Source organism: Carcharodon carcharias, chromosome 2 (assembly GCF_017639515.1).
Source record: "Carcharodon carcharias isolate sCarCar2 chromosome 2, sCarCar2.pri, whole genome shotgun sequence".
Taxonomy (NCBI): domain Eukaryota; kingdom Metazoa; phylum Chordata; class Chondrichthyes; order Lamniformes; family Lamnidae; genus Carcharodon; species Carcharodon carcharias.
In genome coordinates, this window is record NC_054468.1 from 93,688,781 (window position 1) to 93,832,959 (window position 144,179).

The 144,179-nt window shown below is 44.3% G+C and overlaps 4 protein-coding genes across 12 annotated transcripts in view; 2 read left to right on the top strand and 2 right to left on the bottom strand.

Annotated features, from left to right (window-relative positions):
• Nucleotides 1–4,754: 4,754 nt before the first annotated feature.
• Nucleotides 4,755–68,220, bottom strand: LOC121269754 (histone deacetylase complex subunit SAP130-like). 4 transcript variants are annotated; one of them, XM_041174644.1, is made up of 21 exons: nt 68,082–68,220; nt 64,347–64,476; nt 60,083–60,339; nt 50,990–51,157; nt 50,726–50,858; nt 42,700–42,827; nt 38,069–38,193; nt 36,559–36,703; nt 35,672–35,762; nt 32,828–32,932; nt 31,558–31,699; nt 30,824–30,954; nt 27,379–27,684; nt 24,880–25,054; nt 23,926–24,030; nt 20,744–21,108; nt 19,289–19,546; nt 18,233–18,358; nt 17,317–17,420; nt 7,667–7,780; nt 4,755–6,405 (listed from the first exon to the last, which is right to left on the bottom strand). In XM_041174644.1, the coding sequence occupies exons 2-21, from the start codon at nt 64,468–64,470 to the stop codon at nt 6,247–6,249; spliced, it is 3,261 nt and encodes a 1,086-aa protein (XP_041030578.1). In that variant the 5' UTR covers nt 64,471–64,476; nt 68,082–68,220; the 3' UTR covers nt 4,755–6,246. The 4 variants fall into 4 exon arrangements, with proteins under 4 accessions (XP_041030578.1, XP_041030598.1, XP_041030588.1 ...); XM_041174664.1 differs by having other exon boundaries at nt 32,828–32,926; nt 36,559–36,706; XM_041174654.1 differs by having other exon boundaries at nt 24,880–25,051; nt 36,559–36,706.
• A 14,155-nt stretch (nt 68,221–82,375) lies between these two features.
• On the top strand, nt 82,376–93,961 carry LOC121275249 (E3 ubiquitin-protein ligase TRIM11-like). The gene is made up of 6 exons (XM_041182670.1): nt 82,376–83,000; nt 83,694–83,789; nt 85,251–85,484; nt 87,199–87,221; nt 89,197–89,327; nt 92,314–93,961. Exons 1-6 carry the CDS (start codon nt 82,434–82,436, stop codon nt 92,850–92,852), a joined length of 1,590 nt encoding a protein of 529 aa, XP_041038604.1. The 5' UTR covers nt 82,376–82,433; the 3' UTR covers nt 92,853–93,961.
• A 5,636-nt stretch (nt 93,962–99,597) lies between these two features.
• mterf4 (mitochondrial transcription termination factor 4) lies at nt 99,598–114,139 on the top strand. 6 transcript variants are annotated; one of them, XM_041177621.1, is made up of 4 exons: nt 99,598–99,676; nt 100,922–101,441; nt 105,710–105,894; nt 108,282–108,758. In XM_041177621.1, the coding sequence occupies exons 1-4, from the start codon at nt 99,644–99,646 to the stop codon at nt 108,645–108,647; spliced, it is 1,104 nt and encodes a 367-aa protein (XP_041033555.1). In that variant the 5' UTR covers nt 99,598–99,643; the 3' UTR covers nt 108,648–108,758. The 6 variants fall into 6 exon arrangements, 5 of the variants coding, with proteins under 5 accessions (XP_041033555.1, XP_041033563.1, XP_041033578.1 ...); XM_041177629.1 differs by having other exon boundaries at nt 99,638–99,664; XR_005941743.1 differs by lacking the exon at nt 99,598–99,676 and adding an exon at nt 107,299–107,378 and having other exon boundaries at nt 100,591–101,441; nt 108,282–108,405.
• A 49-nt stretch (nt 114,140–114,188) lies between these two features.
• Nucleotides 114,189–144,179, bottom strand: part of pask (PAS domain containing serine/threonine kinase) — a 137,868-nt gene continuing 107,877 nt past the window's right edge. The window contains exons 10-20 of the mRNA XM_041205884.1: nt 143,760–143,852; nt 140,707–140,878; nt 133,557–134,893; nt 130,217–130,389; nt 129,021–129,188; nt 127,709–127,834; nt 127,030–127,164; nt 125,609–125,808; nt 124,249–124,382; nt 118,824–118,967; nt 114,189–115,199 (exon numbers count right to left, since the gene is read on the bottom strand). Coding sequence (XP_041061818.1) covers nt 114,958–115,199; nt 118,824–118,967; nt 124,249–124,382; nt 125,609–125,808; nt 127,030–127,164; nt 127,709–127,834; nt 129,021–129,188; nt 130,217–130,389; nt 133,557–134,893; nt 140,707–140,878; nt 143,760–143,852 — 2,924 coding nt within the window. The 3' untranslated portion in view covers nt 114,189–114,957. The remainder of the gene's footprint in view (nt 115,200–118,823; nt 118,968–124,248; nt 124,383–125,608; nt 125,809–127,029; nt 127,165–127,708; nt 127,835–129,020; nt 129,189–130,216; nt 130,390–133,556; nt 134,894–140,706; nt 140,879–143,759; nt 143,853–144,179) is intronic.

Below are 144,179 nucleotides of genomic sequence, written 5' to 3' on the forward strand. Positions count from 1 at the left end.
GACAGTCAAGAATTATCCAATCAAGTAATGATTGACATTGGATATAAGACACACAAACAGGCCATTCGGCCCAAACAATCCATGCTTATGCTCCACTCGAGCCTCCTCTCATCTTTCCTCATCTAAATCTATCATCGTAACCCTCTGCTTCCTTCTCCTTCATATGCTTGACTAACCTCCTGTCAAATGCTGTTCACTTTAACCACTCCCTGTGCTAGTGAGTTCCACATTCTTGCCACTCTTGGAGTAAGCAAGTTTCTTTTAGATTCCCTACTGGATTTCTTGGTGACTCTCTTATATTGATGGCCTCTAGTTATGCAGTTCCCCACAAGAGGAAACATTCTCTGAATTCACTCTATCAAAACCTTTCATAATTTTAAAGACCTCTATCAGGTCACCCCTCAGCCTTTTTTCCAAGAAAAAAAAGATTCAGTCTGTCAATCCTTTCCTGATAATGTATACCCACACATTTCTGGTATTGTCCTTGTAAGTATTCTCTGCACCTTCTCCAATTCCTCGATATGACGACCAGAACTGCACGCAGTACTTTATATTTGGTCTAATCAATGTTCAAAACAGATTTAACATGATTTCCCTACTTTTCAAATCTTTCCCTTTAGAAATAAAGCCCAATGTTTGATTTGCTTTTTTATGGTCTTGCTAACCTATGGCACAACTTTTCGTGATGATGTATTTGTACTCCAGAGATTCCTTTATTCCTCTACTTCACCCAGAGTCACACCTTTCAAGTAATAAGTGACTTTCTTATTATTTCTGCCACATTATACCTGGGCTGCAGGGACAGAGAGATTGGATAGACTTGGGTTGTTTTCGTTGGAGCAGAGAAGACTGAGGGGCGACCTGATCAAGGTGTACAAGATTATGAGGGGCATGGACAGGGTGGATAGGGAGCAGCTGTTCCCTTAGTTGAAGAATCAGTCACAAGGGGACATAAGTTCAAGGTGAGGGGCAGGAGGTTTAGGGGGGAGGTGAGGAAAAACCTTTTTACCCAGAGGGTGTGACGGTCTGGAATGCGCTGCCTGGAAGGGTGGTGGAGGCAGGTTGCCTAACATCCTTTAAAAAGTACCTGGATGAGCACTTGGCACATCATAAGATTCAAGGCTATGGCCAAGTGCTGGTAAATGGGATTAGGTAGGTAGCTCAGGTGTTTCTCACATGTTGGTGCAGACTCGATGGGCCGAAGGGCCTCTTCTGCACTGCATGATTCTGTGATTACACTAAAAGAGGAGACTAAAATGAAAAGACTGTTCACCAAAACAAAAACAGAATTACCTGGAAAAACTCAGCAGGTCTGGCAGCATCGGCGGAGAAGAAAAGAGTTGACGTTTCGAGTCCTCATGACTCTTCGACAGAATAGTTCTGTCAAAGGGTCATGAGGACTCGAAACGTCAACTCTTTTCTTCTCCGCCGATGCTGCCAGACCTGCTGAGTTTTTCCAGGTAATTCTGTTTTTGTTTTGGATTTCCAGCATCCGCAGTTTTTTTGTTTTTAGACTGTTCACCACCTGATTGGCTGGGAAGGTGGAGCACCATGACAATGGACATGTTGGTTGAACTATACCTGGGCTGTGGGGACAGGGAAATTGGACACGTGGGACCAAGACTTCCGGTCTCTGGATAGTCGGAGACCAGATGTACCGGCTGAAGATGCACAACGGGACCCTGTGGAAGTCCTGATGTGCTGACCTGCCTGGGAAGTTTCAACTACTGACTGGCAATTCTCTTGCTCCCCTGTACCCTGCCCGAATCTCTCTGACTCTTGAGTTAGAGTCAGAGATTTTGGATAGTTCCACGGGACTTACCTTGATAGTTACCCAGGAAATGTATGCAGAATAAAACCTAGTCTAATGCTTGTGTAACTCTACAACTGACTCCACGCCCTCCCACCCTATCAATCATCGCCACTCCCTGAACATCCGAATATACCCCCCACCGACCACCCGGCTATCCCCCAACCCGACTACCCCTCGGTTTCTGGTCAATGGTAAACCCCAGGATATTGATAGTCAGGGATTCAGTGATGGTAATCCCATTGAATGTCAAGGAGAGATGGTTAGATTTTCTCCTGTTGGAATTGGTCGCCTGGCACTTATGTGGCATAAATGTTAGTTGCCACTTATCAGCCCAAGCCTGAATATTGTCCAGGTCTTGCTGCACATGGATACAGACTGCTTCAGCATCTGAGTTGTTGCAAATGGTGTTGAACTGAACATCCCTACTTCTGACCTTATGATGGAGGGAAGGTAGTTGTGCCTAAGACACTAACCTGCAATGATATCCAGGGCTGAGATGATTGACCTCCAACAACCACACCATTTTCCTTTGTGCTAGGTATGACTCCAACCAGTGGAGAGTTTTCCCCCTGATGCCCGTTGATTCCAGTTTTGCTAGGGCTCCTTGATGCCACACTCAGGTCAAATGCAGCCTTGATGTCACACTCAAGTCAAATGCAGCCTTGACGTCAAGAGCAGTTACCCTCCCCTCACATCTTCATGTCTATGTTTGGACCAAGGCTGTAATGAGGTCAGGAGCTGAGTGGCCCTGGCAGAACCCAAACTGAGCATTAGTGAGCAGGTTATTGCCACCATCTACAAGGCACAAGTCAGGAGTATGATGGAATACTCCCCACTTACCTGGATGAGTGCAGCTCCCACAACACTCAAGAAGCTGGACAAAGCAGCCCGCTTGATTATCACCACATCCACAAACATTCATTCCCTCCACCACCAATACAGTAGCAGCAGTGTGTACCATCTACAAGTTGCATTGCAGGAATTCACCAAGGCTCCTTAAACAGCACCTTCCAAACCCACAACCTTTACCATCTAGAAGGACAAGGGTAGCAGATAGATGAGAAAACCACCACCTAGAAGTTCCCCTCCAAGTCACTCACCATCCTGACTTGGAAATATATCGCTGTTCCTTCACTGTTGCTGGGTCAAAATCCTGGAACTTCCCAACATCACCGTGGGTGTACCCACAACACATGGTCTGCAGCGGTTCAAGAAGGCAGCTCACTTCTTCTCAAGGGCAACTAGGAATGGGCAATAAATGCTGGCCCAGCCAGCAAAGCCCACATCCCGTGAATAATAAAACATTTTTTAAAAATGCTGCTTAATGGCACTGTCGACAACACCTTCCATCACTTTGCTGATAATCGAGAGTACATTGATGGGGCAGTAATTGACTTGGCTGGATTTGTCCTGCTTTTTGTGGACAAGACATACATGGGCAATTTTCCACATTGCCGGGTAGATGCCAGTGTTATAGCTGTACCAGAAGTTTGGCTTGGGGCGCAGCTAGTTCTGGACACAAGTCTTCAGTATTATTGCCGGAAGGTTGTCAGGTTGCAGTATCCAGTGCCTTCAGCCGTTTTTTGATATCACATGGAGTGAATTGAATTGGTCAAAGACTGGCCTCTGGAGGATCAGCATTTCAGGCTGAAGATGGTTGCAAATGCTTCAGCCTTATCTTTTGCATTGACATGCTGGGCTCCCCCATCATTGAGGATTTTAGATAAAGGCATACTCAGCCTCTGTTTTGATTGAATGCTGGACTCTGGTATCCAGTGTTCAAAGGTCAAGGGGCCTTTGCTAGCACTCTGAGGGCAATTATCCACAACATTAAGAATTCCACTCCCCATCTAGCGCCCAAGATTGGTGTTTCCTCCTTTCTCTAACTGGGACAGACCACCATCCCCATCTCCTCCATTTCACCCTTACTAAATTTAGGGCCTTCCGCAGGATATTTCCAGCTCCAGTCTGGCACAAATCGCTGGCAAAAGCCAAAGACCTTACTTCCCCATATGCAAACATCCCTAGGGATGGAAATATAGGTGGAGTCAGGGGTCATTTCCCAGTAACACAGAAATCTCTGCTTATTGGCAATGTAGCCCATTAGGAAATCAAACCAGTAAAGAAAGTATCAAAAAGTGAAATGGACCCGTTTTAAATGTTGGAAAAAATGGAAGTATATTACTATCACAGCTTAAACCTTTATTGCTAAAAAGAGAAGTTAAAATGACATTAAAACAGGTTTAAGGAGAGAGGGAGATTGGAAAAGTTGCAACACAAAATTAATTAACACTTGCTAAACAGATAGTTTGGGATGGAGGGAGGTAATTGGGAAAAGTTGCGAAGGACAGAAATGGAACTGGACATTAAAGAGATTTTTGATTTAGCTTAAAATATGAAGCTGGTCAGCCTAACAATCTTGTCATTTGAGGCCTTAGGCACAGTACTCATAACCCAAAGATTCTACCATGCAGTGGCAATTATGTCTATCAGAGGCATGCTGACGTACAGTCCAAGTGATCAAACCTTTTCAACGAGCAAGAGCAGAATGATGCCTCAAGCACTCCATATCACAGTCCCAAGCAATCAAAATGGAAACCCTTGGAAAACTGGAGGGAAAACAAACAGAATCAAGGTCAGAACGGCCTAATCTGGCCATTTTACAGCCTCTTCAGGAGCAGCAAAATGGTCAAGTGTCTCAATTGGCTTTTCATCCTTTAGCCCAAATTTATTGAGATAGCTACTGAGTGAAAGGTCCCCTGGAATTCAAAAACTGGCCAATTCAGTAAGCTATGGAAGGTTGGGAGCTAACAGCCATAACAGATGACCTAATCACCATTTTGACATGGTATCGTCTATGAAAAATACAACACACACAAAGATGTGGTAGAAACAATATCATTCATATAGAGCATGTCATTTTCCAGACAGATTTGCGTGATTGGTATAAAAGCTTGTACTGTTTATTAATGATCTCCAAGTGTATATGTACAAGAAACTGCAACACAAACTACAAACATTTCACACAAGATCACCACACAACAGGAGCAGCCCAGGCTTTACATACTGAACCATCTCAGTTACAAATACTACAGGTCCAAACACCAAACATATTATATGTAGGTTAAGAGGTGACCGGTGTGTGGGAGGGGGGAAGAAATGCTGCCAAGTCTACCAAGAAACGTGGAGGCTTTCATTTTTTGTTTTTAAAAAAACCTAGTTATTTCACTTTTTAAAAGTTCAGATAGAAGGACCATCACATGGTTAGATTCTGTACTTCACCAACATAGCAACCTGGTATGAGAAAAACAAGAACTGCACTGTAACGATTCACCACTCAGTTCTACTCACCCCAGTGGGGGAGCAAAGGATGCAGAGAACAGACTTCCTCTGCACACTGTGAACCGAAAGCATAAAGCTATTCTTTGTAACAGATTTAAAATTCTGTTCCACATCCTTTTGAGAGCCACATCAAACTCAAGATACACAGAGCCCACCAGCAGATGGGCTTGATTTGCAAACACCTCCATTTTTTCCCTCTAAATTAAAAAATGAAAATTATAGGGATTTTCTTTTTCTCATTGAGAAAATATTCAAGTAGTTCGAGTCACTCCCAGTTGTCATTGCAGACCACTAACTGGGACAGACTTTTAGGACCATGAGTCATGTCCTGCAAGCACCAAGGATGGCCATTAAATCCATCAAATAAGACCTACCTCATCTACCTGTAGAAGAGAACACATGCTGTAGAGGACAAACAAACTCTGATTGGGGACCTCTTCCTCTTACACCTACTTTGCACTGCATGGTCACGAGCTGCGGGCATTGAACTGGAACCATTATTCCCACCTAATCTATAGCCATCCCACTAATTCCAGCAGCTGACTGGGGCTGTTAATCACGATGAGCATCTAGAGAATATGCATGCTCTCTGCCCTGTAAATCAACAGAAGTGATGAGCTGTCATTTATTAAAATAAATGGATAAGTATAAAATGCACTGCTCAAAGATACAAAATTAACAGAAAAACTGCTGGCCAATGTGAATCTGTTGTTTCAGAATAGTTATCACCCATCAAAAATGTAGGAGGAGGAAGCCCTGGTGTTTCAGCTCAGAGGACAACCTGTGTAACCATAAAATCATCTAAATTGGGTTGGATGAAAATCAAAACCTTTTTATAGGTTCTCGCAATTTTAAAAGGAGGTGGGGGGCAAAATTTACAAATCAACTATACGCTGTCTGATTAACAATGGAAGCGCTATTGAGAAGATGAGTGCTTGTTTTGCTGCAATCCCCAGACACACCGCAGCAGTGTTTGTGTTCGGTGGAACCCATCCATCATCTGCAAACCTCTGCTTTATTCAGATACCAAACTAAACATCTATACAGTGGCTTTAAAACACAGTTACTATCCAATATGAGGATATGAGGTTTTAGGACTTCTCTTTCCTCTTTAATTTGGACACCTTTTTGACTGTGCCATTTTTGTTGAGGAGCTTTAGAACTCTATCTTTATGATCCAGAACCTTCATCATTGTGTCTTTGGCCTCAGTGATCTGGTCAATAACCAGTTTGCAGCGTTGCATGTTCCCCTGTGAATACAATAGTGCAGAGCAATGTTACAGAAGGTGAGGAATAAATGGTATTACTACAAGAAGCTCCAGAGTAACTTCAAAGATAGAACTTGATACTTTTCAAGAAATCTAACAGCATAAGCAACGTTCATGGGAAGAAGCGGTCAAAAATATCACTGAAAACCTTGTGCTAATGGTATAGGTTAAGAAAGTAGTTGCCAAAGCCTAGATAAATGTGCACTTTCAATTTTGACTTATTTAAAAAAAGATTAATATTTGATACATTTCATGCTGCCCAATTCGGAACCTCACAGTATATCCAGTTCAGAATGCAAGGCTTTAATATTACCATCACATTTATGAGTTTACAAGTCATTGAACCAATTGGAAATAACATTGTATTGCAACCATCCACCGAATACACTGTTCTTACTCTGGGCCATCCTATATCCAGCTACATGTAGACTTTACACATTTTTCTCCATTCTCTGGATGTGGGTATCATTGACACGGTTAGCATTTATTCCTCGTCTGTAGCTGCCCCTTTGAAGCTGGTGCTGGGTCTCCTTGAGTAGCAGCTTAATACAATCAAGTGGCAGGCTAGGCCATCCCAGAGGGCAGGCAAGAGTCAACCAACCACATTGCTGTAAGACTGACCAGACCAGGTAAGGACGATAGATTTCCTTCCCTAAAGGGCATTAGTGAACCAGTTGGATTTTTACAACAATTTTTTTGGTCATTTTTATTGACACCAGCCATTTGTTTCCAGTGTTATTAAAAAACTGAACTGACATTTCCCTGACAGTTTCTGCACTCCTCTCATTTTCTTCCCTCATTCTACTTATTCTGAAGTTCATAAATCATGCTGGGGTACAGCTATAGACAGTTATGATGTTTTGGAATCCCATCCAAATGGTTGCCCTCTTATTCTGTCCTCGCTCATTTCCAACAGTTCTCAAACTTACAGTTTGCTGATTTCCTTCCTTCACCTAATTCAACACAGATCAGTAGTCTTTGTGGTCTATCAGTCAGTCCCAGTACAGTGCATTTGCCCCACTCAACTATCAGGACCAATCATTTGTTTAAACCCTCCTCATCCCACACCAATGTATACTATTTTAGCTGCTTCGACACACATGCCAGTTTACTGAAGAGCAACTGGAATTTACTCAATCTTGTGCATAATTAGCCTGCTCATGACAACAACCCAGATTGCAGGTGCCACTTTTGACAAGTCCACAGGCCAGTGGACAAGCCCTCCAACTGATCAGCTACATACCTGAATCAGCTCGTTGATTCGATGCATGTCATCATCTGCAGCCGCTTTCTTCTTTGGAATCAGACCCTCTTGCAACGAAGCCAATCGACTGTAAACATCATGTTCCAAACTAGTCTGTGCCATTCAGAATATAGGGGAAGGAACAGACAAGATGTAAAAAGGAGGTTCAAATTCTAACATTTTTGCCAAGTAATTAGATTGAGTAAATCCTAGGATAAGATATTCAAAACTGGTAAATGACAAAAGGGATTTTTTTTCCACTTCAACTTCCTGCTCTCCTCAAAGCATTATAAATTCTAGGTGACCTCTAGTGTTTTGACTAAGAGTCCAATCTTCATATATGCATTTTGAAACAGCATCAACAACTGGCAGTTATATACCACCCCTAGTGTGGAAGAAACATCCCAAAGGCCATCAGAGGCACAATTAGAAAAAATGTTTTCCTTTGCTGTGGCCATTTAAGGGATCAAATGAATAATCAAAGAGTTTGCAGGGAGGAGGTGATAGATGTTCAGAGGAAGAAATTCCAGAGTGTGGAGACTAGACAGTTAAAAGCACAGCTGTCAATGGTCGCCTGAGGTGAGGAAGGATACTGATGAGGGAAGAGTCAGGAACATAGATTTTGGGGGAGTGCAGGCATGTGTTACAGCACTGGGAGGAGATTACAGAAAGATTAAGGGACAAATCATGAAGAAATTTGAACACAAGAATTTCAAATTAGAGATCTTGGGGGCATTGTGAGCCAAAATGGAGCAGCAACAATGGGGTGTGGATGAACAGTGTGTTGTGGGATAGGATACAAGCAGCACAGTGAGGGGGTGAATTATTAGGCTGGCGACCAGAGGAGTAATGGGATAGTCGAATCTAGAGCTGACAATGGCAAGGATGAGGGATTCAGCAACAGATGGACTGAGGCCGAGGTGAACGATATTACAATGTAGGAAGTATTCATGATGGCATGAAAGTGGGATTAGAAGCTTAGCTTGTGATTTAATAGGCCATCCTTCAACCAGAGACAGTGGTTGGGAAGGGGGATAGAAATGGTACAGAACTTATGGAAGCCGGCGGGGGAGACAATGACTTCAGTCTTCCCAACTGAAGGAAACTATGGCTCAATCAGACTAGATGCTGGACTGGCAGTGTGACAAAACTGAAGAGTTGGGTGTCATTAGCATATAAGCAGAATGTGACTCCATGTTTATAAGTGACATCAACAGGGACAAGATGTAGATAGCAAAGAGGAAATTGATAATGTATAGATCTACAGATAACAGGGCAGAAAGAGAACCCACTGCTGGAGATGCCCACACTCTGGATAGATAAGATTGGAGCTAAGTGATGACAATGCAACTCAATTGGTCAAGGTTTTGGAGGAGGATGGTATATGGTCAACCATGTCAAAGGTTGCAGAGTGAAGAGGGAATTACAGTCACGGAGGATTAATATGTGACTTTAATTAGAATCCTAGAAGCTGCAGCATGCAAGGCCATTCAGCACATTGGGCTTTTTGAAAGAGCAGTTGTGATTCGGCCCTTTTTCACTTCCGTAACCATACAAGTTCTTCACTATCTCCAGTTTGAAATTCTCATCCTCTTGTTTAAATTTCTTCATTGCTTGTCCCTCTGTTTCTGTGCAACTTAGTTTTAAATTTATTTATGCAATCTGCCTCCGCCACCTTTCCAGGTAGATCCTGACAATTCAGTGAAAATAATTTCTGATCTCCCCTCTAGATCTTTTGCCAAATCTCTGATCTCTGGTAATTAACCCAAACGACAAAGGGAATAGTTTTTCTCCATCTAATCTATCAAAACTCTAATCTCATTATGAAAATCTCTGAGTCGCCTCTCAACCTTCTCTGTTTCCAGGAGGAAAAGTCCTAACTTTCCAACCTCTCCTCATAACTGAGGTCCCTCATCCCTGGTAACATTCTAGTAAACCTTCACTGTACCCTTTTTAATGCCTTTAAGTCTCAGTATGTTGAAGGGGTGGAAAACTGATGGGAAGATTCAGACAAAGTTGTGGAAAAATACAGGCACGAATTTGTGACAACATATTCGGGGACTTTGCGGAGCAGAGGACAATATTTCGGTAATAGTACGGAAGACTTGTGCTCCAGAATTTGACATGCCCCTATCCAAGCTGTTCCAGGACAGCAACACCACTGGCATCCACCTGGCTATGTGGAAAATTGCCCAGGTACATCCTGTACACAAAAAGTAGCAAAATCCAACCCGGCCAGTTACTGCCCCGTCAGACTACTCCCAATCATCAGTAAAGTGATGGAAGGGGTCATCAACAGTGCTATCAAGCAGCACTTGCTTAGCAATAACTTCCTGACTGACACAGTTTGGGTTCCGCCAGGGCCACTCAGCTTCTGACCTCATTACAGCCTTGGTTCTGAACTCCAGAGGTGAGGTGAGTGTGACTGCCCTTGACATCAAGGCCATATTTGATTGAGTGTGGCAACAAGGGGCCCAAGCAAAACCGGAGCCAATGGGAATCAGGGGGAATACTCTCCACTTGTTGGAGTCATACCTAGCACAAAGGCAGATGGCTGGGTTGTTGGAGGTCAGTCATCTCAGCTCCAGGAGTTCCTCAGGATAGTATCCTAGGCCCATCCATCTTCAGTTGTTTTGTCAATGACCTTCCTTCCGTCAGAAGTGGGGATGTTCACTGATGATTGCACAACGTTCAACACCATTTGCAGCTCCTCATATATTGAAGCAGTCCACCTCCAAAAGCAGCAAGAGCTGGACAACATTTAGGCATGGGCTGACAAGTGGCAAGTAACATTCGTGCCACATAAGTGCCAGGCAATGACCATCTCCTACAAGAGAAAATCTATGCATCGCCCCATGACATTCATTGGAATTACCATCACAGAATCCCTCACTAACAACATCCTGAGGGTTACCATTGACCAGACACAGAACAAGAGCAGATCAGAGGCTAGAAATCCTGTGGAGAGTAACTCACCTCCTGACTCTCCAAAGCCCGTCCACAACCTACAAGGCACAAGTCAGAAGTGTAATGGAATACTTCTCCCTTGCCTGGATGAGTGCAGCTCCAACACCACTCAAGAAGCTTGACACCATCCAGGAGAAAGCAGCCCGCTTGATTGGCATCCCATCCACATTCACTCCCTCCACCACCGACAGATTGTAGCAGTAGTGTGTACCATTTACAAGATACACTGCAGAAACTCACCAAGGCTCCTTAGACAGCAACTTCCAGACCCACGACCACGACCACTACCATCTAGAAGGACAAGGGCAGCAGATACATGGGAACACCACCCCATGGAAGTTTCCCTCGAAGCCACTCACCATCCTAATGTGGAAATATATCACCATTCCTTCACTGTCGCTGGGTCAAAATCCCGGAACTCCCTCCCTAACAGCACTGTGGGTGTACCTACACCACAAGGATTGCAGCGGCTCAAGGCAGCAGCTCACCACCACCTTAAGGACAATTAGGGATGGACAATAAATGCTGGCCTAGCTAGCAAAGCCCATATCCCTTGAATAAATAAAAAAAGATTGGAGATGTGGTATTAGTTTGCAAAGACAGAGGGATTGAGGGTGGGACTTTTGATGAGGAAGGTAATGATGAAAGTTTTGAAAAGGAATGGGACAGTACTAATGCCAGTATGGAGTACAGGAAGGAAAACTGGGAGGGAGGAGGTGAACGTGGACATGGACATGAAGCAAGACAGGAAAAAAATAGAAAGACTGATGTTCAGAGCTAGGGGAAGGAGAATCTGGGTGTTTGAGTCAGCAAGCAAAGGGGAGATTCAGCAAAGGCAGATGAATGGATGGTCTCAATGTTAATAAGTTGTCCATGAGTTCTTCACACTAACTACATATGAACATAGAAATGAGGAATAGGCCATTCAGCCCCTCAAGCCTACTGCGCCATTTAATAAGATCACAGCTGATCTGATAGTAACCGCAAATCTGCATCCTGCCTACCCCTTATAACCTATCACCCCTTTACTTAGCAAGAATCTATCCACATCTGCCTTAAAAATATTCAAAGCCTCTGCTTCCACCATGTTTTCAGAAAGAGAGTTTTAAAGACTCACGAACCACAGAAAAAAATTCGCCTCATCCCTGTACAGCCCTTTATTTTTAAAGCATGACCCTTAGTTCCAGATCTCCCACAGAAGCATCCTCTCTACATCTACCCTGTCAAGACCCCTCAGGATCTTAAAGATTTCAATCAAGTCGCCTCCAGCGGATACAAGCCTAGCCTGTCCATCCTTTCCTCATAAGACAACCCGTCCATTCCAGATATTAGTCTGGTAAACCTTCTCTGAACTGCTTCCAACATATTTACATCCTTCCTTAAATAGGGTGATCAATAGTATACAGAGTACTCCAGATGTGGTCTCACGAGTGCTCCTTATAACTGGAGCATAACCTTTTGTATTCAATTCCCCTCGCAATAAATGATAACATTCACTTAGCTTTCCTAATTACTTGCTGTACCTATATACTAGCTTTTTGTGATTCATGCACTAAGGCACCCAGATCCCTCTACATCTCAGAAATCTGCAATCTCTCACCATTTAGATAATACGCCTCTCTTTTATTCTTCCTGCCAAAATGGACAATTTCACATTTTCCCACATTATATTCCATTTGCCAGATCTTTGCCCACTCACTTAACCTATCTATATCTTTTTGTAGCCTCCTTATGTCCTCTTCACAAATTACTTTCAGCAAATTTGGCAACCATCCCTTCATCCAAATCAATTATATAAATTGTAAACAGTTGAGGTCCCAGTACTGATCCCTGTGGCACGCCACTTGTTACATCTTGCCAAACTGAAAAAGACCCATTTATGCCTACTCTCTGCTTCCTGTTAGCTTGCCAAACTTCTATCCATGCTAATGTGTTACCCCCTATACCATGAGCTTTTATTTTCCACAATAACTTTTGTGTGGCACTTTATAAAATGCCTTCTGGAAATCTAAGTAGAGTACATCTACCAGTTTCCCCTTATCCACAGCACATGTTACTTCCTCAAAGAACTCCAATAAGTTGGTTAAACATGATTTCCCTTTCATAAAATCATATTGACTTTGCCTGATTACCTTGAATTTATCCAAGTGCCCTGCAATAGCTTCTTTAATAATAGCTTCTAACATCTTCCCTATGACAGGTGTTAAACTATCAGGCTTGTAGTTTCCTGCTTTCTGTCTCCCTCCCTCTTTGATAATGGAGTTACATTTGCTATCTGCCAATCTAATGGGACCAACCCCAAATCTAGGGAATCCTGGAAAATTAAAACCAATACATCACTATCTCACTAGCCACTTCTTTTAAGACCCTAGAATGAAGTCCATCAGGACCTGGGCACTTGTCAACCGGCAGCTCCAACAATTTACTTAGTACCAATTCTCTGGTGATTGTAATTTTCCTGAGTTCCTCCCTGCCTTCCATTTCCTGATTTATAACTGCTTCTGGGATGTTACCTGCATCATCTGTAGTGAAGACTGATGCAAAATACCTGTTCAATTCATCTGCCATTTTCTTGTTTTCCATCATCAATTATCCAGACTCACTTTCTATAGGAACAACACTCACTTCGTTAACGCGTTTCTTTTTAAAATATTTATAGAAACTCTTACTATCTGTTCTTATATTTCTGGCTAGCTTTCTCTTGTACTCTATTGAAGGCGAAAGTGGAAGGTATACGGAGAAGCAGTTTAAGGAAACAGAGAAAAAAAGTTAGAGTTATCTTTGCTCTCCAGGATGAGCCTAGTTGACAGTTTTGGTAGAGGAGAGACACCTAAAAAGCATTTGATTTGACAGATGGTTAAATCAGTTTTACTTCCGATATGGTCAAGTCTACTCCCCTCAGAGTGAAGATGGGAGACAAAAAAAGGGAACAGTTGGGATTGGAGAGAATAAAGGTTTTACTGTAGTCAGGACATCAAAGGAAGAGTGGTTCACTACTGATACACTGTGTCCCCCACTCACCACCCACACTACTTACCCCAAAACTGGTTCACTCTCCTTCCACACCAGTGTTTGAACTTAGATATTCACTAACCAATGTTCCAAGCTAATGCTATCCCATCTGCAAATCAACTTCATCTCACCACACAACTTCAGTTTTAGACACTTTCTTCCTTTACATACCTTTGCAATGTCTCTGTAACTAACGTCTCTGTGTCCATTTTGACTGCTGCTCAGACCCAAGACTATTTAGTAAAACTCGCTTTATTTCTACTTTTGTCTGCTTACTGACCTCTTTCTGACATCTCCCTTCCTGACATTCAGTTACTCCTTTCAGGAATGTTTCCACCACACCTTCCCCCTTGCCGTGTAAATCACTGCTCCTTTGCCTTCCTGCTCTCCTGTCACTCTTCCAAGCATGAATAGTCCTTGAATAAGCTCGCAGCTACTCTGTCTCTTTCTTAGGCATTCTCCAAAGGGCTCACCAAGGCAACCATTACTGCCTGCTTATGAGCAGCAACCCTAATTGTTCCCCCTCCTCTCCCAAATGTTCCCGTCGTTTTACACCCTCACCAACTACCTCCTCATCTTGTTCATTGCAGCTGCCACTAGCCCTCTTGGACTCTGTCAGCAGATCACAGCCGTCTGGATTTCCAATAGAATGCCAGTTCGCTTGCGAACAAGGCCTTTTCCAACCACAATCTTAATATGGACGCTTGTACTGACATCATGGTTTTGATAGCAACTTAGTTCACAGATAGTTCATTGCTGAAAAAGTAAAGTGGGACTTTAGGGGATGGAGGGGATAATACGGGATGAGGATTTTAAAAGGTGGGACAGAACAAGGGGAGGCGCTCGAGGGTACATTGGGAGTAGGGGGAGATATCAAATTTTGATTTACTGATAAGGGCCATGGTGATCTGAGCAGGCAATATGGTGAAGCCTAGAGCCAGGTGGGCAAGGCACAAGCCAAATAGGGTCTCCAACTGGAGAAGCATAACAGTCACAGTTGACTTTGTTCTCACCCAGTTTCCACAAACTTTCAGGGAGGTTAGCTGGACACCATCAGTAGAACCCTGGCCGATCTCTCCCTCTTGAACTTTAAGATGCAGGAGGTGAGTGCTGCTTCCTAAGCTCAGACCAGCCAATTCAAAGACAAGAATTGGTTGTTTATGACTCAGCTGCCAACTGGTTAAATGACAGGGACTTGTGGAGTGGGATATCTCGAAGTAAAGAACACATTGGGCCAAAAAGCCTCATTCTATGATGTAAACTTCTGTGATTTAATATGAGTTTAGGATTAGTTAGAACATTGTCATCCTCAAGTTTAATATGCATTGTGTCAGGTGACAGCACTTTCTTTTACTGCCTGGTAAATATGAACATTATACATTTCGGTAGACAAACATTTTAAGCTAAAATAAAAACAAAAATGCCGGAAATACTCAGGTCTTTGTGTGGCCTTTACTGTGGCCTTTCATCAGAACTGAAACATTAACTCGGTTTCTCTCTCCACAGATGCTGCCAAACCTGCTGAGTATTTCCAGCATTTTCTGTTTTTAATCAGATCTCCAGTATTTAGCTTTTGTACGCATTTTAAGCTGCTCTGCAATGCAGTGAACTAATTTGTTATTGATGGAGAAATTCAACTGCATTGTTTAACATGCTGCAGGTGTGCATTTGTTCAATTATGGGTTTTGGACTGTATTTAGAGACCCGTGTGAAGGCTGAAGCAACTGTGGAAAGGGAATAGGGTTCTGAGGGCTGAAGCAGTTGCATGATGTGACTCAGATTCTTTCTCAGAGAGAAATGGTTAAACCCTGGAGAGGTGCAAAAGCTGGGGAAAGTCAAAGCTAAGACTGAGCAAAGGCAAAAAAGCACTGGTCTCAGATGAAAATAGCAGCTGGTTGAGAGTTACACTATCTTGACCTGAAGACATGGCTCAAAGGAATAACAGAGGATGGCAGCCCGAAGACTAAAGTAACTGTAAAAGCACCAGGGGTCAGAGAAGAGGCAATTAAAGCTGCAACAAGGCAACCGGAAAGGGATTGATGGCTTGTTATCAACTCTAGCACATCCTTGAGAGAGTGCTGACAGCACAAGTGCATGTTGGCCATAGAGGATTACATAGGACAGCCCCACTTAAGAAGTTTTCAGCACACGTTCAGCCCACAGGTTTGATGAATTAACAGCAGCTTCATGGGCACAAGGAGTTTCACTGTCACAATATTTGTAAGATGCAGAATCATCAAAACTGCCAAAAATACTTTATGCAGAGTAGATGCTCATCCTTTTTTTTGATACTGATGGCCTTTTCCTACACAAGGTAACAGCGTTCATCGCAGTGTGCTTGTATTTAGCAGTCTCCACTTAAGAACCACTGGAATGCTAGAAGCAGATTTACTATCAATAGCAGCAATCGAGGAACCTGGGGCAAGATCCAGCTTTCACAGCCAAGAAAATTCCTATCTAAAAAAATGCCGTTGTGCTGATGTTTTGAATTGCAATTAGTCAAATATCTAAAGGTTAAAACTGTTGATCAAAAATGCCAATGGCATGTACCAGTTAGAAACAAGTAGTCAGATCCCAGTAGCAGTTTCAGAATGAATCCTTCTATAAAACATACTTAACCTGTTAGCTCACCTTTCAATAAGTTAGCTTGGGATCATAATTATAAGTGATCACTCGCAACCATCAGTCAAGTACCTTGTCTTGTCTCCAAATATAAACTGGCTTTTGCAGCCACTGATCACTAGCAGACGTTAGCCTGGACAATGAATAATGATGGACAATGCATCCTGCACCATTACAGCTAATGATCGGTTAACAGCTTTTAGTGGAGGTCACTGCTGACAACCGAATATGAAACCCATTCTAGTTACAGAGCATCAGTGGCAAATTTAGATTCAGCTCCGTTGCACGACAATGGGTCTTTTGTTATAATGCAGTGATGCAAGAGGATGGTATACTTCAACTGGGAAGTAACCACATACCTAAATCACACTCCTTATACCCAGCAGAGGCATTTTCAGAAGTAATTCAGTATAACTTCTCCATGTAGAACTGATCCTTATCAAGTACTGCTGCAATACTTAGGAATCTAGATTTCCAACTTGAAATCAAAGACTCAGCACCATCCCTTCTGGTCACAGTGATGTCAGGCTGCTGCTGTTCACAAGCCAAGCCAAAAAAATATCAGCTGCATAAACATAACGTCTATTAAAACTTCAGTGGTAAAGCCATCAAAAATCACTTTGAAGTTTGACTGTTATTTTAAAAATTACTGCATACTCCAATACATTCTACTCAATATGTTTTGAAGGACCCTGTTAAATAGGATATACACATTGTTCACCTGAGATAAACTATTTTCAGCCAACAGGTGGCAAGTTTAAGACCTCTATTTTAACATTTTCTGAAGGCTAGGCATGACCTCTTGCCTTGCAGAACATGTTCACACACAGTCCCAATCTCTGCTTCATAAGACACAGAGGATGAACACCGCTGCTGATATTTCTGTATCAAAATTATGCCATTTATTGCCTCCCATAGTTTTATGATCAAAGAACTGACATCATCATGGTCAATCAACGATTTAATACAAAACAGGCCAACAGCAGTCACCAGTGTCATATAGATAATCCCTCCCCATACACCCAACACACAGTTCCAACCTCACTTACCAGCTGCATGAGTTGTGCAGCACAGAGGTGCACTTTCCAACCTTGGGCCTTGCAGACAATTCCTTTCTGATTGGCTATCTCCTGCAGTGTGGGCTTTTTCTCCTCTGCCATTAAACAGAGGACAGGTTAGAAAAGACATTAGTCAGGACTACTACGTAGCAATGAGCAAACCGAGGTCAAACAAAGGGAAGGGAGACTTACTGAACTTATTTTGGTTCTTGTCTTTTACAATCAGTAGAAGAGAAATTTTCCTTTGATTATATAAGGCTGATTCATAGCCGAATCTCACAAAAGGGCAACATCTAACCCAAGGCACTCTCCACCCCTCAATCGTGCAAAATGTTAAACAAAAATAATTTTCACTAACCTTCCAAGCCTAATTTTTACACTTTTGCTCATGTAAACAAAGTAAAATTGAAAGGAGGTGCATCATTGTCTGTAGCACCTTACATTTCCCAAAAGCTAATACACACAACACATTACGCTTAAGTAATGGTTAGCCATGCTGCTTAAGCTGGTGCTCTCAGGCAGAAGGTTGAGAGTTTAAGCCAGGACTTCTAACCTAAGATGACACTCAAATGCAATCCTAAGAGTGCTGCATTGCTGGGAGTGCTATTATTTGTATATATTAAATCAAACTCTAGTTGATCTATTCCAGTAGTTCAGATGGATTTTGAATGTCCTGTGACAGTACTTACCCTGGCAAATAAGCTCTCCCTTAGCTACCACCATCACCAAAACACCCATTAACTGCGCACACATTATGTATTGAGTAAATGATGTTTCTGAAGTAAATTAATGGAACACTACAGGGTTTAAAGCTTGATGAACCTGGTTCCAAACAGAAAGCCATTTGATTTAGAAAGATTCACAATTTATGACAGCCCCTTCAGCAAGAATGAAAAAAAAAACTGACCTTTGACTTTCACATCACTATATCTTTGAAAATGATGGTAAGCTGCTTTCCAGGGGTTCCTGTAATGTCGAAGTAACGTGACTGGGGGTCGAGGGCGGACAGGAACATACCTCACACCCTCTTCATCTGCAACACAAGTATTAAGTTGGACTGGGGGGCTTTCAAAAGTATAGACAACAAACAGCATTCCTGATAAACAGGCGATCCTAACCCCCATGTCATCCAATAGCAGGTGGTCACACACACCACACATGAAAATTTAGTAACAATAGTGTGAACAAAAGTGAAGTCAGACTGACACTGGTGTAGAAAGAAATATTCAGCTTCACTAGAATTGAAGGCACCTCAAAAATTCTGGGCTGTTTAAGTGACTATGAGAAGTGGGAGCTGTCCTTTCACACACAGATACAAGCTTCTCATATCATGGAGCCTCAATTGGTCATCACATTTTACTGAATGGTCTCAAATTACCCTTGATATATTGAATGTTCAGACTGCAGTTAACCATACCCTGATATTTACCATCTAAAGTACAGTCCTCAAGAGTTTAATACCGTACTCAAACGCACAGGAATTAGAAAACAGCCAAAGTTGATTTTCTCTTTTCACATGCTACAGAAAAGTCTTGGACTCCAGATTAAGAATAAATTTCTCTGAAGCTACATGTAATTTTAAGCAATGAGTTATTTGAATAACTTATTCAGTAAACCATTTATCTGTCTATTGTTTTGGATATGGGAGCACAAATCAGGTTATTTACATGGACAAATGTCATAATTGGGGCCACAAACATCAGTCCCACACCCCCTCATGGTCATAAACATCAGACCTGCTCCCCCCTCAGGGTCACAAACACCAGACCCGCTTCCCCCTCAGGGTCACAAACACCAGACCCGCTTCCCCCTCAGGGTCACAAACACTAGACCCGCTCCTCTTTAGGGTCACAAACACCTGACCCGCTCCCCCTCAGAGTCATAAACACCAGAACCACTTCCCCCTCAGGGTCACAAACACCAGTCCATTCCAGTTCCCCTTTCAGGCACAAAACCATTTTACCTATGTATTCTTTTGGAGGCGATTTCCTTTTTTCTGGTTTAAGGAGTACCGGCTTGCTGCTGCTGTTCTTTTCCTCATCCGTGCTGTTTGTTTCCATCATTTCAGTCTCTTCTGTGGAGATGATGTGCTGCTGTTTGCGGGGTTTCTTCCGGGGGGAAGCACCAGGCGGCAGCTCGTTACCAGGAAGGCCGAGGTTGTTCACCATTGGAGTTAGAGCAGTTGATGTCACTGACATGGACTGTGACGATGATACAGTAACTGGGATTGGCAATGGGGATAGTGGGGAGGATAGACAGAGGGAGAAGCAGAGACGAGGCAGAGAGGGAGAGAGAGAAAATGTGAAAATTAATCAATGTTTTCAAAAAGAACATTCACAACACCAGATAAAAATACATGAAAATGTAGGATCCAACCAACCTTATCAATCCTTATTGATCGGCTAATTCCTACTCCAAAACTTCCTATATTCCCAGGAGTTTAAAAGAATGAGAAGCGATCTCACTTAAACATACAAGATTCTGAAGGGGCTTGATAGGGTGGATGCTGAGAGATTGTTTCTGCTGGTCGGGGCATCTAAACACAGGCCATGCTCACAGGATAAGGGCCAATCATTTAGGACTGAGATGAGGAGAAATTACTTCACAAAAGGATTGTGAATCTTTGGAATTCCCTACCCTAGAGGGTTGTGGATGCTCCATCGTTGAATACATTTAAGGCTGGGATAGACAGACTGTTGGTCTCTCAGGGAATCAAGGGATTCAACAAATGGGCAGGAAAATGGAGTTCTAGCCCAGATCAGCCATGATCATATTGAATGGCGGGGCAGGATCAATGGGCCGTATGGCCTACCCCTGCTCCTATTTCTTATGGTGTTCTTCTAATTAACTAGTATGAAATGTTTCAATGTGGCCCAGGGGGACTGGCAGACTGATTGTTCCCTCCTGTGGGGAGGCACCTTCCGTTTACTCAACAGTTTTACACAATGGCACAGCCAGCAGCAAATTTACTATTGGAATTCAACTGTGCCACAATATTCTTTTCTCCCCTACCATTTTCTTTCTCAAAAACTCCAGATTAATTCATCAATTTTTCCCCAATAGATGCTGAATATTGCATCAGTAAGTGTGTTCTAGAATCCTTCTGCAAGTCTGAAAGACAAATCAATGGCAAGAATGAACAGCTTAAGTCTTTCACAAAAAACAGTCTATCTTGACACACACTCCACAAAGACAATGCTCTGGGATGCTTCCTAACGGGCCACAGAATACAGACCTCTTCAGCTACCTTAATTTGTTCCCCTCCCCTATACTCCAGAGAAATAGAAGCATTTAGTACCCCAATACCCACACAAAAGGAGAATTTAGTGCACCAGTGAACTGTTCACATCATTTTCACAAAGAAGTATTTGGCTGAAGGTGAACTACTATTCATGAAAGGGGGACACACGTCACCTACCTGATACAGGTTGCAGTGTGTCCACTAGTTCGCTCTCTTGCTTGATTTTAACCTCTGGTAATGCTGAGCTCATGGAGACAGGAACAGAAATGGCGACTGGCTGCGATGGAGGAGCTACCACTGTAGCCATGGAGACTGAACTTGGAGGAGTGGCAGACACAGCCGCTGTAACAGTGGACAAGGCAGTAGGTTGAGGATGAGGGGCTGCTGCTGCTGCAATGAGGGTTGGGATTGGTGGCTGAGGCTGCTGAGAATTTGGCTGGCCAGGCCCAGGCATTTGCTCCACGTTCTGATTGCTGACCGCTTCCATTGCAACAGCCACTGGTGCGGTCATGGAAACGTGGATCTCTGGTTTTGATTTGGCACTAAAAAGTAAGAAGCAATTAAATCATTTATTAAAACATCGCATTAGCCTGCTCAAAAGGAATACCCATTCTCTAACTGTCGCCCAAAACGACAAAGAGTGGGTTAGACATGGCTCAGTGCTAGCACTGAATCAGAAGGTTACACGCTCCAAAGACATAGCACATAAATCTAGGCTGACACACTAGCGCAGTAATGAGGGAGTGAATCGTAGTCCTTCGGATAAACTTAGGTCCCATCTGTCCCTAAGATGGACATAAAAGATCCCATGGCGCCATCTCAAAGACAGTCAGGGAAGTTTTGCCCGATGTCCTGGCCAACATTTATTCTTCAACCAACATCACCGAACTAAAATGTAAAGCGCTTTGGGGTACCACCAGGTTGTGAAAGGTGCTAAATAAATGCAAGTTAGTTATTTTTTTAAAAATCTAATAGGTGCGCAATGTCGCTATTTAAGGAAGGTTCGAAAATGAGAATTGATGACCTATTATATGCATTACATAAAGATCTGTGGACAGTATTCTGCCTTCTCCACCGTCAGTCAGAACTGTATAGGTTGAAATCAGCTCCACATTCATTATCTCACTTTATTTAGTAACTTCATTCACTGACCTCCACAGTGACTGGGAGCAACAACATATCCCTTGAGAAGAGTATTCTGCTTAGTTATTCTTCCACAAACTAGTGAGGCTTATTCAGTGGTTGATGGGTTAATTTGATTACCAATCTAAACTACGATTGAAAACCTTCCAAAATAGGCAAGAGAATGCAGTGGGCATCCTACTTGGATGCTGGTGCAGTGCACTATAGTTAAGGGGTAATTAATAATCCCAGGGTACCTTATCCCCCAAAGGTAGAATTTGAAAATGTGAGGAGAAAGCCCAAACTTTAATAGTCCTAGTTTTTATTTATATGGAGTGGTCACAAAAAAAACAAAAAATTTGAAACCTCACCTTGGGAGATTATTTTGGAACTACACGTTTCTAAGAAAATGACATTGTAAAATAAAATTAGTATTCACCCTTGTGAGCAACAGTGGTTAATCTGCTACCTGGCAACAGGAAATCCCAGGCTAGTAATGAATGAGGACCAGCAACTGCCTGGAGAGGGAAAATTATTGGTTCTGATCTACCATGAAGAGCTGAAAAAATTACAGTATGCTCTGGTTCACCATCATCTTTATTAATCAGGAAGGCTGATGAAACCATACACAAAAGGGAATATAGCAAGATTGTGTGTCCAGGTAAAATCCTGCCAAAGTAGGGTAGAGTGTGGCTAACGCAGCTTAAATATTTGAGGTAAGTTCCAGATGTGAACAAAGATTGGGAGCTTGCCCATTAGTATGTTGCTGTAGGGTTAAAGAGTTGCAGCAACTTAAAGGGGCAGGCAATGACAATGATGGACTGGGAGCACAGCCTCCAGTGCAGCTAAATAATGTCTGGCAGGTCTCCAGGATGATAGAGCTCTAACCTGTTGAAGTATAGAAGAGCACAAAGCTTGAAGGAAAGCAATAGAAAGAAGTGGCCAACTCACACATGACAACACTATACAGCCAAATATTTAGCAATCTTATCAGTCTGGTAAGTAAGCAAGACAAACCAGCTATATTTTCCTGGAACAGACTGTTTGTATTATGCCTGCCATTGCCTTCTTTCACTGTGCTAAAATACTTTAATTGCTTACCAGCTGATCACAGCCCCAGGTTTCACCTTAATATTGCCTCAAAAATCAGGGGTTACCAGCAGAAAATCTACACTCAAGTGTCCACTATATCCTCTCCCTTTCACCAGTTTCTAACCTGATCTCTAAAAGGCATCGGTACCTTCACTGAAGTTTAGCAACACCAATAACAGTCACCCTTGGTAGGCTCATCCAACTGGTCCAAGGCTTGACCAGGAACACAAATGGACTGTACAACCATGGTCGCATCACAAATCAGAAGATCTGCACGTGCACACTTTCAGAAGAGGACGCTACATTGCAATCAGAAATAGAACCAGTGGTTGATTTTTCCTTCCTGAATCCAGGGATTGAGGTCAACTCTAAATTATGTGCCAAAAGCTAGCACAACACAACACAACACAGCACAGCACAGCACATTTTTGGTCTGGAGGGTTCAGCTGCTTACTGGGTACACACACTGAGCCCTCAGAGTATTTTTTTTTAACTTGTTCATTGATGTGGGTGTCGCTGGCTAGACCAGCATTTATTATCACCCCTAATTGCCCTTGTTCAGAGCGCAGTTAAGAGTCAACCACATTGCTATGGGTTGACCAGGCAAGGAGGGCAGATTTCCTTCCCTAAAAGGCACTAGTGACCAGATGGGCTTTTACAACAATCGACAATAGTTTCATGGTCATCATCAGACTTTTAATTCCAGATTTTTATTGAATTCAAATTTCACCATCTGCCATGGTAGGATTTGAACCCAGGGCAGAGCATTACCCTAGGTCTCTGGATTACCAGTTCAGTGACAATACTATGCCACCACCTCCCCCGATCCAAGTGATCTGTTACGAAGCAGGGTTGACCTGGACTTCAGAGCAGATTATACTGATCTCGTACAAAGACAAGAACAAAGTACTGAAGATGTTGAAAATCTGAAATAAAAACAGAAGACGCTGAACATACTCAGCAGGTCTGGCAGCATCTCTGGAAAGAGAAACAGAGTTAATGTTTCAGGTCAGTGAAGGGTCAGATTCTGCCAGGCTTGCTGACCATATACAGCATTTTCTGTTTCTAAATTTGTTTCATTTCTGTCAATCGTACACAAAAACAGAGCTTGAGAAAAAGGCACACAAAACAATTAATGTTCTTACCCAACTGGTCGTGGGGATCCTGATGCATTCCGCATTGTGCCATCTAAGCGAGGGCTTGTAGCCTCTGTTGGCTGTGGAGGAATGAGGCTTTTCCGGACAGCCATACTGCAAAAAAAAAAGACACAATAAAAAGTTAAAATACCTTATTGAACAAAATTACAGCCCATTTATTTCAGGGAATAAAATGTACATTAGGGGCCCAGGTATTAACCCAGGGATTAGAAGTGCAATCACAATTTAGGGGCATTTCAGCTGAAGTCCAGCTGCACAAACATTGTTGAAGGTCAGAGGTCTTCTGTAGAACATCAAGCTCCAAGCAACCAGATCAGGTGTATAAGAACATGAACTGAATCATACTCCAACATACTCAGATCAAGTGTACATGCACTAAACCAAAATTCGTTGGCATTGCTACAGGACAACTGATCTGCCTAACAAGTCAGCTAAAAATCTTTTTAAAACAATTACATCATAAAACTCTAACAATGGCACTTAGTTAAGTTTGTTTTGGCTAGGAAAATTTATATTTATTGGTTGTGGCTACAGAAGTCCTCTGCACACGAAGTGTTTTCAGATGTTTGAGCAATAGACAGCATATGGATGGGATTATCTGAGACCAAACAGTATTTCCAGCGCTGGGAACGTCAGCTCAGTTGCTATATTGCAGCCAGCAAGCTTAATATTCCTTCTGGTATTCTCAACATGTTTCTACACTTGGGTGATTTATCAGATTTTCTTTTCCTCCACAGTTTTCCCCCCACCATTCCCTAAAACTCATTGATGATCATTGAAAGATTTTCCTCAATGCACATTAGTCAGATTTCGCTACACGTCCCTAAGCAACCGAAAGAATTTTCCTACAGTCTAAATTAAAGTCAGAACTCCCCTCTATTATCTTTGTCCCAGTCAAACTGACCAGGTGCAGTCAGCCAATCAGCAGTTAACCGTTCTTACCCATCTGAGGCTGGCTTCTTGCGTAGGATGCTGGGTCGTGGCGAAGATCCCTGTGCTGGAGCAGTCGTACTGTTGCTCTGAGTGTGGGTCTGGATCACAGTGGTGACAGCAGGCGTTGCACTAAATGTGCTAATGGGATTGGCTACAATGGTGGCCCCATCTGTTAACACCACTGCTGAGAAAAGGCACAGGTAAAGCAATGACATGACGTTCCTGATGGACTTGTGAATCCAATATACAGTGCTAGAGTAGATTTGACAATTTAACTAAAAAGGAAAAAGCAACTGGCATCAAGCAAGTTCCAAAGGTGGAACTCAGTGGGGTAAGTCAGGGGGCAAACTGCAATGGTGAAGCCCCAGGGTTTCTCATCAATTGAGGCCTGAAGCTGTTCTACACCCATTGTCCCAGCCAGCAATTATTAAAGATCTACTATTATCTAGTTTGCTTTTTGTGTAATTAAGACGACCACTCACTGTCTCCAGCTCACACTATTTCGTAAACTGATCTGGAGTACCATGTCCCCGGTGATATTTGGAACCAGGCACAGCGTAACTAATGAATATGATCAGGAACCACTTGGAGAGTACAAAGCATCCTCTATCCAACTATCTGTTTCCCCCTCAGTAACATTATGAAAAGCGATTTAAAAATATAAGTGTTTGAACAATTCCCAAAGCACGTTACAGCCAATGACGTCCTTTTTGAATTGTAATCACTGTTGTAATTTGGGAAACGTGGCAGCCAATACATGCACAGTAAAATCCCACAATGTGATAATGACAAGATAAACTACTTCAGTGATGTCGGTTGAAAGATAAATACTTCCCAGGACACTAGTGGGGGGAACCTGACAACATATTAACGATGCCCAGCTTTAGCTCATCACCACCATCAACCTCTCCTATGCCTATGTCAGACTGCTTGGACCGACATCCAGGCTTGGACGAGCCAAAATTTACTTAAATTAAAACAAGACGATTAAGGTCCCATTGTTTTCTAACCACGCTACAAATAGCCAAGTGGTTATGGTACTGGGTTTGTAACCCCAAGATCAAGAGTTCAAATCTCACCATGGCAAACTATGAAACAATGTAACTTCATCTGAAACAGATGGAAACGTGTTTGTACTCGAAAGAGTTACTGCATTTGTAACCCTAAGATTCAAGAGTTCAAGACCTTGGCCTAAATAGCCAAGTGGTTAGGGTACTGGGTTTGTAATGCCAAGATCAAGAGTTCAAATCTCACAATGGCAAACTATGAAACAATGTAACTTCATCTGAAACAGATGGAAACGGGTTTGTACTCGAAAGAGTTACATCTACTGTTCCCTCGCCACGGATTCCATCCTCCCCTTCACCATTGTCTCAGGCTGAACCAGGTTGTTCTAGACCTCAGTGTCCTATCTGAGCCCGAGCTGAGCTTCCAACTCCATACTCCTCTATCAGGAAGACAACCTATTGGTAACATTATTTGCCTCCACCACTGCCTCAGCTCATCTGCTGTTGATATCCCTCAACCACGGTTTTGTTACCTCAACTATTCTAAACACTCTCCTGGCTGGCCTTCCATATTGACACCTCAAATTTGTGCTCATCCAAAATTCTGCTGCCCACATGCAAAGGTGCATCAAGCCCCGTTCACCCAGTATCCTGTGCTTCCTGGCTTACAGTCGATACTACGATTTAAAAATTCTCATTCTTGTTTTCAAATCCCTCCATGGTCTTGCAACTCCTTGTTTACGTAACCTCCTCCAGCCCCACAACCTTACTCCAACTCTGACCACTTGAACATCCCGATTCCCTTCACATCTACAGTGTGTGCTTCCGCTGCCCTTTCAGGCAGACCCTTCCAAATCATAACTCATTACATTAAAAAATTCCAATCTCCTGCACCCATTGTCTTGTCAATTATCTTAAATCTGTCCCCTCTGGTTACTAACCCTCCTGCCAGTAGAAACAATTTTCCATGCAAACTTTATTAAAATGCTTCATAATTTTGAACCCGTCAAGTAAATCTCCCCTTAACCTTCTCTGCTCCAAGCAGAACTATCCCAGATCCACAAAACTGAAGCCCCTCATCCCTGGTACCATTCTAGTAAATCTTCTCTATACCCTTTTTAAGGCTTTGACATGCTTTCTAAAGTGTGGTGCCCAAAAATGAACACAGTACTCCAGAGATTTATAAAGGTTCACCATAACTTCCTTGTTTTTATACTCCATGTCTCGATTTATAAAAAGTATCCCAGATGCATTTTTAAGCAGCCTTTTCAACTTGTTCAACAATTTGTGTATATAAACATGCAAGTCTCTGTTCCTGGGCTTCTGTTAAAAAATTAATACAGAGCAAAATACGGTGCAATTAATTCAAATGTCAAGAATTCGGTCACAATTGCTTCACCTTTTCAGACATTGAGGATGCCTTTTTTAGTAATTGCTTCCCTTTTCTGTACAGTGATGTAGCCGAGCCCATAAATTACTCAAAATGCAGCTTCCTCTTTACCTGGTTTGTTCTCTGTAGTCTGTTGAGGGCCGAGTGTTGCAGGTTGCATAGCTTGGGTGCCAATAGATGTTGACTGAATCCCCTGTGCCCCAAGTGGAGCTGGCTGAATGCCTTGGGGGCCAATTGAAGTAGGCTGTAGCCCCTGGGCACTGATCGATGCAGGCTGGAGCCCCTGAATGTGACGTGCATGCGTGGTGTCCACAGTCATCAGTTGCATAGGGTTCAAATGGACAGTGGAGGCCACACCCACACCTGCTTGAGCTGCGATCGCTGCTGCAGATACAGAGCTCGGTGCTTGTGCTGAAACTGAGACAGAGATTGGACATTAGTGTTAAAAAGAAACAACTTACTTATTCAGAAGCTCATGTTTTTACAAAGAGAAGTTATAGGATCATAGAATGTTACAGCACAGATGGAAGCCATTCAGCCTGTTGTGCCTGTGTTGGCTCTTTGAAAGAACTCCCCAGTTCATTCCCACACCCAAGATTTTTCTCCATAGTTCTGCAAATCAATTCTTTACAAGCATATATTAGCTGGTTATGTAAAAATCATAAAACAAGTAGCCCAGTCTTTGCACTTAGTTGTTAACATGGACACAAACAAAGATTTCCTTTGTGCACAAAAGCAGTAATAATCATAAGACACTTTCTTTACAAGTTATGATTTCATTACACAACATGCAAATAAACCCTCACTGCTGTCTGCATCCCCACGCTCCCCACCAGTCCCCCGTGTCAATTGTGGACAACCGAAGACTCGCCACTGGGTTTATAAACATAGCACAACGGAACCCTCCTTTTATCTTCATCTCACCTGCCAAATGGAGCACGATTTATAAAACCAAATGAAGGGAATAAACACAAGTAAACAGGGTCAGATAGAGTGCATAAATCTCATTAAAGTGTGAAAGCAAATGGCAGCTTGAGAGTTTATAAGAAGTCGTCATTTTAAAATCAACTAGTTTGACATGCTGTCTGCTCCTCTGCTACATTTACCTTTAGGAGCAGTTAGCCACGCTGATTGTGACTGGTACCAGGGGCTAATGACCAAATGAAGCCATGGGTCCAGTCAAGGCCATAAGATGAGTGATGGTTCTAAAAAGGTGAACAAACTGTCTTTTTTGTCAATGCGCCCAAGAAAATATGGAATGACGGTTGGATTGCAATTGAAAACAAATTCTGGGATACCAGAGTTTTAGCTCAAAGGCTATGATCATTCTGATCTTCCTATTAAACTTCGCAATTGATGAAGTTACACATTACATCCTGTAAGCAATCCATCTCAGTCCTAATACAAAAAGTTTGGCACTTTTAGAGAGCTGATGGTTTGGTTAAAGGGATTTTCACTGTATTAATTCCGGTTCATCAAGTTCACATTTACAGAAAAGGAAAAGAAAGCAGAATTAGCAACTCCCAATCCTTAAAATTAGTGTGTTTGGCCCGGTTTCAAAAACTTAAATGTGCAAGAACATAACACTTGCCTGGGTAAATAGAGGGCTAACTGCCACATCTTTCCTAGGTTTCCTTCAACAGCTATATTTAGATTGATTCCGAACAGTTGTTCAAATAATTATTTTGATGACATTAATTGATTTACAAAGTCTTCAGATAAAATTTAGCAAATGCCAAACTTAGTTCACCTAAAATTTTCAGGCTGACACAATCGAAAACAGATATTTAAAACATACAAAACCCACATAAAATTGTCTTACTCTAAAGTATTCTGATGACTTTGAATAATGGCACAGCCTAGTGTAGTACAAATCAAGAAAATAGGTAGTCTCAGTTTTAACATCAGTAGGGGATTAGTCATGAGAGCAGTGATTGCCCTTCAGGGTCCTTGGAGCTCCAGGAGGAGATGGGGATGGGGGTGGGTGTGTGTGTGTGTGAGACGTGGGGAAGGATTGCAGGGTGGGGGAAATGGATGGGAATAAATTGAAAAGCCCAAGTACCCTCTCCTGACTACTCCCCAGTCACCCCAGCTGGATAACGGGCATATTTGCCTGTCAAGTGAGAACAAAATCCAGGGATGACTTGCCTGACAAGATGAACAGCCATTCGCACAAGGTACTGAAGAGTTGGCAGCACCCGTGGAGCTATCCATCAGGAACAGCCAATAGCCAATACTTTGGGGATTTGGATTGTTTAACAGCAACGCTTTTGTCATTTCTTTTCACATTTGTTAAATAAGAATAAACTTCAACTGGGCAGCAGGGTGGGAGATTTCAAATAAACTGAAAAATGTATTTAACATGCAATTTTAAAAAAAGTGCTGATTTAAATATACACAATATACTTAAAACTTAATAAATTCTATTGTGTTGAAGTCCTTTCCTTGGATATAGATGCAAGAACATCCTTGTGTATATAGTCCAGCTCACAGTGAAAACGCCTTTAGAAGAGATACAGCAAATTTTAGATCACAGAATTTCCATTAACTATGAGGGTGCAATATTGTCCATGAAGGACTGTACAACTTGTCACTAACTGGAACCTCCAAATTAAAATATAACAGCAGTCTTAACTAGGCTGCAACTCTGAACCCATACTGAATCACATGTTGTACTTTGCTACAAGACTGTGAAAGACATCAAGCAATTTTCCCACATAATTAGGAAAAAGAAAACTACAAGATTGTTTCATTACATTGGAGAGAGTTGGAAGGTTTCATTCGCTTCATGGGAATAATGCAAGGATCACAGGCTTCATAACAACCTTCATAACAATTGTTAGATGCACAAGCTAATTATTGTGCAATTAAAATTACACATGAACACTAATTATTGTGTAATTATAAAACACCTTTCCATGGTGATATATTACTGCAAGAAACTAGGTCAGATAATCAGTCACCATGCAGATTTTCAAAAAAAACTTGCTTCTAAATTGAAAGATATGTAAAGTTTACAATCTAGTAAACTGTTGCTATCTCTGTAGTGGATTTATTTGTCTTTATGAGCTCAATACAGTACCATCCAAGCATGCCCATTTACGAGGGGAATTCACGTCGCTAAGGAAACTACTGAAAAAATTGAGTTAAAATCTAATGGTGCACCCTCGCAATTTCTCAGAGTTTATCCAGCTAACAGCCAAGCCATTTAACTTTCAACAACACCAAAGCAAAATACTGCAAATGCTGGAAACCTGAAATATAATCAGAAAATGCTGGAAATACTGAGCAGATCAGGCATCAATGGTGCAGAAAGAAACAGAGTTAACATTAAGGGTCAATTATCTTTCATCAGAAGTGGTCATTGACTTGAAACGGTAACTCTTTCTCTCTCCACAGTTGATGCATGATTTGCTGAGTATTTCCAGCATTTTGTTTTTATTTAAATTCTCAACATCTGGCTTCTCAACTCCTCTGACAGCTCTTTGTTCCTCACGTATTCTTATCCTGGCCACTGCTGTAAAAGCACCAATGAATGAATATAGTATATCCATACCTGGGTATTGCCGTATAGTGGACACAGTGCTAGTTATTGGGGTAAAGGTGTGTGCCAGTGTTGGGTAGCCAGGGATGGCAGCTGATGGTGGGTAAGCTGGCAGATAATACTGGAACTGCACAGGTACTTGCCTGGATGCAGGGGAAAAGGAATGAGAAGTGAATTAATCTTAATTAGTAGCAATTCCAAGCAGGTTTCACAATTCAAACTGGGACTAGACCATTAAACTTTTGAAAGAATTTCTACATGTTTATTTAGGTTTCAATACCTCCACCTGCTTTAAATTATATTTGTCGCCTACCCCACATGTCAGCTGAGAAGTTGTTCTGTTGTCTGGTGTTTGGGGTGGTGGGGGGTTGGGGGTAGGGGGCGGTGGAGGTGCAGGGGGTGTGCATTACAGTTTAATTCAATCCTATCCTCATCGCCACACAACCACATTTTCCAACAGGGTCACTGGATGGTAATCGGATGGAGGCCATGGTGCTTTTTCCCCTTTCGCACTACATTGAAGGGTCACTTGAGTTAAGTGTCACCCGGCATATATGCAGCTGTGCACGATTATGGGTCAGCACCCCCAGAGGGGTGGCAGCAGGGAGAAAAGGAGAAAGCAAGAGGAAAATCTTGATATATTTGAATGCAATGAGTATGCTGAACATTCATCCACAAAATTTTTGCTCGCGATTCTAACCTATCCATTCAAACACTGAAGAACATCATTCTATCTGGCAGCTTACCTGTTCTCAGTTCGTGTTTCCATGGTAACAGGGTTAGGTGAGGCCCTATGACCAGGTATGGAGATCAAGTTCCCCCTTTCTGTTGTATAGTCAGGCTGGATCCGTGGGGAAGTGTGGGTTATTGGTTGAGGAACAACTTTTGCTGCAACACAACACAGGATAGCGTACATTAATGGTAGAGATTGCATTCCCTTCCACTTGTGCTAGTTTTCCAAGGTTTCGCAACTCTTCCCAAGTTACAGCAGATGAGCAAGAGAACTTCCACATGCTGCCTAGAAAACCCAACCCTTGATCTAGACTAACAAATAGCAATGGGTTCCTGCTCAAAGCATCTCAAAAGGGACTTTCGGTGCAACATGCTGTGTACAGTTCTGGCCATCATAATACAGGAAGCCATGCGATCGCAGTGGAGCGATGTGGAGGAGATTTATGAGGATGTTGCCAGGAATGGAGAATTTTAGCCATGAGGAAAGATTGGGTAGGCTGGGATTGTTTTCCTTGGAACAAAGGCGGCTGGAGAGAGATCTAATCGAGGTGTATAAAATTATACAGCCTAGTTAGTGTGTATAGGGTGGGCAATTTTCCCTTTGCAGGGAGGTCAACCATCAGGAGGCATAGATTTGAAGTAAATTACAGAAGGATTAGAGGAGAGTTGAGAAATTATTTCACCGAGAGGGTGGTGGAGATCTGGAACTCACTGCCTGAAAGGGTGGTAGAGGCAGAAACCCCCATTGTATTTAAAAAGTACTTGGATATGCACTTGATGTGCTGTAACTTACAGGGCTATGGACAAAGGACTGGAAGGTGAGAATAGTCTTGATGGCTCTTTTTCAGTCGGCAGAGACACAATGGGTGGAATGGCATCTTTCTGTGCCATAAATTTTTTATGTTTCCAAACCTCATTACTGATAGGTGAAGTAGTTAATTTTTTCCTACAATTGTACTTTGTCCCGTTGTAGGATCACAAACCCAACGATCCAATCAGACTATTCTATGGAGTCATTAATACAATTTCCACTAAATGGTAAGAGAAGAATTTTGAGTGTCTCATTCAGAACATTATTCCACCTCTCCCTGAAGGCAGAGCTCTGCCAATACAAAGTACCCAGCATCCTGAATGGGAACGAAGTTTGCATGTGAACAATTGCAATGTCTTAACGCAAACTCAGGCTTGAGTTGAACCCGATTCCTTGCAACTGGAGGTCAGGGTTTGCTTCAGTGTAGCACTTTCTGTTGCAATCTGGAAGTTGTGCCATTTGCTTTCACTCACCGACGGGAATAGTAGAAGTGGTGACTACAGGAGCATGTGGTGTGTGAGAAGCCATCGTCATATTAACGATTGTACTGCTCGTCACTTGAGCATGGGAAACTGCACCTGCAAAGGAACAGGAGGGATTGTGAATCAAGAAAATATCAAGAAAGCTGGCAGACAACCAATGACATCTATTCCCAAATAAGATAAACTCTCAGCAATAGATCATGTTTGAGAGGCACAAACACAAGATTGTATCTTTTCCAAACTTTCTAGTCTTATTATTTAACAGAAAAATTCTATTACAAAAGTCAGCTTTAAAAAAAACGCTAACAGATTAGGTTCTGAATTTCTTGCATTCATGGTTTCCTTATTATAACATTTCACGGACTTTGCTGTACCTGTTGCAAACTCAAATATTTTACGCATTGCAAAGTTAACTTAAAGCAAAAGGCATTACTGAAAATCAGCTAAGTATTGTTCTAACCATTTAACTGTGTTTCACAAAAGGCTGTCCTAAGATCAGAGAAGGATCAGTGTTGGCACTCTCCTTTCACAACTATATCCAGCTACTTTTTAAAAAAAGTTATCCAGCATTGATATACAGCAAAAAGCACAGAATGCAAGCACTGAAAATAAAATCAAAACAGACAATGCTCAATATGAATCAATGCTCAATATGAATAAGTCAATCACTACGTAGAATTAATCTTCAATGGGATTCTCTAGCTACTGTCTTGAGGCTTACCAGCGTTCTAATCGCGGTGTGTCACAAAGGCAAGAAGAACATCCTAAAAATTAAAACAGTAGTTTCACCACCAAAAGCTGCTCTATAAACTACCAAGTGGTTTCGTATACGCAAGGAGTGTAAGTAAAGATCACAGCCACCTGACTTGTGTGGCAGTTTAATATTCAGCTTCAAGGTCAAAGTTTCAACCCTTATGTGGCTGTGCCTGGATGTTAACATTGGCAATTGGCCACGCTAACCTCAATTTGCTCCTTTACCCAAAATGAACTGACTGAAATCAGAAACTGCTCAAATCCTTGGCGTTAACACTCATACCACTGTAAGTAATCTGTAAAACCTTGAAGCAATTACTATTATACTGGGATCGGACTGAAGCCCCAATAATCTACATCCCCACTAGCCAGCCTCTGATCAGCCCCAGTCACATTCCAGATGCCAGTCAATTTGTCCAATGAGAAAGTTACATGTCTATTTTTCCAAAATGATGCTTTGTTTTTCAGTGCTTCTTTGCCACTTCATGACTTGATAAAATGTGATCAGTACCATTAACTGACACATGGGATTCTTTTCCTGTGGGTCACAAGTTATCTTTGTATAGTTATTGTGAAGCAGTGTCAGGAGTCATCTATCTCCATAATAACAATCTGCACGGATATAGCAACTTTAATCTCAAGGGGCTTCACAGCAGCGTTATAAAGCAAAATTTGACACTGTGTCAGATAAAAAGATATTAGGGCAGATTACAAAGCGTGGCTAAAGAAGTAGGTTTTTAAGGAGCATCTTAGAGGGAAGAGAGGCATAGGGAAGGAATTTCAGAGTTTAAGGCCCAGGCAGCTGAAGGCACAGCCATAAAACTGGAGACGCTCAAGAGGCTAGAATTAGATGAGTGCAGATACCTTAAGAGATGTGGGTTGGAGGAATTGAGAGAGATAGGGAAGAGCAAGACTATGGAGGGACTTGAAAAGAAGGATGAGAATTTTAAAATCAAGGTGTTGTTCAAATGAGAGCCACTGTAGGTAAGCAAACAATTGGAAACTGGTCCTTACTTTTCAGATGATGTCGCCAAGAGAAAAGTAGATCAGAAATAGGAGGGGAACCAATGAAACATCCTTGGGAGATACCAAAGGTAATGGTGCAGGAGCAGGAAGAGAAACCATTGTGAATGGTTCTCTGGCTACAATTAGATAGATGAGAAAAGAGCCAGGCAAGTGCAATCCTACCCAGGTGGACAACAGTAGAAAGGCATTGGACGATGATGGTGCGGTCTAAAGTGTCAAAAGCTGACAGATCAAGAAGGACGAGGAGGGATAATTTGCCTTTGTCACAGGCACATAGGATGTCATTTGTGATTTCGATAGGAACTGCTTCAGTACTGCGGCAGGGTGGAAACCTGGTCGAGAACTTCAGTAGAATTGAGGCCAAGGAAACTTTATTCTATATAGGAGGTATGAAGGAGGTATTAGCAGGTAGCTGTACTTCTATTGTTTACGCAAATCACCGAAGAAAGCTACCTTTTAAAATGTGCCTAGAGATGCTTTGGGCCTGTGAAGATTAGAGAATCACAGAATTGTTACAGTGTGGAAGGAGGCCATTTGGCCCATTGTGTCTGCACTGGCTCTCTGAACATTTTAACTTAGTGCCAATCTCCTGCCTTTTCCCTGTAACCCTGCACATTGTTTCAATTTCATTCATCCAATGCCCTCCTTGAATGCGTCAATTGAACCTGCCTCCACCACACTTCCAGGCAGTGCATTTCAAACCCTAACTACTCACTGTGTGAAAAAGATTTTTCTCACCTCGCATTTGCTTCTTTTGCAAAACACTTAAACTGTGCCCTCTGGTTCTCGATCCATTTACAAGCAGATTAGATTAGAAAATTTGAATCTTGAATTTGATTTGAAAGTTAGTGACTATCTTAAAATGTCTCAGTACATGATCTTTAAAAAAAGGCACACAATGTGACTGTCACTGAGCTTGAGTAGGTTCCACTCTCCGTCACATCTTATCTGGGCTACTTACATTCTAAAGAACAGTCAACTGCCATTGGTCAATCTAAAATGAAATCTCTAGAGCACACATACGATATGAGCATTTTTCAGACACCAGGTACTCACCCTGACCTGTGGTAGAGGGGATTGAATTTGTGGAGAGTATGGGTGCCACAGTAGCAGCAGCAACTGGTGTCCCGGTACTGAACATTGTTTTCTGTTGAAAGAGAACTGCCTTGTTGGTATTGGAGTTGACAACATTACAAGCTCTGGTTTCAATCTGTTATATTTCCACTGGCTGACTAACAACAGGAAGGGAGCCATCTTGAGATAAACACGAAATATAACAAGTTACGAAACAAGAATTCCAAGCCAGCTCAACCCCTGTATTTGTGAGAACCAAACTCAGCATTCATAGATACGTATAGCACAGAAGGGGGCCATTCAGTCCATCCTACCTGTGCCAGTTCTTTGAAAGATCCATCCAAGTCGTTCTACTTCTTGCTCTTTCACCACAGCCCTACAAATGTTTCCATTTGGAAAGGCATTGAAGAATTGCTTCAAGAAAGTGGTTATCAGCTTATGCACACTGAACTAGACGTACACTCCAAACTAAATGCACACAGCTCTCAAAAGATTTATGCCTTAAATGCATTAAGTCTTCCAATTTTTACATATTTAAAATTTAAAACATTTATAATCAACTCACTTGCTAACAAGCAAAATCTTGGTTTGAAGGTACTCAAGTGACTTAATGAGTCAAGGACAAGACATTAAAAGTTAGCCAATCCTCAAACTTCTGGTTAACCTACACATGAAATTACTCTAAAGTAGTAATTGCCCATGTTACGAAAACATTCCATTTCTGGGATACATCTAACTTGGATCAAAGTGAAAGGGCTTCAAGGAGAAAAGGTAGGGGTGAAGATGCAGGTGGAGGGAATAGGGATTATCCCTGGTAGCCGCTTGTGCAGTAAAGCCATGTAGGAGGGGAGGGAGGTGGAACTCTTTACCTGTGTTATGTGGAGCTGTGGTTTCTGGGCAGCCACTGCAGGGTGGGAAGGTAATGTGATTCGAGCTGTTGTATCCCTGGGTTGCTGAGTGCGCTGGATGCTAATTGTAGCAGCGGATGGGTGAGGTTGGATGGTCAGTGCTGGTCTACTGCAGAGGATGGGAGGGACGAAAATGACAAATCAGACAAGGGATCATCATCTGAATATTTACTGACAAATAACGATGTTTTTGGAACATAGGAACAGGAGATCATCATTCAGCCTCTCAAGCCTGTTCGACCATTCAATTAGATCACAGATGACCTGTATCTAAGCCTTGGTTCTGTATTCCCTAATGCCCTTACCTAATAAAAATCTATCGATCTTAGTTTTGACATTTTCAATTGACAGCTGTTTTGGAGGAGAGTCCAGATCTTCACTACACTTTGTGAAGAAGTGCTTCTTGACATCACCCCTGAATAACCTGGCTCTAATTTTAAGATTATGCCGTCTTGTTCAAGACTTGCCCAGCAGAGGAAATAGTTTGCATCGACCCCAACAAATCCTTTAATCAATTCAAACACCTCAATGAGGTCATCCCTTCATCTTCTACATTCAAGGGAATGCAAGTCTTGTCTATGCTACAGAAACGGGTCTTCATAATTTAATTCATTTAGCCCAGTACCATTCTGGTAAATCTATGCTGCAGCCCCTCAAGGTCAACATATCCTTCCTGAGGTGCAACAGCCAGAATTGAACGCAGTACTTTAAGTGGAGTCAAACCAGAGGTTTATATAGCTGTAATTTTGTTCTGCATAGTAACCAACATTGCAGGAAAAGTTACCTGATATATTAAATACAATGCCCAATGATATATGTCTGTTACTGATACGGCAGTTAAATCCTCAGGTCAGGACAGCAGTAGTCTATGTTCTCCACATCTACCCATTCAGAATCACTGAAGGCAGGACAGAGTTGTACAGTTTTACAGATTGCAGGAACACTTCCCCAGCAAACCCATAGAGAATGCCAAAATTTGAGGCTTTATTCCAACACGATGTTTGAGCCCGTGCATTTTTCAGAATCTCATTACAATATTCAGCATTATAAATATACAGATCTGGTTACAGGTCAGTTTCCAAAAACTCCACATTTTCACCTTTGAAGTGCAGAGCTGTTCATGACTGCTCAAACCAAGTTACAGCAGCCAGAGAAGGAATGCTTCTGAGAACCCTATCGGTGTTCCCAGACTTATTTCTCTTTTTGGGCTGTCAAAACTTTGGACAGACTCCAGCAACAACAGTCGCAGTCTTCTGGAAGCAAGATACCGCATTTCAAGCAAGCTGAAATCTAGTATTCTAATATAAGCACTGTAACATACCAATTACTGCACAGTACAAAGGCAGTTCATTGGCCGTGACGCACAAACACACTGAATATGTAAACAGCATAAAATAAACCTAAGTTTTCTTTGCCATGCAGAGTTATTACATATGAAATCCTTTCTCTGCGTTTTTTCTCCTTAAATTACCTGTGTGCTACTTCTGTCCCATGAGCTGCTGCTGTTGTAATGACAGGAGACTGTGCTCGTGTTGCAGATACTGTGGCTACCACTGCTGGAGGGATTGCTGTAGAGGTGGTTGAAGGAGGGCGAGACTGTGAAATAAAAAGCCAGATTCAAACTTAACACACTTAAGTGCTGAGGCAATGCCACAACATGTCAAACTGTACAAGCTGGTAATAAGTTGGAGGTTAACCATTCATAGACTTATATAGCATAAGAGACCATTCAACCTGTTGTTTGTATAGTGGCTCTTTGATACAGCTATCCACTTAGTCCCACTCCTCTGCTTTCCCCAAAGCCCTGATTTTTTTCCCTTTGCAGATATATATCCAATTCTTAGGAAACTATAGGCCAATTAGCTTAACATTTGTCTTCGGGAAAATATTAGAAGCTATTATTAAAGATCTTATAGTAGGGCACTTAGAAAAATTCAAGGCAATCAGACAGAATCAACATGGTTTTGTGAAAGGGAAATCATATTTACCCAATTTATTGGAGTTCTTTGAAGAAGGAACATATGCTGTGGATAAAGGGGAACCGGTGGATGTACTGTACTTAGATTTCCAGAATGCATTTGATAAAGTGCTACATCAAATATTGTGCAAAATAAAAGCTCATGGTATTGGCTTGGATAGAAGATTGGCTAGCTAACAGGAAGCAGAGAATTGGCACAAATGGGTCTTTTTCTGGTTGGCAGCATGTGACAAGCAGTATGCCACTGTGATCAGTGCTGGGGCCTCAACTTTTTACAATATATATATATAAATGACTTGGATGAAGGGACTGAAGGAATGGTTGCTAAATTTGGTGATGACATATAGATAGGTAGGAAAGTAAATTGTGGTGGGAACATGAGGATAAAAAGGGGCACAGATTAAGTGAGTGGGAAAAGATCTGGCAAATGGAGTATAATGTGAGAAAATATGAAATCGTTCATTTTGGCAGGAAGAATAAAAAACAAGCATATTATCTAAATGGTGACAGATCGCAGAGCTCTGAGATTCAGAGGGATCCAGGTGTCCTACTGCATGAATTACAAAAGGCCAGTATGCAGGTACAGCAAGTAATTAGGAAAGCTAAAAGAATGTTATTATTTATTGTGAGGTGAATTGATTACAAAAGTACAGAGGTTATGCTTCAGTTGTACAGGACACTGGTAAGACCACATCTTGAGAATTGTGTACAGTACTGATCTCATTTAAGGAAGGATGTAATTGCATTAGCAGTTCAGAGAAGGTTTCCTAGACTAATACCAGGAATGAGCGGGTTGTCTAATGAGGAAAGGTTGGACAGGTTAGGCTTATATCCACTGGAGTTTAGAAGAGTAAGAGGAGACTTGATTGAAAGAAACCTTTAAGATCCGGAAGGGTCTTGACAGGGTGGAGGGGGAGAGGATGTTTCCTCTTGTAGGGAGAATCTAGAACTGTTTATTTTCGCTGTTTAAAAATAAGGGGTTACGCATTTAAGACAGAGATGAGAAGAAATTTTTCCCGAGTATCATGAGTCTTTGGGACTCCCTTCCTCAAAAGACGGTGGAAGCAGAGTCTTTGAAAATTTTTAAGGCAGAGCAAAATAGGTTCTTGATTAACAAGGAGGTGAAAGATTTTTGGGGGTAGGCAGGAATGTGGGGTTGAGATAACAATCACATCAGCCATAATCTTATTAAATTGCAGAGCAGGCTTAAGGGGCCATGAGGCCTACTCCGGCTCCTAATTCATATGTTCGTATGTTCCCTTTTGTTAAATTACTATTGAACTTACTTCCGCCAATCTTTCAGGGAATGCATACCAGATCATAACTCTACTGCACACAAGTCTTCCTTCAGTTTGAGACAGGAGCCATTTGGGCAACAAATTCCTTAATAGCTGCTGTCCAAGCTACACAATGCAACCAAGCAGATGATGTCTTCACTGCTCCCCCTGCTGTCAATCACATCCTAATCCTAACGAGGATTCCAGCAAACGAGGACGAGGAGTCATCTTAGGACAGTTTGGCGGATTGGTTGAAAACGGGAACCCAGAGATAGGAAAGGAGTGAAGAGATAAGATGGAGCAAGATGGGGTGGGATGGGGGCTTTAAAACAAAAATTAAGGTTTTTCCAACGCAATCCACCAGGCCACAGGAAGCCAGCGAAGCTTGGGGTGGACAGTGTTAGGAGTCATGTAGAACTTGGTGCAGGAAATCATATGTGTGGATGTGTTGAAGGTTGTGTACAGTTGGGAAGCCAATGAAGCAGAGCACTGCAGAAATCTACCTTGGAGCTGATGCAGGTGCAGAGAAGGATTACAGGCAGTGGGTGTGATGACCATAAGACATAGGAGCAGAAATTAGGCCATTCGACCCATCGAGTCTGCTCCGCCATTCAATCATGGCTGATAAGTTTCTCAACCCCATTCTCCCCGTAACCTTTGATCCCCTTACCAATCAAGAACCTATCTATTTCAGTCTTAAATACAATCAATGACCTGGCCGCCACAGCCTTCTGTGGCAATGAATTCCATAGATTCACCACTCTATGGCTAAAGAAGTTTCTCCTCATCTCTGTTCTAAATGGTCTTCCCTTTACTCTGAGGCTACGCCCTCGGGTCCTAGTCTCTCCTACTAATGGAAACATCTTCCCCACGTCCACTCTATCCAGGCTTTTCAGTATTCTGTAAGTTTCAATCAGATCCCCCCTCATCCTTCTAAACTCCATCAAGTATAGACCCAGAGTCCTCAAACGTTCCTCATATGTTAAGCCTTTCATTCCTGGGATTGTTCTCGTGAACCTCCTCTGGACCCTCTCCAGGGTCTGCACATCCTTCCTGAGATACAGGGCCCAAAATTGCTCACAATATTCTAAATGTGGTCTGACCAGAGCCTTATAAAGCCTCAGCAGCACATCCCTGCTTTTATATTCTAGTCCTCTCGAAATAAATGCCAACATTGCATTTGCCTTCCTAACTACCGACTCAACCTGCAAGTTAACCTTAAGAGAATCCTGGACTAGGTCTCCTCTCCCAAGTCCCTCCGCACTCCAGATTTCTGAATTCTCTCCCCATTTAGAAAATAGTCTATGCCTCTATTCTTCCTACCAAAGTGCATGACCTCACACTTCCCCACGTTGTATTCCATCTGCCACTTCTTTGCCCATTCTCCTAACCTGTCCAAATCCTTCTGCAGCCTCCCCGCCTCCTCAATACTACCTGTCCCTCCATCTACCTTTGTATCATCTGCAAACTTAGCCAGGATGCCCTCAGTTCCTTCATCTAGATCACTAATGTATAACGTGAAAAGTTGTGGTTCCAACACCCAACCCCTGCGGAACTCCACTAGTCACCAGCCACCATCCTGAGAAGGACCCCCTTATCCCCACTCTCTGCCTCCTGCCAGACAGCCAATCTTCTATCCATGCTAATACCTTGCCTCAAACACCATGGGGTCTTATCTTACTGAGCAGCCTCCTGTGCGGCACCTTGTCAAAGGCCTTCTGGAAGTCCAAGTAGATAACATCCATTGGCTCTCCTTTGTCTAACCTACTCGTTACTCCTCAAAGAATTCAAACAGATTTGTCAGGCATGACCTCCCCTTGATGAAACCATGCTGACTTTGCCCTATTTTACCATGCACTTCCAAGTATTCTGAAATCTCATCCTTAATAATGGACTCTAAAATCTTACCAATGACCAAGGTCAGGCTAATCAGCCTGTAGTTTCCCGTCTTTTGCCTCACTCCCTTCTTAAACAGGGGGGTTACATTAGCGATTTTCCAGTCCTCTGGGACCTCCCTGACTCCAGTGATTCCTGAAAGATCACCACTAACGCCTCCACTATCTCTTCAGTTATCTCCTTCAGAACTCCGGGGTGTAATCCATCTGGTCCAGGTGATTTATCCACCTTCAGACCTTTCAGTTTTCCTAGCACCTTCTCCTTGGTAATGGCCACCATATTCACCTCTGCCCCCCCGACTCTCTTGAATTTTGGGGATGTTACTCATTTCTTCCACTATGAAGACTGACGCAAAGTACCTATTCAGTTCCTCCGCCATTTCTTTGTTCCCCACTACTACTTCTCCAGCATCATTTTCCAGCGGCCCAATGTCCACTTTTCCCTCTCTTACCCTTTATATATCTAAAAAAAAAAACTCTTGCTATCTTCTTTTATATTACTGGCTAGTTTACCCTCATACTTAATTTTCTCCCTCCTTTCTTTTTTAGTTGTCCTCTGTTGGTCTTTGTAGGCCTCCCAATCCCCTGGTTTCCCACTGCTCTTCAGCAGACACGTAAACAGGTGGTGAATAAAAAAACATTCTTTACCATCAACCAGGCACATTCAGAAAACGCAGCTCAGAAATGGTCAACCAGGGAGGTTAAGTGAGTGCAGGTGCAGGTGTTCTGCTGGCAGCTCACCATGGCGGCTTCAGTCTTGTTGATATAAGTGTTGTAAAGAATCGCACCTCATCCCAGACTTAACATTCAACAGTCATAGGAAGAGCCTTTTGTCTTTAAAAGTTTAACATTAAGATGAGACTCATTCCAACAGCTCTCAATATCACTGTAGCTCCATCATGATAAAGATTTTCATTTAAAAGGAGCTCATTATTTAGAGTAAAATGGTTACCTGTATAGGTAGGTGCAGAGAGTGCTGCACAGCAGTCTGAGGATTCCCAGCTGTTGGTAGTGGTGCTGGAGCAGGACGTAGGACTGTAGTTACTTTGGAACTTGATATTGCTGCTGCGACTGCTGCACCTATGAAGGATAACATTTCATTTCAATAAGCTGCACCTCATCAGCCTCTCAGAAGCATCCAAAGGGCCTGACCTGCAATTAATTCTTTGAAGTGCATTAACTGCAGTTATTTGACACAGAATAGTCATGCAAACATATAAAATGAATGACTAGCTAATCTAGAGTGCATCAGTTGAGGGAAAGGGTTGGTTAAGGCACCAGGAGATATACGTGCTTCTCTGAGTAATAGAATGGGATTTTACTGTCCATTTACAGTTTTTCAGTTTACCTGGCTCCCAGTAAGGGAAGATGGAGCCTCAGTTTAACCTCTCATTTAATGATGACACATCTGACATGCAGAACGCTCCTCAACACTTCACTGAAGTGTCAACATGGTGGATCCTCAACCCACAGACTCCAGACCCGAAGGACAAAGCTACCAAGACAGTCAAGCTGAAGAGCTTGATTAACCTTTTAACGACTTTACAAAGAGTCTACTCCAGAGATCTGTCGAGAACAGCTTCTACATGTAAACATGTAGATGGGTTTGCAGTTTTAGTTTGTAGAAAGATAGCAAGTTACCTCATCTATACAATTTATAAAAATGTCCACAACCGATGAGAGAGAAAATGCAGGAGGATTGTGCATTAATCATTGCAGTACACCTGGCTGTACATTGGATGTTGCACCAGTTCAACTTTTGTTAAGGATATTTCAGAGAAGAAAAATAAATTTGCAAAGTAAGCACACCTCCCCTCCACATTGTCACGCACCTACACCTACTCTGCCACACGCACACAATTCCCTGCCCCACACACACCCACGCCCACACACAGACCCCCCTACACCAACCACACACAGAGCCCCCCACAACCACGCGCAGCCCTATCCCGCCCCGCGCGCTCGCACACACCCCCCGCCCCGCGGCACACACACACACACACTCCCCCGCCCCGCGCCACACACACACACACACCCCCCCGCCCCATGCCACACACACACACCCCCCTGCCCCACACACACACCCCCCCGCCCCGCGCCCCACACACACACACACAACTACCCCGCCCCGCGCCCCACACACACACACACACCCCCGCCCCGCCCCCCACACACACACACAACCCCGCCCCGCCCCCCACACACACACACAACCCCGCCCCGCCCCCCACACACACACACAACCCCGCCCCGCCCCCCACACACACACACACCCCCGCCCCGCCCCCCACACACACACACACCCCCGCCCCGCCCCCCACACACACACACACCCTCCCGCCCCGCCCCCCACACACACACCCCCCCGCCCCGCCCCCCACACACACACCCCCCCGCCCCGCCCCCCACACACACACCCCCCCGCCCCGCCCCCCACACACACACCCCCCCCGCCCCGCCCCCCACACACACACCCCCCCCGCCCCGCCCCCCACACACACACCCCCCCGCCCCGCCACCCACACACACACACCCCCCCGCCCCGCCCCCCACACACACACACCCCCCCGCCCCGCCCCCCACACACACACACCCCCCCGCCCCGCCCCCCACACACACACACCCCCCCGCCCCGCCCCCCACACACACACACCCCCCCGCCCCGCCCCCCACACACACACACCCCCCCGCCCCGCCCCCCACACACACACACCCCCCCGCCCCGCCCCCCACACACACACACCCCCCCGCCCCGCCCCCCACACACACACACCCCCCCGCCCCGCCCCCCACACACACACACCCCCCCGCCCCGCCCCCCACACACACACACCCCCCCGCCCCGCCCCCCACACACACACACCCCCCCGCCCCGCCCCCCACACACACACACCCCCCCGCCCCGCCCCCCACACACACACACCCCCCCCGCCCCGCCCCCCACACACACACACCCCCCCGCCCCGCCCCCCACACACACACACCCCCCCGCCCCGCCCCCCACACACACACACCCCCCCGCCCCGCCCCCCACACACACACACCCCCCCGCCCCGCCCCCCACACACACACACCCCCCCGCCCCGCCCCCCACACACACACACCCCCCCGCCCCGCCCCCCACACACACACACCCCCCCGCCCCGCCCCCCACACACACACACCCCCCCGCCCCGCCCCCCACACACACACACCCCCCCGCCCCGCCCCCCACACACACACACCCCCCCGCCCCGCCCCCCACACACACACCCCCCCCGCCCCGCCCCCCACACACACACACCCCCCCGCCCCGCCCCCCACACACACACCCCCCCCGCCCCGCCCCCCACACACACACCCCCCCCCGCCCCGCCCCCCACACACACACACCCCCCCGCCCCGCCCCCCACACACACACACCCCCCCCGCCCCGCCCCCCACACACACACACCCCCCCGCCCCGCCCCCCACACACACACCCCCCCGCCCCGCCCCCCACACACACACCCCCCCGCCCCGCCCCCCACACACACACCCCCCCGCCCCCCCCACACACACACCCCCCCCGCCCCGCCCCCCCACACACACACCCCCCCGCCCCGCCCCCCCACACACACCCCCCCCCCCCCACCCCCCCCCCCCCCACACACACACCCCCCCCGCCCCGCCCCCCACACACACACCCCCCCGCCCCGCCCCCCACACACACACCCCCCCGCCCCGCCCCCCACACACACACCCCCCCGCCCCGCCCCACACACACACACCCCCCCCGCCCCGCCCCACACACACACACCCCCCCGCCCCGCCCCACACACACACACCCCCCCGCCCGCCCCACACACACACACCCCCCCGCCCCGCCCCACACACACACACCCCCCCGCCCCGCCCCACACACACACCCCCCCCGCCCCGCCCCACACACACACACCCCCCCGCCCCGCCCCACACACCACACCCCCCCGCCCCGCCCCACACACACACCCCCCCCCGCCCCGCCCCACACACACACCCCCCCCGCCCCGCCCCACACACACACCCCCCCCGCCCCGCCCCACACACACACCCCCCCGCCCCGCCCCACACACACACCCCCCGCCCCGCCCCACACACACACCCCCCCGCCCCGCCCCACACACACACACCCCCGCCCCGCCCCACACACACACACCCCCGCCCCGCCCCACACACACACACCCCCGCCCCGCCCCACACACACACACCCCCGCCCCGCCCCACACACACACACCCCCGCCCCGCCCCACACACACACACCCCCGCCCCGCCCCACACACACACACCCCCGCCCCGCCCCACACACACACACCCCCGCCCCGCCCCACACACACACACCCCCGCCCCGCCCCACACACACACACCCCCGCCCCGCCCCACACACACACACCCCCGCCCCGCCCCACACACACACACCCCCGCCCCGCCCCACACACACACACCCCCGCCCCGCCCCACACACACACACCCCCGCCCCGCCCCACACACACACACCCCCGCCCCGCCCCACACACACACACCCCCGCCCCGCCCCACACACACACACCCCCGCCCCGCCCCACACACACACACCCCCGCCCCGCCCCACACACACACACCCCCGCCCCGCCCCACACACACACACCCCCGCCCCGCCCCACACACACACACCCCCGCCCCGCCCCACACACACACACCCCCGCCCCGCGCCACACACACACACCCCCGCCCCGCGCCACACACACACACCCCCGCCCCGCGCCACACACACACACCCCCGCCCCGCGCCACACACACACCCCCGCCCCCGCCACACACACACCCCCGCCCCCGCCACACACACACCCCCGCCCCCGCCACACACCCCTGCCCCCGCCACACACACACACGCTCGCGCCACACACACACATACACCCCCGCCCCGCGCCCCACACACACACACCTCCCGCCCCCGCCACACACACCCCCCCGCGCCACACGCACACACAACCCCCCGCGCCACACGCACACACAACCCCCCCGCGCCACACGCACACACAACCCCCCCGCGCCACACACACACACCCCCCCGCGCCACACACACACACACCTCCCGCCCCCGCCACACACACACCCCCGCGCCACACACACACACAACCCCCCGCGCCACACACACACACAACCCCCCCGCGCCACACACACACACACACACCCCCCCGCGCCACACACACACACACACCCCCGCCCTGCGCCACACACACACACACACCCCCGCCCTGCGCCACACACACACACACCCCCCCGCCCCGTGCCACACACACACACCCCTGCCCCCCGCCACACACACACACCCCTGTCCCCCGCCACACACACACACCCCCGCCCCGCCACACACACAGCCCCGCCCCCGCCACACACACACACCCCCCCGCGCCACACACACACACACCCCACCGCGCCACACACACACACACCCCACCGCGCCACACACACACACCCCACCGCGCCACACACACACACACCCCACCGCGCCACACACACACACTCCCCTGCGCCACACACACACACACCCCCCTGCGCCACACACACACACCCCCCTGCGCCACACACACACACCCCCCTGCGCCACACACACACACCCCCCTGCGCCACACACACACACCCCCCTGCGCCACACACACACACACCCCCCTGCGCCACACACACACACCCCCCTGCGCCACACACACACACCCCCGTCCCGCGCCACACACACCCAAACCCGCCCCGCGCCCCACACACACCCCCCGCCCCACACACACACACACCCCCGCCCCCCCACACACACACACCCCCCCCGCCACACACACACCCCCCCGCCACACACACACCCCCCCGCCACACACACACCCTCCCGCCACACACACACCCCCCCGCCACACACACACCCCCCCGCCACACACACACCCCCCCGCCACACACACACCCCCCCGCCACACACACACCCCCCCGCCACACACACACCCCCCCGCCACACACACACCCCCCCGCCACACACACACCCCCCCGCCACACACACACCCCCCCGCCACACACACACCCCCCCGCCACACACACACACCCCCCCGCCACACACACACACCACCCCGCCACACACACACACCCCCCCGCCACACACACACACCCCCCCGCCACACACACACCCCCCCGCCACACACACACCCCCCCGCCACACACACACCCCCCCGCCACACACACACCGCCCCGCCACACACACACCGCCCCGCGCCACACACACACGCCTCCCCGCCCCGCGCCACACACACACACCTCCCCGCCCCGCGCCACACACACACACCTCCCCGCCCCGCGCCACACACACACCCCCCGCCCCACACACACGCCCACGCCCACGCCCCCGCGCCACACACATACAACCCCGCATCCCGCCACACACACACACCCCCGCCCCCTGCCACACACACACAACCCCGCCCCCCGCCACACACACACAACCCCGCCCCCCGCCACACACACACAACCCCGCCCCCCGCCACACACACACAACCCCGCCCCCCGCCACACACACAAAACCCCGCCCCCCGCCACACACACAAAACCCCGCCCCCCGCCACACACACAAAACCCCGCCCCCCGCCACACACACAAAACCCCGCCCCCCGCCACACACACACCCCCCCGCCACACACACACCCCCCCGCCACACACACACCCCCCCGCCACACACACACCCCCCCGCCACACACACACCCCCCCGCCACACACACACCCCCCCGCCACACACACACCCCCCCGCCACACACACACCCCCCCGCCACACACACACCCCCCCGCCACACACACACCCCCCCGCCACACACACACCCCCCCGCCACACACACACCCCCCCGCCACACACACACCCCCCCGCCACACACACACCCCCCCGCCACACACACACCCCCCCGCCACACACACACCCCCCCGCCACACACACACCCCCCCGCCACACACACACCCCCCCGCCACACACACACCCCCCCGCCCCGCGCCACACACACACACCTCCCCGCCCCGCGCCACACACACACATACCCCCCGCCACACACACACCCCCCCGCCACACACACACCCCCACGCCCCGCGCCCCACACATCCCCCCGCCCTGCGCCCCACACACACACATCCCCCCGCCACACACACACCCGCCCCGCGCCACACACACACACCCGCCCCCGCCACACACACCCCCACGCCCCCCCGCTACACACACACACCCCCGCCCCGCGCCACACACACCCCCGCCCTGCGCCACACACACCCCCGCCCCCCCGCCACACACACCCCAACGCCCCTCGCCCCACACACACACACCCCCCCCTGCCCCGCACCCCACACACACACACCCCCCCGCCCCGCGCCCCACACACACAGACCCCCCCCCCCGCCCCGCGCCCCACACACACACCCCCCCCCACCCCCCACCCCCCCCGCCACACACACACACCCCCCGCCCCCCGCCCCCCACACACACCCCCCCGCCCCCCACACACACCCCCCCGCCCCCCCACACACACCCCCCCCGCCCCCCCACACACACACCCCCGTCCCCCCACACACACCCCCCCCCGCCCCCCACACACACCCCCCCCCCGCCCCCACACACACCCCCCCCGCCCCCCACACACACCCCCACGCCCCCCACACACACCCCCACGCCCCCCACACACACCCCCACGCCCCCCACACACACCCCCAGCCACGCACACCCCCCCCGCCACACACACCCCCCCCCGCCACACACACAGGCCCCCGCCCTGCGCCACACACACCCCCGCCCCCCACACACACCCCCCGCCCCCGCCACACCCCCCCGCCCCACACACACCCACAACCCCCCGCCCCACACACACCCCCCCGCCACACCCCCCCCCGCCCCACACACACACCCCCCCCGCCCCACACACACACCCCCCCGCCCCACACACACACCCCCCCCGCCCCACACACACACACCCCCCGCCCCACACACACACCCCCCCGCCCCACACACACACACACACCCCCCCCGCCCCACACACACACACACACCCCCCCCGCCCCACACACACACACACCCCCCCGCCCCACACACACACACACCCCCCCGCCCCACACACACACACACACCCCCCCCGCCCCACACACACACACACACCCCCCCGCCCCACACACACACACACACCCCCCCGCCCCACACACACACACACACCCCCCCCGCCCCACACACACACACACCCCCCCCCCGCCCCACACACACACACACCCCCCCGCCCCACACACACACACACCCCCCCGCCCCACACACACACACCCCCCCCCCCGCCCCACACACACACACCCCCCCCCCCGCCCCACACACACACCCCCCCGCCACACCCACACCCACAAACCCCCCCCGGCCCCCGCCACACCCGCCCCGCGCCACACACACACCCCCACCCCGCGCCACACACACACCCCCACCCCGCGCCACACACACACCCCCACCCCGCGCCACACACACACCCCCACCCCGCGCCACACACACACCCCCACCCCGCGCCACACACACACCCCCAACCCGCGCCACACACACACCCCCACCCCGCGCCACACACACACCCCCACCCCGCGCCACACACACACCCCCACCCCGCGCCACACACACCCCCACCCCGCGCCACACACACACCCCCACCCCGCGCCACACACACACCCCCACCCCGCGCCACACACACACCCCCACCCCGCGCCACACACACAAACACCCCCCGCACATGCATATCCCCCCCACGCTCACCTCCCCCCACCCCCCTAACGCTCACCTCCCCCCACCCCCCCTAACACTCACCTCCCCCCACCCCCCTAACACTCACCTCCCCCCACCCCCCTAACACTCACCTCCCCCCACTCCTCTAATGTTCACCTCTCCCAAACTCCCCCCAACCCCCCCATCACCACACTCTTGCACCCTTCCCCTGCTCCACACTCACATACAGACACCAGATCTACTACATTACCTCTAGGCACATGGGATGAGAACATCTGCGTCTGTGCTGTGGATGGTCCAATATGGAGCGAAGCTGGAACTGAGTTTCGGATGATTGACATTTGCACATTGGCGCCCATTATATGTGGGATGTTAGGATGCCCCTGGGAAGGATGTAATTCAGAATCAAGGCACAGTAAGTGAAATGACAACTGCTGGACAGAATGGTTTGTTCCTGTTTAGAGGGTGCTGTGCATAACTGTGAATTCATGTTTTAGGACATTTCTGCACTCACCTGCTGCCCACTGATTGTAGCTACGGGGATTGCAGAGGCCTGTGGTACACCAGTGTCCATGCTAACAGTTACATGTCCTGAAACTTTCGGAGGAACAGTCAAGTGTCCTAGGCCAGATGACGGAGCCGGAGCAATGGGCCGACTGGGCAAGGGCGGCTTCAGTGTTGTCTGGGAAAACAAAACTACAATCTGAATTTGTGCAGAAAAGCAAAAATGGCAATACTGGGGCTGGAGAAGCCAGCAAGACCTCAGATCATTTGGAATTTTCACAATTGTGTGTTCTTGGGTCAATTACCACAGGTGTCATATCTCAGAACACCTGCAAGAAGAGTCTCAGCTGTGTTAACAGTAATTCTGTGGATCTTCAAACACATATTTCAATCCCAACAGTGAGGATGATACGAATCACCTGCAACATGACATAGATCGATAGGCTAGCAGAATGAGCCGGCAAGTGGCAGATGCAATTTAATACAGAGAGGTGTCAGGTGATGCATTTGGGCAGAAGGGACACAGAGAGGCAACATAGTCTTAAGTGTGCAAGGACCTGGGAGTGCCTAAGCACAGATATTTGAAGGTGGCAGGGCATGTTGAGAGAGTGGTTAACAAAACCATGGGATCCTGGTAAAAGCAAAATACTGCAGATGCTGGAAATCTGAAACAAAATAGAAAATGCTGGAAAACTCAGCAGGTCTAACAGCATCTGTGGAAAGAAAGACAGAGTTAACATTTCAAGTCCCTGTGACTCTTCTTCTGAGCTAATGAGAAGTAAAAATTTATATTGTTTAAGGGGGGTGGAGCAGGGGGTGGATAGAAGGCCAGCAATAGGTGGAGGCAAAGGAGAGATGGACAAAGATGTCATGAATAATAGGACAAAGGAATGTTAATGATAGTGGTAATGGCTAAAGGAGGTACTGATGGTGGCATTAAGGTAGAAAGCAGAATGTGATAATAGCAGGACAAGGGTAAGCACTCTGGAAAGAATAACATGAATAAGTGACAGATGGCCCTAGTGGTGTGGGAAAAAAGTTCAAAAATGGGATAAAAGGTGGGGATAAAACAATGAATAAAAGTGAAAATAAATAAAAATAAAAACAAGTGGATAAAAAATAAAACTTGAAAAATAAAAATGAATATTGAAAAAAGGGGTTAAGTAGGGGTGAGGGTGGAGGAGAGAGTTCATGAAGTTGTTGAGCTCAATTTTAAGTCCAGAAGGCTGTAATGAGCCTAAATGAAAGATGAGGTGCTGTTCATCCAGTTTGACCTGGGCTTCACTGGAACACTGCAGCAAGCCAAGGGCAGACATGTAGGCATGAGAGCAGGGTGGTGTGTTGAAATGGCAAGCGACAGGAAGGTCTGGGCCATGCTTGCAAACAGACCGAAGGTGTACCGCAAAGCAGTCACCAAGTCTGCATTTGGTCTCACCAATGTAGAGGAGGCTACATTGGGAGCAGCAAATGCAGTAAACCAAATTGAAGGAAGTGCAAGTGAAGATCTGCTGCACCTGAAAGGAGTGTTTGGGCCCTTGGACGGTGAGGAGGGAGGAGGTAAAGGGGCAGGTGTTGCACCTTCTGCAATTGCATGGGAAGGTGCTGTGGGAGGGGGGTGATGGAGGTGTGGACCAGGGTGTCCCAGAGGGAATGGTCCCTTCAGAATGCCGACAGGGGAGGCAAAGGGAGGATGTGCTTGGTGGTGGCATCATGCTGGAGTTAGCAGAAATGGCGGAGGAAGATCCTTTGAATGCGGAGGCTGGTGGGTTGAAAAGAGAGAGAAAAAGGCACCCTATCATGGTTCTAGGAAGGAGAGAAAGGTGGCCCCATCAGCCACAGTGGGTGGGAAACCTCAGTTAGGGGAGAAGGAAGACATTCCAGAAGTGCTGTTTTGGAAAGTGGCATTATCGGAACAGATGCGGCGGATGTGAAGTAATGGAGAGAATGGGATGGAGTCCTTACAAGAAGCAGGGTGTGAGGAGCTGTAGTCATTGTAGCTGTGGGAATCGTTGGGTTTGTAATGAATATTGGTAGACAGTCTATCACCAGAAATTGAGACAGAGGGGTCAAGGAAGGGAAGGGAAATGTCGGAGATGGACCATGTGAAGGTGATGGGGAGGGTGGAAATTGGAAGCAAAATTGATAAATTTTTCCAGGTCCAGACGAGAGCATGAAGTGGCGCCGAAACATTCATCGATGTACCGAAAAAGAGAGTTGTGAGAGGGGACCTGAGTAGGGCTGAACAAGGAATGTTCCACGTGTCCCATAAAGAGACAGGCGTAACTGGGGCCCATGAGGGTACCCATAGCCACAACTTTTATTTGGAGGAAGTGAGACAAATTTAAGGAGAAATTGTTCAGTGAGAGAACAAGATCAGCCAGGCCGAGGAGAGTGGTGGTGGATGGGGATTGTTTGTGCCTCTGTTCAAGAAAGAAGCAGAGAGCCCTCAGACCATCCTGATGGGAAATGGAGGTGTAGTGGGATAGGACGTCCATGGTGAAGAGGAGGTGGTTAGGGCCAGGGAACTGTAAATTGTTGATATGACATAGGGCATCGGAGCAATCGCAGACGTAGGTGGAAAAAGACTGGACAAGGAGAGAGAGAACTGAGTCAAGATTGGAAGATAAAAACAATCCTTCGCCCAGCTTGCTTCAAGACTTACAATATCTCTGACATTGGAACTTTTACAGATCTTCGGAGACCAGTAGTCAGAGAATTGTCTCACAGAGACCACCCGCAGAGATGTCACAAGACCCAAGACGGAGGACGGAGAGGCCGCACGAGATGGGTATTGTATATCTCCAGGGTGGGTGGCCTTACGCCTGATCCCCGGTGGGCGGGTAAGGTGGAGTATTTGTAAATAGGGGTTAAGTAAACCTAAGAATTGTCTGGCACTTTGATTAGTGATTCTACTCTGTTTAACTATTTGTTAGTGTTACTTAAAGTTGGTTACAATTATGTTAACTTAATTACGGCTTTTTCCTTTGTTAATGTAAATAAGTAATTAATAAAGTAACACACATCAGATGATGTAATTCAGGGTAGGTTTTCAGACCACTAACTTTGTGACCGGCTTCCTGGTTTCATCGCTACCTAAGTGGCAAACATCCACGCTTGCCAAATTTTAAATTCGGGCTGAAAATCAAGACCACCCGCATGGGCCCCAGCTATGCCTGTCTCTTTATGGGAGATGTGGAACATTCCTTGTTGCAGTCCTACTCCGGCCTCCTTCCACAACTCTTTCTCCGGTACATCGATGATTACTTCGGTGCCGCTTCATGCTCTCGTCAGGACTTGGAAAAATTTATTAATTTTGCTTCCAATCTCCACCCCTCCATCATTTTCACGTGGTCCATCTCTGACACTTCCCTTCCCTTCCTTGACTTCTCTGTCTCAATCTCTGGTGATAGACTGTCCACCAATATCCATTACAAACTCACCGACTCCCACAGCTATCTCGACTACAGCTCCTCACACCCTGCTTCCTGTAAGGACTCCATCCCATTCTCTCAGTTCCTTCGCCTCCGTCGCATCTGTTCCGATGATGCTACATTCAAAAACAGTTCCTCTGACATGTCCTCCTTCTTCCTTAACCGAGGCTTTCCACCCATGGTCGTTGACAGGGCCCTCAACCGTGTCTGGCCCATCTCCCGCGCATCCGCCCTCACGCCTTCTCCTCCCTCCCAGAAACATGATAGGGTCCCCCTTGTCCTCACTTATCACCCCACCAGCCTCCGCATTCAAAGGATCATCCTCCACCATTTCCGCCAACTCCAGCATGATGCCACCACCAAACACATCTTCTCTTCACCCCCCCTTATCGGCATTCCGTAGGGATCGCTCCCTCCGGGACACCCTGGTCCACTCCTCCATCACCCCCTACTCCTCAACCCCCTCCTATGGCACCACCCCATGTCCACGCAAAAAATGCAATACCTGCCCCTTCACTTCCTCTCTCCTCACCGTCCAAGGACCCAAACACTCCTTTCAAGTGAAGCAGCATTTCACTTGCATTTCCCCCAACTTAGTCTACTGCATCCGTTGCTCCCAATGTGGTCTCCTCTACATTGGAGAGACCAAACGTAAACTGGGCGACCGCTTTGCAGAACACCTGCGGTCTGTCCGCAAGAATGACCCAAACCTCCCTGTCGCTTGCCATTTCAACACTCCACCCTGCTCTCTTGCCCACATGTCAGTCCTTGGCTTGCTGCATTGTTCCAGTGAAGCCCAACGCAAACTGGAGGAACAACACCTCATCTTCCGACTAGGGACTTTACAGCCTTCTGGACTGAATATTGAATTCAACAACTTTAGGTCGTAAGCTCCCTCCCCCATCCCCACCCCCTTTCTGTTTCCCCCTTCCCCTTTTTTTTCCAATAAATTATAAAGATTTTCCTTTTCCCACCTATTTCCATTATATACAAAAAAACCCACTAGAGCTATACCTTGAGTGCCCTACCATCCATTCTTAATTAGCACATTCGTTTAGATAATATCACCAACTTTAATTTTAACACCTATGTGTTCTATTGTACTATTGTCGTTGACATCTTTTGATGATCTGCTTCTATCACTGCTTGTTTGTCCCTACAATCACACCCCCCCACCCCCCCCCCTCCACCTCTTTGTCTCTCTATCTCTCCGCCCCCCACACACACACCTTAAACCAGCTTATATTTCAACTCTTTCTTGGACTCGAACTCAAGTTCTGTCGAAGGGTCATGAGGACTCGAAACGTCAACTCTTTTCTTCTCCGCCGATGCTGCCAGACCTGCTGAGTTTTTCCAGGTAATTCTGTTTTTGTTCAAGATTGGAAGAAATGAGTTCCGTGGGGCAGGAACAGGCTGACACAATTGGTCTGCCAGGACAGTCCTGTTTGTGGATTTTGGGGAAGAGGTAGAAGTGGGCTGGCGGGGTTGGGAGACTGAGGTTGGAAGCTTTGGGGGGGGGGGGGTGAAATCTCTGGAGGAGCTGAGACCAGTGACAGTCCTGGAAACAATGGCTTGATGTTTAGTGGAGGGGTCACGGTCCAGGGGGAGGTAGGAGGAAGTGTCTGAGAGTTGGCATTCAGCCTCTGCAAGGTAGGGGTCAGTACGCCAAACAACAGCACCACCCTTGTCAGCAGGTTTGATAACAAAGTTAGGGTTGGACCTGAAAGAATGGAGTGCGGCAAGTTCAGAAGGGGACAGGTTAGGGTGGGTGAGAGGAGCAGAGAAATTGAGACGGCCGAAGTGACACCGACAGAGATCCTGGTCTTCATAAAGAGAGGCACTGAGTACAAAAGCAGGGAAGTTATGCTGAACCTTTAAAAAGCTCTAGGTAGGCCCCAACTAGAGTACTGTACCTAAGTTCTGGTCATTACATTTTAGGAAGGATGCAAGGATCCTGGAGAGGGTGCAGAATGTGGTAACTTTAGTTACAAGGTTAGGTAAGAAAATCTCTGGTTGTTCTCCTTGGAGCAAAGGAGATTGAGGAGAGGTTTGATAGAGATGCACAAGATTATGACAGTGTGGTTAAGGTAGACAAGGGAAAAACTGTTCCTGCTAGCTGGTAGTAAAAGGACTAAGGGGATACAGATTTAAGGATTTGGGCAAGAGATACAGGGGAATGTGAGAAGGAACCTTTTCATGCAGCGAGTGATAATGACCTGGAATGCCCATGAGGGTGGTGGAAGCAGAGATGATCAATGATTTAAAAAGGAACTTGGATGGATACTTGAAGGGAATAAACCAGGGCTACGGGGATAAAGCTAGGGAGTGAGACTGACTGGATTACTCTGCAGAGAGCTATCACAGAATCAAGGGACCAAATGGCCTATTTCTGTGACATATTAAATTATGACTCTAAATGCTGAGGGCATCAAGTGTGAGCTGTGGAGGGAAGGTCTCCAGAGGAGATGAGGTCAGTGACAGTCCTGGAAACAATGGCTTGGAGTCATGTTCCAGAGAGAGGTAGGAGGAAGTGTCTGAGACTTGGAAGAACCAGAGCTCGACATTGGTCAGGTTACCATAATACCATAGGTATTAATTCAACTCCCCCAGGCCAGCAGGTTCAGTAGATCATCTCACAGGCACCCCCCACCCCCATGAACTCACCAAGCCTCCTTAGAAAGCACCTTCCAAACCCATGACCACTACCATCTGGAAGGACAAGGGCAGCAGACATATGGGAACATCACCACCTGGAAGTTGCCCTCCAAGCCACTCACCACCCTGACTTGGAAATATATTGCCATTCCTTCACTGTCGCTGGGTCAAAATCCTGGAACTCCCTTCCTAACAGCACTGTGGGTGTACCCACACCACAAGGACTGCAGCGGTTCAAGAAGGTAGCTCACCACCACCTTCTCAAGGGCAATTAGGGATGGGCAATAAATGCTGGCCTAGCTAGTGACGCCCACATCCCATGAATGAATAAAAAATAAAACTTTTTAAAAATATGTGGTCAGCACTTCCTCGTTAAAACCAGGCAGAAATATTGAAAAGGGACAGGGGTATTCCAAGTTGATCAAGCGTAGAACTGAAGATGATCATCCCAGGTTTTTGCTCTATGACCAGGAGAGTGGTAGAGGTCTACAACTGGCCTTAATGCAACTGTACTAGGCAGGTATAGAGAAATTAAACCAGGGCTCCCAATCATCACAAATGAACAAATACTTTTGGAAAGTTCACATTTTTGATGCCAGATGAAATCAGAATGAGAATTGGCTGTAAATCTCATGCAAAAGGCAAGTTTGCAGAGGGTGAGGCACAGATGATGCGTCAAAGGAGACCTCCAGGAAAGAAAGGGAAAAATAATATGAAAATCAAAGTTAACTGCAGGGTGTTATAGCTAATAAAGGCTTTAGACCCAATGACAATGGAAGGAAGAATCAGCTCAAGACTTTGAATCATAAAGGTAGAATTCTGCACGTGACTTAGGCCCTGAGTTTTCAGATGGTGACAAATTGCAGCAGTATGGCATTCCTGGTGCAGGGATCATTTATACTTAGAAAATGCCCGGCACACGAGATCTGCTATGACAGCCCCCTTAGGGCCGGCATAGTGGGAGGAAGGAAGCAGTTGCTGAGCTGCCTGCAAAACATTTTCATTCCAGTTTAGTGGGTACCTGTGCATAATCAGCCTCCAAGAGCCAGAACAGGCCCTTTGAGCATTCTTCCTCCAAGACACCCTTCACATTCGCATGAATGCTGAACACTCGGCTACAAAACAAACGACCTCAGCATTCATTCGGGGCGGATATCAGGAAACAAACAAGCAGGCAGCTTTTAATCTAATTTGTATGTGCTCACTCACATATGAGCCAATGCATTTTAGACCACTGCCAAGGAGGTGGGTTTGAAAGGGACACAGTGAAAGCAAGCAAATTTCTACATGTATCCAACAGCAACAACAGAATCTAGCCCAATCTCTTTCTCTACCCATAACATCAGCGTGGGAGGAAACACCATCAGCACAATCCAAATTGCAGACCATTTGCTGTTCTCACACAACTTTAAAAGATACTGAGTGCCTCTCATGATAGAACATAATAAATAACATCAGGCGTGTTTCTAATATGTGGCAACCAGCTGTCAGCTTTTTGGGAACGGTTTTATTTACTTACCACTAGAAACAATATAGGGCTGACTTAGTTACCCTGGGCTCAGAATTTGGACAGCCCTAGCAGAGAACTAAAATAAGGGTTGCTTATTGAAACACAACAACAGGCCTCAAAATACAAGCTCCCTGTTGATGATCTCAGGCAGTAAGCACATGGGATAGTGGGGGGAAAAGGCGTTGAAGTGGATGATCAGCCATGATTGTCCTGGATGGCAGAACAGGCTTGATGGACTGAATGGCCTACTCCTGTTCCTATGCCTATGTGTCTTAGTGAAGTCATGGATTCCTCTACCAGAACCATTTAACTCAAAATTAGCAAATTCCAACCAGGATCGTGCCCTACTGGATCTCACATTATATTCAAATGGGGTCCTGAAAAACTCTGATATGTTAAAAGTCATTTACTGCATGAATTGCACTTTAAAAGTGTCCCTAGCACAAATAAAAGGTCATTATTTTACAATTAAAAAAGCATTCTCCTATTAGAAATAATTCCTTGAGGAAAAAATGTTTCAAAATAAAGTTGCCATATTCTTTGACTCCTCATGAGCAACATCCCAGGAGATGCATGAGTCATTCTGAAATAACTGAGGCAGTCTGACACTGTTCTATGGGAATAGTGATTTGATTTCACTTGGGATAATCAGCCCAGCTTCATATCCATTCTTGAAATCGTAGGAATGGAAAGAACCACATCCAGCATGCCAACTTTTGCAAGGCACACAACCTCCAAGAGGCTTTAAATTACTTGCAGATATGATGCTGATCTTGGTGGTGCTGGAACTTAAAGATGACATGATGCCAAGTGCATTGACTTTGGAGCAATGCTGAGTCATAACAGATCTGTAAGGACATTAGGAACACAAGTGGCCATTCAGCCCCTCAAGACTGCTCCAACATTTAGATCAGGGCTGAACTGTATCTCATCTCTATTTACCTGCTTTAGTTCCAGATCCTTCAATATCCCTACCTAAAAACAGCTGGACAATTCCAATTGTTCCCCATCACCTGCAGCTTTGCCCTGAGAGTTACAAATTTCCACTACCCTCTCAGTGATTGTTTCCTGATTTCACTGCTTAATGGCTTAGCCCTAATTTTAAGGTAATGCCACCTTGCTCTTGACTTTTCTCCAAACCGTTTCCCTGCATCAACCATACTGAATCGTTTTATTATTTTGAAGTCCCTTGATTCGATCACAGCTTAATGGCCCAAACCCAAGTGAGTACAAGCCAAGTTTATTCAACTTGCCCAGATTAGTTAACCCTCTAAGCCCCAAGTAAAAAGTACCAAGAGACAATTAACCAGTTGCAGAGTGCTGGCCACGCAACCAAAGAGCTGCCACATCCCAAAATGACATGCTGCCCACTCTTGAAACAAACCCACCTGTAGCACTGATACAATGATGACTGGAACATTGACAGTAAACTGGAGCATGGTCATGCCCCATCTCAAATCCAAACCTAGAAGGTTCTGTTAACAACTGTTAAAAAATGGCTGCATACCTTCATGAGTCCTTCCGGGAAGGAAAGCTGAGTGGTCTGTGCTAAGTGTGTGGGAGGAGCACCTAGGGTTACAGGCACACCAGGCTGCTGCATATGGTGCTGGGCTGCTGGCAGCGGCTGTGCATGGGTCTGCACCTGTGGGTAAGGCCTAACCACCACAGTCTCCTGCTTCTCATCTCGAAACGGCAGTGAAGATATAGGGTTAGAATGCTCACGGGGCAAGTGTTCCACATCCCGATTCATCTCCTCACTGGCAGCTGGAAGTAAACAGAAAATAAAGTTAATTCAAACAATAAACTATCAACCACCAGCCAGCTTCATTGACCCCAACCCTTTTGAGAATTTACTCCTTGCACCAGTTTTTTAATAATTTGTTCTTGGAACGTGGGGATTGCTGGCAAGATTGCCATTTATCGCCTCATTTGAGTTGCCTGAGGTGGTGTGGCAGGTCATCTTCTTAATATAACTAGGCAACCTGCCCCACCACTTCAGACAGCAGTTAAAAATCAACCACATAGGCCAGACTAGTCAAAGATAGCAGGATTCCTTCCCCAAGGATACTGGTAAAACAGCTGACAGTGAACAATGCAACAGCTTCTTGGTCACTTTCACTGATACCCGCTTTTTATTTCCAGAGTTTGTTTTAGGCAAAGTCTCACACTGCCACGGTGAGGTTTGAACTCACGTTCTCCAGATTCTGGCTCTAGGTGGATTGCCAACCGATGACATAACCCCACTGGCCAGTTTCCAAAGTTTAGATCAGTGGTTTCCAAGCTGTGGGTCGCAGAAACAGTAAATAGGGCCACAAGAAATAAATTCGTGGTAATCTCGTATTGCCCAGCAGTGGAAAGTCACAAGATGAACTTTCAGCGTAGGACACTGATTGGCTGGGATAGTTCTGATCAGACATGCTGTGATGTAACTACATGTCTACGTGAATACACTAGAAGTTTCCAGGAGCAAGTAGTGATGTAGGTGGATGCAGATTTAACAACCAGCAGCAGCCAGCCAATGATGGCCTGAGATTTCCCACAGCTCTCCACATTTATAGGATGAATTTATATGTTGATCTATTATACATGAACTTTAATAATTATATACCAAATGTTACTCTGCTGCTTTTTGCAGCTTTGTTTTTGTTGGAGTCTGGGGTCACCTTAATTTTCAAGTCTTAAAACGGGATTGTATTGAAAAGTAATTTAAGGAGCACTGGTTTAGATGTAAAAATTAATCAACAGTGTGACTTTACTGTTCTACTTTAAACTACAGGATAAACAAGGATGGGGATTCCCATTCAGCCCACCTTCACTCAATCACTTTGACCTCTACTACCCTAACCAGATCAAAAAAGGAAGCGTCATACAGACTCGAAATGTTAACTCTATTTCTCTCTCCACCGATGCTGTCAGGCCTGCTGAGTTTTTCTGTCATTATCTGTTTTTATTTCAGATTTTCAGCATCCGCAGTATTTTGCTTTTATCAAAAAAGAGTTGCCTTTGGAACATCCCAAAGCAGTTTGCAGCCACTTTTAGGGAAGTGTAGTCATCATTACAATGCAGGGAATGTGGCAGTCAATTTCCACGCAGAAAGCTCTCACAAACAGCAAGGTGATAACGAACAAATAATCTGTTATAGTTTTGTTTGTTGAGGGAAATACATTGGCTAGGACAAAGCTGCTGCCAGTGACCAAGTCAGCCCATCTAAAACCATGGATTTACTGCAGAAATAAGCATATTCTTAAAACATTAAATGTGGAGCTTTAAAGAACAAAGCAAAATATTAATTCTGTCCAATTTATTAGAACTTTTCACTTAATTTTCAACAGATTCAATTGGAGATTCTCATGCTCCCCAAACCCAAGGCCACAGCTTCTGAAATTCTCAGAACTGAGAGACAGAAGCATTTGTATAAGCCATTGCAACCGATGCCTGGAGTCCAGGAATGGAAATTGCATTGATGGAGCAATCTCATTCATGCTGCCATCCATTCTCTCCCGCTGCAAAGACTCAGATTAGCCATTGGTCAATGTACAGAAACACCCTAACTGAAAGAATGTGCATTAATATGGCATCTTCTATGTCTTCAGGATACCTCGACACACTTTATAGACAATGAATTATGCTTTAAAGTGCAGTCACTATGCAGGCAACCAACTTGCTTGCAGCAAGGTCTTGGTTAATCTGCTTGCTTAGGGCAAGAACTTTGACAAGAAACTCCTTGCTCTTCTCTGAGAATGTGCCATGCAGATCTCTTGCATCCATCTGAATGTACAGTTTTAACATCTTGTATGAAAAACACCCCCTTTGACAATGCAGCAATCACTTGGTACTACACTGAAATATCAGCCTAGATTATGTGCTCAAGTTCTGAAGTTCTTGAGTTCACAACCTTCCGACTCAGAGGAAAGAATGTTACTCCAAAGCCAAGCAAAAATCAAAGGAGTAAAATTCCAGATACCTCTCCTTACTAGTGCTCTAGATGAGAAACTTTGACTGCTCAGACAATAGTGGTTTGCTATCCCATCTGTAAGGATATTTAGAGTGAACCATAGTGTGGACCAGCCAACACAGGGATGGCAGGTTCTATTTCCTGAAATACATTAGTGAACCAGCTGGTTTATACAAAACATTACCCAATTTTGAATTCAATTCCAAAACTGGTGGCCAGTCCAGTGTCATAAGCACAACTCCACCAGTCTAGCATCCATCATTGATATCTACCATCATGTACTTGCCAACTGGCTACAGTTTCACAAGCTGGTTGTCAAGGTAGGAAGACAAGAATTCTTGGAACGAGGTATGTCTTAATTATTCCACAAACATGCATAATCTATGGTCTCATTCACCGTAACTTCGAGTTCATCCAAAACTCTACTGCCCATATCTTGATTCGCACCAAGTTCCGCATTACCCTTGTGCTTGCTTATATATGGGGGCTTCTAGTCTGGCAACAACTTGATTTTAAAATTTTCATCCCAGTGTTCAAATCTCACCATCGCCTCACCCCTCTCTATCTCTTAACCTCCTAAAGCCCCACAAGCCTCCAAGATTTCTGCGCTTTTCCAATTCTGGCATCTTAAACATCCGAAATTTTAATCTGGCTACGCTCCAGTGAAGCACACTGGGGCATTTTACTACATTCAAGGCGCTGAACAAATGGAAATTGTGCTCTCATCCAATAAAAGTTCTTCACTAATACACCATGATCCAACAATGTTGAAGTGAACTGCCAGAATAACCATCCTTTCTCTTTGATCCCCGCGGTTCTGCTTTGGTGAGCTGCCCTCCAGATGGGAATCCTCACCCTGCTCCACTGCCTGCACCAGAACCAAAAGATCCCTGAAGCTCCTTCAGTAAGTGCATACGTAACTCCATTATTCTCACTCCTAATTCAAAATTATCCAGCAGAGATTAAAAGAAACACAACACTGAAGCTCAATTTAAACACCAAAAATTGTGGAAACCTCTTTTCTTTCATGGGGTGTGGGCATCACTGAAGAGGCCAGCATTTGTTGCCCATTCCCAATTGCCCTTGAAATGAGTGGCTTGCCAGGTCATTTCATTTAAGATTCAACCACATTGCTGTTTGTCTGGAGTCACACATAGGCTAGACCAGATCAGGACAGCAGGTTTTCTTCCCTAAAGGACATTAGTGAACCACTTGGGCTTTTACAACAATTGTCCATTACTGGGACTAGCTTTCAATTCCAGATTTTATTAATTAACTCAATTTAAATTCCACCAGTCACAATGGCGGGATTTAAATTCATGTTCGCAGAGGATTAGTCTGGTCCTCTGGAACGCCAGTCCAGTGGCATTACCACTACATCATCGTCTCCATGCTAACATGCAGATTATGCATCAGAATCTGGAACTGGAGAGTTAGGGCTTTGGATCGAGGATGGGTTCAGATTTAGCACACAGCTCAAAAGATTAACAAGTCAGCCCTTCTCATTTCAGATGTTAACAGACCTTGTATGTGTCAATTTAAGGTTTCAATTCAATTGAAATTGTAAAAAGAAACCTACAAGGCTGCAGAGATTAACAGTTCATCCATCTTCTTTCTGCTTGTGAGGAATTCCTAGGCATGAAATAGCTGCCATGCTCACTCAATTAAATCATCTCACTTCAAAGGGCTTCATTCTAGATGAAGCGCTTTGGGATGTTTCAGTAACATGAGAAAGTGCCAGGCTAATGCTGGCTTCAAGTCTTCACTACAAATTCACTTTATTTACAGGGACTGATGGAGGATGGTTTCCATTTACCTGTTACGGTATTGTTGCCCGGTGCCCCTGGACCGCTGCTGTTCTGCATACTGGTGATGGAAGGCTGGCCTGCTCCCAGGCCTGATGCTGGTACACCAGGCCTTGGAAACTGCTGGGTGCTCATTCGATCCTGCAATAAAACAGTAGAGAGGTAGTTACACACAAAGAACATGGGAGGGGGGGCAGAGTCACAGTGTGTTATTTTCCATTGGTCATGAAGTGTGTATGGTTTTAAATAACTTACAAAGGACCACCAAAAGATACATCTGCGTAAAATTCCTTTCAAAACTGTAAAACAAAACATTCTGCAAACTGCTGCAAGCTCATCTTTTTTCAACCAGTAGGGTCACCCCAGTTTCATCAACAGATGATAATATTCTGCAAATGCCCCTTTTCTGTTCAGGAGCTGGCACAAGCACAATGGCCCACATGACAGTCTGTGCTGCATCATTCTATGATTCTAACTAATAGAACAAATTTAAACATGGCTAGTTTGAATAAAACTCAATCTAAAACATTTTCTTATTGCCCGCGTCTACTCAACACTATTCCCTGTGGTGCACACTGGTTTGAGAGAACCTTAATGGTACGTCGCATTCGCCCTCTCCTCGGGGCTGTTCACTCGGCATAAGGCACAGACTGCTGCATGACTTCCAGAAAATTTTCCATTTTTAAGGAAAATATCCAAGGATGAAATTGCAATGTTCAGTTCAGCTTCATATATGAAAATTTCAGTGAGATTTCACCACAAAGTGATGTCCCCGTTTAATGTAAGAACATTCAAAAGCCCTGTTTTGGTGGATGGCACAGTGCATTCCATAGACTCAGGAACCAATTAATCAAACCAAACAACACAAGTGAAGGCCAGTCAGCCCATTGTACCTGTGCTGGCTCTTCGAAAAAATGATCCAATTAGTCCCATCCAACTGCTCTTTCCCTGTAACCCTGCAAATTTCTCTTTTTCAAGTATTTATTGAATTTCCTTTTGAAAGTTATTAGGTCACACATTTCAGCACTGTTGGTGTACCACAGGGATTGCAGCAGTTCAAGGCAGCAGCTCACCACCACCTTTCTCAAGGGCAACTAGGGATGGGCAATAAATGCTGGCCCAGCCAGCGAAGCCCACATCCCATGAATGAAAAAAAAACTTGCTGTGTAAAAACTTTCCTTCCCCCTTGGCTCTTTTGCCAATGACCTCAAATTGGTGTCATCTGGTTACCAACCCTCCCGCCAGTGGAAACATTTTCTCCCTGTCCAGTCTATCAATAAATCTCCCTTAAACCACCTCAGCTTCTCTAGTTTCTCTGCCTAAATGAAATCCATCATCCCTGCTATTATTGAGAGTTTGGATAACAAAATCAAGGCCATGCCAAACCTTTGGACCTCGGCTGGAGTACTGTGTTCAATTCCGGATACAACTTCAAGAAGGATGTTAAGGCCTTCATGAGGGAGCGGACAAGGTTTAGCAGGATGATGGACTTCAGTTATGTGCAGAGATTGGGAAACTGGGAATATTCTCCTTAGAAAAGAGTTAAGAGAATTAATCGGGGTGTTCAAAACTGAGGAGTTTTGGTGAAGTAGATAGGAAGAAATTGATTCCTCAGAGGAGCTGGCCAATAGCTAACTAGAGGTCATAGATATAGAATAATTGGCCAAAAAAAAACTGAAGAACACAAGAGGGTTAAGATCCAGATGTAGACCTAACAAATGGCGGAATCAGATTCCACAGGCATATTTAAAAGGCAACTGGACATGTACATCAAGAGGACTGATATGCAGTGTATGAATGGCCTACTCCTGCTCCTAATTTATATGTTCGTAACAGGGAAAAGGCTGAGGTGTGGGACCAAATTGGTAAAATCTTTCAAAGCTCCAGCACAGGCACAATAGAGGTATTCAAAACCATGAGGGATCTGGACAAAATAAATAGGGAAAAACTGTTCCCATTGATGGAAGGATTGAGAATAAGAGGGCACAGATTTAAGGTAATTGACAAAAATCGCAATGGAGACACCAGTAGAAACTTTTTCACGCAGCGAGTGGTTAAGATCTGGAATGCGCTGCCTGAGTGTGTGGTGGATGGAGGTTCAATCGAGGCAGTGAAGAGGGAATTGGATTATCTGAAAAGGAAGAATATGAATGGTTACAGGGAGGAGGCAGGGGGAATGGCACTGGGTGCATTGCTCATTGGAAAGCCAGCAGGGACATGACAGATTGAATGGCCTCCTTCTGTGCTGCTTTTCAGTAAAGCTCCTCTGTACCCTCTCCAAAGCCTTGACATTCCTCCCACAGTGTGGTGCCCAGAATTGGATGCAATGCTCTAGCTGAAGCCCAATCAGATCTTATACAAGGTTTACATGTCAGGGTTGAATCTACGTTCCCATCACTTGTAGAGATCTCAAGCTTCCAAAAAAGAACCTGGTGTGCACCCACATGACAGTATCATGATAAACACCCTTTCCAAACCTTCAGGCCCATTAACAGATCAAAGCACGAATAAAAATCAGTGCAAATAGGGACAAGTTACCAGAGATTCAATGATTAAATTGTGAGGGCTCAAGGGTAACGTGATACCTTAGAGTCAGAGAACGGACACCCCTGACTCAGCAGTCCTATCAGTGAGATAATGATCACAACAAATAAGAGGATGCTTGAAAGGAGAACAAAAAGTGACAAGATTATTTATAGTGAGAATAGTGTATTGTGGCTACATTATTCAGATGGCCAAGAGTATTGACTGGAAAAGTTGATGGTAATAGAGCAAGAAAGATGCAAAGATGGGACAGAAAAGTTAATGTCCAGGACCAATTCAATTCTGCTGTGCAAAGACTGGAGTGTACAGAGAGCACTGGCTGCTGACCTCAAGAGTGGCAGTGGGAACAAGAAAAAGTTTCTTATTTTAAGCAGAGAGGTGAACATTTTATTTCATGCACTATAGTTTTGCCTTCAAATACAAACATTTGCTCAAGTATTAGTAAAGGGACACAGCTCCCTCAGATAAATAAAACTGCCCAAGCCTCACTAACTCCACCTCCAACCCCCCCTCCCCCTTCCTCTCAGTACCCAAGGACTTCCCCCTCCCGTCCTCAGTACCTGGGGATTCCCTATGTCTCACAACAACTTGTAGCTAAAAAGCAGCTTTAACCTAAAGAAACATCCCAAGATCCTGCACATGAGTGTTTTAAAACAATCCAAGCCGCATAAGGAAGTATTAGGAGCAGGTAATCAAAAGCTTGGTCAAAGAGGTAGGATTTAAGTTGTGTTTCAAAGGAGAAAAGAGAGATGAGCAGAGGGGGGGAAGGGTTAGGATATTGCAGAACTTGGGGCCTCAGCGAGTGAAGGCACAGTTAGCAATGGTAGAGCGCTGGGAGATGTTTGTTTCTCCCTCCACCCGGGGCCTCACTGTGCCTCTTCCCCCACCCGGGGCCTCACTGTGCCTCTCCCTCCACCCGGGGCCTCACTGTGCCTCTTCCCCCACCCGGGGCCTCACTGTGCCTCTCCCTCCACCCGGGGCCTCACTGTGCCTCTCCCTCCACCCGGGGCCTCACTGTGCCTCTCCCTCCACCCGGGGCCTCACTGTGCCTCTCCCACCCACTCTCTGTCACTGCCCAGGGCCTGATGTCGCTCCCTCTACCCGGGGCCTCACTGTGCCTCTCGCTTCCTCTCTAGCCGGGGCCTCACTGTGCCTCTCGCTTCCTCTCTACCCGGGGCCTAATATGTCGAGCCGATCCTCACCTCAGGGTATTCCCCGGTGAGCTAAGGTGGCTTGCTGTGCCGGCCTCTCCTCTCCCGGTCACTCTACCCTCTTCTCGCTTCCACAGACTCCGCGAGCCATCGACGACGGCCTGAACAACCGGAGCTCTGATTGGCGGAGCTCCGGAGCGCCCCGTCTTCCTATTGGATAACGAACCGAGCAAGCGCGGCACTGCGACAAGCAACGCCTGTTCCGATTGGCTGCGAGCTGGCAGGCCCTTCAGCGGCTCCCATTGGTAGGAATTGACCGAGGGTGAACTCTGACCGGGGTTGCCATGGCAGCCAGTGACGAGAGGACGTGTGTACGCACAGCCTTCTGGGGGTTGTAGTCTCTTTAGTTTCCAGAGCACATCAACGGGTGAAAACAAAAACAGAATTACCTGGAAAAACTCAGCATGTCTGGCAGCATCGGCGGAGAAGAAAGGAGTTGACGTTTAGAGTCCTCATGACCCTTCAACAGAACTTTACAAGGAGAGGGGTGAAATATAAGCTGGTTTAAGGGGGGGTGGGGGGAGAGAAGTGGAGGGGGGTGTTGTGGTTATAGGGACAAGCAAGCAGTGATAGGAGCAGATAATCAAAAGATGTCACAGACAAAAGAACAAAGAGGTGTTGAAGGTGATGGTATTATCTAAACGAATGTGCTAATTAAGAATGGATGGCAGGACACACAAGGTACAGCTCTAGTGGGGGTGAGGTGGCATAAAAGATTTAAAAGATAATTTACATCTAAAAGATTATTTACATTAACGGGCGGTTGATGGAGGTCAGAGGAAGAAATGTCTTGATGAAGGGCCGTCAATCTTAAATGATAACTGTTTCTCTCTCTACAGATGCTGAGGATTTCAAGCGCTTTCTGTTTTTTTAGATTTTCAGTTTTTGCAATATCCTCTCCCTGCGGGCTCCTCAATGGGACTTTGCCAAGTGGGCCCTCCTACTGGAGCCTGAACGTGATTGAACAGGCAATACAGAATCTAACCATCATCCCTTGACACTCAACGGCATCACCGCACTGAATCCCCCAGCTAGCAACATCCTGGGGGTTACAATTGACCAGAAACTGAACGAGACTAGCCATATAAATACGGTGGCTACAAGAGCAGGTCAGAGGCTAGGAAACCTGCAGCGAGTAACCCACCTCCTGACTCCCCAAAGCTTTTCCACCATCTACAAGGCACAAGTCAGGAGTGTGATGGAATACTCCCCAATTGCCTGGATGAGTGCAGCTCCCACAACACTCAAGAAGCTTGACACCGTCCAGGACAAAGGAGCCCGCTTAATTGGCAGCCCATCCACAAATGTTCACTCCCTCCACCACCAACGCACAGTAGCATCAGTGTGTACCATCTACAAGATGCACTGCAGAAACTCACCAAAGCTTTTTGACAGACCATCCAAACTTCTACCATGCAAGAAGGACAAGGGCAGCAGACACATGGGAACACCAAGTTCCCTTCCAAGCCACTATCCTGACTTGGAAATATATCACCGTTCATTCATTGTCACTATGTCAAAATCCTGGAACTCCCTTTCTAACAGCACTATGGGTGTATCTAGATCACATGGACCGCAGCATTTCAAGAAGGCAGCTCACCACCATCTTCTCAAGGGCAATTAGGGATAGGCAAAAAATGCCTGCCTTCAGTGACCCCACATCCAGTGAAAGAACAATAAAAAATATGGTTGCCAACCCTCCAGGAGTCCTGGAGCCTCCAAGAATTAAAGATTAACCTCCTATACTCTGCTGTGAGCAATCCAGGAGAAAAATCACAATGGTATTAAAAGAAAAGTGTTCGTTTTCCTCTATTTTCTTTGAATACTTGGTTGTCAGTTATGAAGATATTGGAGCTAGGAAAGCAAAGACTGTCTGACTGGACAGGTTAGTTGGCAGCAGGTGGTCCAGAGAATAATTCTCCAGGAACTCCCCCAATCAAGTTGGCAAACCAGGATTTACCATACATCCCTATTTTCCAGGGATAGTCTCCAGATGAGCTTCGGTGTCCCTTGTCCCTGAGCAAACCATGTCCATGGAACATCCTCCAGTTCATGAAACTTGTCCTTAAATGAATACCCCAAGTATTAATGGCCGCAAGGGTTAAAATCAGGATCCACGTCAGGCAAACTCCAAGCAAAAAAACTTAAGAGACACTTTGGCGAACCTTTGTGGGAGTCGGGGGGTTGTTGCTGGTGCCTTAGGGTTGCCAGCCCTCCAGGATTAGCCTGGAGTCTCCAAGAATTGAAGATCAATCTCCAGGACACAGCTGCGTGCAAACCCTCTGAAAAATCATCAAGACATTAAAAAAGATTTTTTTTTTGTCATTTTCTTTGAATATTCCTCTTTACCAGATATTAAAATATAGAAAATGGGTTGGGGGGTGGGGGGGGCGGGGTGGGGGGTGTTGCGGGGGAGACTGTTTGGCTGACAGTCAAGCATTATCCAATTGGGTAATGAGTCTTTTTGATTTCCAATTGGCGTAGGAAGGCAATGAGTCGTGAGGATGGATGTGTTGGCCAACTAATGGCTGGAGCATCAGGCAAGTCATATGAAACCTTCAGATTTCATAATTTAATCACAGTTTGCAACCCTGGCTGCCGGAGCTATGAGCAGTAGGTTACCGTGGCTTTTCAGGCTGCCGGAGGGGTGCGTACTGTGCATATGCAAAGTTCAAACATCACAAATAGGGGAAAAACATCATCCCGGCCTCAAGCAACCCAGGACACGGAACAAGTTGCCCAATTATAGGACAATCCCCTAATTCCGGGATGGTTGGTCACCCTTATCCATGTGACCCCCCAAACTGCCGTACATTCAAGACAATAAAGTGGACAAGGTTGTGCCGACTCTGCAGAGGCGTAGATTCCGACTGAGGGGAGGGATGTCAAATTTGTTTTCAACCAGTAGAGGGGAAGGGGTTATAATTTGATGCTCATTCACTAAAAGAGGAAGCTGGAGCCAGTCTTTCTGTAACATAGATTTATTCACAAGACCCAGTGAACAAAGGTACAGACTCCCTTTTCCTTCTCCCCCAACACAGCAGGAAACCGATTCTTATGTATACTTAAAAATAATTCCCTAATCTTTCCCTAATTAGTAACAGCTGCTCTCACTTACAACCAATGCGTGCACTTCATTGTGATAGAATTGCAATGTTAACAGGGTGGGATCACTGAAGAACATTCACCTATGAAGACACCCGGTGCGGAAGGGGGTCAGGAAGGAGGAGGACCTCCTCGTGAACCTGCTCCTGGGCCTGGCCAAGTTGGCCATTAACAGGTCCAGGCAGCGGGCGATCAACGGGGAAGCCCCGCCCGATTGTTTGTTCCTCTTCCACGGCTACGTTTGCAGCCGGGTGTCTTTGGAGAGGGAGCACGCGATGTCTGCTGGCACTCTTGAGGCCTTTCGTGCTCGGTGGGCACCGCGGGGACTGGGGTGCTTTATTGACCCCTTTAATCACATTTTGGTTTGAAGTTGTAAGTTTCCTTTAAATTTTGTCTTTAGTTTTACAGCTGACCTGAATTAGGGGCTGTGCTTGATTTGTCCTCATTTTGTTGATTTGGTTTAATTGGTTTAACCTGAAAGATATTTCACCTATGAAGAGATCATGCTCTGTTGTCACAGTGTGCCTGCTCTATCCTCCCAACTGATAACTGTGCAGTCCCACCCTTGCCAGATAGTCCCCAGAATGCACACAGTTCTGCTGTGAAATTTAGTCAAAGGGAAAATGGCCCCGGAGTTAAAATGTCCTAGAAATGGGGTGAGCAATGGCAGGAGTTGAGCCACGTGGATATGATTGGGAGCCTTGGATGGTATGGGAGAACGTCACATAACATTTCCCCACATTTGCTTTAGAAAATATGGTCATCCTAGATTTATGCCCTTAGAAGAGGTTGGGGTTAACCCTCCCAGGTTGTCCTGAGATAAAGATTCATCTTCAGGGCATTGCTTTGAGCAACCCTAGATAATAATCTTACTCATAAGTTTTGAAATATTATGCATATTTTTCATTTTCGTACATTAGTTATTAGAATATTGGAGAATGATTTAGAAAAAAATGCTGTTTAACTGGCTAGGGTGAGAGATCATGTCATGAAACTGTCAGGAACATGTCCAAATAGAATTGATAACCCTACATATTCACTACTACTCTACTCGTGTCTCAAAAAACAGACAATCATGGAGCAGCATTTTCTCCTCTTCCTGGTGCAGGTCAGCTTCTTAAAAAAAAGATTAATCTCACTCATCAATTCAACTCATTTTTGCCAATTCAACCATAACATGCAGGTCGCTCTGCATCTGGATAAAATCAACACAGTTGGACAGGAGAACTGTATTAATAGGATGTTAACTATATTATTAAGATACACAGGTGAAGGGCATTGTTTCATTAAAAACTTAGAGACTTATAAAGAGAGACCCACCTTCTGCAGCCAGTGGGCACGCAGGGGCTGGAGTGCATTATCAGACCCCAAAATAACATTCTTTAAGTATGTAAGGTTCCTTTAAACAAATTTTTCTCCCTTCTTACAGTTCCCCTTTAAGGAGATATCACTTTGATTTGATCTAGTTACTTAATTTGATCTGTTCAGCTGTTAATTTGCCATTAGTTACAGGTATACTCAAAGAGGTATAAAGAGACACTAGCCTTTCGCAACTAGTGGGCACTGGAGGGGCTGGAGTGCTCTTATCAGCCCCAAAAATTACATTTTGTTATAGTTTGTTAAGCTTCCTTTAAATCCTTATCCTTTGTTACAGTGCTTCTTTAAGGGGCTGTCAATTTGGTTAATTTAGCTAATTTGATTAACTGTTCTTAGTTCATAGGTACTCAAAAGAATATTAAAAAAGACCAACCTTCCGCAACTGGTGGGCACCGTTGGGGCTGGAGTGTTTCATTGGCCCCCAAAACAACATTTTGATTTGGATAAGTTTCCTTTGGAGTTTTGTTTCTGTTACAGTGCCCCTTTAAGGGACTGTCACTTTAAGTTACTTTGTTAATTTATCCATTTGCTCAAAAGAATATAAAGAGAGACCGCTGGGAGTCTGAGTTAGTAGGTATGAGGCAAACATATGTAATGCTGTGTTCTGTAAATAAATGAACTATCAAGAAAATGATTTGAACCTGGTTTTATACTTTGCTGTTTGGTCTGAGATCCATTTATTAGACTGGTCCTGCAGGAGAGCTAATGGCAAGGAAATTAGTCAAGAAAAGCAAACTCACATGCAAGAGAGAGAGAAAACAATGACAATTTGCAGAACATCTAACAGTCTCTAGTGAGGAGAAAAGCCTAATGCATTTGGAATTCTCAGATTGCCTGCCAAGCAAATTCTAACCAGACCTGACACTGCTTAGTTTCCCAGATCAGATCAGATTTTTTTCAGAGTAATGTGGCATAGTGCTTTGCTTCTCTTCACTTAAGGTCTTCCTGCTTTGTGCCTATATTCAGCAGCTTATTAGCTTCGTGAGATCAGACAAGAACAGTTTTGTTTTGCTTTATTTATTCAATGTTAATCACATTACAGCTTTGTGATCATTCCTCTATCAGTATTTTGCTACAGAAATTAAAGTTAAGTTTAATTCGGCTGTTTGCAATAAGCCCTTGCTTGCAAAACTCAAAACATATTGTCTAACATCAGATGTGATTCTGTAATTCGATAGCACTAACTGAACAAACCTAAGTATTAAGAATTATACTAACAAATGAAGATTATCAGCCAGGCTTGCAATGTGGCTCACTTACACTTGCTAGAAGTTACATATATTCATATGCAGGGCCTTGGCCTCTGCAAGTAGAAAGAACATGTCCAGGCATTGTGGCTTTTTTGAATTAAACAAATGTATGGGAGACAATAGTTCCCTGGAGCATTCTCTGTAACAATGCCTTGACCAGAGTCAACTTGTCAACCACTCAGCTCCCTTTTCTTATGCGGTAAGAATTGTTGCTCCCTATGAGATTGATGACTCTTGTCATCTGTCTTAATGAGTGCAAGATGAAAAACTTCAACAGTTTGTCTCTTTTTCCAGCAAAACTCAAATTCTGTACTACCAAGTGGCTAAAGTTCAGTTTGTTGCTCATAGCACATATTAACCAATTAAACTTCAAAAACTGATCAAAAATATATCCTTAAATTTAATTCTGAATAATAAGCCCATAATGTCTTAAAATGCTCTGTTTATTTCTGAAATGGTGTTTCAGATTGATTTCTCTTATAAAATAGTGTATTGCATTTTGAGCAATCACAAATCTGGGCAACCAAACTTTAAATTAATCACAGCTCCACTAGACTCAGCCAGACACTCCTGCCCTGCAATTCAAAATACAGTCCCATGGGACTCTGATTCCCACAGTTTGGCTCCCACCCAGTAAATAAACCAAACACAACAGTGAAACATTTTATTTTGTTCATTCCTGTAATTTGGGCATTCAGCATCATTCCAAATTACCCTTGAGAAGGTGGTGGTGAGCTGCCTTTTTGAACCACTGCAGTCTGTGTACTGTGAGACTGAGGTGATTGGTTTCCAACAACGACAACCATCGTCCTTTGTGCTAGGTTTTGATCTGATCTGTTGGTTGTGGGATTGCTTAGCTCCATCTATTGTATGCTGCTTCCACTGTTTATCATGCATGTAGTCCTATGTTGTAGCTTCAACAAGTTGGCACCTCATTTTTAGGTATGCCTGACGCTGCTCCTGTTATGCTATCCTGCACTCTTCATTGAACCAGCATTGATCCCCTGGCTTGGTGGTAATGGTAGGATGAGGGATATATCAGGCCATGAGGTTACAATTTGTGCTGATGGCTCACAGATGCCCAGTTTTGAGCTGCTAGATCTATTTTGAATCTATTCCATTTAGCACAGTGGTGGTGCCACACAAGCTACAGCCTGTCCTCAAGTTTGAGGGCAGGACTTTAATAGTCACTGCTACCAATACTGTCATGGGCAGCTGTATCTACAACAGGGAAATGTTTGACAACAAAGTCAAGTGAGTTATTTCTCTTGCCACCTGCTGCCGCTATGTCCAACAGGATTCAGCCAGCTCGGTCACCAGTGATGCTGTTGTTGGTGATAGACAATAGTATTCAACATGGAGGAGTACTGATTCATGAGCTGAGTGAGGGCGGTAGGTAGGTAATCAGCAGGAGATTTCATTGCCTACGTTTGACCTGATACCATGAGACTTCATGGGGTCCAGAGTCAATTTTGAGAACTCCCAGGTCCACTCCCTCCCAACTGTATACAACTCTACCACCACGACTGGTCACTCGGTCCTCCGGTTGGGATAGGACATGCTCAAGGAAATCTGGAACATTAGATATAAGATATGATTCTGTGCACAACTATGTCTAGCTGTTGCTTGACTGATCTGTGGCATAAGGTGTTAGTGAGTTTGCAGGATGTTACTCCATAGTTTCTGAATCTGATGTCTTGGTTGATATTTATCTGGCTTTATTTTTACTATAGTTTTCCATTGCAGTTTGGTACAACTGAGTGGCTTACTAGATCATTTCAGAGAGCAGTTAAGAGCCCATCATTTTGCTGTGAATCTGGAGTCACATATGGGCCAGACCAGGTAAATATGACAATTTTCCTTCCCTAAAGGACATAAGTGAATCTGGGTTTTTATGAAAATCTGGTAGTTTCACCATTACTGAGACTAGCTTTGAATTATAGACTTATTTATTTGTCTGAATTTAAATTTCCCAGCTACTGCAGTGGGATTTGAAATCATATCTCTGGTCCAGGACTCTGGATTACTTGTCTAGTAACATGTACTACCATGCCTGTTATTGTGCTTTATATAATTTAATTGCACACATAAGATGGTTAAATTGGACAGTCTCATCCTGTGTCCCACACACTGGGCAGGATACCATCTTCACTCACCCCATATTACATAAAACAGTCAAAGTAAACATCGAGTTGTGGGCCAACTTAAAAGTTCAATCTGCTTGGAACACTTCAACTTCACCCACACCCCTTTGCAAATGCTGATAAAGTCCAGCTGTGAATACACCCAAACCTCTTTGGTCCAGAAATCTATTGTTCGAAAACACCAGTTTTCCGGAAATCTTTTGAGCAGGCCCAAGCTTTCCCTCAGTGTCATCGGCATCATTTTAGTACTGAACTTTGGGGATGGAAACATGGAAGGTACCGTATGTGGATGGGTTAAACAATTTTTATTACAGCCTTATAATGTTTTATTACCTTTGAAGAAATTTCTCATAATTTCAGTCCTAAATGATTAACTCCTTATCCTGAAACTGTGCCCCCTTATTCTAGATTCTCCAGTTAGGGGAAACAACCTCTCATTGCTTACCATGTCAAGCTCCTTCAGAATTTTGAATGTTTCAATGAGATTACCTTTCATTCTTCTAAACGTAATGGGTACAGGCCCAATTTACACAGCCTCTCATCACAGATCAAGCCTTTCATCCCAGGGACCAATCTAGTGAACCTTCACTGCACTGTGCCCAATGCAAGTATATCCTTCCTTAAATATGGAGACCAAAACATACTGTTCTCCTGGTGTGGTCTCACCAAAGCCTGAACAATTGTAACATGACTTCCTTATTTTTGTATTCTAATCCCCTTGTAATAAAGACCAACTTGCCACTTGCCTTCCTAATTGCTTGTTGCACCTGCATACTTTTCATACCGCTGATTTGATCAAGTACCAACATCATGCCTGAAGACAGAAGTCGTCGATGTCAGAAACACGGGTCTTTTTCAAGACCGGCATTGACTGTTATATCTGCTAACGTTGAAGGGTTCTCTGTAGCTAAACAAAACATCCTCGCTACATTATGCAATGAGTTGCTGTGTGATGTCCTCTGCCTGCAGGAGACACAAAAAGGAAGTGAGAACAACCACCCAAAAGTACCAGGAATGTTCTCGGTTATTGAAAGACCTCATCGACAATATGGAAGTGCTGTATTTGTTAGAGCTGGTTCAGTTGTAGAAGCCACTTCTAAAACAGAGGAGGACAACATCGAAATTCTAATTGTAGAGCTGAGCAAAGTAGTAGTGACCTCAGTGTACAAGCCACCTGGCACAGATTTCAGCTTCTCTAACCCTGTACCCAACCTGCACAGTAAACCACAGATCATCACTGGAGACTTTAATAGCCACAGTACCCAATGGGGGTACAAGGAGTCTAACAACAACGGAGAAGCAGTCGAAGTATGGATGGACGCTAACCAGCTTAGTCTCATCCACGATCCTAAATTGCCAGCCTCCTTCCACAGTGCCCGCTGGAAGTGTGGTTATAACCCAGATCTTGCCATTGTCAGCAACGACATCGCTGGCCTCTGCAAGAAGCTTGTCACATACCCAATACCACAGACACAACACCGTTCTATTGGTATCCAAGTAAATGCAGCAGTGTTACCAACCGTCGTACCATTCAAAAGGCGCTTCAACTTCAAGAAGGCCAATTGGAAACGGGTTCACACGAGCACTTGACTGTAAGGTTAAACACATTAAACCTTTACCTGAGCACTACAACCTGTTTGCAAAAGCTGTCCAGAAAACAGCCAGAAGGAAGATCCCCCGAGGTTGTAGCGCATACTACATCTCTGGTCTCACCAAAGAGAATGCTGAACTCTACTGGGAGTATGTCTCAATGTTTGAATCTGACCCTTTCTCAGAGGAAACAATACCTACCAGTGAAAGGGTGATGTTAAGTATCTCTCAAGAGCGTCAAAACACCTGGGACACCTTGATAGAGACAACAGATCTTACAAAAAACAGCAAGAAGGCATGGTCTCTCATACGCAAACTTGGAGGCAATCCCAAGAAAGCTGCTCAACATCCATACGTGTCTGCTATTTTGTTGCACACCAGTTGCTCCTAAATGGAAAACTCAACAAGAAACAACCAAGAGCACAACTAGATAGGAAGAAGTACAGTGATGACCCTGGCTTCACTGGACCATTCACCATGGAAGAGCTGGAAACTGGTATATCTAGTCTAAAACAAGGGAAAGTAATTGGTCTTGACAACATAGCAATGGAGCAGATAAAGCATTTTGGACAGCAAGCAAAGAAATGGCTCCTACAATTGTACAACCACTGCCTGGCAACACACAAGCTACCTAATATTTGGCAGAAGGCACATGTAATAGCACTATTAAAGCCCGGAAAAGATCCCTCAGATCCTAAGAGTTTTTGGCCAATTTCACCGCTTTGCCACACCAATAAGCTGTTTGAACACCTGATACACAATAAGATAGCACCAACTGTAGATGAGAAGATCATTCCAGAGGAAGCAGGTTTCCGCACTGGCAAATCAACAAGCCAATTGCTCAACTTCACACAACATGTCGAAGATGGTTTTGAGCAAGGGATGATAACAGGTGCTGTTTTTGTAGACCTGTCAGCGCATACGATACAGTGAACCATAGACGTCTTCTCTGCAAGATCCTAGAGATGACAAAGGATATTCACTTAACAAAGCCGTTAGATAGCATGCTTCAGAATCGCTGGTTCTATGTTGAACTAGGTGGGAAGTGCAGCAGGTGGTGTATTCTGAAGGATGGTCTTCCTCAGGGAAGCATGCTTGCACCTCTGCTGTACAACATCTACATGAATGACCAACCTATAGAAGGCATCACACGCCGTTTTATGTACGCTGATGACTTATGTGTCACCACCCAAAGCACTGATTTTAACACGGTGGAGAAAATGCTTTCTGAGGCCTTGGAGGGACTAACATCCTACTATGAAGAAAACCACCTTTGCGCAAACCCATCAAATTTGCAAGTTTGTGCATTCTACCTCAGAAACCGTGAAGCTAAAAGCCAGCTTAAAGTAACCTGGTGTGGAGCAACACTGATGCATTGCGAGCACCCTATCTACTTAGGAGTCACCCTTGACAGATGCCTCACCTTCAAGAACCACATTGAAAAGATAAAGGCAAAAGTGAGCGCATGAAACAACACCCTGAATAACTTCACTAACACAAAATGGGGAGCAAGCTCGAAAACATTGTGAACCAGTGCACTTGCTCTTTGCTATTCCATTGCCGAATACACCTGCCCTGCATGGGAAAGATCTATTCATGCTAAGAAGATGGATGCCGTTCTGAATACAAGCTGTTGACTTATCACAGGTTGTTTAAAACCAACAAACACCAGCAGCCTATCTATCCTGGCGGATATCGCTCCCCCTGATATAAGAATGGTAGCCAGAAAGAAAGAGCGACTCCCTCAAACATCAGATGAGAGACACCCTCTACATGGTCATACACCTACACCCAACCGCCTAAAGTCAAGGAAGAGCTTTGTGAACAGTGTTGTTCCATTACAATCAACCTCCATCTGAAGCCCGCATTGCCTTGTGGAAAGACCGGCTCACCAGTCTTGAACAACCCCCAGCGATGGAAATTCTACCAGATGAAAGCTTTCCCCCAGGAGCTAATTGCAACTGGGCAACCTGGAAGTGCCTTAACAGACTTAGGACTATTGTAGGTCGTTCAAAGGTGTCACTTAACAAATAGGGATATACAACCTGCCCGACAACTTGTGAATGTAGAACTGAGCCACAGACTATGCAACATCTCCTGCAATGCCTATCGCTAGAGGAACCTTGCACTGTTGCATATCTTGCCAAATTCAACAACAAGGTGCAAAAATGTGTCCAGTTCTGGCTGGGCCATGTATAGACTGTCCGTGGACACAATAAGAAGAACCTGCATACTAACTTTATTTGTTCCTTGTACGAGTACACCCAAACCCCTCTGAACATCAACATTTGCAAGTTTCACGCCTTTTCAAAAATATTCTGCTTTTCTATTCTTACTATCAAAGTGAATAACCTCACACTTTCCCACCTTATTCTCATCTGCCACCGTGTCATCCATTCACTTAACCTGTCGACAACTTGCTAAAAAGAGACATATACCAAAGTTTTTCATCCTGCACTCATCAGGACAAACACAAGAATGCCAAATTTCAACAAAACAACAATTTATACTACAGGAGAAAAGGGTGCTGATTGGTTGACAAGTTGACTCTAATTTGCCATGGAGAAAACAGTAGAGAACTATAGGTTCCCAGGTAATTCAAAAAAGACACAAGGCTTGAACATACTCCTTTTGTTTGCAGTGAATAGGTCCCTGCGTATGAATATGTCACTTCAAAATGAGCCAGGTTGCCAGCTTGAACGATCATCTTAAATTGGTTGTTAGTGTAGCTATTAGCACACTCGGGTTTGTTCAGTAAGTTTTTTTTTATTCACTCACATCACTGGCTAGGCCAGTATGTATTAGGCCCATCCCTTGTTCAGAGTCAGCCATATTGCTGTGGGGTCTGGAGTCACATGTAGGCCAGCAGATTTCCTTCCCTAAAGGGCATCAGTGAACCAGATGGGTTTTTACAACAGTTGACAATGGTTTCATGGTCATCATTAGACTTTCATTTTCAGATTTTTTTATTGAATTTAAATTCCACTATCTGCTGTGGTGGGATTCAAATCCAGGTCCCCAGAGCATTTCCCTGGGGTCTCTGGATTTTTAGTCTATTGACAATACCACTATGCCATCGCCTCCCCATTACAGGAGACATTTGTCATGGGCTTCGCAAGCGCGGGTTGATTAAGTATTGTCTGTACTCTGCCTATTACAAACAACTGAAGGCACATGCTGCTTGATTAGATCAGCCAATTGTTGGGATATATGGCCTATGTACCTGGCATTGCACTGACATTGAAATTCACACATGAATTGTGTGGTAGGCAGAATGTCTTCTTGGACTGACAGCAGCAAATTTGAACAACAGATTAAGCAACCTATTTCACGCTGCGACCATGCAGTGGCTACATAAGTGGTATTTTCCACTGACAGGCCTCCCTTGTTTTGTTCGTGTTTCTTGCTCTAATTTCAGGATTGCTGCACTTGGCAGCGTTTTCTCTTTTCCTCCCACTTTATTCCCTTCCTGTTTTTCACCCACTTTACTATTTGCAGATTTTTTTTACAAACAGTTCTCAATCTGGGGTCTATGAAGACTTTCAAATTGGCCGTGAGATAATGTGAAAGTGGTTACTGAGCATGGCGGCCTATACTAATGGATGACATGGGTGACTGTCCAGGACACTGTGGTCAGGGTTTAGATTAAACTTTTCCATCACATAACCACTCAGGTCCACTGCTGCTGCTTAAGAAGCTGAGCTTCTTGGTTCTTGGTTGAAAGGCTTGCATGGAGTGAAAAACAGCCTCTTTCATTGGTGCACTGTCACTTAAGCACAGAAAGCTGTCAAACTAATTTAATCTCAGATCACCCTTCTGCCAGTCTGCTGCTGCCCTGCAGGTCTGCTGCTTCAACAGATTGAGTAAATCAAGTTCTGTTTTTAATTACATGGGATTTTTACAGGTGTATTGGGGGAACCACATTTTGCAACTCCGTCCACTTTTCCATGAGAAACAAGAAATATTGGCTTTTATATGAAATGATTTATGAGTTTCATTTTCAAATATCACACCAAGAATAAGCAGACCCTGCAATGAGAAGAGGTACACCCTGATATCTGTACATACTGATATCTAAATAAATATGTTTCTTAAAAGCGTTGCTTAAACACTTTACATGCAGCACTTTCACTAGTATTATACAATAATTTAGGGGGGCAGGGGTTCAAGATTACTAATCCATTTGAAAAGAGATCCTTCAACCCAAAAAAAAGGTTTGAGAATCACTGTTTTATATCCCTCCACTGCTGACCAGTTTTACACTGACCAGTTTTCAGTAGTTTAACAAATTAACTGGGACTGCAGTCTCTTGATTCACTGCCCTCACCTCTTCCCTCCTGTTTATCCTTTAGTAAACAATCCCAGCTTACATCTTGTGTTCAGCTTTGCTGTGAAATTATTAATAATTTAAAGATATTATTAAATTATTGTATCATTCTTTTTGTTCCTAGTTTTTGCTGCATTTTTATAAAATAGTAGATTATATTATAAACATGCAGCAAAATCTGGGAACAAAAACTGACTGGGCAGCAAAAGAATTGTCTGAGGAGCAATAGTTGTGTAATATAATAATAAAGTAATTAATATAATGAATTTTAATCATAGACATATACAATTTTTAAAAATTCTTTCACTGGTTAAAACCAGCGATGCCCACATCCCGTAAAATAATAAAAATATATAATAATATGACAATAATAATAATTATTGATAATAATAACAATCTGCAGGCTCTTGGGTGATGGGCTATTTATTTCCAGCTGGAATGTGAGTTGAGGTCCCAGTTGCTGCTCGGGATTCTTTCCGCGGTGCACAAGGGGCTGTGCAACCTGCTTCCTCTTCCCCGTTCCACTTCCGGGGTTTCGCAATTCTGCGACATGGCGGTAGCGGCTCTCCAGCAGGAGCCTCTGGAGGAAGAGTTAACCTGTCCGGTGTGCCTGGAGATTTACACGGACCCGGTGATTCTCAGCTGCAAACACAGTTTCTGCCGGGCCTGCCTCGAGGCGGTGTGGAGGGAGCCCGAGTCCGGCACCTACTGCTGCCCCCAGTGTCGAGCAGGCTCCCGGGTGAGGCCCACCCTGGAGAAGAATTTCCAGCTGGCCAACATCGTTGCCAGTTACCTGGCTCTGGATCCCTCCCAGGACGCTGTCCCCTGCACCTATTGCACCAAGAAAAGGCGCTCCGCCCTTAAAAGCTGCCTCCAGTGTGAGGTCTCCATGTGCTCCATGCATCTCAGGTTGCACCAGGAGAACGTGGTGCTGAAAAGCCATCCCCTCACAGACCCAACGGCAGACATGGCGATTGGCAAATGCACCGAGCACCAGAAGCTGCTGGAGATTTACTGTAAGGACGATGCTGTCTGTGTCTGCAGCCTCTGCGCTTTAATAGGAAGCCACAAGGGCCATGACTTAATCAGCATTAGTGAAGCAGTGAAGGAGTTAAGGGTATGTGTGTGCTAGTGAAAATATATTTGTTCTTTATTTCAATTAGATAGCTAGATAATTGGTTTATTGAAAAATCACCATGGTTATTTTTAAAAATTAATTCATGCTAGCATTTGTTACCCATCCCTAATTGCCTTTGAGAAGGTGGCAGTGAGCCACTTTCTTGAACCGCTGCAGTCTCTGTGGTGTAGGTACACGCACAGTGCTGTTAGGGAGGGAGTTCTAAGATTTTGACCCAGTGACAGTGAAGGAACAGTGATGTATTTCCAAGTCAGGATGGTGGGTGGCTTGGAGGGGAACTTCCAGGACATGGGGTTCCCATGTATCTGTTGCTCTTGTCCTTCTAGGGGGTGGTAGAGCTCACGGTTTTGGAAGATACTGTTGAAGGAATAATGACAATGCAAATAAAACAACCATAATTTGCAATGGTTATAGTCAATCATTAAAATAAAAATAAAGCACAAAATAATGATTGCATTATTATGAACATTTCAATATACAAATAATTCCAGTATGTTGCAAAATGCAGGCCTCCTTAATTTGCAGAATAAAGATGAAAGGTCTCTGCATTTTGTATTAAAATCCAGGGATCATATGTTGTCAGGTTGAGTTCATTAAATTGTCAATCATTTACAGACTATTTGAGTCTGGTGTGTAACAACATGAAATGACTGTTTCTCTGCTCCCTGTTAGAATAATTTGAAAGATCAACAGGAGAAGCTCAGGATCAGTGCTGAAGCTTCACAAGTCACCCTTGAAGATCTTCAGAAAGAAAAGCAAAATGCTTTGGTGAGTAATCCAACTGGTTGGTGGATTTAAATATAAAGCTTCAACATATGGTGTCAGCTGTGGCTTAGTGGGTAGCATTCTCACCTCTGAAGTCAGAAGTACCTGGTTTCAAGTCCTATTTGAGACGTGAGCACATGGTCCAGGCTGACACTCCAGTCCAGTACTGAGGGACGGGAGCACTCTTGGAGGTGTCATCTTTCAGATGATACATTAAACTGAGGCCCCATCTAAAATGTCATGGCACTATTTTGAAGAAGAGCCAAGGCGTTTTCCTGGTGTCCTGGCTAACGTTTATCCCTCAGTCAAGTACATTATCCATTCGTTAGCAGATTGCTTTCTGTGGCTTCTAGCTGTGCACCATTTTAACTGCTGCTTTTCTTGCATTCCAACAGTGACTACACTTTAAAGGTACTTCTCAGGCTACATTGTGCTCTGGGATGTACACTTTTGCGATATAAATTACAAGTCTTTCTTTACTTTTGTTTGTCAAGCCTATTTGATGTCCAATGAGTTAATGAGATGCACATTGACTCAGAATCGAGTGCAAAGTCCAGTCTAGCATTGGGAGCAGATGAACGCGACATCTTCTCTCTAAAGATTGGAAAAATCAGTTGGGTTTCAATTCTTTTCCTGTGTTAGAAGCATATGGATAGCTGATAGAGAAAGATGGAATCACGCTGAGCTGTACTGTTTCCCTGTGGTTAATTTGCAGTCTGTGCTGATTTGTAAATGGTGATCATTTAACTAAGGGAAGCTTCTTCAGCTAAGCCATCCCTCTGCACACCTTGGATGGAGTGATTGAACTACAGGGTGAATAGACAGGACTGGGTAGTAGCCAGAGAGACTGAATATGAATATCAGTGGTCCTGTGGTTCCATTCCTCTCGTTTGAGGCCCATATGAAAATCGATGCAGTGGACACAATTTGAGGGGAATTTTTTTTTTTCAGCGTGAAAGGGATGGAAGCAGGGTGGAATTGCTGTCTATTTGCTGTAATCTTCTCTCTGTTTAATGACACATCCCCAATAGTGAGAGAGTATGTGAGAAAAGAACAAAATATTTGCATTTATATAGTGCATTTAATGACCTCGGGACACAAAGCACTTTACAGCCAATCACTGTTGTAATGGACGGAATTTGTGCAGAAGAAACTTCCTCATAAACAGATTGTCTGTTTTAGGTGTTGGTAGAAGGATAAATATTGATCAGCAAGCCCTCTGTTTTTTTTCTCGAATAGCATTCTGAATGTTTTATGTCCGCCTAAGAGGACAAACATTGCAATGCTCTCTCAGTACAGCACTGGAGGATTAGTTGAGAGCTCAAGTTTCTGGAGTGGAGCTTGAACCCACGACCTTCTGATCATAATGAACGTGCTGCCCACTGAGCCACAGCCGACATCACTAATGAAGAAGAGAGTGTGCAAGATCTGTATTGTGTAATCACTAAATCTTTGCTACTGAAGGCAGCAATAAAGGAGAAGGAAATAAACATTGAGGAGAAGTATGAGGCTCTCAGACATCAGATTGACAATGAAGAGAGAGAAGCCTTTGAAGAGCTGGACAGGGAGCAGACCCGTGTAACAGCAGAGATTGACGCAAGGATCCTCAACCTCCAGAATGCGGCAAAAGAATTTGAGAAATCTCTGATTGACCTCAACAAGCTTTCACAAAAGTATGATGACATCCTCTTTATCCAGGTAATAAATATTTTAATGCAGTGATTGGCGGGGGCAGGGAATCAAAGCAATTAATTACAATAAATTATAAACCACAGATCAGTAACGATCACTGAATATATTTATTAAATCAAGAACCTTTATTTATGTTATTTGTGCTAAGTAATTTGTCTTAGTGTCAGTCTGGATATCTATCTTTGTTAGCTTGCTCTACAAATACAAATCTTGCTGTTTCCTGTGTGTTTCTCCTCTTGATGACTGACTGTCAGTGCATTGATCCTGTATGACCGCTGGAGTCAGTTGTGTATGAGATAGTCAGAGAAGGACAGTAAACTAGGTTTGGGAAGGTGGCTGAGCTGTAGGCGCGGGCAGTGTGTTTCAATCTGGAATGGTTCATAGTCAAGTTCATTCCTATCCTCACCCAATCTCCAAACAAATTCTGATAAAGCACATATGTGGTTGGGAATGGGAAACCTAGCCCATTTCTCCCCTCCCTGTCCAGGAGATACTTGGGCTGATGTCCAGCTAAAATCAGGGAGCTATATGTGCTGTTCAGGAATAATTCAGTCTCTTTGTGGGATAAATCCATTTTCAGCAGCTTCCCTTTGAGTTACCTCCAGGCGATTCTATGTAATGTTCATGTAATTGCTGCAATTGGCGCACTCTGCCTTACTGTTTTCAAGGTGTTCTCTGAATCTCCTTAGTAATGGCTGGGTAGCTTTCTCAGCTGGATGGGAAAGTGGAGGTTTGGATGGTTGTGCAGAGGGTTGCTCTTCTATGACTGTGTTCAGCTTTCGAAACTGATGACAGCCCTCTTTCTCACTTTCCTTGTCTTCCATCCATCAGGCTGTTTGTCAGGTAACCTGTCTGGGGAAAATAGAAAGCCAGCAACTTCTGTCTCCATTTTTCACATATTAAAAAAAAAACAACCCATTCCCTTGACATGGATTCCCTCCTTTTTCATGACCAATGCCTCAGGCTCAACTGAACATTTGCAAACTTAGCATTTTGTTTGCGCCTAAGCTTAGTTTCAGACTCCACATGCTCCCCACCACATGGATTGCCTACTCCCACTGCAGTCAGTCGCTGCTGAATTCCTTATCCATGACTATCACTGCTGTATTTGACTGTTTTGGTGCTCTGGCTGCTCCCCCATTTTCCTCCCTTTCTAAACTCTGCTGCAAATATCTTCTACAGCACTAAATTCTGCTCACTCATTGCCTCTGTTACCTCTCACCAATATTTGTTTCCCATCCCTTGTCATACTTCATTTAAAATCCTCTTTTTGTAAGACTCTCCATGGTCTCCCTCTACTCTCTCTGCAATCTCCTCCTGGCCTACATGCTATTTTTCCTGACAGGGATTAGTGCGACTGAGCTATTTCCCATCTCACCGTTCCCTGCCCCGCTCCCGAAGCAGCAGTGTTTTCAGCTACCTAGCCCAAACAGGCTGAAACACTCTGCTTAAAAACCCCTCATCCTTTAAGTGACTTCTCCATCAAGTCATCAGGCATCCACTAATCTCTCCCATTGGGGCTCGACATGTATATCTTGGATATTCCTTTTGTTAACGTATAACATAGATAAATGTGGGATAATGGCTCTGTGGCCATAGGGGCTACAGCCACCCTTTCAGTATGTTTGAGCCTGTTCGTGTTCAATCTACACATTCTGTCTTACATTCTTACATTCAATCTACACATTCTTATCTGTGTTCTCTGTCTATTTTGTTTCAGGAATTTAACTCCATTGCTGCACGGTGAGTGAAAACCAGCTCATAACCTACAGTAACAGTGAAAGTCATCACTAAACAAACACGTTGTCTCCCCCCCTGCCCTTTAAACGATATAAAGCCCATCACATTTCTACCTCCTTGAATTCTGAAGTGGAGTCATATGGGCTTGAAACATTTAACACTGTTTGTCTATCCACAGTTGCTGCCAGACCTGCTGAGTATATCCAACACTTTTTTTAAATTTCAGCCTTCCAGCATTCAGTGTTTTGCTTTAATTTTGTACTATTTTACATATCTATCAGTTTAAAGAGGAATGTAGCAACACAGCCAGTCACAATACTGCACACTTGTTGAAATATAATTGTATGTTTCCTCTGATTTATGCTTGACTCTATTAGTAAGTACATGCAGGCAGACCATGCTTGTAGAGCCTGGGTCTGCTTGGTCTTAATGATCTATAGTGGTTACTACAATCCACCTTAGAATTGGCAGATTTTGTATTAAACATCCATGTGGTGAATGGGTCAAACTTATTGCAGTTCCCAGAGTATGGATACATTTGTCTATCCATTGTCCCTGTGCTTGTGCTCAGGTAGGTATGCATGTATGACATTTGTGCTTTCTTATTTTACGGATTGCAGCTGGAGGCAGACGGATGTAACTGAGACATTTTTTTTCTGTCAGAGAAATGTAAAAAGTATAGGTGGGGGGGAGGAGCAGTGACATCACCATGAGACCACAGTCTCCCTCCAAAGCCTGTCACTAGAGAAAAGGTGGGTAAAGGCTTGATTTTGGTTTCCTTGTCGATCTTTTTTCGGAACTGATTGTGGCATAGTCATAATGTCCTTTTTGGGAAGGAAATTTGCCATTCTTACCCAGTCTGGCCTACATGTGACTCCAGATCCACAGCAATGTGTTTGACTCTTAACTGCCCTCTGAAATGACATAGCAAGTCACTCAGTTCAGGAGGAATTAGGGATGGGCAAAAAATGCTGGCCCTGCCAGTGACACCCACATCCCATGAAAGAATAAAGGAAAAAAATATTTGAGTGCTGCATCAGTTTGTGGCACTGACCTGCTTGTCTACATTGAGTGAAGCAGCACCCACCAAGGCAGTCACATCTCCCGCTTTGCACAGAATCAATCCAGGCACAGCCCCTATATGATCTAATATAAGTATGGGAATGCGAGAGAGCACAGAGAGGGTAAAGGTTACACCAGTCAGTCCAAAAATTAAAATCAGTCAAAAACAGCACACTCCTTCATTCTCAATCACCTAATGTATTGGCACACCTGGGAAGTTTAACTCTACTCTTGTCTTCATATTCCATTGGATAGAAAGATCCCACGACACTAGTTGAGAAAAGTAGGGAGTTCTCCCAGAGTCCTGGCCAACATTATTCCTGCAGCCAACATCACCATAAAACCACTGATTATCTGAATACTCTTTCTGGGACACTGCTGGTGTAGCATGTCTGCTCTATTTGCCTACAGAAAAAGTCAGTACTCCAAATGAATAATTTTAGTTGCGTAAAATGGCGTGAGACATTTTAGTGTGACATGGTGCTGCATAAATGGCATTATTATTTTATGAGCAATACTGCTCAATATATTCAAGACCTGACTGGCTGCTTGTGAATAATTATGATTGGACTGTGTTTCTCAGGGCACTCTAGTTTGACAGGACCACTTGCAATGGGTGTGATGCTCGTGTAAAATGTTGTGAAACTGAGTGTCTAACCAAAAGGATAGGCAGATTAGTAAAGTTAAGTATCTGATTTGACCAGAATAGACTGCCTTTATTGAACTGACCCTGTGAAGGAGGTGTTTAATGTTTTATATCTAACTTTAGATTTGGTCAATATACTTTTTTATCTTTTATAGAAATTTTTGTACTTGAGATGACGTTCTGGTAAAAATTTCAGCCACAGTATTATTTCACATGTCCTATTTTCATTTCATCTACACATCATCTTACTGTTGCTACACATGTTTCCAGCTTGAAGGATATCTCGCTGCCACTTACATCAACACCTTATACTTTGGGTAGTTCGCAAATAAAAGACCCAATAAAATGTACAGTTGAGGGGAATGAAGAGCTGAGGAACAGACAGATGATGGTCAAACTCTGTAAGTATCCTACAGAAATCTATTTTTAATGGTCTTGCTTCCTGTTCACAAACCGTTCTTCACTTTTCTGTCAAAGTTTCCCATTCAATTCTGCTGTTTCAGCTGTCACAGTATAGCTGTAATCTGTAACCACCAATTGTCTCTGTGTAATAATCATTCTACCCTAGTTAGTGCCATTTTGTATATCAACATTTATCTAATATTTGAGCGCAGACAAACTGCAGAATTTAGTGATGAATACTTGACCACTTCACATGAAACAGTTTAGAACAACACTGTACAACGGAGATCAGCATATCTTTTGGTGGAGAAATGAAATGTTCAGATGTTCACATTGTGGCTTCAAATAAAATATTTGGACAACTTCCAAGTAGGAGTGCTGTGGTTAAGTGTATAAATATATTACCACATGGTGGCAGATTGGAACTGGGATATCTTGTAGTCTCTGGTTTAATGGGAATGTTATTGGTAACAATGCAGAAACTGAGTTGATGCTTGTGTTATGTAGCACACAATGAAAATTGTTAATAATAACACTTTCAACATAGAAAAGCACCCCAGGCACTCAGTTTCCCACCCAAACCAGTGCTGGTGGACAGGCAAGTGGGAATGGGATCTTGGACCGTGGGGAGGTCTGATTTTGTGACGCCGAAAGAATTGTCCCCAGGAATGACATGAGGAAGCTTGGAGGGAGTGAGAAAGAGGCTGAAGGTTTCCTTGAAGGGTTGGAGGAGCTCGCCAGCTCTGGGTTCTGAAGTGGAACAGAGAAATGGAAACAAAAACAACTGATTTTACTGGGCCTCTTTTGGCCCTAGCTCCTTGTGGGAATGTCAGGACAGCTTCCACACACCACCCTCCCCCTCCCCCCCCCCACCACCACCGTAAGGTCTAGAATTCAAATTGCATTTGGCTGCTGCTGCTGAATTTGTTAGCACCTTATCTGCATATTTAAAGCAGGTGCCACTCGCCTGCTCAAAAGAGCAGGTTAAATGTGGTGGGATCAGAGACGTATGTCACTGTGGCCATTTTGCTTGCCCTTCAGACACAATTCTTACTGGAAACCTTTGTAAGAAAATACAATAAACTTGCAAATGCTCCCTCTCCATTGCGGGTAAGAACCTGGTCATCAGGTGTGAGGCACTCTCGCTGTTGCTGTATGTGGCGCAGTTCTGGCCCATTCCACACTCCTGCGTGGTGGTGATCACCTGAGCCATTTTCCGCTTTATCTGGAGGTCGAAAATGGATCGTGTCCGCAGGGACACGATGTACAAGCCTCTAGATAAAGGGGGAAAAAACTTGCCCAACATCGCCCACATACTGATGACCACCTTTGTGTGCGGCTGCATCAAGTGCGTAGACCCTCAGTATGCAAACACCAAGTGTCGCTACGTGCTGAGGTTCTACCTGACCCTGGTGTTGCAAAGGATGGGTCTGGCCACGCTGCCGCGGAACACTCCAAGTAGTTGGACTGTGCTATACCACCTGTCCCTCGTGGGAAAATTTATGCAGAGAAACACCTTTGACCACAAGTCCGTCAGGCAGTAGTCGGCACGTAACTTAGAGGCCCTGAGGGAAAAGGAGAGGGTGGATCCTGTGGGATGGTTCCCTGAGCAGACTGACAAAGTCATTTGACAGAATGCCTCATCGCCAGAACTTTCCAACAAGCACCAAGATGTAGCCCTGCCAGTCAGATCCTTCCTACACGCCAGGAGTCTCACCCCCTCTGCACGTTGCCCTCGAGGTGGCTGTGGTGGGGAAGAGACCGTTGTTCACCTCCTTGTGGATTTTGCCTTTGCAAAGAAGGTCTGGAGAGAGATGCAGTGGTTTCTGTCGAGGTTCATCCCGAGCAGTTCTGTGACACAGGACTCTGTGCTCTACGGGCTGTTCCCAGGGACACAAATCGAGACAAACATCAACTGCAGCTGGAGGGTCATCAACTCGGTGAAAGACGCTCTTTGGTCTGCTCGAAACTTGTTGGTCTTCCAGTGCAAAGTGTTGTCCCCGACCGAGTGTTGCAGACTGGCACATTCCAAGGTCCAGGACTACGTGCTGAGGGACGCACTAAAGCTTGGGGCAGCCGCCGCAAAGGTGCAATGGGGAAGGGTTGCTGCCTAAGACCTTTCTGCCATAGTGCACCGAGGGACTGGGAACTGTTTAGAGCCCCTTGGGCTGTACAGCTCAAAAGGAATGTCTGCAAATGATTGTAACATTCATTGTTTGTACTGATGCACCTTGTGATACATGTTGTAAAAGTTGAACCTGATTGTACCTTTTGTGATGGTGATTTTGAAATGCTTTGGAATGTGGTTGAAGATATTTTATGAATAAAGTATATTTTTGCAAAAAAAAACCTGCATTTCTGTAGCACCATTTCCCAAATGGTTTACAATTTTGATAATTGCTGTAACTGTTCTGCACAGGAGGCCATTCAGCCCATCTTGTCTGTGCAGGCCCGCTGAATGAGCAATGCACTTTGTGCCATTCCCACACCTCCCTAGAACCCTACACATTCTTCCTTTTGAGGAAATGTGGCAGCTGATTTGCAAGCAATTAATAAATGACCAGATCATCATGTTGGTTGAAGGATAATGATTGGCCAGGACACTGGGGAGAATTCCCCTCCTCTTCAAGTAGATCTTGAAGGTTTCAAGTAGGGGATCTTTTATGTCCACCTGAGAGCTAGAAGGGAGCCTACGTTTAACATCTCATCCAAAAGACAGCATCGTTGACAGTGCAGCGCACTCTCAGCACTGCACTGGAAGTGTCAGTCTGGATTATGTGCTCGAGTCTCTGGAGTAAGACTGGAATCCATGATCTGACTCAGAGGTGACAGTGCTACTAATAAACCAAGGCTAATTTATAAACAAACTTGGAAGCAGATTACTCTAAGATGGTAAAATTGCATGATATTTATTAAGAAACAAACTCTAATACTCTGCAGGAGGTGAACAAGTCATTTACCTCACTATCTCCTTTTTACTGACAGATGGACAGACACCAACTCTAGACCCAGACACAGCAAATCCCTATCTCGCTCTGACAAACAATAATAGAACGGTATCAGCATCGAGTCAGATCCAGGTGTTTCCCAAAAGCGCACAAATCTTTGACCGGTGGCCACAGATCCTTGGCGCTCAGGCTGTGAGTTGTGGCCGATCTTACTGGGAGATTGAGGTTAAGGAGGGTGACGGGGCCTGGAGCATCGGAGTCTGTTACAAGAGCATCAGCAGGAGAGGAGCAGGCAATGAATGTCTGCTGGGCTTTAATGACAAATCCTGGTGCATTCACTCTGGGTCAGACAGCCTTTCCAGCTTACACAATGGGAAGAGAATCGCCATCAAGGCAGAAAAGCCCTCCACCTTGGGAGTCTATATTGATTTTGAAGGTGGGATAATCTCCTTCTACAGTGTGTCAGGGATTGAACTAACCTTATTACACACCTTCCATGGAGCATTCACTGAGCCTCTCCACCCAGCACTGCGAATTCGAATTGGGGTGACTCTATCCTTGTCTGTTCTGAAGTGATTGGTACAACTGAAATACACCGCGTTCCAACATTTCTTTTATTTTTACCAAGGAAACTGCCTTTGTCATGAAGATCTGAACCTCATGCCCTAAAGCCCCTTCCCTGCTATGTTTTATACCTAGGACACCAAACCACAGCATCCACACAGCTGGGAGAGATGATGTAGAGACAATGGTAGCTTCACCAACTGCATTTCTGAACTGAGTTCCACGTTCTGTCTGCAACAACACTTTTGCTGCATAACTGGCCCTATTCCCGCTGGTTCACATTCTTTCTAAATAATTTGTAATTCTTCTAAAGAGCCACTGAAGTAGAATCCATGTGCGCCAGAACCAGAGTCTTGCTTCAAACCATAACAGACCTATATAATGTCTTATGGGTCTATATAAGATTATATATCTATATGTTGTGAAATCAAAATGGACTCTGTCAGCCAGATTGGTAAAAACAGAATTACTTCAGGAGGGAAAGACAAAACACAGATACTGTCTGGAAATAAGGATTAGATACAGGAATTGCAGCCTGCCTCTCTGTTAGAGATTGTCAGATCAGACTTGAATTGAAATGGGCTTATAACTCCATTCTTTGAGATGTTGAATACACACGCAACTCAGGGATGCCTGTTGCGTGCTTCAGTGTTGCTCTTGTAACTCGACAAGAACAGTCAAATGGGCAAGCTTCTGAGGTGCAGTGAGCATTTTGTTAGCAGATTCCAATCAGACGGGGGAATAATTGTGATTGCTGTTCCCCAGTGTCAAAGATCTGAGCTTTTATGCAAATTAATTCTCTCTGATCTAACCCATCAGCAGTCAGTTGTCCTGAACAGAAAATAATTGTCTGCAGTAACATCTGCAGCATGAAAGAATCTTTTTTGCCATAAAGGTTATACACTACTAGTCCAGTGGTATATATGCCAACAGCTGGACTCTGTGACTAGCACAAGAATGTGGCCTCACATACCAAGAAGTCAACAAAAGCCTTGAAGTTTATGTAGGAAATTCATTCTGAAGATGTCTGATATCTGTAATACTGGCCGATATTTGCTGTATACTTTTATTTCTGTATGGTTGTAATTTTTGTAAATAAATTTGATTACTGGTTCAACCAACCTTTGAGTGTGTAGCTGTATGATCTCCAGTGCAGAGTTTCAAATCATATAAAATGAGCCTGGTTATGAAAACTATCTTTTCTTAAAATACATTCCTTTTAAATAAATGGACTCAGCTGAATCTGGTATTTGTGTAACTGATGTGCGGTTCTCTAAGGGCCCTCCGCCAATCTGGAACTAGAAACACGATCACAACACACGGGTGGTTTTATGAATACCATTTGGTCATAAAGCCTCACTCCCACCAGGAAGGAGTCTGGTTTCACTTATTTCCTTGAGTGTGTGTATTGGCTGTCATGAATGTGAGACCAAGATGGCAAAAGTGAGGCATGCTGTTGGCACAACAGAAAATCTCAATTTAAACATGGTGAATGGGCTACATGAGATGACAGAGCCTAAAGACTTACAACAAGGCGACAGCACAGAAACAGGCCATTCTGCCCAAGTGGTGTATGTCATGTTGATGCGCTAGAGGAGCCTCCTCTCTCCAGCTAGCTGTATCCTTCTATTCATTTCTCCCTCGTATGTTTATCCAGCTTCCCATTTGTCTCAACCACTCCTTGTGATAACAAGTTCCACATTGTCACCACTCTGATTAAAGAGCTCCCTCTTGGATTGATAAGGGATGCCCAGTTTGGGTTCTGCCAGGGCTACACAGCTTCTGACTTTATTACAGCCTTGGTTCAAACATGGACAAAAGAGTTGAACTCATCAGGTGAGAGTGACTGTCCTTGACATCAAGGCTGCATTTGACCAAGTGTGGCATCAAGGAGCCCTGGCAAAGCTGGAGTTAATGGGAATCAGAAAAAACTGTCCACTGGCCGGAGTCATATGTAGCACAAATGAAGATGGTTGTGGTCGTTGGAGGTCAGTCATCTCAGCTCCAGGACATCACTGTAGGAGTTCCTCAGGGCAGTCTCCTCGGCCCAACCATCTTCAGCTGTTTCATCAATGACCTTTCTTCCTTCATAAGGTCAGAAGTGGGGATGTTTTCTGATGATTGCATGATGTTCGTGACTCCTCAGATATTGAAACAGTCCATGTCCACATGCAGCATGACCTGAACAATATCCAGGCTTGGGCAGACAAGTGGCAAATAATATTTGCATGCACACAAGTGCCAGACTATGACCATCTCCAACAACAGAGAATCTAACCATCACATTCAATGGCATTACCATCGCTGAATCCCCACCATCAACATCCTGGAGGTTACCATTGATGACACAAGATAGGTAGGAAAGCATGTTGTGAAGAGAATATGAGGGAGGTTGCAGATGGATATAGATAGGTTGAGTGAGTGGGCAAAGATCTGGCAAATGGAGTTTAACGTGGGGAAAATGTGAAGTTCACTTTGGCAAGAAGAACATAAAAGCAGAGTGTTACTTAAATGGAGAACAGCTGTATAATTCTGATGTACAGAGGGATCTAGGTGTTCTAGTACGAGTCACAAAAAGTTTATGTAGGTACAGCAAGTAATTAAGGTTAATAGAATGCTATCCTTTATTACAAGAGAGATTGAACATAAAAGTGAGGATGTTATGCTTCAGTTATACAGGACATTGGTGAGACTGCATCTCGAATACTGTGTACAGTTTTGGTGTCCTTATTTAAGGAAGGATGTAAATGCATTGGAGGCGGTTCAAAGGTGGTTTATTAAATTGATAACAAAACCAGAATTACCTGGAAAAACTCAGCAGGTCTGGCAGCATCGGCGGAGAAGAAAAGAGTTGACGTTCAAGGGTCATGAGGACTCGAAATGTCAACTCTTTTCTTCTCCGCCGATGCTGCCAGACCTGCTGAGTTTTTCCAGGTAATTCTGTTTTTGTTTTGGATTTCCAGCATCTGCAGTTTTTTTAAAAATAAAAACAAAATTGTTGTTGACATCTTTTGATATTCTGCTTCTATCACTGCTTGTTTGTCGCTACAACCACACCAACCCCCTCCACCTCTCTGTCTCTCTATCTCTCCGCCCCCCACACACACACCTTAAACCAGCTTATATTTCAGCTCTTTCCTGGACTCGAACTCAAGTTCTGTCGAAGGGTCATGAGGACTCGAAACGTCAACTCTTTTCTTCTCCGCCGATGCTGCCAGACCTGCTGAGTTTTTCCAGGTAATTCTGTTTCTGCAGTTTTTTTGTTTTTTACTAAATTGATACCTGGAATGAGTGGGTTGTCTTATGAGGAAAGGTTAGACAAACTGGGCTCGTTTCCACTGGAGTTTAGAAGAGTAAAGGGTGATTTGATTGAAGTGTACAAGATCCTGAATGGTATTGATAAAGTGGATGTGGAAAGGATGTTTCCTCTTGTGGGTGAGTGCAGAATTTAGGGGGCACTGTTTTAAAATTAGATGTCACCCTTTTAGGACAGAGGTGAGGAGAAATTTTATCTCAGAGGGCTGTGCAACTTTGGAACTCTGTGCCTCAGAAGATGGTTGAGGCGGGGTCATTGAATATTTTTAAGGCAGAGGTAGATAGATTCTTGTTAGGCAAGGGAATCAAAGGTTAACAGGGTTAGATGGGAATGTGGAAATCGAAACACAAACAGATCAGCCAAGAACTTATTGAATGGTGGAGCAGGCTCGAGGAGCTGAATGGTCTACTTCAGTTCCTATTTCTTATGTTCTTATTGACCAGAAACAACTGGACTAGCCATATAAATATGGTGGCTCCAAGAGCATGTCAGGGGTTAAGAATCTTGTGGCAAGTAACTCATCTCCAGACTCCCCAAACCCTGTCCACCATCTACAAGGCACAAGTCAGGAGTGTGATGGAATACTCCCTACCTGCCTGGATGAGTGCAGCTCCCACAACACTCAAGAAGTTTGATACCATCCAGGACAAAGCAGCCCACTTGATTCATACCATATCCACAAACATTCACTCACTCCACCACCAATACGCAGTGGCAGCAGTGTGTACCATCTATAAGATGCACTGCAGGAATTCACCAAGACTCCTTAGATAGGACCTTCCAATCCCATGAACACGACCATCTAGAAGGACAAGGGCAGCAGATAGATGGGAACATCACCATCTGGAAGTTTCCCTCCAAGTCACTCACCATCCTGACTTGGAAATATATCGCCGTTCCTTCACTGTCACTGGGTCAAAATCCCGGAACTCCCTCCCTAACAGCACTGTGGGTTACCTACACTACATGGTCTGCAGTGGTTCAAGAAGACAGCTCACCACCACTTTCTCAAGGATATTTAGGGATGGGCAATAAATGCTGGCCCAGCCAGTGAAGCCCACATCCCGTGAATTAATTTAAAAAAACCTTATATTTATGGTCCTTACTTTTGAACTTCTCCCAGAATTGGTAACATTTCCTGTATGTCTACCCTATTTCGAACTTTAAAGACCTCTATCACATTACTCCTCAGGCTTTGAGAGAGAAAAATGGCCCAGCCTATTCAAGCTTTCCTGATTAAAGTTTTTTTTCTGTTTTAATTTCATCCCTGTGAATTTTTTACACATTTTTCAGCGCTTCTATAGCTCTTTATAATGTGGAAACCAGAACTGTTTGTAGTCCTTCAAGTGCGATCTAACCAAGGTTCAAAATAAGGTTAACATAATTTCTCTACTTTTCAATTCTCTAAAAATGTTTCAGTGCTTGGTTTGCTTTTTATTATCGTGATTAACCTGGGTAGGTACATTTACATTTGTGAATCTGTAGTCCTCACATCCCTCTGATCCTCCACCCTATTTAGACTCTTACTAGCCAAGCAGTATGCAGCCTCTTTAGAGTCATAGAGTTATACAGCACAGAAACAGGCCCTTCAGCCCATCATGCCTGTGCCAGCCAAATGACTAACACGGCAAAGGAATACACAATGAATGGTAAAACCCTAGGAAGTACAGAGGATCAGAGGGACTTTGGCGTACATGTCCGTAGATCCCTGAAGGCAGCAGCACAGGTAAATAAGGTGGTTAAGAAGGCATATGGGATACTTTTCTTTATTAGTTGAGTCATAGAATATCAGAGCAGGGAGGTTATGTTGGGGCTGTATAAAATGCTAGTTAGGCTACAGCTGGAGTACTGTGTGCAGTTCTGGTTGCCACACTACAGGAAGGATGTGATTGCACTGGAGAGGGTGCAGAGGAGATTCACCAGGATGTTGCCTTGCCTGGAGCATTTCAGCTATGAAAAGAGACTGGATAGGGTTGTTTTTCTTAGAGCAGAGAAGGCTGAGGGGAGACATGATAGAGGTATACAAAATTATGAGTGGCATAGATAAGGTAGGTAGGAAGAAACTTTTCCCATTCGCGAAGGTGTCAATAACCAGGGGCATAGATTTAAGGTAAGGGGCAGGAGGTTTAGCGGGATTTGAGGAATAATTTTTCACCCAGAGGTTGGTTGGAATCTAGAACACACTGCCTGAGTGGGTGGTAGATGCAGGAACCCTCACAACATTTAAGAAGTATTAGATGAGCACTTGAAACGCCAAAGCATACAGAACTATGACTGCTCAGGATTAAATTCCATTTGCCACTGCTCTGCCCATTTTACCAATCCATCTATATTGTCCTGTAGTCTAGGGCTTTCCTCCTCACTATTTACAACACCACCAGTTATCATGTCATCTGCAAACTTACTGATTGTACCTCCTCTATCCACGTCTAAATCATTAATGTACACTACAAACAGCAAGGGTCCCAGCACTGATCTCTGCGGTACACCACTCGTCACAGGCTTCCAATTGCAAAAACAACCTTCGACCATCACCCTCTGCCTCTTGCCACTCAGCCAATTTTGGATCCAATTTGCCAAATTGCTTTGGATCCCATGGGCTCTTACCTTGACCATTCTCCCATACTGGACCTTGTCAAAAGCCTTACTGAAGTCCTTATAGACTACACCAACTGCATTCCCCTCATCTACACATCATCGAGGTGTCTGTGAACCACTGAGTATGATATAATTGGACAAGGGGGTGGTTATAGGGAAAGAAGGAGCCAGAATGGGGAATTACGCCAGCTGCTGTATTTAGGTAGCTCATGATGTGGCGCAACCACAAAGGTATGGTCCTTTCTAAAAGGATAATAATTCTTTTCCCATTTTCTGACCTGCAGGAGAGGGCCCAAAATGCCAGGGAGCGGCTGAGGACCAGTGGGAATGTGCCCAGCTCGGCTTTTCTCGCACCCATGGAGGTGGACATACTGCAGCTGTAGAGCAACCAGGACAACAGAACCATGGGTCTTTTGACAAAAATGCATTACCTGACATTTCACTATATTCTCGGATAAACAAAGCAAAACCGAGCAGTCAAACTGTCCCTTCGAGGGGAGATCATGCTCGAATTTTATTATTGCTCTTTATCAAATTTTGTTTTATGGTTAATGCTCTTTTTTGGTTTCAGCTAAAGTGCAGCATTTTTTAAAATCAATTTTCCTTTCTCTTCATCCCCATCTTCCCCAGAAGATGCTAATTTGGGCTGTGGGGCAATTTCAGAGGTTGGGGAACCAACTCCACTGTCAATAGATCATTTTACAATCGAGGCAGCAGAGCCAAGCCTGACCCTGGCCCTACATTTACAAGAAGACAAATTGACCCTCCAGCAGGCGGCGCAGTGCAGCAGCTGGGAGCAGGAGGAACCTTAGCTCGTGGGTCGGAACATTTATCCGGGGAACGCGTGGTTGGAGAGTCCGAGTGACGGACGGACAGAGCTGGAGCAGCCATGAGCCGGAGTTTGAAAGAGGTGACACAGCAGGTGAGGGGACACAGGGGGATTGAGGGAGGGGGAGAGAGGGTGAAGGAGAAGGAGAGAGCAGGGAGAGAGAGGGATGAATAAGGAGGATGAAGACTGAGGATGAGGGGGATGTGGGTTGTGGATGAGGGTAGGGATGATGGGGAGGAGGGTTGAGGATGAGGGGGGTAGGAATATGGGGAGGAGGGTTGAGGATGAGGAAGCTAGGGATGAGGCGGAGGAGGGTTGAGGATGAGGAGGGTAGGGTTGAGGGTAGAAGGGTTGTGGATGAGGGAGGAGGGTTGTGGATGAGGGGGTAGGGATGAGGGGGAGGAGGGTTGTGGAAGAGGAGAGTTGTGGATGAGGGTGTAGGGATGAGGGGAGGAGGGTTGTGGATGAGGGGGAGGAGGGTTGAGGATGAGAGGGAGGAGGGTTGTGAATGAGGGGGAGGATGGTTGTGGATGAGGAGGTTAGGGAGGAGGGTTGTGGATGAGGGGGAGGAGGGTTGAGGATGAGGGGCATGGGATGTGGGGGTAGGGATGATGGGGAGGGTTGAGGATGAGGGGAGGGTTGAGGATGAGGGGAAGGAGGGTTGAGGATGAGGGGGAGGATTGAGGATGAGGGGTAAGAGGGTTGAGGACGGGGAGGGCTGAGGATGAGGGGAGGAGGGTTGTGGATGAGGAGGGTAGGGATGAGGGGGAGAATGGTTGTGGATGAGGGGCTTGGGTGCGGGGGTAGGGATGATGGGGAGGGTTGAGGATGAGGGGGAGGAGGGTTGAGGATGAGGGGGAGGGTTGAGGAGGGGTAAGAGGGTTGAGGATGGGGAGGGATGGGGGGAGGAGGGTTGAGGATGAGGGGTAAGAGGGTTGAGGATGGGGAGGGCTGAGGATGAGGGGAGGAGGGTTGAGGGGGAGGAGGGAGACACTGAAGATGATGATTCCAGTTTAAAGTAATCTAGAAATATTTCAGTAAAAAGATTGACCGTGTGAGGGGGTGAGTGTGTGTCGAGGATGATCAGTGCACTGGTCTTCAGTAAAAGAGGAGGTGAATCCTGTGGTGGTTGGTAATGAGATGAGTGATATTGTGATAGATAAATGGAATTCAGTCAGTCCTGAATGTAACCTGCTGGGTCTCTCCATTGCCTCAAGCGAGTTTAGCACAGTGAGATTTCAAAGGTTCAGGCTTCATGTCCAATCTGTGCTGTTTGTTTTTGTTAAAACTGCATTTGGACTATTCCCCTTCTTTCCTCACCCTGTTGTTATCTTTCAGGCTGTGCGTTTGCATTGCTTCCTCCAAAGGACCCAGCCACTTGTTGGGTATTGGCAACTTCTCTCTACACAGAAATACAACACTCAAAATGCAGGACCTTGGAGATATATCTCTTGTGGGTTCCCTACAGCCGGGACTCTCAGTCAGTCTGAGGAAACTTCACCCGATTCCCTTTCAGCTCCAAAGATCAAACCCGAGCTTCTGGAAGCTCTCCGACAAACTGCTGCGAAAAATTTTGGAAAGTCAGACATCGATACCTCAGGCTTTGAGATTGTGGCCGAATCCATCCTGAAGCTCGGATTCAGCCAGGTGCAGGTGAAGCAGCTGCTGGCTTTGAATCCCAGAATTGCTGTACAACCTCCACAGAAGAGCCTTCCTGCACTTTACATGCTCAGCCTCCTTGGCCTAAACCCAAGCAGCACCCTCAAGGTCCTGGAGAAATGTCCAGAACTGTTTGGAGCAAAGGACCATCAACTTCAGTCGCGCATTGACAACCTGCAGAAGCATGGGCTGGGAGAAGGTAAACTAATGGTTACTACCTGTTTCACTTGCAGATCTGGCTGGTTTTAGTACAATACATTGTGCAGGAAGTATACATCATATGAAGATGTTAATTAGATATAGTAAGCCGCATTTACAGTAGGGGTCACGTTCTCGGTGTCTTGCTGCCTATTCTGCATTGATTTCTCTTTGTCATGACCCATTGCCGTCTGTTGCCTCAGGGGTGTTGAGCTTCCCCAGCTGTCTGAGGAGGGTCTCTCTATACACAGGGCTCCTATTGTTAATGAGAGATTTATGGAACAAAACTTATTGGAAGACATAATTGCTGTGTTTAACATGCTGAAGGACATGGATTATATGATTCTGAGGGGTCTTGACAGGGTGGATGTGGAGAGGATGTTTCCTTTTGTGGGAGAATCTAAAACTAGAGGTCACTGTTTAAAAATAAGGGGTCACCCATTTAAGACAGAGGTGAGGAGGAATGTTTTCCCTCAGAAGGGTGAGTGTCTTCGGAACTCATTCTCAAAAGACAGTGGGCCCCAGCTATGCCTGTCTCTTTATGGGGTATGTGGAACATTCCTTGTTCCAGTCCTACTCCGGCACCCTTCCACAACTCTTTCTCCGGTACATCGATGATTACTTCGGCGCTGCTTCATGCTCTCATCAGGACCTGGAAAAAATTATTAATTTTGCCTCCAATCTCCACCCCTCCATCAGTTTCATGTGATCCATCTCTGACACTTCCCTTCCTTGACCTCTCTGTCTCAATTTCTGGTGATAGACTGTCCACCAATATCCATTACAAGCCTACCGACTCCCACAGCTACCTCGACTACAGCTCTTCACACCCCGCTTTCTATAAGGACTCCATCCCATTCTCTCAGTTCCTTCGCCTCCATCGCATCTGTTCTGATGATGCTACCTTCAAAAACAGTTCCTCTGACATGTCCTCCTTCTTCCTTAACCGAGGTTTTCCACCCATGGTTGTTGACAGGGCCCTCAACCGTGTCCGGCCCATCTCCCGCGCATCCGCCCTCACGCCTTCTCCTCCCTCCCAGAAACATGATAGGGTCCCCCTTGTCCTCACCTATCACCCCACTAGCTTCCGCATTCAAAGGATCATCCTCTGCCAACTCCAGCATGATGCCACCACCAAACACATCTTCCCTTCAGCCCCCCTGGTGGCATTCCGCAGGGATCGTTCCCGCCACGACACCCTGGTCCACTCCTCCATCACTGCCTACTCCTCAACCCCCTCCCACGGCACCTTCCCATGCAACCGCAGAAGATGCAATACCTGCCCCTTCACTTCCTCTTTCCTCACTGTCCAAGGGCCCAAACACTCCTTTCAAGTGAAGCAGCATTTCACTTGTACTTCCCTCAATTTAGTCTACTGCATTCGTTGCTCCTAATGCGGTTTCCTCCACATTGGAGAGACCAAACGCAGACTGGGAGACCGCTTTGCAGAACACCTTCGGTCTGTCCGCAAGCATCACCCAGATCTCCCTGTTGCTTGCCATTTCAACACTCCACCCTGCTCTCTTGCCCACATGTCTGTCCTTGGCCTGCTGCATTGTTCCAGTGAAGTTCAATGCAAACTGGAGGAACAGCACCTCATCTTCCGACTAGGCACTTTACAGCCTTCCAGACTGAATATTGAGTTCAACAATTTTAGATCTTGAACTCCCTCCTCCATCCCCACCCCCTTTCCGATTTTCCCCCTCCTTTTTTTTCCAATAATTTATATAGATATTTCTTTTCCCACCTATTTCCATTATTTTTAAATGTATTTCCACCCATTGTTTATCCCTACCTTTTAGCCCTTTTAGTATTCCTTCACCCCACCCCCACTAGAGCTATCTGTACCTTGTCTGTCCTGCTTTCTACCCTTAATTAGCACATTCCTTTAGATAATATCACCACCTTCAACATCTCTTTGTCCTTTTGTCTGTGACATCTTTTGTTTATCTCCACCTATTCCTGGCTGCTTGTCCCAACAAACCTCCCCCCCCCACCCACCCCTTAAACCAGTTTATATTTCACCCCTTTCCTATTTTTACTTAGTTCTGTTGAAGGGTCATGAGGACTCAAAATGTCAACTGTGCTCTTCTCCGCCGATGCTGCCAGACCTGAGTTTTTCCAGGTATTTGTTTTTGTTTTGGATTTCCAGCATCTGCAGTTCTTTGCTTTTATCTCAGTGGAAGCTGAATCTTTGAGTATTTTTAAGGCAGAGGTAGATGGATTCTTGATAAGGGAAGGGGGTGACAGGTTATCGGGGTAGGTGAGTATGTGGAGTTGAGGTTACAATTGGATCAGCCATGATCTTATTGAATGGTGGAGCAGGCTCGAGGGGCTGAGTGGCCTTCTGCTCCTAATTTGTGTGTTCATATGGATTATATCAATAATATATGCTATAAGCTCACAGGAATGATGGGCACATGTAATGGTGTGTTGTGTTGATGTGTGACTCCCCGTGGCACTGCATTAAATAACTGTCTGGCACTCGAGTAACAATGTTTATGTGAGTGCATTATGTATTTGTGAGTGCACTGTTACAATCCATCCTTGTGAAAATGTGCTTGTGCTACCTAGAATAACACTAGTTGCATAGTACTTACAGCACTGAAACAAGCCATTTGGCCGGGTTTCTGTTCTACATAAGCCTCCTCCCACCCTTCTTCCTGGAGCCCCTTTATTCCTTTGTCCCTCGTGTTTACCGAGCTTCCCCTTAAATGTATCAGTGCTATTGTCCTCAACCACTCCCTGTGATAACAAGTTCCACATTCTAGCCACTGTGGATGAAGACATTTCCCCTTGCTTCATTATTAGATTTATTAGTAGCTATCATATATTTAAGCCCCTGCTTCTGGCCTCACACACAAATGGAAACATCTCCTGCAAAAAGAAGCAAATGCCAGGTGAGAAAAAACTTTTCCACACAGCGAGTAGTTCAGGTTTAGAATGCGCTGCCTGGAAATGTGGTGGAGACAGGTTCAATTGAGGCATTCAAGAGGGCATTAGATGATTATTTAAATAGAAACAGCATGCAGGGTTACGGGGAAAAGGCAAGAGATCGGCAAAAAGTTAAAATGCTCAGAGAGCCGGTGCAGACACAATGGGCTGAATGGCCTCCTACAATGTAACAATTCTGTGTTTCTGTCTACCCCTTATCAAACCCTTTCATGAGTTTAAAGACCTCTATCAAGTCTCCCCTCAGTGTTCTCTTTTTCTAGAGAAAGAGTCCTATCTTTCCTGATAGGTATAATTTCTCATTTCTGCGTCCCTATTTTTTTTAGTGATTTGCCTATGTGGACCCCCAGATGCATCTGTTTCTCTACCCTATTTAGACACTTATTTTCCAAGGAGTACCAAGATCATGGCGTATAAGTTGACCTGATGTATAAGACAACCCCATTTTTCTGCCCCCCCAAAATCATGTTTTTGCATAAACTCAGTGTATAGTCAGCCACAACATGCTATACTCGTATTAGTAGTCAGTCTGAATTTTTCATGCCCCCAACCCCCCACCGGGCTGATAGGGGAATGGGACTTGCTGTAGGTAGCAGGGTTTTAGATAACCTTAAGTTTATGGAGGGTAGAATGAGGGAGACAAGCCAAGAGTACATTGGAATAGTCGAGTCTAGAGGTAGCAAAGGCATGGGTGAAAGTTTCAGCAGCAGTTGAATTGAAATAGGCAGTCAACAGATGTTACAAAGCTGAGAAAAGACGGCCTTAGCGATGGCACAGATATGAGGTTGGAAGCTCATCTCGGGGTTAAATGTGACACTAAAGTTGCAAACAGACTGACTTAATCTCAGGCTGTTCCCAGGGAGAGGGATAGAGTTGGTAGCTAGGGAGTCCAGTCCTCTTTTCTATTAATGATACTCTTCCACTTTGGTGTCATCATCTGCAAATTTTGAAATGCTTCTGATCCCTGAGTCATTTTGTAGCCAATTTGTTTCCATTCTGCTCCATGTCCCATTATCCAACATGTTGTGACTTTAGTCATGAGTCCTTAGCCCATGACCTTTCTTTAGTCTGTCTCCTCAGCCACAGTTCCTCATCAAAGGCATTTTGAAAAGCCAAATAAATATGACTTCCACTGCGCTACCCTTATCTACCCATCCTGTAACTTCAAAGAATTCTATCAAGTTGGCTAAGCATGATATGTATTGAGTTTACGATGTGTTTGTGATAACGCATAGTGTCAGAGTGCAGAAATATGTTATGTGCTGGAACACTCTGCAGGCCCTGTTACGAATTCTGTGTGCGTTTCCTTTTCTCTAGGCAGTCTACAACGTGTATTGCTGCAATCCCCACAGATCCTGAACCTCTCTGCAAAGCAGGTGAACAACACAGTGCGTTTCTTGAAAGACAAGTGTATTTTCACAGGTCAGCAGATAACAGAAATCCTCCAGACTTCACCCAACATCCTTTTTGAGAAATCTGAAGAATTGGAATACAAGTTCCAGGTAACAGCAGTGGAGGCAGGGTCATTGAATATATTCAAGGCTGAATTAGATTTTTGATCGACAAGGGAATCAAGAGTTATGGGGGCAGGCAGGAAATTGGAGTTGAGGCCACAGTCAGATTAGCTATGACCTTCTTGAATGGCAGAGCACGTTTGAGGGGCTGAATGGCCTATTCCTGTTCCTATTTCTTATGATCTTATTCAAATTTAAGTTACGAATACCAGACTTTAAATATTTTTCCAAATAACGTGTCATTACATGTAAATATTCCCCAACTAAGATCATGACCAATTCTTGGGCAGATGGGTAAGTTGGCCTGCACCCTCCATCAGTGTGTACTGCCTGTGGAGATGTTGGGTGTCATAAGCAAAAATGCTTGTACACCAGTGTGCTGGCTGATGTAATGTGCAGGAAAATATTGGTACTGGGTTCATACCCAGCCTGAAAAACAAATATCTCTGCTCCCTACATTGGGCTTCAGAAGTGAGCATGGCAATGTCAACCTTCATCCTAGATGGCATGAATACACACCAAAAATTGTTCACTTGGCTGTCTTAGGTTATGAGAATTACAAAATGGAATTATCACACTACTCTGAGAAACTTTAATTATGATCAGAAACCTGTACTTTTCTGTAGAACAGAATGATCCCTTGGAGTTGCTCAAATTTAAAATATTTTCCATATGGTCCTGCGGTTAGAATTCCTGCTTTATACCCAGGGAGCCTGGGTTTAACCGCCAGTATGGGAATGAAAATCTTTTCTGTATCAGTTTCAGCTGCTTCATCAATTACCTTTCCTCCATCATAAGCTGAGAAGTGGGGATATTCCCTGATGATTGCACAATTTGAACACCATTCATGTCTCCAGCTACAGAAGCAATCCATAGCCATATGCAGCAAGACTTGAACAATATTTGGGATAAGTGGAACAATAAGTGGCAAGTAACATTCACACCACACAAGTGCCAGGAAATAACCATCATCAACAAGAGAGAATCTAACCATCGCCCCTTGACATTCAATGGCATCATTCAATGGCATTACCATTGCTGAATCCCTGACTATTAACATCCTGGAGGGTTACCATTGACCAGAAACTGAACTGGACCAGCCATATAAATACTGTGGCTCCAAGAACAGGTCAGAGGCTGGGAATTCAACATCACAAAAAACATATTATCTGGTCATTATCACATTGATGTTTGTGAGAGTTCGCTGTGTGCAATTTAGCTGCCAAATTTCCTACATTACAACAGTGATTATACTTCAAGTACTTAATTGTCTGTAAAGCACTTTGGGACGTCCTGTGGTCATGCAAGATGCTATATAAATGCAAGTCTTTCATTCTAGAAGTTTTAATTGGTTGATGATTCAGTTACTAATAGGCATAAATTCATCAACAGAAAACACAGAGAATGGGATAATATTTTTAAATACTGAAGGTTACGAGGACACAGAATGCTTCCCAGAAATGATGTTATCTGTAAGTTTTTAAAACAGAAGTGGATAAATATTTGAAAAAGGAAATGTTTAAATGGTTAGGGAAAGGGAAGTTAAACAGAGGAGAGATCTTTCAGAAAGTCAGCACCTGCACAATGAGCCAAGTGCCCTTTTTCTGAAATGTAAAATTCAGTGGTATAGCAGGATATGCTTTTCTGAGATAAATGTGAAAGGGGCAGGATCCTGCAAGTAACAACTTGGATTCCTAGTGTTAATTATATTTAAAAAGACTTTTACAGGGCAGTACATATTGAATGGATGCTGAGGTTCTTAAGGAGGGAAGGAAGTGGTAAGGTGCAGATTTTACAAGAATACCAAAAGGAAGGAGCAGTCTTTGATAAAACAACGGGGTGTTGAAGAAGTAAGCTGTAGAGCACTGGACATGGGCTGGAGATCAGTGATAGGGAGGGGCAAAGCAATGAGGGATTTGAAAGCATGGGCAGGATACTCTAACTCCTGGGAAACCAGTGAATCTTGGCGAGGGCAGGTGACTGTGGAATCCTGGTTGTAAGTTTATGAATGGTATAAACAGGGAAGCCAGCAAGCAAAATCCTAGAGAAGTCTAGTGAGGTGATAGGTAGGAATTAAAATATAGCTCAGAGGTGGATGATGCAGATGAAACATCAGATGTGGGATAAAAGCTGAGCTTAGAGTCAAGCAATATATATCAGGATTCTGAACTCTGGGCTTCATAAATATAATGAGATGCTGGCAAAAAGAGAAAGATACTTAATTCACAGTACTAATATTGTTCTCCTTCATCACAAAATTCCATCTTCCCCCTTCCAAAAATGTATGACTTCTTTCAGATTTTCATCGATATTGGCACCTGTGGACCCATATTTTTGTTGCTACTTTAACTTTGACTTCCATATTTCCCCCACAGTATGCCTATTTCCGAATGGGAATAAAACAATCGGAAATGACAAAATCAGGATTATTCCGGGTGTCACTGGAAGAACTGAAGCAGCGTCACATCTTCTTGGAACGGCTAGGATTTTACCAGACTCCAGATAAGAAAGGACAGACCCAGATCATAAACCCAAAAGCGAAGGACATACTCACCACCAGCGAGGACTATTTCCTAGCTAAAGTGGCCAGGTCGTCCTGGGAAGAGTTTGACATCTTTAAGAAGCTGCTGAGTCATGAGGAGGTTGAGAAAGAAGAACTTGAGTCCACAGAATGGGAAGATGAAGAAGAATCTGAGAAGTACAGCAGTGAGGAGGATGAAGGACCACTTCAGGGAAAGTGATAAAGGGTTAGGTTCCAGAAAGGGATTAGAGCTACTGGTGATGAAATTGGGCATTGCTGCTGGGTTTGAAGGAAACCAGTTAAAACTCATTAATAAAAAACACAAGGATTATTCATAACCTTTTTTGAAAAAACACTTCTTTGCTAGACTTTATACACAAAGCCTGTTTCAATCAGGTTTTAAAAATGGCAGAACAAAAACAGAATTACCTGGAAAAACTCAGCAGGTCTGGCAGCATCGGCGGAGAAGAAAAGAGTTGACGTTTCGAGTCCTCACGACCCTTCGACAGAACTTGCGTTCGAGTCCAAGAAAGAGTTGAAATATAAGCTGGTTTAAGGTGTGTGTGTGGGGGGCGGAGAGATAGAGAGACAAGGAGGTGGAGGGGGGGTGGGGGTGTGTGGTTGTAGGGACAAACAAGCAGTGATAGAAGCAGATCATCAAAAGATGTCAACGACAATAGTACAATAGAACACATAGGTGTTAAAATTAAAGTTGGTGATATTATCTAAACGAATGTGCTAATTAAGAATGGATGGTAGGGCACTCAAGGTATAGCTCTAGTGGGTTTTTTTTTTAATTTTAATATATAATGGGAATAGGTGGGAAAAGGAAAATCTTTATAATTTATTGGAAAAAAAAGGGAAGGGGGAAACAGAAAGGGCATCCGCCCTCACGCCTTCTCCTCCCTCCCAGAAACATGATAGGGTCCCCCTTGTCCTCACTTATCACCCCACCAGCCTCCGCATTCAAAGGATCATCCTCCGCCATTTCTGCCAACTCCAGCATGATGCCACCACCAAACACATCTTCCCTTCACCCCCCTTATCGGCATTCCGTAGGGATCGCTCCCTCCGGGACACCCTGGTCCACTCCTCCATCACCCCCTACTCCTCAACCCCCTCCTATGGCACCACCCCATGCCCACGCAAAAGATGCAACACCTGCCCCTTCACTTCCTCTCTCCTCACCGTCCAAGGACCCAAACACTCCTTTCAAGTGAAGCAGCATTTCACTTGCATTTCCCCCAACTTAGTCTACTGCATCCGTTGCTCCCAATGTGGTCTCCTCTACACAGGAGAGACCAAACGTAAACTGGGCGACCGCTTTGCAGAACACCTGCGGTCTGTCCGCAAGAATGACCCAAACCTCCCTGTCGCTTGCCATTTCAACACTCCACCCTGCTCTCTTGCCCACATGTCTGTCCTTGGCTTGCTGCATTGTTCCAGTGAAGCCCAACGCAAACTGGAGGAACAACACCTCATCTTCCGACTAGGGACTTTACAGCCTTCTGGACTGAATATTGAATTCAACAACTTTAGGTCGTAAGCTCCCTCCCCCATCCCCACTCCCTTTCTGTTTCCCCCGTCCCTTTTTTTTCCAATAAATTATAAAGATTTTGCTTTTCCCACCTATTCCCATTATATATTAAAATTAAAAAAAAAACCCACTAGAGCTATACCTTGAGTGCCCTACCATCCATTCTTAATTAGCACATTCGTTTAGATAATATCACCAACTTTAATTTTAACACCTATGTGTTCTATTGTACTATTGTCGTTGACATCTTTTGATGATCTGCTTCTATCACTGCTTGTTTGTCCCTACAACCACACACCCCCCCCCCCCCCCCTCCACCTCTTTGTCTCTCTATCTCTCCGCCCCCCACACACACACCTTAAACCAGCTTATATTTCAACTCTTTCTTGGACTCGAACGCAAGTTCTGTCGAAGGGTCATGAGGACTCGAAACGTCAACTCTTTTCTTCTCCGCCGATGCTGCCAGACCTGCTGAGTTTTTCCAGGTAATTCTGTTTTTGTTTTGGATTTCCAGCATCCGCAGTTTTTTTGTTTTTAAAAATGGCAGAATGTAATTATAAACAGAAATGGTAAAAAGAATTTATTGAATAAAAACAGGTCAGCTGAGAACCAAAAAAGCAAAAAAGGTTTAGCCGGAAATGCTGAGCTGTCTTCACATGCTGACTGGCTTCTGTATTTCCACTATTTTGTTTGGAAGGAAAAGTAACAAATTACTAAATGAGATTGGCTATTATTAAAAATCACTAGCTAATTCAGTGAATTGCTAAATCTTATCAAGGTTTATGTGTTGAGTATTATTTTCTACATTTCAGAACAAAGGATCAAACTACATTTTGAAGCAAGCTGAAGCAAGATCTTTGCTGTAGCTAAGCATCACCATTCATTTTCTACTAGGAACATCACAAACCGCAGGAACAAGCCTGTGATAAGTGAGCAACAGCAAAATGAGATATGTTATGGGAGAACCAATATGAATCATTAAAGTGAATGCATCCTATTTATATAATTAAACACCATCGAGTTCAGAGATCCAGACAAGGGCGTTTGTGAAATAATTAATAGTGATATGAATTGGCAACAATACTTGAATGGAAATTTAGAAAAATAAAGTCAGCTTAGCTAAGTTGGTAGTACACAGTGTGTTAAGTCAGGTCACAGGTTCAAGCCCCACTCCAGCCTTTGAGAACTAGGTATGTACCCCAGTGCTGTTTCTCTGATGAATCTGCTCAGGTCAATATAAAGATCTTGTGGCAGGCTCGTCTGCAAAGACAACAACGTTCTTCTCCCAATCAACACTACCACCAGTCATGCAGTCCTCTCAAATGACATTGGTGGGATCTTCTTGTGTCCAATTGGCTGCCATATTTGCCTGCAAAACAACACTGACTGCAATTGAAGTAATTGTAAACTACTTTGAATTAAAGTATTACATTAATGCAAGCCCTTTCTCTTTCAAACAGTTACCCCATCACTGTGACACAGGCTTTACCTGGATAAGGTAATCATCTCCAGGAATGTGGTGTAGCTGTGTAGTTTGGAATGTTTTTGAAATAAATTGATGCTACTACAGGTGACCACAACTCTCACAAATGAGGAAAAGACATTGATATATTTATATATACATATTTTTTTAAAAGCAGATTTTTTCAAAATAAGCTTTACTGTTTACACAGCATAAATACAAAAATATGTAATTTGAGTAAAGGACAAAGAGGTACATTAAATACTCCATGCAGGCACTTGGAATCTTTATGAAATATAGAATAGATTTCAATTGATAATTTTGATGCCATATAGTAATCCCATCAGATGTTTGGCAAGCAGAGGATAATGATTAAAACAGTTCTTACCAGACTAGTTAGATGCACAATTAGATTTTGTAGGTCCCGAACTACACACATCACTGCATGTAGACCATGACACTACATGAGTAGTGATGAGAAGCTTTTGGTATCCTTATGTTGTGGTAACTTTATATTGCTCAAGGTGCCCCATGGCTTACTAAATGATGGAGTTGACAATTCACAATGATTTATCCTGGTCAGGATCTGTCAAACTGCCAATCCTAGTCCCCATGTCTTTGCTGGATTCATTGCTGTGGTGTTTTAGATAGAAGTGATGGATTTCTCCTTCCTCCCATCATGGTTAATTACATTCACCCTGTCGTAGGTGCAAGGGCTGTGTCCAGACTGACTGTCACAAACCCCCATGTCAGTCAGCAACTACTTCCATGTAGGCAGAGACAAGGTGAGCATAGTTAATCCTTCATGAGGCAGAAGGGACCTGATGAATAAAATTAGTCACGCTTGAGCCAGGTAATGCGATTCAAACCTATGACTACAGCAGCTGTGTGTTACACTGTCCACCACACAATTACATGCTACCTGGTTATTTTACAAATGTATTTAACTAAGGTATTTGTGATATTGTTTTCATGACAATGCTACAGACAGTTCAGGATCTGTCAGGAAACATCACCATCTTTCAAGATGGGCTGAAGCTGAGTCCCCACAAACTTTAACTGAGCTTTTAAATTCCACAGGAGTTTGCAGTAGTTCAACACAGATCTCCCCAGACTAATCAGGTTTAGTGTCATGTTTTGAATGCAAGTGTTGGACAGCAAATCCTGCACATTCCCATGAGGTGGCTATGTAAACCACATTGCTGTTTTTCTCATTGTTTCTAACATGAAAATATGTAATTCAGAAGATAAATATTGCATCTATGGTGTTCTCCCAACATGCAAGGAATCTTTATATAACATAGTATTACGAGATATAAACACGATGGCAATAGTCCATCTTTGCATTGATCACGAGATGGTTGTGTTCATTCAACTAAAGAAAAGCTGAACATTTATTTCCTTAGGTAAATACGTAGTGCAAAGTTTAGCAATCTGTTAGCCAAGTTGCTTTTATTTAAAGGAATAGAAGTGAAACCAGCTGCTAGTACAAAATTAGTTGTCAGAATACTAGACTAGTGTCACAATAGTGCACAAAAATATTATATATTAATTTAAAATAACTTTATTAATTTATTCCATACTAAAGCAATGCAAAGTGGCAATTTTACTATAGGTCTTTAATCTGGGACAAAGTGATGTTGGCTGTCGAGGCTACATGCACCCCCCTAATGAAGAGAGATAATTGCTTCCATCACTAAACGTCAGGGCCATTCAATCCTCTGTTTATTTTATACTAAGAGTTGTAACAAGAAATCAGCCACAACTGGAGAAATTTACTGGTTTCGGTTTTGAGTATTACAGAATAGGAAGCATTAGTTCCCCCAGTGGCTCTAAACCTTGAACAAGTACATTTTATAACTGAACTGGCATTAATAAAATGAGAATTAAACAGAACCGTGCAGGATATTGGTAAGTTTTGGTACACGAGTATTGCTGAAAGCATGCACTTTTAGGGATTGGCACTGATAGGTTGTCAACAGGAAATCTAAAGTACAGCAACTGTATCACAGATGATCTCAAATGAAATCTGACTTCACCTCAGTTTCTCAATCTCAGATGAATTCAATTGTTCTAACTGCAAGGGTCATGTAGCTACAAACTCTGGCCCAACCCGGAGGGTTGCAAAAGAAACTTTATGGATTATGAATCACACAGAGATCAACCACAGCTGAGGGCCATACAGCATGTGTAATGAGGAGCTGTCTGGTTATCGCTTCAAAGCGGATATCAAGCAGTCATTCAGATGGCATATAATCAGACAAAAAAACAACCAGGCTCCGGGTGACAAAAAGCACTACACGCTGGATGGTGTAAGTCAAAATAAAAGGCTTAACTCATAAATCTAACTAAAGGATCTCTAATGTAATTTTATCAGTAAATACTGATGACAATTCCTTTGTATTCATTACTTATGTGAATGGTTGCAGAGTATGAAAATAATGTTACTGGGGTCAGAAATAAGGTGACGTGTTTCACTGGTGCTCAGCATCCTTAACATTAGACCTTAATAACAAGCAGTTTGAATATTCTTGAGTGATGACATGCAGGAGTGTTCTGCGTAATTGTAACGTGTATAAATCCAATGTTACTTAAATGTAATAGAACTATAAAGTATGTCAATACAGCAGTGTTAAACTTTAAAAACATACCATTACAAATATGCTCACAACCTTTACGTACCTACTAAATAAAATGGTTAATAGCATATTCAGTAATCAGCTGCTTCTGCTTGGAATCTCTTTAGGATGCTGTAAGTAACTCTTCATATTTACATTTATTTCTGCACTAAGGCACTTTCAGGGAGATCAGGTTTCCATTTCTACTTGTAATGCATGTTAGTCTCCATGTCAGAGACAACTAATCTACTGTAACCAGTTAAACATGAGCTCCCTAATTAAACAGTAAATTGGAAGGAAAATCTTCATGGATTAAACCAGGGGTCCTGAAATCAACAGCATCACTAATCTGAAGGCCCCTGGATTTTCATTGCCTGGCCTATACAGAATTAAGAAGTTCCAACTGGGGAGATGTGGTGAACATATGGCTCAGTATCCCAGGGCAAGAGGTGTTCAATTGTTGCTCAAAGTGCAAGTAAGGGAGTTACATTTGACTCTGCCTAGAGGCTAATTTACTTGCTGACACTTCTAGTCTAGGCTCACCGATAAAGGATAGCTCGGGCTAAGTGTGGACTGCAGCTGCCTCAGAAGTCATACCCAAGCAAGAATTTGCTGCCTTCAGATTAAAAGTAGATCAAGGAGAGAAGTTCAGTGATTGCCACAGCATGGTACTATGTTCATGGAAGTGCAGCAGATCCCAACAACATGTTACTATAGCCTCTCTGAAGCACAGCAAGACCTCACTAATCCCACAGCATGTTACTGGACTCGCAGGACTGCGGCAGGCCCCACTGATCCCCACACTACTATATGCACCTTACAGGATGAAAATAAAATGAATTAAGAAAAAGGAACTTAAAATAAGGAGACTGCAAGTACCCTGCACCTGGTTTTCAGTACAAGAATGTCCCTCTCAGTCCTGGCTAAGCAGGTATTCCAGGAGGTCAGATTGGAGCTCTGCAGACAATGGCAGTGTTTCATGATCCATATTCTCTTCATCATTCCCATGTGGCTCACAGTATCCATGTTCATCCTGGAGGTGATCAGCACAGTGATCCTCATTAGTACACACTTCATTCCCACTGCCTGCAAACTTCAAGGGAATGAATTCCCTGCTGTTCTCTCCAGCCATAGCAGAGCAGCTTCTAGACAGTCCTGTTTACAAAATGTAGCAAAGGTTACTTGGTTATTATTGAGCACAATATTTCCCCTTTCCTGTTCTTGTTGCAATTGCATACCAGAAGCAGATAAAATGAGCTAGGTTCCACCAAGAGGTCCTTGAGTGGGTACTTCATGCTTTGTAAGGTAGGAGATATCAATGCTATGGAATGGAACAACGTTTTTTCGCTTTGCCACCCAGTGCCAGAATCACATTGAGATGTTTAAAGATTTTACCTTAGTAAGGATTTGGGACAAAGTATTCAGAGATTTTCTAAAAGCAATGTGTATTCACACAAAGTTTAAAAAGTCATGCTAATGAGCAAAGCTTCGATATAGACTCTTCATAGATTGTAAATGATTAGCAATTTGTTTGCTTGTGTCGGTGATCAACAAACAACCCACATACCCATTGTGTTGGGAAAACTAGCATCTAGACACTTGCTAGGGAGTGGTCTGGCAACTCTTCCCCTTGGCCTCTGGATACAGGCACATAAAAAAAATCAACAGAGAGGTATAAGCACTCTGCACAGTCTTTGAACTGAAAGCTACGAGAGCAACCTTTAGCCTGCTCAGAAGAAAATTTCAGGAGGGCAGTCAGGAATAATTTTATTTAAGTATTTAAGATGACCCACCAACATGGGGCAGTGTCGTTTCGTCCTTATTTTGTATTTTGACATGAAGGCTAATTGAATTAAATGAGTCTGATTATAACTATTGTTTGATATGTTCATGGTCTTACCAAGTGGTTTCTGGGTCTGTCTTTGAAACAATTGGAAAGATACAAGATGCAACTGTCCAGTTCAGATCACAAGGTTGTACAATTGCTACACCCTACTATATTTGAGCAGTCTGAGACACCACTGAGACGCAAGATGCTCAAAATACTTAGAGAGTTACAACATTTAAGCCAAGACCCAGAATTTAACAGTGAGTTTCAAGTACCCCTACATCATGCAGAGCTCAGGACAGAATATAGCGTTAACATTACTCTCATCTTCCCCAATGTATTTTAACCCAAACTCAGAAAAGCACCTGTTGCGCCAATGGATTTCCCCCATCAGTCAAACAGGATTTTGAGTGTGCAATAACCTTTGGTACAGACAAACATTACAAGGAATAAAGGAACAAACAAAGAAATGATTCCCAGACTTCTTAATAATTAAAAGGGACTGCATGGTGTGATCCTGAGCTATACAATTAGCCCCAGTATTCCTGGGCTCGTTTGGTTTAGAGGAGGAAAGAGACGAAAAAAAAATCAGCCAGGATTCTAACCATTGCCTCCCCAAGAGGTACTTGGATAAAAATGTGGACATTGTTCAATAAATGGATCAAGTTCAGCTTTTTACTGCTAACATTTACTATTTTGAACAACCAATGAGAAACCAGAGAATTCCATCTCACATAAAAATAATTTATTTTGCGTTCCCCCGCCCCAAGTAATTTACAAAAACCTCTAACTGCTCAAGTTTGAACTTTGAATGATGTGATGAATGACTTTTTACTGCTCTTGGCTGAAGTGTAGAAAACCCTCCTCATATCTCCACCAGTAATGTCCTGATCTAACTGTTAGGGATAAGGAGAGTGTAGTCTGGAGGCAGCTCTCTTTAGGTTCAAGCCTTTCCCCAGCAGAACAGTGTGAACAAGAGCAACCAAGCAGTGCATGAGTGCCGTCATCCTCAAAGTCTGGGTCTCCAAAACTGAAATGAATGTTCAAAGGTCAAAAGTTACAGCCTATATATCTAGAGCGGCTGGGTCCAAATCTTATCATGAACACTTGCCAAGTTCCACAAAGTGCAGACATCAGTATTTCAAACCGGGGAGGAGCTTATGGGAGATGCTAAGTTTTAAACCCATTAGGTATACAACAGATTACAAGTGGCTGTCATGTCTGAATGCTAAGCATCTCTATTTAAACTCATGGCAAAGATAAAGCATTAATTAGTAACTTGAATGTAAATTGTTAGTTGTGCAAGATTCTTTATTGTGAATAACTGTAGGATTGTACAGTGGGATTATAGTCCTGCTTCTTATCAATGGCCTCAATAAGCCAAGAGATCAGGAGTGGGCTTTCAAGTTCCTAATCACCCCCGATCCATTAGTTGGAGCTTGGCCGTGAGATTAGGAGGCAAGAACATCAGCTTGCTGCTCTTCAATTCAGTGGTGTTGGGGTGTGTGGGGCAGTTGTCTACAATGATGGCAATCTTCTTTCTGCGTTGAAACTTTTAGTCCACTTTTCTGATCCATGCCTCAAAAATGCTGGAGGTCATCCAGGCAGTTTTATTTGCCTTGTACTGTGTGGGTCATGTCTTGACTTCCTTGGAGCATCATCAACTGATATCTTCCAGCAGGCTACAGCTTTCTTTTTCATTATAAATTACACAGCCAAATTTTCTTTTGTCTGCAAACTTCTTAATCATACCCCCTACATTCAAGTCCAAATCATTGATATATTACAAAACCCAAGGGACCTAGTACTAAGCCCTGCAGAACCGGAAGGCTTCTTGGACTTCTCTATCACTAGTGGCAGCAACTTTTTGGTGCTATCCATGTTGGCATAGCGGTGGCACATTCCTTGCTCCGCTTTCCGCCATTATACATAAGCCCCTTAAACATCAAAGAGCGGTCTGGCAAAAGACAGTAAAACAGTCCGGTTTCATCCGTGTTAAAAATGTCTCGTTGTGCATACCTATTCAAGACTTGGATGAGACCATTTTGGGGCCAATCATCACCTTCACTCTGCGGAAAACAATGCCGTATCTTGTCTTGAATTGGTCCAGCCATCCATCGCTAAAGGTGAACTCCATGTGGCCCAGCTTCTTTACTAGGGTGACTTCCTTTTCACGCAGGATTGGGCCAGGGGTGGGAACTTTCTCTGCTTGGGCTGCCGTGCACCACAGTAAGCAGAGCTTCTTCAATGTCGGGTTAGGCAGCAGTTCTCATCCTCTTCCTTGCTGGAGAGAATGCATGCTTGTTGAACTGTTCCAAGATGATCGCCTTGTATTTCAGAATAGTGGACAAACTTGATGGCAGAATCTCTCATACTTTGCAAGTCGCTTCACGGAAATTTGAGTGCGCTTAGGTCCAACCACTCCACTGTGATTGGTCAGTGCGGTCACATGATGCATGATTTCAGCCTCATTTCTCTTGCCGGTGCCAAACAGAAGTTCAGCTAACCAGGATTGATCACTGCAGAATTTTGGCTAACCACGGACACTGTACTATAGCTTTTGCTATTCTGCCAGCAGGAACGGTTGATAACTTCGACACTAGCAGAATTTCATAGCGCCTGAGTTTGACTCAGAGATTCCCCTGTAGTTTTGCCTTTCCAGATAACTAGGTAAAACATAGTAATCTCCTAAAATAACAAGGTATAAAAGAATAAAATGCTTTACCTAGAGGGGATTCACTGTTGGAATAAACTATTAGGTGGCGTGATTGAGACCAGGCTGCCGAGTTTATTTAAAATCTAGAAGATTACGTTAATATTCTGGGAGGGTAAAATCTTCTTCATCTTAGTGTGACATCAGTTCCTATCAGACCTGCTCCCTTTACCCAAAAGCAAGGTGGCACTTGCTCAATTCTCAGCTGTATATAAAAGGACTCAAGTCCCACACTCACTTCCTTTGCTGCAGTACACCTCCTCCCAGGTGTAAAGTGCCAGGTTGACTGGTTGTGTCACCCACGGGTTCTTCAATAGTTCCTCTAGACTCAGGCGCTGGAGAGGATCAGGCTGCAGCATCTGGGACACCAGATCTATAAATTCTACAGAAAAGGGAAGAAAAACAAAAGGAAGAATTCAGCAACCCTCAAAACCTGGGTATCTGCACCAATGAATGAGAGCATTATATTTGGCCCTGTGCACATTCACCATTTTTATTTTCTTTATCTGTTGATTGACCACTTGTGGCGTTGCTAAGGGCAAGTACTATATATTGTGTATCCTTATATTCTCTGACAATCCATTACTTGCTTGTCTGCATTATGTATTTCAATTACATAATAAATGACTAGATGTCCTGTAGCTTTACTTAGAGTCAGACAAAATGCTGCTTGATGACAACTGAGGCTGTTCGGAGAAGTGATGGGATAGTAAAAGAGCTGTAAAAGGAAAGATGGAAGGGAAAACAAGGATATTTCTGGATCACCTGAACAATAGGAGATCATATGGAGCATTGAAGAGAGAAGCAAAAACAGAATGGCTTGGAGAAGGGAGAATGCGATCAGAAGCTGCCTTAGTCAGACCACAAATGACTAATGATTGAGGTGTAACAATAGAATGTGACAAGCAAAAAGTGCTTTTTTCAAGACTTCATTAATCTGTCAGCTTCCGCAGGGCTCAGTACTAGGTCCCTTGGATTGATTTGGATTGGAATGTAGGGGATATGATTAAGCTTGCAGACAATAGAAAAATTGACTGTGATTTATAATGAAGAAAAAAGCAGGAGACTGCAGGAAAATGTCAATGGATTAGTCAGGTGGGCAGCACATTGACAAATGGGGTTTAATTCAGAGTAGTGAGGTAATGCATTTGGGGAAGAGTAACAAGGCAAACGATTACACAATAAATGGTAGGAGACTGAGAAGTGTAGAAAAACAGAGGGACCTTGGAGTGCTTGTCCATAGATCCGAGGGTGGTGGGAAAGGTCAATAAGATGGTCAAGATACAGGATACTTGCCCTTTTATTCTATGCCATGGTTAGTAACAGCTGGGAGGTTATGCTAAATATGTAAAACACTAGTTAGGACACAGATGGAGTCCTGGTCAGTGGACTAGAGGAAAATGTGATTAAAATATAGAGATTACAAAGGAGACTTACGAGGATGTTGCCTGGACTGGAGAATTTTATTTATGAGGAACGCTTGGATAGTCTAGGGTTGCTTTCTTTGGAACAGAGGAGTCTGAGGAATGATCAAATTGATGTGTATAAAATTATGAGGGGTCTAGACAGAAGGCCGGATTCCCCTTTGCTGAGGGGTCCATAACCAGCGGGCATAGATTTAGAATAAGAGGTAGAAGGTTTAGAGGGGAAATTGTTTCACCCAATGGGTGGTGAGGATCTAGAACTCATTGTCTGAAGAGGTGATAGAGGCAAAAACCCTCATAACATTTAAAACATACTTGGATATGAACTTGAAGTTGCCATAATCTACAGGGCTCTGGATCAGGAGCTAGAAAGTAGCATTAGGCTGGATGGTTATTTGTTGGCCAATGTAGACACGATGGGTCAAATGGCTTTGTAAATATCTATGATTTCTATTCATAACATTATCAATAGAAATTGCTGGCAAGTAATTCAGCTTTTACAGTAATCCTCAAAGGAGTATGGTAGCAGGTATAGCTAGAATAATGGAGGGAGAGGAAAAGAAAAGAATGCAACACAATTGTAAGGGAGAGATACAAATACATTGGAGGAGAAATAAAAGACAGATTTACAGGAAGTAACTTTTTGTTTGTGCCAAATGGTTAAACATTAATCAAATAGTTGAACAAAACAATTCCTTGTTCAAGTCCTAGTTCTGAAGAGTCATATTAGACTTGAAACATTAACCCTGTTTTTATCTCCACAGATGCTGCCAGATCTGCTGAGTTTTTCCAGCATTTTCTGTTTTTAATTTCAGATCTCCAATATCCACAATATTTTGCTTTTATTCTTTATTCAAGTGTTTGGCTCCTGCTCCGCAATACAGACAGAATTGACTGTTTTCAGAGTAACACTACTTCCATGCATTAGAAAAATGATTTGAATTTCCACTAAATAAAAAACAAAATATTACAGATGCTGGAAACCTGAAATTAAAAACAGAAAATGCTGGAATTGTCCAACCGATCAGGGTGCATCTGTGAAGAGACAGGGAAGGGGAAGAGACAGAGAGACACACACACACACATCTGAAACATTATCCTGCATTTTTTGATAGTAATGAAAACAAATCTGTCAGCATTCACTGTCATTAATCCTCTGAAACCAATAGCAACTTGCAGAGTCTGCAAGTGCGCAGTTAAACATGAAAATCCAGAAGTTGTCAGTAATTCTAAGCTTCCCCATGGAGGTGCACTGTTGAAGTCCCCTCCAAACTGCAATGAATTAGAAATCATTCAACTGACAAGAACTTCTACTTTAATGCTTTTCAGTCTCACTGTAAAAACACTTGATAAAGTTACACTTATTTAATGAAGTGCAACTGGGTTTTTAACAATATACTAAGTTCATAATTACTACTAAACAGCTTCATTGGCCTTGAAAGCGTAATTTTTTGATTGTCAAATTTCTCCATTATAAGAAATGCCACACATTTTTAAAATAATCTTTTTTTTAAAGTTTATGATATCTTAACTTCTAATAACTTAATCCAAAGTGCATGCATCAATCATGAATAAATTAAGTGAAGAGAGTCAGAGGTTTTTAACTTCCTGATTTGCCAGGGGTGAGAATACTTCAATGTGATTGGCTGCTTATCTTATTTGATGACATTTTTGTTGCTGGACATTTGGAGATTCTTTTGACTTGATGCTAGATTCAAACTGACATCAGAAAACATGAAATCCATGCCACAGAGGTTGTTAGATCTTTTTGGGCAGCTTTGTTTGAGGTTAGTGATAAGCATTGTCGCTTCATCATTCACCATGAAATCCAGCCAGTTAACTCTGTTTTTCTCTCAACATATGCTGCTTGACCTGCTGAGTATTCCCAGCATTTTCTGTTCTTTTATTCTTGAATTTTCACTACTAGGTTTGAGAAATACATCCTGTGTTAACATCAAATAGGTTGTGTTTGAATCATGAATGCAGGAAGAAGCCATTTGGCCCATCTTGCTAGTGTTGACTCTTTGAAGGAGTTATTCAATTAATCCTTCTGTGTTGATTTATAAAGGTTTAGTTAGCATGCAGTCGTGGAGCTGTTAAACAATTGTGAAGAATTTCTCAGGGCAGCCAAATTTCTCCAGGCAACCGAATTTCTCCATTACCTTCCAAAGGTCCTACGGCTGACTGTGTTGAAGTTCTTAATCAGGTCAACAAATATGGTGTACAGGTACACGTTCTGTTCTTGGCATTTCTACCATAGCCGGCTAACTGAAAACACCATATTAGTGGTTCCTCAACCCTTTGAAATTGCGCTGACTCTGTAGCAGCAAATACTGGCCGAGATGTTGCAATAAGCAGTTCAGAAGGATTTAGGCAAAGATTATGCCAGCAATGGAGAGGAGTGAGATACCTCCATGATTGTTGCAAGATTGGCAACTTTCTTACCACTTGTATAGGTGGACAGTGGAGGTATCTTTGTATTCTTACAGGATGATTCCTTGCTCCCACATAGACTGGAAGAATTGAGTGAGCTGCTTGACCAGGCGTTGATCTCCATGCCATGTAGACCTCAGCTGGGAAAGCATCAGCTTCTGGATCTTTGCTGCTAGACAGAAGTTTAATAACTTTTGATGTTTTTAACAGAGGGTCATCAAGAGAATAGTTGATGGCAACCTGAAGCAGCCTTCGATTGCTTCTTCTTTAATGGATGAAAATTGATTAATCGCATGTGTCTTGGATTATGCTGAATCTTCTGATCCGTTTCCAGTCATTAATGGAGTTAAGCTGGGGTGCGTGCCAGTGTCAACCCTCTTCAGCATGATTTTCTCTGCCATCATCTCTGATGCCTTCCATGATGGTGATCCTGGCATCGACATCAGGTATTGCATGGATGGAAGCTGCTGAATCTGAGATGTCTTCAGGCAAAGATCAAGGATCAAGACCAAGGACATACTGTTTGCCAATGACTGTGCACTAGCTGCCAGATCAGAACAGCATATATAATGTAGCATGAAACTGTTCCAATGCATGCATCAACTTTGGCCTTATGATCAGCACAAATAAAACTGCCTGCTCCAGGAAAGCCTGATCTCAAGCCAAAGGTTTCAGTCCATGATCAGAACCTGTCAGCACACTCACTCAAGCAAAAGTTTGGAAAGGAACAGGAGTAAGTTTTAGAACAATAGTCCTGCCCACTCTGCTTTATGCATGTGAGGCTTGGACTGTGCACCAGCATCATGCCAGGAAGCTCATGCACTTTCATTTGAGCTACCTTCAGAAGCTTTTGAAGATCAGATGCAGGACAAAACACCAGACACTGAGGTGCTCACCCAAGCCGGCATGCCAAGCATCTACACCACACTGAGACAAATCACAACTGAGTTGGGCTGGTCATGTAGCCAGAATACCCGATACTTGCTTATACAAGTGAATCCTCTATGGAGAGCTTGAGTCTGGGGTGCGGTCTCACGGAGGTCAAAGGAAGTGCTAAAACGACACTCTGAAGGCTTTGCTTAGGAGTTTTGATATCAACCCCAAGTCCTGGGAGAAGCTCAGCCAGGATTGCTGCACTCAGAGTAACCAAATAAAAATCACAAGGAGAGAAAATCCCATGATAGAACCCAACCAAAACTCAATCGTCTGTGGTCTCTTGTCCTGTCTGCAGCGGAACCTTGCGGGCACAGATCGGCCTTAACAGTCATCTAGTTACCCACTGGAACCCTACCAAACACCTCAGATGATGGACAAGGTCATCTTCACCTTGAAGAGTGAACTATGCTAAAGGTTTATTTAGCATAACAAAGGATTTCTTTTTGGAAAAAGGGTGTCCAGGGTAATAACTGAGGTACATTCACAACAGTATAAATAGACAATGAAGTAAGTGGGTGTTCCCAACAAACTCATAGCATCATCCTCATCCCAGTACTACAAATGCAACACATTGTGTCTTCCCCCTGCCTTGACATGCTCTAAACCAAAACAGATTCACTGAAACTAAGTGAAAAGCTGATGTGTTGGCTATGAGCTACAAACACAATGGTATCAATAAGCAAGGTTTCACCAACAGCCACTCCAACCTTCCATTGCACATGCAATGACATTATTATCCCAAACTGTAAAATAGGTACATTAGTGCTTCAATCCCAGAAACTGCAAACTAAGCAGGCTAAATCCATATGGTACAGATTACGAATGGGTGTTATTCAATGTGAAATTTCAAAGATTGAGAATATATCTTACCATCAGACACTTGAAAAGGCGGTTTTAGTTTAGCTGCCACTGTTTCCTCCACATCACTGAACGGATTCTCTGCAAAGACTAAGGTATACAAAGTCACTCCCAGGGACCAAATCTCTAATTCAGGCCCAGAGTACCTGGACATAGACAAAAAGACGTGGAACATAAAGTTCATTTACAAGAGAGCAAAAATTTCACTTTTTCAAAATCAAAGGCCTGCTAATGTTGGATGCAGACCATCAAAAATACTTTTAGTAGATTGATGTAAAACACTGCAGCAGCAATCAGCCTCACCACTAAAACAATACTGTATAACATGGGGTAATATTTGACCTATTTACTAAGTGTAACAAAATGGAAAACCCACTGCCTCCTACACACTATTTTATTAAATTCTCAGAAGTATATATTCACTATATTTTACAAGAATCTTTCACATATCCATTACATTGTGCAAGTATATGCAAACAGTTTATAAACAGTTTTATGATTTTATTGCACAAATTAGGACACATTTGCTCCCATTTTTACTCCATAAATTCCCCTGCATTTATACCACAAGCAAACAAGCTTTTGCAGTATGGTAGATACCGCTATAAGCATCTTGACTTGATACAAAAGGTGAAATAAAACTAGTTAACATGACCTCTTACTTGTGATATATTTTCAGTGGTAGATTCTATCAAGGACACAGTCAGAACTAGGTGGGACAAGCTGATCACTATGGAGCTGGTGTATTGGATGTCTGTAGAATGGGAATGCTGTAGGGACTACTATGGAGCCAAGGGCTTCAGTTTATCCCGTTTGTTGGCCCTGAACAGCAAAATGAAAACAAACCTGATAAATTGGAGCCCTTGACTCCATGGCAATCACTACAGCATTCCCATTCAACAGACAATCATTTGGTCACTGTGACATTGGCAGAAATTTGGGAGCAACTCTGGCTGATTAGCATGTAAGGAAGAAATTTTGTTAAAAAAAGGACCATAATGCAGCATAAACCAGGACTGCAGAGGCCACATAATGTGTGGGACCAGAACAGCTAAGGAGGAAGAGATGAATTATAGGTTTGCTCAATAGGAATGCCCAGAGTGAAGTGAAACAGGAGGGGAAGGAGCAGCATCAAGCGGAAAGTCCTTCATTTAAAAATACAAGGTTGTATTAAGTCAATATGGAATGGCATAAATGGCAACAGTAGAGGATTTCACAGGCCTGACCCTTCGTGCAACAAGGAAAGCTTCGTAGGTGGGAAATGGGAACCATGGACAAAACCAAGGAAAGAGAATTTAAAAGTCCTTGTGTGTCAAATGAAAATCCTATGTTCAACATCTGTCATCCATATGTTTCCCTGGTAAATACTCACGGGTTTCCCATAAGCACCTCTGGGGAGCAGTACTCAATCGTTCCATAAAATGTGTGGAAAACCTTCCCAGGCTCCAAGTTCACAGCAGAGCCAAAGTCAATAAGTTTAATAGTGAAATCCTCATCAATAATTACATTCTCATCCTTGATATCCCGGTGTAGAATGCATTTACTGTGCAGGTAGTCCACTGCAGCCACAATCTGCAACACACATAGGTCCATCCACTTCAGTACACACTATGAAAGTGTAAAGGCGAAACTAAGCAAATGACCAAGATATAGGACAGAATTCAGGTGGGTATCCACTGGGAAACCAAGATTATAGAGGGAGGAGAAAAACCGAACATGAATCAGACAGCAGTGGCAGAGAGTTTAAAGCTATCTGACACAAGCGTAAAGACTTATACTTCACCATCACAGTTTCTCAGCATCTGTGGCCTCAATTTCAGCAAAGGTTATGACTGATCACTTCCACATCTTTCTCACACTAGCAATGGAAAAAAAACTCCACCCCAGGATCCTTCCAACTTTGATCTCAAATTCCCAAATCCCTAGCTTCTGGCCCTCCAATCATTATGACCCCTCAGATCTGCTAAAGTGTGCTCCCTCGCCTATTGTACGTGCCTTTGTTCTCTGACATTATCCCCTCTCCACCTACACTGTCACTCTCTCAAGTTTGAGGAATGTAGCCCATAGTGTAGAGAGCACCACTGGCCTAATCATTTATGGTGCTTCCAACTAAAACAACCAACTATTCCAGGAACTCCTATTGGGACAGCAATCCAGGCACTCTTTTCTGAGCATCCAACTTCTTAAACCATTCTTTCCTAACCACACCATTATCATTTTGAGCACCAAATGCAGAGACCAAGATAAAGCCTCATGAGTTCTGAAGAGGAGTCATATTGGACTTGAAACGTTAACTCGGTTTCTTTCTCCACAGGTGCTGCCAGACCTGCTGAGTTTTTCCAGCATTTTCTGTTTTTATTATTAGAGATGCATGATGTCCTTTGCTGCATTCTCCCTTCTCCTAGAGACCAGCTCTCCTAGTCACTCACTCACTCTAACCCTAGTTCAATCTGTCTCCAGGTCCTACCCTTTAACCTCTTCAAACACATGGTTGCAGATTATATAGTTTAAGCCGCTCTTGTGGAAACCAAATGCTACCTCCAGTTGCTCAAGCCATCACTCCCTAAACATCACACATGATTTTTGTTGCATAGAATACAGAAATAACATGTTAATAAATCCTAAATATAGAATATGTACATTTAGAATGAAAAATAAATTGGATCTTTAATGGCACAAGACCAGAAATGCTGGCCTTTATATTAATGACTATTTACATTGTTCAAAATTAACATATTCCCTTAAAGAGTAAAAAAACTGATTATGAACCTATTGTCCTTTAGCTCTCTGTACCTGTCTGAATATGAAACTTGCTAATGGTTCATCTAGGTCTGGCTGTTGATCAATGAACTCAAAGAGGTCCAAACCAACTCCATGTTTCTCCATCACAAGCTGAAAGAAATCCAGGTTCTCAAACACATCAAGTACCTGCAGGGATTATAAAGTATCTTGTTGAATTTGTGGTTGTACTTTCAGTAAGGAACAATATAAATTGAAAATAAAAAGAACTGTTAAGTCAGTGGTGATTAGGCTCTACTGTTTTCTACCCTATTCCAAAATGGATGCCAACTGAACCACTGGTTGAAGAGCAGTTTCACTAATCAGTTTGCTCGCTGTGGCCCCCCCAGTCAAGTAATATGACAGCACTCAGCTCAGAATGTTAAGCATGTATGATAGCTCAGTCATAAGAAAATACAGCTAACAGTTTGCACTTCCATAAAGTAATGTGTTCACATATCACAAGCAGCAGTACATAGAGGAACTGAAATAGAGAATCTCCTGCTACCATAGGGGAGGGAGTAAATTGGAAGGCAACACTGTCAGTATCAATCATCAGAAAGGATCCCACTCCCCTGGTGGGATTCAGCAAATTTGTTCACATGATTTCCTGTGGATCAGCAGCAGAATCTTGATGAAGACAGACATAAAAAAGACATTTAAAAAAGAAGAACCAGGAGGAAATGCGACTGACCTTAATTATGTTGGGATGATTGAGTCTCGCAAGGATTGCAATCTCTTGACTTACTCTGCCTAGGTCCACATCATCCACCCAGCAGTCCTCCACAATCTTGTCCTTCCTAATAAATTTCACCACAACCTGGAGACACAAAACAAAAACAAATGTAGAAACTGTACAACAATGATATTGGCTGAACATTTTTCATACTATCACTGACAATCATTGCGGGCAACTAGCTAGGCTGTGAATGTCTATGTGACATGTTCTCAGTAGGAGGTTGGGGAAGCAAACAAAGCTCTCATACATCTAAGCCAAAGTCAAATGAAGCACAGAAAATGAATGACCTTCAACAAAAATTCCCCCCCCCTTCCTGACCCTTCTCTCCTGAAGGCTTTGATCCTTAATGGGACCGAGGATCTCAGCAAAATAAAGCCCTTTTGATACCTCAGCATAGAAAATGTTAATAGGTTATTTAACTGTAGGGACACAACACTAAACTCAAACTTGACCGGTGTCCACATACACTTTCAGCAGTAAGAATTAGAAGTGACAATTCTAGCCAGATTTCCCCAAGCCATGCTTTTAGCTAGATTTCCCTAAACCAGGACCTTGAGGTGAATTGCATGTCTTTATTCTAGCTGAGATTCACTAACTCAACACACATCAGGAATCGAAGCCATAATCTTCATAGTCTCTAAGGTGCAACTTTAACCAGTTGATCCCTCAGCACAGTTTATGAATGGGGTCTTTTGTCCACAAGACCACTATCCCATACACCGTTCTTGCTAAAAAGTTTCAGTTATAAGCAGTTCACAATTAGTTAAGCATCAACAATGTAGCTCTAAGGTTTTCTGGCAACCCATTATTGTGACGAGTGTAATCTAACCAAACAATCTAATCAAATTAATCAGAGGCGGCCACCATTTGGCCCATTGTGCCTGAGCTGGTTCTTTGAAAGAGCTATTGTGTCCATTCAATTCCCCTGCTCTTTCTTCAGAGCCCCACAAGTCTTACCATTTCAAATATTTTTCCAATTTCTCTTCGAAAATTATTATTGAATCTGCTTCCTTTACCCTTTCAGACAGTGCATTCCAAATCATTAGAACACCACTGTGTAAAATAAAACCCAAAATTCTCATCAACTCTCTGGTTGTTTTGCAAAAAATAAAATAGTTTACATATCCCACAAGTAAAAATCATCTTCGTCTATGCAGCAGATGTGCTAATATTTGAGTTTAGTTTTACATTAGCCTGTTGCTATCATGATCTGTTTCTTTTTTAATGAGCTTCATGTGTCAACTCAGTAATTAAGCTCTGTGTATACCTCTTTCTTGCTGAGTTTTTGACTGGCTGTCCACACAAAACCGAAAGCTCCTTTCCCCAGTGGGCTAAGTGTGCTATAATACTCAGAGTATTCTCCTTCACAAGCTTTCACTGCTTCCAGATCCTCTGAACTCTTCAAGCCATTCGATCTGGCAGTCTCCATTATTGCCTAAAAAAGAATGGCAGCCCACATGTCAGACATGTCATCCCATGAACTCTACAGAGCAAACTTATAATTCCAAGTAGCGGTTTTGATTTGAAGAGGGACAGAAAGCATTTAGCTCCCCACCATAAGGTTTTGGGTTTTAGTTGTAGAGATCCAAACTCCTGGAGCTCTTTCCCTAACAGCACTGAGTGAACTTACACCACATGGACTGCAGCGGCAGCTCACCACTACCTTCTCAAGGGCAATTAGGGATGGGCAATAAAAATGCTAACCTAGCCAGTGACACCCATGTCCCATTAAAATAATTTTTAAAAAGTGTCCCAAATTACTGTTTACTATAAAGTGCTTATTTCACTTACTAACCTGGTCAATGCAGACATCTAGTGCAAAGGGAAACAGAGGTTGGAAGAGTTCATGTTTGACACCCAAGTTGCTGCTTATTAGGAGAAAATGCTGCTTGAACCAGGCTTGAACAGCTGATGGTTAGTGTTGTCAATGGACTCTTTGCATTTCTCACCTACACACGGGGCTCTGTTTATTCAAGGCTTTTCTGCACTTCCCACAGTGGGCACTCAACTCTGCAATGAACTTCTGGTGTTATATGCAAGTGAAAACTGTCTACAGTAATGGTCAAACTAATGCTTTAAAACATAAGTAATATAGTAATCATTTTAGGTTGTTCAAGCATTGACTTGCTTTGAAATTCCACGTACTGAAGATACATGGGAGCAGGAGGCCATTCAGTCCCTTGAGCCTGTTCCACCCTTCAAGCCTGATCTGTATCAAAGCTCTAATCATCCGCCCAGACTTCATTTCCCTTAATACCCTTGGCTAGCAAAATTCTATTCACATTCCATCTTAGTCTTCCTCAGTTTCACATAGCACTGAGATTTGATACAGCCATCTCCAGAGTATTTATCACACCAATTCCTCCATCCATTCCATTTACCAGAGATGGCTTAATCTTCTGGGACAAAATAACTCAGCACTGACTAAAATGCTAAATCCAGAACAAATGATTACACACTGACCTCTCCCAGGCTGATAGAGTGGTCTGCAGACACAGAGGTGCTGTTCAGATTGGACATTAAAAGAGTCTTCAATGCAGCCTCTCTCCGACTCTGAATATGATCACGCACCACCCACACACAATACAACTTTCCTCCATCTCGTAAATCCAGACATTTGACCTGAAACACAATACCTGGAACAAAAAGATACAGATTGCACAAGTCTATGGCATCAATAAATGACAAAAAAAGCAGTTCCTACTCACATCAGATCTTATTGCACATTCCTTCATTCCGCCATTAACCACAAACATATGAACACATACTTAATATAAAAGCAAAATACTGCAGATGCTGGAAACCTGAATCAAAAACAACCCTGAAAATACTCAACACAAAAACAGAATTACCTGGAAAAACTCAGCAGGTCTGGCAGCATCGGCGGAGAAGAAAAGAGTTGACGTTTCGAGTCCTCATGACCCTTCCACAGAACTTGAGTTCGAGTCCAAGAAAGAGTTGAAATATAAGCTGGTTTAAGGTGTGGGGGGGGCGGAGAGAGAGAGAGAGAGAGAGAGAGAAGTGGAGGGGGTTGGTGTGGTTGTAGGGATGCTTTCCTGAAAATATTCGGCAGGATCAGCAGAGAGAGAAACAGTTAACGTTTCAGGTCTGTGTTTCAGGTTCTGATGATTGGTCATAGATCTGAAACATTAACTGTTTCTCCCTCCACAGATGCTGCCTGACCTGCTGAGTATTTCCATTATTTTCTGTTTTTATTCTACCATATTAAACATGGGCAGCTGTAAGAGATTGATTTCCAGCCCATCAATCTGGACTGGATTCAAAATTAGAGCTGAAAGCATTGTGTTTTCATTATCAATTGTGTGTGTTATTGGTTGGACATCAATGTAGCTGAGGTTTCAAATGGTAAATACAAAATTTATCAGCTCATTATTCTTCTGGCGGGGGGTGGGGGGGGGGGTTGGTGGTTTGGGAGGGAGGGTGATTGATACACAAGTACTGTAGATATGGGTCCTTGCGACAAGAGAACAAGCTTCTGCAGCTCATTGTGTCCTACCCACAAAGCAATCTAAAGTTATTCCCAAGATAGGTTTGGATAAAGGAGATCCCAGAGTCCACTTGATTCTATCCTCCTAGTACAGCAACTCTACCATTTCCTATTACACATCCATATGTTTCACAAGTGAATCCATTGTGGATGCCAACTGATCGTTCTCAGTGTAAAGAATTCTTGGTCCTAAATTTGCCTTTCACAGACTCTCCTCACCCTCTGGTTCTACTACACTGATGGGTCTAAAGTATTGTTTCACAGTATCACAGCATCTATACAGTGCAAAAGGAGGCCATTTGGCCCATCGAGTCTGCACTGGCTCTCTGAAAGAACATTCCACCTAGTCCCACTCTCCTGCTTTATCCCTGCCATCTTGCACATTCTCGCTTTTCAGGTAGCAATCCAATTCCCTTTTGAATACCTCAATCAAACCTGCCTCCACCACCCTTTCAGGAAGTTTGTTCCAGATTCCAACCACCTTCTGGGTGAAAATTTTTTTCTTCACATCACATTTACTCCTTTTACCAATTATTTTAAACCTGTGCCCTCTTGTTCTTGATGCTCTCTCTTGATTGGAAACAGTTTCTCACTATTTACCCTGTCCATACACCTCAGGATCTTGACTACCTCTATCAAATCTCCTCTCAGCCTTCTTTTCTCCAAGGAAAATGGTCCCAACCTCTCCAATCTATCCTCAATGCTACAGTGCTTCATCCCAGCAATCAATCTGGTGAATCTCCTCTGTACTCTCTCCAATGCTTGCACATCCTTCAAGTATGGTGCCCAGAACTGGACGCAGTACTCCAGATGAGGCTGAACTAGTGTCTTATACAAGTTCGACATGACCTCCCTACTCTTGTACTCTATGCCCCTGTTAATAAAGCCTAAGATACTATGTGCTTTATTAACTGCTCTCTCAACATGCCCTGCCATCTTCAATGACCTACGTACGTATACACCGAGGTCCCTCTGTTCCTGCACCTCCTTTAGAGGCTCTCCCTTTATTTCAGATTTATTCATTCCACTAAGTTTCTTGTATACATCTGCATAGACTCCTCAGCGAGGTCAGAGGCCATGAAGCCCAGCTTATTAAGTTCACTGTTGTGACATGTAGAACCATCATCAATTTTCAATCCGACAGCCTGACTTCCACTTCACTCAAGACCAGAACATACAGCAAACCTCAGGAGCCAGAGCTTCAAACACATGGCAAACTTCAAAATAAAACCACACCTGGATGATACTGTGAATTATTAACTTTAAAAAATTTCTCTCTCACATCAGAAAACGTGTTTTTTTATGACTCTCAAGCTGACTGGCAACCAAAACGGTGGACAAAATCTTCACCCCCTCACCGCACCCACCCCACCAGAAGGTGTAAGGACCAACTGCACTAAGGTCAATTTCTGCCTCTTGCTGACTACCAATACTGAATTGGCAGTTTCAGAGCTGAGTGATAAGTATTGCCCCCAGTTGTCTGGTGAGGTTTTTTGGGCTGTACCTGTTCAGGTATGATTTGTGTTGTTTTTTGGGTTGTACCTGTTCAGGTATGATTTGTGTTGTTTTTTGGGCTGTACCTGTTCAGGTATGATTTGTGTTGTTTTTTGGGCTGTACCTGTTCAGGTATGATTTGTGTTGTTTTTTGGGCTGTACCTGTTCAGTGTGATTTGTTGTTTTTTGGGTTGTACCTGTTCAGTCATGATTTGTCAAGTGTTTTAGGAAAACAATTTTTGAGCCAATTAGATGCAAGATTGATTGCAGACTAGGCAAGATTTTTATGTATACAAATACGAGCAGATTTCAGGTAAACCAAAGAAGCAACGTTTCATAGTGACAGAAGCATTATATACCAGGACCTTTACATCAGGTTTAACTAATAACAGGAATGTTAGGGTACCTAATGTGCACTGTGTTTTTATAGTGGTCTGTTCCTTTACTGCCACAAAGTCTCACAAGTCTAGAACAAAGTCTGGGGGTTACTCAGTTTAATTATTGTTTGGAACTTGCTTCTAAATTCCAGCTCTGAAAAAGAACATGAAAAGACTGTCTCCTTTTTGTAAAAAACGATGACACTTTGAAATGTGGAGCCTGCACGTCTACTAACCCTCTCGTCCAGCTAAAAAATCCCATTTCAAGGAATGAAAATTCCACAACGTCCAATATCAGGAGAACAGTCCAAACTGTGAATGCATCAAATATTTCAGGTATCAAATATATATTAAATAATAGTACATCAAATACACCAGGTTTCAGTTATGATACCTTTGATTATACAACATTAAAATGACTTACAGAGCCTGGAACCATCCCTGTGATAGCAGTTTCCAGTGTAGTTCCCTTCATTAATTTCACAGGTGGGCCTTGAAGAAACTTGACTTTTCAAGTGCTTCTGGGCTATTGGTGTTGATGTCACATGTGCCTCTAACACATCCTTAATTTCGGACATTTCCGGACAAGGACTATGCCACAGTGGGAGGTTTTTGGAATTCAGCGCCTCACCATCATGGTTATCACCCTGGCTGTAAATTGATCCTTCAGGCAAATCACCAGCCACCACGGAACGAAGAGGGAACTGTTCTGATGCGGCCATGCATCGGCTGGTTAACTTTCCACCACTTTGGTCACTGCAACAGGAGGTACCCGTACTCATTGGTTCTTCCAAACCAGCTGCAGGGGAATCCATCCTGCTCTTCTCAGGTTCTGATTCAAGATCTGAATCTATCACATAGGGAGATGGAGTTCTGAGAAGTTCTGAGGTAGCACAAGAAGTACCTGACCGGTCTACAGAAACCAGCTCAGAGTCACTGCTGAGCTCCAGCTCTTTGAAACTGATCAGCATCTGGTTTACATCTGCCTCAGCTGCATTTTCAGCCTCTGTGCCACTCTGAGTACATTGTCTCTCAGATAGTTTCACTTGAGTATTTAGCCCATCCAGAGAATCTCTTGTTTGCTTTCCATTGCAGGCACTCATTTGTTCTTTGCGGTCATCAGGTAGCAGAGTGAGTGCATGAGTGTGCCACAAATTCCCTTTATTGGCTGTACCTACAGCATTGCATTTACCACTGAGACACTTAAGAGACACAACTTTATCACCATCATATTTAATTTCTGAAGTTTCCAGGTGGGTGTTGTGGGTACAAATTCTATTTCCAGGCCACACTTCATCCAGGGTTGGAGTCCCTGGGGAACCACAAACATTGCTACAATGCTGTCTAATAAAGTTGCCATCCCCATTCAAACTGCTCATCTTATCTCCTGGCAGACAGGTTGGGGTACCAAATGTTGACAAGAGCGGACTTAGAATTGGTGAACCTGGTAATGTACCCACTCCATCATAGACAACTGCTGATGCCACTGAAATTGGACAGTACCCACTTACACCATTACAGCACAATGTCTCCATAGAATCCTTTGGAATTAATCGCTCTTGGCTTTCCTTAGGACCAACCTCGTTAAACTGAGATGGATGGCTCTCCATTTGTTTTGTCTGAGGAGACATCGTGGATGGCACCATGAGAAGATCCTGTGTGCCAGTACTTTCCAAAAGCAGCAAAGATCTACTGCTCTGGCGCAGAGGGTAATGCTGCTCAACCTGGGCAATGAGTTCATTTGTGTTATCACTCCCAGGCCTGAAATGACAAGGGTAATATAAAAAGGTGTACATTATCTAGACATCAGAAAAACCCAAACAAGCATTTTAAATTGTGGCACATATTAACATGAAGTGATGGGAGCACAATGCCAGACAAACTCAAATCTCCAAATGTGGCCAGAGATTAGGTTCAGTGGAAAGTTAACATTAATCTTTGATTTCTAGAAGCTGGAAATGAATTTAAGTCAAAGAGATGAGATACAACTTTAGTGTGGGAGAGATGAGTTTAGATATTATCATCCCAGATTCTAGTAAATAATTCTCACAGCTCAAAACTATTCCTACTCAATCATCTTATTCAGTAGGCCAGAAGCAAGGCTTGTGTAGAAAATGGTGATACAAAACCATAGTACAGAATAGACCATTGTGAAGCGAAAATAACAAAATATAGACAGGAGAATGTCATTCGGCTTATTCCATTCCCAGGCCATACCTAATTTAACTACTTAATCTTATAAAAACTACAACAAAACTTCAAAGTAAAACAAAGCTCTGAAATTTGTCCCTGACCCTAAGTTGAACTTGCAAAATGCCTGGAAAATCAATATAACAATAGAAATTGGGACTGCTTTCCTTACAGGAGAGAAGATTGAGAGGAGATTTGACAGAGGTATTCAAAATCATGAGGCGCCTGGACAGAGTAGATAGGGAGAAAAGGTTCCCATTGGTGGAAGGAGTAAGAACATGAGGGCACAGATTTAAGGTAATTGGCAAAAACAGCAATGGTGACAAGACTTTTTCCACACAGGGAGTGGTTAGGATTTGGAATGCACTGCCTGAGTGTATGGTGGAGGCAGGTTCAATTGAGGTATTCAGGAGGGAATTGGGTTATCAGAAAAGGGAGAATGTGCAGGACTGCAGGGAGAAGGTGGATGGGGGGGGGAGGCACCAGGTGAATTGCTCCTTTAGAGAACCAGCACAAACATGACAGGCCGAATGGCCTCCTTCTGTGTTGTAGCCATTGAGATTCTGTGAAAATTACAATCTGTAAAATTAAAACAACAGTCAATCCTAAAGAAAGTGGATGAGTTATGTTGAGTGGGGTATTTCATCAACATATATTTAGACTTGCTTTTCTAACCTTTAAATCTAAATTATTTTTTCAGAAATGTTTTTCATAGGTTGTGGGCATCACTAGCAAGAACAGCATTTATTACCCATCCCTATACAGCTCTGTGGGCTGCTAGGCTATTTCAGAAGGCAGTTAAGAGTCAACCGCATTGCTGTGGGTCTGGAGTCACGTGTAGGCCAGACCTGGTAAGGATATGAGTTTTCCTTCCCTCACAGACATTAGTAACCAGATGAGTTTTTAAACAGCAATCTGTAGTGTCGTGGTCAGCAGTACTAATACTAACTTTTTCTTTAAAAAAAAGATTTATTTAACTAACAATTTAAATTTCCCAATGCTGTGATGGGATTTAAATTCATGTCTCCAGATCATGAGTCCAGACATCTGCACTACTAGTCCAGAAACCTAACCACTATGCTGGCATATACTACCTAGCACGATACAGCCATAGGGACTTGCATTGACAATCTATTCAGTTTATCTATTACAGTGTGGAAAAACTGTTCATTTCAGTCTATTTGAGCCTCAATAAGTTTCAGTAAGTCTAAAATCAAGTTTGAAATAAATGCATACGAACATATGAAATAGATGCAGAAGTAGGTCATTTGGCCCCTCAAGCTTGCTCAGCCTTCAATAAGATCATGGCTGATCTGTTTGTGTTTCAAGCTCTGCATTCCCATCTACCCCTGATTCCCTTGCCTAACAAGAATCTATCTACCTCCACCTTAAAAATGTTCAGTGGCCCCACTTCCACATTTTAAAAAATTCATTCATGGGATGTGGGCTCCGCTGGCTGGGCCAGCATTTACTGCCCATCCCTAGTTGCCGTTGAGAAGGTGGTGGTAAGCTGCCTTTTTGAATCGCTGCAGTCCACTGCTTTTGGGGGCAGAGAGTTCTTAAGTCGCACAACGCTCAGAAAAAATTTCTCCTCATCTCTGTCTTAAAAGGGCAATCCCTAATTTTAAAACAGTGCCCCCAATTTCTGGACTCACCCACAAGAGGAAACATCCTTTCCACACCCACCTTGTCAAGACTATTCAGGATCTTATATACTTCAATCAAGTCACCCCTCACTCTTATAAACTCCAGTAGAAACAAGCCCAGTCTGTCCAACCTATCCTCATAAAACAACTCATTCATTCCAGGTATCAATCTAGTAAACCTTCCCTGAACTGCCTCCAATGCATTTATATTCTTTCTTAAATAAGGAGACCCAAACTGCACACAGTATTCGAGATGTGGTCTCACCAATGCCCTGTATAACTGAAGCATAACATCCTTACTTATACGTTCAATTCCCTTAATAATAAAGGATAGCATTCCATTAGCCTTCTTGATTACATGCTGTACCTGCATACTAACTTTTTGCGACTCATCATGAGGACACCTAGATTCCTCTGCATCTCTGAATTCTGCAATCATTCTCCACTTAAGTAATACTTTGCTTTTTATTCTTTCTGCCAAAGTGAACAACTTCACATTTTCCCACATTATACTCCGTTCGCCAGATTTTTGCCCACTCACTCAACTTACCTATATCCATCTGCAAACTTATGTCTTCTTCACAACATACTTTCCTACCTATCTTTGTGTCGTTTGCAAATTTAGCTCCAATGCCTTCGCTCCCCTCATCTAAGTCATTGATGTAAATTGTAAAAAGTTGAGGCCCCAGCACAGATCCCATGCAGGACCACACTAGTCACATCCTGCCATTCAGACAAAGACCCATTTATGCATACTCTGTTTTCTGCCAGCCAGCCAATCCTCTATCCAGGAGAATAAGTTACCCCTACAACATGAGCTTTTATTTTCCACAATAATCTTTGATGTGGCACCTTATCAAATGCTTTCTGGAAATCCAAGTACAGTATGTCTAGAGGCTCCCCTTTATCCACAGCACGTTACTGCTTCAAAGAACTCCAATAAGTTTGTTAAACATGATTTCCCTTTCACAAAACCATGCTGACTCTTCCTGATTACCTTATGTTTTTCTAAGTGCCCAGCTATAACCTCTTTAATGATCAACTCTAACACCTTCCCCACGACAGACATCAAGCTAACTGGCCTATAGTTTCCTGTTTTCTGTCTCCCACCCGTCTTGAATGGAGGGGTTATAATTGCTACTTTCCAGTCTGATGGAAGCATTCCAGATTCTAGGGAATTTTGGAAAATTAACACCAATGCATCTACTACCTCATTAGCCACCTATTAAGGCCTTAGGATGAAGTCCATCTGGACCCGGAGACTTGTCAGCCCGCAGCTCCATCAGTTTGCTCAATAATGCTTCCTTAGTGATTGTAATTTCACCAAGTTCCTCTCCACCTCCTGATTTATAGCTATTACTGGAATTTTTCTTTTTAAACATCTTCTATAGTGAAGACAGAAGCAAAATATTTCATTTCATCTGCCATTTCCTTGTTATCTACTATTAACTCCTGCTTCTCACCCTCTAGGGGACCAACACTCACTTTACCTACTCTTTTCCTGTTTAAATACCTGTAGAAACTCTTGCTATCCATTTTCACATTTCTAGCTAGCTTCCTCTCATACTCTAATTTCTTTCTCCTGATTAACCTTTTAGCCATTCACTGTCACTCTTTATATTCTGACCAAATCATCTGACCTGCCACTCATCTAGATTAAATCTCATTTTTTTTCGAAGATCAGGTCAAGTCCTTTCTCAACATCTTTCCTGAATAATAACAAATGAGATTCCTTTCATATCAAGTTTTAATTCGTGGTCACTCTTCTTTGAGTCTTTAAAAAAAGACTGACGTATTTTTGATGTAAAAATGCATTACCTGAAAATATACATATTTTAAATGTGGCCTGAATGAACAGATGTATAAAGATAAAATAATTAAACACATCATGTTGCATCCCAGAACGCGATCTGTTATTTTTGTGAGAAGTGTTCAAAGATTGGGACTTATCTTGGAATCATAGATGGTTATAGCACAGAAGGAGGCCATTCAGCCTGTTGTGTCTCTGCCGGTTCTCTGCGTTAGCAACTCAGCTAGTCCCACTCCTTTGCCTTTCCCCTCAGCCCAACAATTTTTTTTCCCTCAGATAATTAGCCAATTCCCTTTTGAAAGCCACAAAATCTGCCTTCAGCATACTCTCGGGCAGTGCATTCCAGATCCTAAGTACTCAGTGCATAAGAAAGATTTTCCTCTTCTCACTTCTGGTGCTTTGTCAATCATTTTAAAATTGGTGTCCTATGGTTCTCAACCCTGCTGCCAATGGGGACAGCTTCTATCTACTCTGTCCAAACCCACTCATGATTTTCAATGCTTCTATCAAATCTCTCAATCTTCTCTTCTCTAAGAACAGCTCCTAGTTTTCCAATGTATCCATATAACTGAAGTCCTTCATCTCTGGAGCCATTCTTGTAATTTTTTTCTGTACCTTCTTCCAATATTTTCACATCCTCAAAGTGTGGTGTCCTGAATTGGACACAATACTTCTGTTGAGGGCGAACCAGTATTTTATAAAGCTTCACCATAACTTCCTTGCTTTTGTGCTCTAAGCCCCTAGTTATAAAGCCCAGGATCCTAAATGCTACATTAACTGCTTTTGCAAGCTGACATCTGCACATATACTAGGTCCCTCTGCTCCTCCACCCCCTTTACAATTGTATCCTTCATTTTGATATTGCCTTTTCTCATTCTTCCTACCAAAATGAATCACTTCACACTTGTCTGCATTAAATTTCATCTGCCATGTGTCTGCCCGTGCCACCAGCCTGTCCATGCCCTCCTGAAGTTCATCACTATCCTCGTTACAGTTCACAATACTTCCAACTTCTGTCTCATATCCAAATTTTGATGTTTTGCCCTGCACACCCAAGTCTAGGTCATTAATATAAATCAAGGGAAGGAGTCCTAATACTGATCCCTGGGGAACCCTGCTACATACTGTCCTCCAGTCTGAAAAACAATCAATCGTTCATCACTACTCTCTCTTTTCTGTCACTTCGCATCCTGGCTTCCACTTTCCCTTTCCATCCTATGGGCTTTAACTTTGCTGACAAGCCTGTTTTGTGGCACTTGATCAAATGCTTTTTGGAAGTCCGTGTACACCACAGCAACTGCAAGTACCCTAACCAACACTCTCCGTCGCCTCATTGAGAAATTCAATCATATCAGTTAAACGCGATTTGTCCTCAGCAAATCAGTGCTGACTTTCCTTAATTAATCCACATTTGTTCAAGTGACTTTTAATTTTGTCCCAGACTACCACTGAGGTGAAAATAACTGGCTGGTAGTTGCTGGGCTTATCCTTACACGTGCTTTTTGAATTAGGGTGTAACATTTGCAATTCTCCAGTCCTCTTGCACTACTCCTGGATGTTAAAGGGTGTTTTGTTAGCAGTGTAGATGGATTTTTGCTCTATTTGCAGCCTATGTCATGGCTGCTTGCACTGACTGCCAAAGTAGCACTGATATCCCTCCACTGCATAGTACAATCCTAAGATCAGTTTCTACATCTAAATCCAACCTGCACAACTTCAAGGTTGATATTGTCCATCAAATTCTCAGGGACAACTGTAGTTATTAGAAGGCCCCATGTGATAAATCTCACAGTAAATGACTCAGGGCAAGGTACTTCAGCAGAATATGACCAACAGTTTATCTTGCACAATTAAATGCATGTATTCTGGAAATGGAACCAGCGTCTTTCAAAATCCATATTGCTCTTCACACATTTGTGTGCATTTACCTGCTGAAAGGAGTAGAGGTGACTTTGGGAGATGACATAGTGGAAGGAAGGCTACTGTCAGCAAGTATCCTTGAGCTGGTTCCCGTAAAAATTGAGACGCCCAGACCATTGGCACATCTTGTTTTTTCCTGCTGTATAAGAGCTGTATTCCCAGCAAGCAATGGACTTGGATCTAAATTAGAAAGCCATACATAGTAAGCACTTATGTTATGATTCTAGGTAAATAGCAAAAAGAGCTACTCCATCAGTTAATAAAGAGGTTGGCGAACAAAGTGGATTCTCCTTCTAACAACTATACATAAACATTGAGAAGGCAAGCCGAGAAACCAAAGATATGAAGTACTTACTTCATGTATCCCAGGTAGGTTTCCTTTTTTCTTGTTGAAAATATTCTTCCTTACAGGGCAGTACAATAATACATCCTCCTAATTTCCTCAGTCCCACAGTGCAGCGATGTCAGTCTGTAGTATTACCCAACAGAGCATGCCATTTACTTACAATGCTATCAGGGAGCTGGGTTGCTTTTGAGACCCATCATGAAATATCTTCCTGCTCTGTTTCAATATCAAGCCAGTGGAAGCAAAGCAATGTGGGAAACAGTTCAATACTGACCCAAAAGACCAGGTAATTAGGAAACTCCTGCTCCAAAGTGGTCGACCTCTTAAATGACCAAAAATGGAGATGTACAGAGCTCCACCAATATGATTAAAAGGAGAACATTACTATCTAGTCACTAGGTAGGCACTCATCATCCCTCAAATGATTTAAAAAAATTGTTGGGTCTTACAAAAAGCTGTTGTTCTGTCGATGTGGCAATTTATGTAGGGAAGGATAAAAAGGAATAGTAACTTAATCCTAACAAAGTAGTTCTCAAATATCCTTTGGTGGCATGAGATGAGAGAATGTCCTGATCAATGTGTGATATCAAATGGCTGCTCAACTGCCAGTTAGAACTCCAGGGGTTAGAGTCGCCAAAGACCAAAAGTCTGAAAATTAGTGGGTTGAAGACAAAAAGGCCCAAATGTTTTTTTTTTGACAAGGAATCATGTAATTACAACTCTGATTTCTCCAACTAAACAGATATTATCAGGAAAGATGATATTCAAATGCAAAATTTTAACTGAAAAAAATTGAAGCACAGATTGAACATCAAATTTACCAATTTGAATCAGATCTCAGAATGGTCCTGGACAGGAATTAGCTGAAGAACAAGTTGCACTAGGTGGCTGTCCCTAGTCATATAGGCAAGAAAGGCCCTAGATTACATGGCTAGTCTCAGCTGAATTAATTGATTTTTCAAGCTAAATCTCAAAAGCAACCTAGCTCCTTGATGGCATTGTTAGGAAATGGTGTACTCTGTTGGAGAGTGCCACAGAATGAATTTTCTACACTGGGTAACTGAGGAAATTAGGAGGATATATGATTGCATCGCCCTGTAAACAAGAATACTTCCAACATAAAATAGGAAAACCTGGGTACCATAGTTAGCCTGACCTTACTTGCATTAGTGGAGGGGAGAAAACAGCCAGGTTTTCTACTCCTGATCTCTAACAACACCGTTGGGAGAGCACTTGTACAAACATTCAGGGAAGACAGAATTAGGCTCTTCTGTAATGCCTCCTTCAAATGAATTGCATACAAACATGCAACATCAAGGTTCACATACAGCCAAGGTACCAGAAGGCAACTAGCACCCTCTTCATCATTTTCCAATAAATAGTCAAAACATTGAGGAGGCGAAAGGAGTACATTGATGGAAAAGGGTGCAAAAAGACAGAGGGCTATATTTCCAAGCTCCATGCGTTGCAAAAGATCATATTCCCCAGGAGAAGTTGAAACATGGGAGGTAATGAACCCAGAGAAATTGACTTCAGACTTAAATTGGACAAATGGAGGACATCTCATATGACAACTGATGAAGTTCTCTGAAATGACATCTTTATTTCACATTTTTATAAGCTTTACCTCTAAAGTCAATCTAACCAGCCAATTGAGGAGGAAAAAGCACTAGTCAATAGCCTTCGCCTTTCAATGGCTAAACAAAAGAAGTCTGTTGAATCTGGATGGAAAACCTGACCCAACATCAGGTACATATTTCACAATATATGAATTATGCACATTATTGACCTGTCGAGTTTGAATTTGAACAAAAGCTTGACAGTTAACTGTTCCCTGGTGCATTCTCCAAGGCAATGTCTCTACCAGAGTCCATTTGTCAACCAATCACCGCTCTCTTCTCTTGCAATATAAATTGTTCCCTTTACAATTGGTATTCTTGTGAACTGTCTTGACAAGTGCAAAATGAAAAGCTTCGACAGCATGTCTCTTTTGTCAGCAATAAATTATTTATTTAGTAATCAATAAAGACTTGCATTTCTAGAGGGTTTTTCACCTCAGAATGTCCCAAAACATTTCACAGCTCATTAAGTATGGTTATAACGTAGGAAACATCCCATCCAATTTACGCACAGCAAGGCCCACAAACAGCAACGTAATAATGACCAGATCATCTATTTTTTGAGGTGCTGGCTGAGAGATAAATGTTGGCTAGGATGCCAAGGAGAACACCCTTCATCTTCTTCGAATAGTGCCATGATCTTTTACATTCATTTGAGGGGAAAGACCAGGCCTCAGTTTAACATCCCATCCACAAGGTGGCAGCTCCAACATTGCAGCACTCCATCAATACTGCATTGTAGTGTTAGCCTAGATTTTGCATTCAAGTCTATGGAGTGGGATTTGAAACCACAAATTTCTTGCTCAAAGATAAAAATGTTACCAACTGACCCACAGCTGACAAATATATATTGCACCGACAATCAACAACTTTGGTGATAAGATGGAAATTATAAATGGGACTGAATATTAACATTTTGCTAAAAATTACAAGTCATGGGTCAAATGCTAATTTAAAACAGAGCAAGATCTCAGGTTTCAATCCAGAATATGAATGCAGCCATCTGCAATATAGCTCATTTCTTCCTTCAACTACATTCAAATTGCCCCTTATGCCTCCCACCTCTGAACCCCTAATCCCATTCATCATACTATACCTTTTCTCATCGTAGCAGGTACTATAGAGAGTATGTTAGGTGCCTCGATGTCATTGCCAAGTGGGTTAATGTTAGCTGCACCATGTTGGTCATCTAAACACAAACAAAACCCAGAGAAACAGGCCAGAAAGTAATACCCCAGAAAGAGAAAAAGAGAATGTCAGTCAGTAAAGAACAAAAGCATTCCTACTTGTATTGCAAGCCATAACAAATATTCGCCCATTGAAAACAATGTGAGCAGGCAGGTCACTGAATATTCACACTATGAATTTTACATTCAGTTTTACCTTAGATTTCCAGTGACTGCTCGGTATAAGATTCTCACACACTCTCATTGTGTTAAATAGGAGAAAAGAGCACAAACATAAACTAGCCAAAAGCACCAACAGCATTTTTGTAAAACAAAAAAAATCCAAAATA

Coding starts and splice junctions, on each gene's coding strand:
- LOC121269754 (XM_041174637.1), bottom strand. CDS start 64,470: ATGAGCACCCAGCAGTTTCCAAGGCCTGGTGTACCAGCATCAGGCCTG. Junction 38,194..42,699: donor CTCTGCACCTACCTATACAG/GTAACCATTTTA, acceptor TTTATTTCACAG/TCTCGCCCTCCTTCAACCAC. Junction 24,031..24,879: donor AAGAAGCCAGCCTCAGATGG/GTAAGAACGGTT, acceptor TTTTTTTTGCAG/TATGGCTGTCCGGAAAAGCC.
- LOC121275249 (XM_041182670.1), top strand. CDS start 82,434: ATGGCGGTAGCGGCTCTCCAGCAGGAGCCTCTGGAGGAAGAGTTAACC. Junction 85,485..87,198: donor ATGACATCCTCTTTATCCAG/GTAATAAATATT, acceptor ATTTTGTTTCAG/GAATTTAACTCCATTGCTGC. Junction 89,328..92,313: donor ACAGATGATGGTCAAACTCT/GTAAGTATCCTA, acceptor TTTTACTGACAG/ATGGACAGACACCAACTCTA.
- mterf4 (XM_041177613.1), top strand. CDS start 100,724: ATGAGTGATATTGTGATAGATAAATGGAATTCAGTCAGTCCTGAATGT. Junction 101,442..105,709: donor GAAGCATGGGCTGGGAGAAG/GTAAACTAATGG, acceptor CCTTTTCTCTAG/GCAGTCTACAACGTGTATTG. Junction 105,895..108,281: donor AATTGGAATACAAGTTCCAG/GTAACAGCAGTG, acceptor TTTCCCCCACAG/TATGCCTATTTCCGAATGGG.